The sequence below is a fragment of the Aythya ferina genome (genome assembly GCF_964211825.1).
Source record: "Aythya ferina genome assembly, chromosome: 3".
In the NCBI taxonomy this organism is placed as follows: domain Eukaryota; kingdom Metazoa; phylum Chordata; class Aves; order Anseriformes; family Anatidae; genus Aythya; species Aythya ferina.
The window spans coordinates 78,640,856-78,756,893 of record NC_140298.1 but is presented as its reverse complement, the minus strand read 5'-3'; the positions used below and the strand labels follow the sequence as shown (position 1 = coordinate 78,756,893).

The 116,038-nt window shown below is 40.2% G+C and overlaps 1 protein-coding gene and 1 long non-coding RNA gene across 3 annotated transcripts; both read right to left on the bottom strand.

The window, feature by feature from the left end:
- Positions 1-10,888: 10,888 nt before the first annotated feature.
- Positions 10,889-71,398, bottom strand: RNF217 (ring finger protein 217). The gene is made up of 6 exons (XM_084513330.1): positions 70,440-71,398; positions 39,428-39,661; positions 33,676-33,840; positions 27,932-28,133; positions 22,367-22,438; positions 10,889-21,174 (listed from the first exon to the last, which is right to left on the bottom strand). The coding sequence occupies exons 1-6, from the start codon at positions 71,118-71,120 to the stop codon at positions 21,101-21,103; spliced, it is 1,428 nt and encodes a 475-aa protein (XP_084369456.1). The 5' UTR covers positions 71,121-71,398; the 3' UTR covers positions 10,889-21,100.
- Positions 71,399-74,690: 3,292 nt separating this feature from the next.
- LOC311435271 lies at positions 74,691-82,140 on the bottom strand. Of its 2 annotated transcripts, none has more exons than XR_014692014.1 (4): positions 81,903-82,140; positions 79,593-79,717; positions 76,158-76,228; positions 74,691-76,004 (listed from the first exon to the last, which is right to left on the bottom strand). It is a non-coding gene; the product is annotated as an uncharacterized lncRNA (long non-coding RNA). The 2 variants fall into 2 exon arrangements; XR_014692015.1 differs by having other exon boundaries at positions 79,593-79,649.
- Between the last annotated feature and the right edge of the window lie 33,898 nt (positions 82,141-116,038).

The following is a 116,038-nucleotide window of genomic DNA, read 5'->3' as shown; positions in this document are numbered from 1 at the left end:
TAGCAAAATCGGTTGGATAGATTTGATATGGGACAGTGAGCGGTAGTAGAGTTTAGGGGCAATTACCAACAGTCATGGTAATTAGAAAAGGTATGGGTGGGGATCCATGCTTGGCTTGTAAGATTTGGGTGTGTTAAAAAAGACAGCAAGGATGGAAGCAAGAGAAGGATCTTGTAGGTACTCATGTTAGGGAGGCTGGAGGCAGGATTTATGGACAAACTGACATTTTGCTGTAGGGTGGGTGCTCTTTGGAGATGTTACTGGAAAGAGACTGCCCAGATGCTGCTACTCATAGCCTTTTTATATTAGATCTAAGAGAAAAGGTGTCCACAGGCTTGCTCTGCTTCAGTAGAACATGAACAACATGTTTACAGTAATTGTAAAGGGAAACTGTGAAAGCTATGTGAGTGCAGATGAAGGAATACAAGGAAATGTAATGCAGGAAGGTGCAGAAGGCTACTGTCTTGAGGATGCCTTGAAGATGTTAGGATGCTGTCTAGCTGAAAAAGAGTTACACAGGTGCAGGCCTAGATGTGTGTGCACCATTCTATGCACAAGGTGAAATTGTCTATTAGACCTATGAAAGATAAGACCTATGACTTATTGCAATTTGGGAAAAGGATGCATGACTGCACTTTCTGACCTCTCCACTAAGGTAGAGGTGTCTCAGCCATGTGTCTGCAATCATCTTTACTCTGATTTACTTAAGATTTTGTTATCAGAAACCATATTCAAAAACGACAATACAACTTTTGGAGTATCTGCAAAACATACATTAGCACAATATTCTCACTACCATTACGCACACTGTATCTGTCTGCTACTTTTGTATGACTAAACTGCTTCACGGAAGTCTAATTGAATCATATTAAAACGTGTCTGTTCTCAAGCACTGCCCCAGCCCAAGAGCTTGAAGACACACAAGCCTGCCAGAGCACAATTAGAATGAAATTGCAAAATCACACTACTGCCTCCCAAACCCTGACACGCACACAAAGCACTTTTCAAGGCAGGTTTTCCTGGAAAACAGTTCTCGCTTCCAGCTTCTAACTGTTCAGGTAGGTCTGCTTTTCAATCTGCTGCGCTGAAAACAGCGTGTAGTAATGACAAGCTCAGTCTCTGAGGCTTTACTTCTCTGCATTTTATTAAAAGAACACTGCTGTCTGTTCAGTGCAAGACCTCCACTGTTGCTACTTTCCTACCCAATTCTGCCTTTCAGCATCCACTCTGCTTAGCTCAGACAGGATCCTCAGTTCAGGCTTGCACTTGCAATAGGCACTGACATGAAAAGCTTCTGTTCCCAACTAATAAATAGAGCTGGCCTAACCTTAGGTCATCTGCGGTGGGGAGGATCAGTTAGCATAAATGTTTCAGCGTAATTGCACATACAGTTCGATGCAGCCTTGTTGCCAGAGCTGCTGCTTAAACACGAGGGACAACAAACATAACCCCTACAAATGTAGTGCAATCAGATAGATAGGACTAAAAAAAAAAGGGTTCAACAATTAACAGGATTCAAATTATATACATACACATATAATAGTTATGTAGTAACATATTTTAATATTTTAATGAATACTAAAACATGTAATAAGAATATAGATATAAGCTAGAGGGGAAAATAATCTGCACATAAGAAATATGTTATTTCATTATTTTACTAATTTGCATAACATTCAAAGCAAAACAAATTGCTCAGTCTGAGTTTTACTGTATGTATATGTCCACAATGTCAATAAGCAGGCTGGAAGTTTTTCCGATGAGTTAACTTCCTAATGTGGGTGGAGAAAAAGACAAGCAGAGAATTTTCCTTTTGGAAAAAAAATCTGTAAGGCTGTATAAAAAGTCTGTGGATAGGTAAAAAGAGAACTTTTTGAATCGCTCATTTAAACAATCTTTATTCCTATAGATGAGAGATAAGTGGGGTTTGAAAACTGTTTGAATAAACAAGAATATCAGAACTCTGAAAAAGAACTGGGAAGGAACCAAGCTCTCTTCCATCTGAGCACATTCTAGTCTTTTAGTTACTGCTCTTTGGAAGGATTTTTCCTTTTATCAGATGATGTATCAGCTCCCCACTGCAGAGTTTCTTCCTGCTCTTCTGGAAGTAATAATCAAGAGGGTTTATCTCTGCTGGGAAAGGAATAGTAAAATGGAAGGAATAATTGCTTTAATCTATTACAGCTATTCCTTAGATCATAATACTGCGAAGACAGGATATATATATATATGTGCATATATATTAGAATAATCTACATTTCAGGAAACTTAGTAACAAATAACTTCATTAAAAAATGGTCAAAACCGATTTTGTTCCTTTTGCACAGGGGAAATAAAAGATTCAGTGAAGGAAATTGAAACAACCTCCTTTCTCTATTGTCTCTTCACTGTGTTAAGCATCCTGTCCAGTTCTCAGTCTAGTAAAGACTAACTAGGATTCAGAAATAAGATCTTGGTGTTACAGCAGATGTTTTCAAACTTTCACTTTCTTGCTCATTAGCAGTCAAAAAAGCCAACCATACATGAAGATTAAGCCATTATAAAATTCCAGTTTCCCAGAACTTCAATACTATGTGTACTTCTCATCGACCTTTTGTATTATACCACCTATCTCAAAAACAATCTGATGGAACTAGAAAAGGTATGGAGAAGAGCAATAAGGACAGTAAGAGCATTGTAAGACCATCTGTTCTGTGAGCATCTCACAGGCTGGGGTTCTTCAGCTTGGAAAAGCCATATTGGGTGAGGGAGAACAGGGATACAAAATGTTATATACAGCAGGGAAGTCTCATGAGTGACATGGGGCTGATAGTTCACTGTCCATTCCCATATAACGAGTATTGGCAACTAAGATTAGTGTAAGGTCACAAATTGCAAATAAACATGAGTAAATACTGATTCAAGTAACGTACTGAGCTGTGCAACTCTTTGCCACAAGATATTGTTTTTAATGAAAATTTGTTCAAAAATGATTGGGAAACTTCACTTAAGAAATACCTGTGTTAATACCTGTTTAATATACTTTATCCAAAGGCAAAGCAGGAAAAAATTAGTCTTGTGATGGACTAAGTCAATTATTCTTGTGATGGACTCTGTGTTGAGGCAGCAACATACTAAGGACATTGAGTGACAGGGGTACATTGCCCCCAACGAAAGTCAACAGAAACACGTAGTAGGTGAAAATATCTTTCTTGTTCAGTTATGCATAAAAAAGGGAGGTAGTTCTAACTTCAGCTACCTTTGAACTCACGCACAATAAAATGCAAAGTATGCATCTGGCTAAAATCTATTTTGAAAACATAATTATAGTCTCTTTACAAAATCTGTTGAAGATGTATGCTTTTACCCAACATTTTTCAAACAGCTCCTTCTCCTTTAAATTGTGAGTCTGGGCAGCATTCCTGAAAAAGACAAGCTGATGCTAGGCTTCCAAGTACATGGCATCTTTTCAAAGATACCTCACATCTATCAGACCCACTGAGGTTGCATGGAGACACTATCCCATTTCAATGCATTTCTGAACAGTACTCCAGTGATTATGTCTACTCCAATTTAGTTTTCTGTTCTTGGGCAAAGAGCACAATATCCTTATTCAGTGAAATGGCTGCATTCTTTCCTTTTCATTACATGCAGAATGTCTCATAAAAATTCCTTAATTTGATTTATAATAACAAATATGCTTGATGTGCTGTTCTACTAGTTCATTTTTAACTTTCGTTAACTCCTGCACAAATTCATTAAGTGCCTGGTAACAGAAGACCGTGTCATACAATATCACTTAAACATGATGTAAACCACTAACACACAATAAATCTCATGTCACGTCTCTTAACCCACTTGATCATTTCCTTTTTCTGGCATGGTGGGCTGTCAATAAAATAAGCAGGCACGAACATGACAGATTTAGCAAAATGAAGTGTTTTGTCTCTTAAGGCTTCATATCTTTGCCAACATAACCAGACTGAATCAGAAAGCTTTTTCCATATATAGTTATATTTAACTATATTGGGGCTTTTGAAAGACATCTGCTTTCCTTACTGATGTTAAGCCCCTTCTAGGTAAGGGAACAGACTTAGGTGGACCACATGGCTCATGGGTGGATACTTGGATATTTTGCGGATACTATACTGCTAGGTGAAAATGAAGGGTGAGGCTACCATCACCTAATAATTCCACTGTCACCAGGCTGGAATAGAACATGCAAGTGAGCACTTGCTTCAGGATCAACATTACAAATAAAATAAAATAAAATAAAAAATAAAAAATAAAGATTTTTCCAAGATATTTCCAAGATAAAGTAACTACTCCAGAACAGAATGCCCACAAGGAGCACTTACACTGGCATAGATAAAGAAAATAACTGCTCATTTTTAGCTATGCTGGTCTATTGCTTTTCCCTCAGTGTCTTTAAGTCCCTAGTAATTAACTGTGGCTTTTTCTTTTAATGAGAGAAATGCCTTAAGAGAACATCAGGGGAGATAGCTGAAATCTGTCTCTTTCTCCAGCATCAGAAAATTTCAGAGGAAACTGTTATGATGACAGAAAAAAAATTAAGAAAGTTGAAAAACACATATTGGCAATATTGTTTGTAACATTTAAGCTTATGACAACAAATATACTCCAGGGGAAGACTGGAGTCTTTAGTCTTTTATTATTTTTTCAGCTTCAGAAACAATCCATGGCTGAAAATATATGGGTCTTTTAGTCTGTGCAATGATGCCTAAAAGTGAAGTTTGTTAAGCAACTTCTAATTTGTTACCTAGATTCCAATTTTGTTGTTGCTTAAATCTAAAGAAAAATATTAATAATAAATTAAATATATATTTTATCACCAGCTTTTCTTTGATATCTTTCTCTAGCAACTTTTTGGCTGGTGACATCCAAAGCACCACAAAGGAATTAGAAAATTCTAGTTCCAGAAATTGTTACTGGAGATTCTTGATATATTCAGACCCTATGCTTGAAGAAATAGTCTCCATAACTGTGAAAGATCAGATCAAAGCTATCTGTACTTTTCAGTTCCTGGATCAAGGATTTATTCTCATTGTGTTTTTCTATTTACCTTTTCTCATCTTTATATGTGTTCATACCCACCAGTCATAGTGGTATCCAGTACACAGTTGGCATACTTTCAATGATCTAATTACCATTTCTATGCTTTAGGGCTAATGTTCAAAGAACGAAATTTCACACTGAGGTTAAAAGGAATGCTTATACACGCAGAAAAAGACCATGTATGGAAATCTACATGTTTCCTTGGGATTCTAAAGAAATGGGGCTTGTAACACCACATTGCACAGTGGTCTAGAATAACGAACCTTGAAGGTGTTAAGTTCCTACATGAGTTGTGAAAAATCAGTACCTAGGCACAAGAGACTATAGTAGGAGTGCTTTCAATAGAAAGAAAGACTGCAGCACAAGGTCACCATCACCTGGCCAGCCAGCCTGCCCACTCCTGAAAACTGATCTGGCAACCAGCACAGCTGTACTAGATGATCAGCTGGCACATATATACTTCTGAAAAAGGTAGAGCATTTGCTACTTCTTGCTCAGCTGGAGATGGTGTCAGGTGAGAACTGTCAGGTTCTAGAGATTTAATGAGGAGGAATAAGGTCATATAGGATGTATTATAGCGGAGGGATGGCAAAAATAAATACACAAGAAACCAGACTGTATTAATCTTTCTGTTCATGGAACAGCTCATTTTAAATATTGTATGCCCAACAAGCACAGGAACCAGCAGAAACAATGGCTGGTCTCTGCTTCTCATCAGTGAGTTAAGTTTTTCATGTCTAATATGGTTGGTCTCTAACCTAAACAGCAATGTACAATTTTCATGGGATCTGCCTTCACAACAATCATTTTCCTTTCTTGGAAATCATCTGTTGCCACCAACTTCATAACTTTGAATCCTTTTTGTAGTTCTTGTTTCACTTTAAAGTATCTGTATATTCACATCCACAACAATCCTCCAGTTCTTGTTCTTATATTAAAGGTAGTGGATAATAGTTATATAAAAATGCAACTGCTTAAGCAAAGAAATACATTTCCACACTAGAATGCAGATAATTCAGTGCCAAAGACTGCCATTGAGATGAGCTAACTAGCAAAATAATAATGACTTCAAACAGCTAAAAAAGTATATGGGTAAGAAAACAATGGTGAAATTATTTCATAATGATTATTTTGTTATGTACCATGCTAAACCATCAAGGAATGAAAAATGATACCAGTCTGTAGTTTTTATCTAGCTATATATGAAAACATAATCTAATATAGTGGTCTGAAAACATGACATGTCTGGCTTCCTGTGTGCCCATGCTGACCCCTCAGGTAGTGAGGGAAAACGGAAGCTAAGGACAGGCAGCCATCACCAAAGCAGTTACTGCAGCTCACATTTAAGCTGCCTTTTTTGGGGCACTCCTCATCTGTCAGGATATCAGCTGAATTAATAGCTTTGGTAAAGGAAGCTGGTCCTTGCTTATCCCCTGCTCAGGCAGAGGCATGCCACAGGCTCACAAGGGAACCCTGTGGAAGATCAGTGTTTATGAATTATAGTTATGACAATCATGTCTAGTCCTCGAATGCTCATTGTTGGTGAAGAAAAGTCATTTTTTCTCTGTCTGGTCTCCTTTTACTGCTATAAGAAAGATAACAGATAAACATGACTTAATAAATGATAGTTAAATGGAGGCCACATGTTGCCTGTCATCTAAGTAACCTGTTCTGTAAAAATATCATTGTAAGAAGAGTGGTGACATAAAGTGCTTGTTATAAAGGAATTTGAGAAAAAAGGCAATGGCAGACACTGCAGGTCAGAAACACTGAAGGCTTTATTCGAAAGCTATACCAAATTAATGTTTGTTTTGGCAAAGGTGCGCCACTAGGCAGTATATTATGAGCTTTGACTTGTCCACCACCTCATAAAAACCACATGAAATTATGACAAAGACATGTTTTTAGAAGTACTTTTAATAAATAATAAACGTATAGTAAAACTAAAAGTTACAGTACGCATTGTTTGAAAATAAAAAAGTTGAAATCAAGAAGCCTTGAGGGAAGCTCTGAGAAGCAAGGGGCCTGCCCCAGCAGTGTGCTGCTGCAGCATATGTGCAGCCTTTCCAGCAGTTCACAGGCTTAAATGTTTTCTGCTTCGTAAAGTTATTTTGGTGCAACTCACCGAACACTTGAGACTCCCATTACTGCTATTTGACAAGATAAGAGTTAAAAGAATAAAATCTGCATTCAGGTTTCCAAGCAGATGGGGTAAGGAGGAGGGTGGATGGGGAAGATCCCCTGGGTTAGGCAGGGAGCTCAGGGAGGAACTATCAGCTAGGTAAAACCCAGGGCCAGGCCTGTGCTGTATTCACCAACCCCAAACCCGCTGGGCCAAGGTCCCCTCAGGGGTGGTGGGGCCTTCATGTCACAGGGGGAACACTGAACGGCTGCAGCCAGCCTTGGGCCTGCACCAGACCCTGCCCTCCCTTCTCTAGCTGGGGTTTCTCATCCTGGGCAGGCCCCAGGAAGCAGCAGGCACCCCGCGGCTGGGAGCCAGGCTGGGCATTGGGTGCCTAGGCTGGGTGGTGTGGCCCCTGCTGGCAACTCCTGGCTCTGCCCCGCTCTCTACAGGTGCTGCATTCCTGTGGCCACCTCTGTCAGCCTTGCCAAGGGCAATGGGTAACATGAGTTGGGTCATGCAGTGTTGTTGGGACCGGGGTTCAGAAGACAGTGTGTCACCAGTATCATCATTAAAATCCATCCACAATGAAACTTCAGACTTGATGCCACCCTTCACTAGCGTAGTATTTCTTTACCCACCCCCACGAGCCACCCCAAACCACCGCACAGGCAACTAGATGCACTATAAATGTACTAAAAAAAAATAATCATAAAATGAAGAGTGTACGGGTGATCAGCAGAGCATTCTCTATTCACTCACACAAGGATTCTTTCTAGTCTTAATTGGCTTTATGATTTCATTTTGATATACTATGCTTTTCCTACTATCCATTAAGGAGGTTGGGTAGTGTCCAGTATTTTTCAACATGAAAGAATAGAAATCTTCATTTTGTAAGTAAAATGTGATTGATGAGACAGAATGCAGACAAAAGCGAGCAGTGGGTATCTAAATTTCAACTAAGAGACAGCGGCTTCTAGAGACCAGCGGTATTACTTACATGCAGGTAGGTCAAGGAGGTGAAGTGTAAATCACTACAGAACATGGACTTTGATGTGTCTATCACTCTTAAGGAATAATGAAAACAAAGCTTGGCTTCAGATCATTTAATATTACAATAGAGTAATTGTTAAGGAGGAGGGAGAAAAAGAGCCTGGGAAAGGCTGAGGTGATGAGTGGATCTAAAAGAGGATAAGGGGGCAACCTAGGTAAAAATTAGGTTGAGGCAAAAGCATTGCTCATATCAGGACACAAAATGAGATGACGGTGAGAACAGCACACTACAAAGTGGACAGGCTCAAACCACTTCTCAACTTTGCAAATCAGTGTCTTATGTGTCAGCATGTCTGCCTGAGAAGTGGGATAGTGTTTCCCATAGGCAAGTAGGATAGGGGAGGCCATCCCCAATGGATAACTGCTGTAGGTTACTGTCATGTCCACCCAACCTAGTGACCTTCAATATAATGATAAAAACAGAATGATCTAGAAATACTAGGCCGGATCAAGGCTCCAGGGAGCTCAACATCCTACCTCTGACAGCAAAACTAGATGTCTGAGAAAGCATGCGAGTTAACACAACTGAACGCCAGGCCCCCAAACACTCAAGTCAAAAATTGATATCTGTACAGTCAGTGACTTGCGACAGATTTCTGTTATAACTTGTTATGCTGTCCATGTCAACATGTACAAAATTCCGTCAGTCTTTTGCTGTTTGCATAAAGACTGATCTTTTCTTTTTAACAACTCCTGCTAGACTCATTTGATGTTTCCTAGTTCACCTGATAAAGGAATACTGTCAGGACTTTATCTTTGCTGCTACACTCAAATACAGAGCCATTTCATACAATCATAATTATGTATCAGTTGTGTCATTTCAGTGGTGACAAGCCGTCCTCTACTTCACTGTTGTCAAAAAGCATTGTCAATCATTTCTCTCATCTTTACTCTCTTAGTCATCAGCATTTTGTTACCCCACCACTTGCCCCTTTCTTCAGATTGCTTTACAAATGTATTTGAGAGCCAAATCCAAGCAGAGATCTCTGCAGAATTTAATTGACATCCTCCTTCACTGCAAGAGCTACTTACTCCTGCCCTGTTTATCTTCTGACAATATGATGTCCACATGAGATCCTCTTCTCTAGCCCACATCTACTTAGTTTCATTTGAGGAACTCCAACAAAGAATTTTAGAAATCCAAATAGGGTATATAAACAAGATGACTTAAATGCATACTTACTGACCCTGCCAAATAAACTTGATAGGTTGATGAGGATGTTGATTTTTCCAAAGCATGACAATTTTACCCATGGGGCTGCTAATTCTTCTTTTTAATTCTGTTCTCATTAACCAGTATTTCACGTGTCCTACATTCCAACACATCAGTGCCTGTTTGTGCTGCTAAAACCAAAGTACTAAGCAAACACGTGACAAATTCAAATGGATTTATTCAAAGTTTTTTGAATGTTAATTTAATTATTAATAAATGTAATTTCTTACAAGTAGGTATAAATCTATTCATTATCATTACACATCTATTTCCTTTACTCACTATTTGAAGCACCCACAAAAGTACTTGTCAATCATTGGATGGGAAGTATCTAAAGTTATGGCTGCGTTTCTATAATTTCTGGAGAGCAAATTTGACCTATTAGAGAAGTATCAGATTTATAATCAAAACCTGCTTTTCTGTCTCTTGCCAAACAGTTTGAGACTGCAAATGAGAATTAAGTCTAACTTCAGTTTCAGCTGTAGGAATATTACTTCGCTTGGACTCCTGACCATCCTTTCATTGCTGTAGATTGCACGCTAAAATTCCTGCAGATAAAGAATCTCAAGTATGATGCCCTTGACATTTGGTTGCAAGTCTGGGCTGTTTTGGAGGGGCTTAGAGAGAAAGCAGACAGATTAATCATTGCCAAGAGGCACCTAGCATGTACCTCAAGCTGGAGTGTATTTCACTCCAGTGATCCCCCCGCCCCCATTATCTTCTCTCCAGCTTTGCATCCTACAGAAATGAAGTGTAGAGGAGTGTGCTACCTTGTCTGCTGCCTGTCTGCCTGTGCATGAACATGTAAATTCTATTTTAAAAAGTGTTTAAAAATGCCCAACACATTAGGCAAAACTTCACATTAGTATTGTCAGTTCACTAGCACGGAAACTAAGACCAGTTCCTTTTCTGAGAACAACACCTGGTTCAATTAATAGCCCACATTTCAAGTTTATGGCTAGCTACAGTAAAGACCACTTTACCTAAAAGACTGTCACTGAACAATGGAGCTTAGAAAGCGGTCCTACAAGGGAATCGGAAAATTGGATTATGGTATTTTTTTCCTCATTTTTATTAGGTTGTTTTATGCTAAAATATGCTTCACAGGAAGGTAAAATTTTATGTGTATATTAATTTGCTTTAAAAAATGAAACCAGGAGCACATGGATGACAACAACTAGCTTTTTTTTTTTTTTTTTTACATAAAATATTAATGACAGTAATTTTTACCTCTGATTTAACTTCAAATTTTAAAACAGACAAATATTAACGTGATTGTAATACAGTGTGAAGACATATTCTGAAGTATGTCTTTCAATATATTTAAAAAAAATGATTACATAATAATCATAAGATCATAGATTTAATCAGGACTCCTTGGAGTTGGCTGACTAACATTCATGCATACAATTGTTTGGAGAAAAACAGTGAAACATTCAGACAGCTTTTTTTTTTTTCCCTTTTTCAAAACTTTATTAGGTAGACATTACTAGATGACATTGTGAAACCCCTTGTGTGCAAGTGAATGAACTCTACAATACACGTCTTCCCACATTTCATTAAATGCACCCCTGCCTCCCCCCTCCCCCCAATTTCTGAATGTTAGCTCTAAGACAGGTGGAGTGCATTCAAATGCTACTTGACATTCTTCCATTTCATCATGGGGAAGCACTTCTTAAGTTTGTTAATAACAGGGGATCAGGATATCAGTCTAAGTGAAAGGAATGCCTTGAAAATAAATGAAGTACCGCAAGTTTTGACTTACGAACTTCACTCTCAAAACAGACACCAGATTCATCGCATAGCCTTTTAAATTAAACTGCCTACCATGAATGTGATTGTATTTAGCAAAGTGAAGCAGTACAGAGACATACCTACTACTGAATACTAGTGAGGTAACATTTTGAAAATAAACTGTTAAAAAATTCACTTACTTTCAAAAGGTCCTGTCCAGCAGGACAAACATTGGCAGAACATCTTCCCTTGTATCCATGCATGTACATGTGCATATACAACCTGTGTCATTACAGCTTTTTAAAGAACAGGATTTTAATTATACATTCATCAGGACAAGTTTAAAATCAGACATTACTATGGCAGATTCAACAGAAGACTTCAGTGAGTTGTCTCTAGACCTCCTAAATTAAAAGGCACTCTGAAGAGGGTAGCAAAAAATGATCCTTACAAAACATTGACACAAAATGAAGCAGCCACAAAGGTAGCATACTCAATAGTGGTTATTGGTATAAATTTAAAATACCAACTTGAACATTAATTATTTGTAAAATATTGCCCAGGAATACTGAACATCTTTGTCAAATTTTAGCATGAAGACCATTGTTGCTATACTATGCAACAAATATAGTTATCAGCTAAAAGCAAAAGATGGGTAACAGAAAAAAATTAACAGCATTTTGGTTCTGTGCCTGCTGGTTTTAAGAAAGCAGAATGACATTCAAGGAAATAACTTCTGAAAATAAACAGTAACTCTTGACAGTAATGACATACTTTGATACATGGTGCCTCCTATTCAGTGGGTTATAGAATGAGTTAATGCCTAGTAGCTGGAGATACTACTGAAATAAAAGCTACTAAGATATCGTGATAATTCACTTAAAATTTTATTCAGTATGACACTAAATCAAATTACCTATCACCAAAAACTTCAGATTTGTAAGCTGAATCCTGATTAAGCACTCATGTATGATGCTTCATGAAGAAATAACGCTCTAAGTGACAGCCATATTACTAATTAAGTACTCCATGGGGGAAAAAGGCCTCTTCTACTGTTCTAAAAAAACCAAAAACCAAAAAACAAAACTCATGAATTTCAGGAGAAAAGGTCCTAGAAGATGAGATGATTATCTTCATTTCTTTTTCTCCTTCACAAACTCTTAGTGGAGTAAACTGAACCCAGTGAAACCATTTTATGATTATGAATCCATGATAAATACTTTTTAAACATCATTTTTCATCCAACCCTCACCAGTTACCAGCTGTCAATTTCCTTCCAATAACTAGCATTTTGTAGCTCCAACTTCTTTTCTTCCTAAGCTAATTCATAACAGAATTTCATATAACTCAGGATAATTTTAGAGTAGCTTATTATTGGCACCTGATTTCAAATAGATGGACAAAAAAGTGGGAGCAATGTTGGTTAAAAAAAAAAAAAAGCAGATCCTTTTAGAAAATCTAGATCACAAAGGCAAAATCCCACTGACCTCTGGGAAAGTAATCCTAGAAAAAAAAACAACACCACCCTACAATAGACATTTTGAAGGTATCTGAACATGGTAATGTATCTGAACATGCTGTTTTTCCAGATCATCTGGTAATGAAGGGCAAGGCATAGATCCAAGAGCTGCTCCACTGACCTCCCTTGATGGTTTGGCCCATCAAGGTATCCGCTCCAGAGGAATTACAAACTTGTATGAACAGGATACATTAGTTCAAGTTGGATACCACTGAAATGCTGTTAAACTGCTCCAAACCCCAACCTAGCCACAGTGCACAGAGTGGTGTGAACAGGGCCCATTAAAGCCTTGGAGTTTGAGGTTACACATACTCAAGGCTCTGGTGTAACTTAACTTCAGTTGAAGTCTCTTTTCCAAACAGACACATGTTCTTTTTAGTGGTTGAAAACTCCTAGCTGAGTACGCTGGAAGACCAAACTCATTCTGACAACACATATAAGATGCATTTCTGCAGAAGTCTGAAGATGAATAGGAAGTTAGAAAAAAATATTTCTGAAATGAGATGAAGATCAGCAGATCAAAATCAGCAGATTAAAATAATGCTAGATTAAGTTTGCCATTCTTAAAAAAAATAACTTGTTCACTAACAATGTTCTTCAACCTTCTAAGCAAAGCAGTACTTAGTTTGGCTTAACATGTCTGCACGTAGGACTACTTAACAGAAATCCCCATATTGCTCTATCAGGGGGAGGGTAGAGAACACCTTTCCTTTGTTTCAAGCAATAAGGCACTTACACGTATAACATTTTTCTCACACAAAACACAATACTGGAATTCAAGTGTTGATTACATGGATATTGCCTGCCTCCAGTTTTCATAGCTTTACTCTTAGTCATGCAGAAAGTTCTGATCGCTAATGCATACAGATTTTATATAGCCCAAATGTGGAATTAAAAATTCCTTTCTTAATGAATCTGGATTATTTGTCCAGCATTCTACTTGTGCCAGAAGCACCTCGACTAAAAATGATCTATTGTTTAACTACCCCTGACTCCCGGCATTCAAATTAACCTTATTTTAAGGGGAATTCTTCACATTAAGATATATAAAAAGAGATGGGACAGGAAAGATTTCTCATTGACTTCTCAATTAAGATGAAGCTCAGATTTGACAACCTTCTCAGAAACATAGATCATTTTTCTTCTTCTCTATTATTTATTCTCATCTCTACCACAGGCAAAATATATTTCAGTAAATACCTTAAAAAAATTTATTTGGGCTCAGATGGTTAGTTATGTAACAGAAAAGGCAGTCTAATTAAATTTAAAAAATGCAAAACTTTCTAGCCCTAAGGAGAAACAAATTTCAGCAGTTTGCATTTAAGTAAGTTAAATACAACAGAGAATCTTTTCCTGGTATAGCTCAGCAAAATCCTACTTAAACTACTTATTACATGATCATTTACCAAAATCCAATTTTGTCTGTGGCTATTTTCACAAATCAGTTTCAAATTATGAAATTTAGAAGTAAAAGGAGAACATTAAAAATAAAGCGTATAATAAATGGAAATATAGTAAACATTTCGTTATGAGATGGTAAACAGTGAAACGGAACATCTACTCTGTCCTTGCAGTTTCTGGACATGAAGTAGCATAATGTAAATCGATATGAACGCTTTACTGTGCATTTTTTAATGCAAAAAGACAGTGACTAAGGACTGAATTCATCTGTTTACCCACAGCTTGCATAAGAATAGAACAGTTCAGTAGGAAGGGGCTTACAGATATCATCAAGAGCAACTGCCTGATGACTTCAAGGCTAACCAAAAGTTAAATCATGTCACTGGGCATGTTCAAATGTCTCTTGAACACTGACATGCTTGGGACATCAACCACCTCTCCAGAAATACCTATTCCAGTGTTTGACTGCCTCCATGGTAACAAATACAAAATAAGTTTATTGACTGCATCAGCACTTTTACAAGGCAGGTTTAAAATATGTGGACAGATTGAAAATCTACTTACACCACCTAAACATTCTAAACATAAGGTAAATGTGTCATTGTGTTATTAATATCATGATCAGTTAGTAACAGAAGGATAAAATCACAACACTGTTTTCAGTTTGCCAAGTTTTCAGCAAGATAAAGGTTGAATGGGGCTAGCATGCAACAATGTTCAAATAGGTATGTGCAAAATCAATTTTTATGCAAAAAATCCATTTTTAATGCAATAACTTTCTCCTCTTCTGTGATCCATACAACACACTTCAGATCTACATTTCATTTTGATAAGCCAAGTAAGCTCCAAAAAAGTTTCTTCTGCATATTTAAACTAATTACTATTACACCTGTTCCTTATTTTTATTAAAGGAAGATATATTTAGACGTAAACAGTTGGAATTATGTTTAGAAATTTATGTATTTATTTTTAAATAGGGACTAAATAACTAAAGCTTACTACAAATGTTCACCTTTGAAATCAGAGCATGCACCGATTTCATTTTCCTACGTTATGGTGTTTTACTGTCTGGCTAAGAGCATCAGTGATTAATTGCCTAGTATGAGCACTCCACTCCTTACTGGAGAGAGAGTGTATAGATCCTGAGCCCATATGTACAGAATAAGGAAGAAACAGCTAAGAAGTTATAATCTTATGCATTTGTTAGTTTGTGGATTTTTATTTTAAAAAAGTTTGTGGGTGTTGTGTCAGCTTCAGCAGTGAAAACACCACTAGTCTTGACTTTGAATCAAGGTGTGGCTGTTTTTTCATCTAACAGTAGCAGAAGCCAGACATACCAGCAATTTAATTTTTTAAATACGTGCCGTCTTTCTCAAATTTGTGTTAAGTCTGAGAAATATTAAACATCTGTAACTCCAATTCCTACTATGTGTTAACATCTGTTACACTGAAGGCAGCAGAATTTTAAAATGTTTAATGCTGCCTGTGGGGGGTGTTTCTTATATTATTGGTGACTCAAAGCATTAAGGTCTCTTATACTAAAAGCTTGTATTCATTGGCAATAGAATTTACTTGAATAAGAATACTGTTTGTGAAATCTTTCCTATGTCCTGCTATCTCCTGCACTTATTAGACAACACTAGTAGTATTACTCTGCAAGTGAGAGAATGGTCATTACCATAGTTTGCACTTCTTCAGAAATAAAACAGATTTCAAGTTGCTGAACAATGCTTATCAACAATGGCTGCCAACACACTTTCTAGTATTTTGGAACACTGAAATATTTTTGGAATATCAAAGTATTTTGGGCCAGTTCTGTGCTGGCATAGAAATGGATATAACCTGCCTGGTTTAATGGGGCTATGGCTGATATTAAGAGCTGACCCACTGTAAGTATAAGGCTGCAAAATTAGAAGAAACAAAAATCTCTAGTAATTTCCTCACGTGGGATTCTTTCCATCAGCAAAATTAACAGAAGACTAATACAGATTATAAATCTGTATATATATCCATGGTTCTCATCCACTACTTGGCACCACACAATTATTATCATACCAAGAATTATGAATGATGCAAGGTCTGCTCAGGAAACAAACCGCCACAACTAAATAAAACAAACAAACAAAAAAAACCACAGCTCAGCCTATTTGGCCATTGAACATGAAACAGTTACTCAGATCTAACTGAGAAACCATTCAATCACTGGAAAATTTTTATCCTCTGGCAGAATCATTGTCTCTCCTACCCACCACTGAACATCACACAGACTAAGGCAATCTTCAGAAGAACAGAAAGCTCTCTGGCTAAAAGGAACACCTTACAGCAATCCTAAATACTCTCTAGTGGAATTGGCAGTAGTCCCTACAAATTAATATTTTTTATTAAGTAAAACTTCACATTGATCAAACTTTCAGAACCAATAACTAGATGTAAATTAACAAACAAACAAACAAAAAAGCTATCATACCAAGAAGAGTTATGATGCAAGCATTAGTAACATCAAAAACAAATGCAAAATCCTCTCTTCCATACACATTTGCACTGCCCCTGAGGAAGATAATAGATCAAAGTGCACTGTATTTTAATGACATTTGAAAAATGAGTGTACTGCTATATAATAAAGGCAATGAGAATTGAAAAGTAACAGTTTTTTTTCTGCAGAACTAAGACTGATAGGTCAGCCAAAGCACTGAATTCAACTCCTGCCTCTTGCTTGTAGTCTTTGTTTCCTACTCTTACCTGCAAATAGATTTACAAGAAGGAAATAAACAATTATTTTCCAGTGACTAACTGGATGACCTCTGCAAATACACGTAACTATATTCTGAGAAGCTGCAGCAGGAAAAATCATCCAGCCATAGATATGGTTGAGCAGCCCTGAAACTTGACCCAACTGATGAAACTTCCTCAAGAGCCTAAGTGTAGAAATGAAGTAAAAGATACCTTGAAAAAACAGAACTCAAGAAGCATGCACACAAACATTTATTTGGCCATGCACATATACTGGACATACAGAGCATATACCTAGAGTGTCCAGTTTGAATGCATGACTGAAAACTGTACTACTAAACTGTAAGGGGCTCTAGCAACAAAAATGATTCTGCATTGAACTGAAAATAGCTGACCTAGAATCAGGTGCTTAGCTTGAAGACATAAGGTACATGAAAGGGTAGTGTGACACATGGCTAACGCAACTCTTGGTACATAAGCCTCCTCTGCAGACCAAGAGCAAGACAGTCATTTGGGGCACTAATTGCTGTGAATTACTGATGGCTCCCACAAAGATGGTAGAGAAAGGTCATGCATGCCCTACACCACACGGAAGGCCAGTGCTGTTGAAGCTCAGGGCCTCCATCCAGGCTGGACTTGTCAGGAAACATTACTAGCAGCACCAGTGACCTTCAAAGGGGTTTTCCAAATGTAGGGAGAGGCAATGAAAAGACAGGTTGAACCCAAAGCATTCCCCTTGCAACTGGCATGTGCTACAGTCCTGGCCCAGCAGATGCCAGAGGAGCTCCCCTGAGCCCAGAGCACCCAGCTTCTGCAGCACAAGTGCAAAAAAGCCTCAGTATGTGAGCATAATGATTTGCAGGCAGTCTAGAAATAAGGCTAATGCTGAATGGATTTAAGCACTTAATTGGAATATGGATATTGGTGAGCAAGAACTTCTCAGCAGAATAAATAGTCTTGAATATAGTGAAAACAGTTCAGCATAAAGTAATGTGTAATCTGCCTTAACATGTTAATTTGACTGTCTGATGAAGTTTCCTGCTAACAAAGACAGTAGACCAGTCTGATGGCTTCTTAAGTGTACAGCTACAGAAACCCAAACAGCTTTAGGTAGTAGAAAACATCCCTGAAATTCCTTACAGCTAAGCTTATCCCATTTCCTTAAAACTTACCGATTAATGATTGTAAAATAAATGGCATGACTTTGATGTCTGTAAGATTTCCTACAAGATGAGAATAGCTGTTTAAAAGCTAACATTTTATTGAATGAAAAATTCTGGTTTGTGTACTGTTCAAATGGGTAAACTTTCATATGGATAGAAAGACTTCTATATTCCCACTCTGCCTAGATCCTGATTTTTTTTCCCCCTCATCTACAGAGAAAAGCAAAACCAAATACAGTCATTCCTATTTATTTTTCCCCCCAGAGAAAGCAAGATTATACTCTCATCCTCTCAAAAGATGCCTAGTTCTGCAATGTATTAAAAATGAATAAATATTTCACTTTGATTTAGTTTGTTCTGATAAAATCAAAATGGCCTAGGTGAAATGATAATGTAGGAGCTGAGAAGTATATGCCTTTCCCTTCACTCACAATGACATGCTGTTGAATGTAAAATAAATGCAGATCTATTATCTTCCCTTTATGCTCTTTATTCTAGCATCTTAATTTCTGATTTTACTGAACTCACGGAAACTGTGAAAATAGCAAACAGCAGAGAAAACAGCTAAGATGATGGTATTTCTCATATTTATAAAGAAACAGGAAAACAAAGGAAATTAATCTACTGAATAGTTACAGATAATCTCAAGTACTAAAATATTCTCAAGTGGAATAGTTTGACACCATATTACAGACTGCATTGCAAAACCAAATCTATTTTTTATTTTTATATATATGTATATATATATGCATCTCTCACTCTCTGAGGTCTGAAGGTTTGCTAAATAATACAAAAATATCTTCATTATTTGACATTTAAAGAAAGGAATAAGAATCCCTGAGTAAGCCAAAGACAACTGATATGTACAGCCTCAGAAAACACACTCAAAAACAAGACTTGATTTTAAGGCAGCTTCCAACCTGCAGGTAGAACACAAATAGAAAACTGATGTGTCACAGAAGAAATCTAATTAGCAGGTGCATTTGCATTGAGAATAGTATTTGAACTTTACCTCTAAATGTCATTGCTTCCTAGCTTAATATGCAAGTCTTAGAAAGATACTGTTTCTATTGATAGGACAACAGGGTCAACATGCCCTTCAATTCAAATGGAAAAATTAAGTACTGTTGACTTCCACAGTGTGCTTGTATGCACTGTTTTAACAACGGAAAAAAAAAAAAAAAAAAAAACACACACAAAAAAACAAACAGGAAAACAAACCAGAAGTTGTCTGAAAACACACATACTAGCCATCTACAGTAAGCTGATATTTGTGTTTCCAGGTAACTAAAATTATCAGTTTCTTCCACTGAGGCTTTGAAGTCAAAGTGAATATCTTACGATAACAGAGTATTATGCTGGTGGGGAAGCAGACTATTTACTTGGGAAAGTTACACATAGATTCAGATTTAATAATAAATTTTTCAGAGAAAGTGGTGCAAAGTACATCCTCTCAAAAGATATGCTGTTTGTGAGCCTAAATTTTGAGGTCTGTACACTTAGGACATTACTCATCTTCCTGCTTCCCCATCTCCCACACATACACACACACACACACATATATATATGTATCTTCAAACACTCAAAAAAAGTACCTTCACAGTACAAATCTAATCTTCAAGATCAACTTTTTTTTTTTTTTTTAAAGTACAAAGTAGATATTTCTCTTATTCATTTCCTCTCTTTAGTGTATCAGTGTTCTGCTCACACAAATTTACTTTATTCTATTTTCTTTCAGGTTTATTTGTATGATAAATTTGGATTGTGACTAGAAACGAAAAAACTCTTAGCTGATTCTTGACTCTGAATTACATTGCTCTGATGGTGACATGCCAAGAAAAAGGTCCAGTGACAAACAGTGGTTACCTGAATTTAGGAAAAGAGAGCACAGATCACTATTCTCTTCAGATCTATAATGCACCAAGAGCAGCAACACTGGAAGCAGAGAAAAAAAGTGAAACAGTCTCCTAACAATTCGCGATCCCTTCCCTTACTCAAAATTCACAAATTTTCCTGAAGAGACATCAGTAGATCCTCTAAGACTTATGCAGACTGCTTATAAAACAAACATACATGCTATTTAGGTTACAAAATTCCACCAAGTCAATCTTCACAAAACTAGTGTGTAGCATTTGTACTATATGTCAAGTCAGAACAGAAGAGCAGGTTTCCAGCTTCCCTGCAAACACGTTTCCTTGCACATTGTGTCACATTTCAGTGGATATCAGTGGCCTGTTCTATCTCTAGTTACTTCTTGTTATCTAATCCCTTCAAATCTTTTTTTGTACTGAGAAAACTTCAAAATGGTGTACTCCTCTAACAAATTCGTCACCCCTCCCAATCAATATTATTGGACTGTCAAAAAAATAAATATGAAAGCAAATCCAATCAGCATATTTATAAGTATTACTGAATTTCAATAATAGTAATAATAATAATAGTAATGTTTCTTTTTGAGGCATTATTATTTGGCTGTGGCAATCCATGCCGCACAAATGTGATCTACACTCTTGCTTGCTAGTAGGACGACTCAGAAGATAACCAGCTGTCATGTTCTGGCATGTGACGGGGTTTTGGTATGCTGAACAGAATGCTGTGTGATGGAAGTTATTTACAGAAGTAGTTTTTAATACCAAAAGTAGTATGCTCAGTGTACAGTAAGAGTCCAAACACTTCTAAGCATTTCCCCCTTAAAGGCCAACACTGAAGTTAAACGGAGCACATTAGCAGTCAAACGCTTTCTTCACAGGCCAAATCGGTAGTAGAGTTGTGGCTACAATACAGACTTTGATTGTCTAGTTCAGAAACTTAGACTTAAATCTTCAAAACAAAAACCAACCCTCCAAAGTAATAATAATAATAATAACAATAATAATAAAAAAACATTTAAAAAGCAGCAGTCAGGGGGCCCATCTTGTTCAGAGTGCACCAGAGCAAAGAGGCTTTCTAGTCTGCAGTAGTGTTTCAGCTGAGGGAAGACGACAGGAGATCCCCCACTTTTCTTCCAGGGCGGTGGCTGTGATGCTGTTACCAGAACTGTATTGCTCTGTAGCACAAACCGTGTATAGCCCTTGCAGGACCAGCTTAGTTCAGGTGAGTATGGCCTGTCCTTACCAGGGCATACCTGTCCGTGACCTCTTCCTCTGCTTTTTACAAAGGCAATAGATAGGAAACACAAATAAACCTGCCAAAATAAGGAAATAAGAAGAAAGCCATAGTTAAATGAAATCTTTTGTGCATGCACTGTATTCTTTCAATATATGTAGAGTATTAAGATGCAGCTTTCCATGTCTTAAGAGAATTTAGACAAGGTATCTGGGACAAGCAGAAGAAAATACTAGCCTGCAACAGTCTTTTTGGCAACCAGTTAAAATAAACTAAAACAGAGAAAGTGTAGAACAAATTCCTGCTAACCCCACTTCCCATCTCTGACAAAAATTTGTTTCTGCACTACAGTTTGTTGTGTATAAGATACAAAGTTAAAAGCTTTAACAGTACTTTAGAAATTCTTAGATCTGAATTCAAGGCTGATTTAACTTAACTCATTTTCATAAACATGTAACATGCAAATCTAAAGGCTAAGACACGCCTATTTATAAAACTTTTTAATTCAAGGTTCATTTCTTCCTTCCTCTGCATATTATCAATACTTTAAAAATTCTCTTAGCCTTTGATTCAATCAGTTTCACCTTCATTGAAAGAATTATATATAATAAAATTATTATATAAAAATATATATAAATATATAAAAAATATACAATTATATAATAAAATTATTCATTTTACAAACGCCCTTGTTATCTATTGTGAAGTAATACAAAATATTTATCCCTGCCCAGGCAGGGGTCTATATTTTTAAAAGTCTTTTGAGAAAAAGCTGTAAATGACAAAAAGCAAACAAAATAATAATAATAATAATAAACAACACCAATTACAGATTTATTCTATTATTATAGTGACAAAATAGTTTGTTAGAAGAGGCACTCTTTCAAGTCCAAAGGAAAAGCATCACCTCCTTTCTCTTACCACCAGCTGGGCAAAGAGTAGATTTGCTAGAATAACTGCATCCACAATTAATACAAACACATTAACAGAGTTTTGATACTATCATGAAATTAATTCATGGTACATCTTTTTGTGCTTGAATCCAATTTGGCAGCCTATGCATTGAATCAGGCTGAGACTGGCTGGTAAGATTCTAAAGACAAGTTAATTTAGAAAAAAACGTCACGTGCTTCATACTAAAAGTTTATCTATGAAAATTGTATTTTTTTTTTTTGTGTCCATCTCTTACAGATGAAAATGCTAAGATGTCAAGTAATACAGATACAGATAGTAACTGCAAAATCAGACCCATTCATATGTGTAATTCTTACCTATTACAACAGCTATGGCTCCCAGTGCCAGTCCCAGAACCAGTATTAGGGGTGTAATGAGTAGTTTTCCAGCTGAAACACAAAATTCATTAACGATTCAATGTATGCATTTTATTTTTCCCTTTTGAACCATTCACAAATGTTTGTGCATCTGATCTCTTAAAAGCTAGTTTATTTTTTTTAAAGACTATGTTAGGATCCCTATTGCTAAAGTCATTATTAAAAACTGAACTTGGAATCCAAATTGTCTTTCTTGTATTGAACAGCAGAATCTCTCTAGCTCGCTCTTTCTCTGTTGGCCAGATGGCTAGTTCAAAGATGTAACTTGCCTTAGTAGCTTGAAAACATAGCAGAATAAGCATTTTACTGATATATCAGCAGATTGAACACAGATTTGAGATTAAACAATACTCTACCTTAAGCACGTGTGTGAAAGATTACTTATAGAAAGGGGGGAAAAGCGAGTTTGTTACCTCTCCCCTACCCTTCCCTCTCTCAAGTCACTTGTATCAGATTTCAGTAACTGGATTACTTCATTCAACAATGACGTAAACCTCTCCATAACCTGAGCCACTAATTTGGGCAGTCTGAAGGAAAAAAGATACTTTTTTACCACTGGAAATATTTACAGTGGTAAAATGAATTGGTCCTTTTCACACTTGTTTTGATAGCTTTTAAATTTCACAGGAGTGTCGTGGGCGGGAAACATTAATTCCTAGAAGGAAAAATTGGCAAATATTATTGGTATTACTCTAGTTGCTAGGCATCTAAACTGTCAACCTTTTGGGGACTCCGCTGTACAGCATTCTATAATCACAGAAGTTGTCATTGCTTCAAATAAATTACTCAATTGTAGACAGAAGAAGGAATGTGATGAAAAACCTCAAGAAAATACCAAAAAAAAGTGATTAAAAACATTAATAAACATTACTGAAGCCCTTACTTTCAAAAAAGCCTACAGAATTCTGTTTTGAGGTATAAACTGTCTATATACTTTACTAATAACCATGTAATTTGAATGTTAGAAAACTATGACATGTTTGGTACCAAAATCATTAAAAACCTAAACTACTGAACTGGTGACTAAGTTCACAGCAACAGATTCTGCAGAAGGGCTAAGCAAACTTTTGACTGCAGTCACCTCTTTGCCTACATAAAGAATGCTTCCCAAGTTAATTCAGTTTAAGAGCTCGTTTACTTACAGTTGACACACTAACTTAGAACTGCAATAAAGCATTAATGGCTGACTTTTTCCTTCTCTCTGTGAATATAAAGTTTAGTTTAGTCTATTTGTCCCAAGATCTCAGGGGACAACCTGAGTTCACTAGCTAGAGCTTCCTTTGGTTATCAACACATTGTTTATGTTATTCTTTAAAAATAAAATACTTTTTCTACTTACATGTGTACTATATGTAAGTCCTTAATTTTACATTTTACAAAGGTAAAGAAAGATAAAGGAAAAAGTTCACACAAGGTGAGCAAGATTTATACAAATCACCATCAGCTAAGAGCATAAATAGCAGCAATCACTGCAAAGCAGCCAATATCTATATTTTACTCTAGAAATTTATTAACTTGGTATGAAACCAGTTATAAAATGCTGTGTTTTGAATGTCTGACTGAATATTGCTTTCTATCCAAATGTGGTTTGACACACATCATTTATCATAGTGCAAAGGACTATGAAGCTCTTAATCACAGAGGGAATTGTGACACACTAAGAAACCCTGTTGAGACTATGGATGTTTATTACAGCCACTAAATTTCCCAAGGATCCATTGTCCTATTTCTGTCAGCTCTGCGACTGCTAGCAAATAGAGCAAATATAAAAGCCTTGCCACACAGATGAATAAAATCTTGGGTCACTAGTCCATGCAGTGAACTCAGCATTACGTTATGGTAACCAGTTTGGTAACATTCAAAGTTAGTTTTTACTGATAGTTACAGAAACTGTTGCAAATAAAAGAAGCCTAAAAAGGAAACACTGAAAAAGTTCTACTCAGCTGGAGACAATTCTCTACAGATTTACCTAGCATGACTTAGATATCTGTAGTAAAGTAATAACTGCAAGGTTTTTTAGAGGAGTTTCATTAGATATCCAGAATGATATTTTTCTGCCAAATTAGGAAACATTTAGAAAACATGAGGGAATGTTTTTCTCCTTACATAACTGATTCTGGTTGTGGGGTTTTGGGTAATATTTATGAAAACCCAGAAATCCTTAGAGAATTCTTTGCCATCAAAAACTTTATATGCTAGCTTTGGAAAACAAATTTAATCACTAGCATATAGATAAATAATAATCAAATTTAGTCTAACTCAATAGCTGTATATGCTTAAACAGTCATTACAAGTATCTACTTACAAATCAAAACAGTCACAGTGCTAATACAAGCTTGCATCTGTTTTTAAAAAGTCCTATCAAATGTATGAAGGAAATCTTGTACTAATAAGACCAACTTAAATGATAAAGTTGACAATGAAGGTTGGATTCTAGAAATAGGATTCTTCCTGCTGCAGTGCTCAAAACCATGCCTAAAGTGAGTCTTGTTCTGTCTTGGGACAACGGTATATATCAGATTTGAAGATAAGCTGCTTTCAGAATCCTATCTGAGATACTATTTACTATGGAAAATAATTCACTTGTTTTATAGCACCATTATGTGTTGTGTGCCCTATTATACATCCACGTAGTATGCAGCAATTGATTTTGAACATAATTCACCCAATTGATTTCAGGTGGTACTTATGCTGCATCTTATATTTAAAGACAGCTGAACATGTATTATTTTCCTGTGTTCAATACCCAACACAATTCATCACTACCTCAGGGTATGACCAAACATTCTGCCTCCAAATTAGCCAGAAGGAGCCTAATTACTATGAGGATGAAATCTCAAAGTCAGCTTTTTACCCTTCAGTCCTAGCAATTTCATCTTACAGTATTGGCCACAGGACAAAGTTCTTCTAAATTCCTCTAAAGAATATACTGGCTAAATGGTGAAAAGAGGAGGGAAGAGAAGGAACATCAAAAAAACAGACTACTTTTGCTCCCAGAGTATGTTCTTCTCCCTTGGGTTTCTATCACCTTTACAAAACCATTTGTTTTTGAAGAAAAGTGTGTTGAAATACATGTTGCCATAAATGCTTTTCCCCTATTTTTATGACAGAACAGTCTATTACGGTAGGCACACACATTTGCTGCTTAACAGAAAATATGATGCCAGTCTGCCGTGAAATGTTCTTTCCTTTCTACACACCCTACCCACCCAGATTTAGTAGAAACAAGCCAAGGAACCTTTGCTGTTCAGACTACAAAATCACCACACTTATTTTTTCTCCATAGTGAGAAAATAAAAAAGTGACAGAAGAAAAGGCATTTCGCAACACGTCACCAGTCTCCCACTGGCAGCCCTCTTAATTTGTCCTCTTAATTTCCACTACTTAGCCAAGGAGCAGTGCCATTTTACCACAGTAAATCTAGTTTATTTATTTATTTATTTTAAATTGCTACATGCTACTAGAATTTAGAGACTACACTTTTAATGGCCTGTTCCTCTGCTATGGTCTCCTCTTTCTGACAACTCTTCAGAATGGAGCCAGAGCCCAGTCTTGCCCTGCAACACCAACTGACAAAACCTTAAGACCTCAAGTCCTACCAGAGATGACTGAGGAATTTGGGGTCTTGGCCATGAAGGCAGAATTCTCTGAATCCTTGTGAGCTTGATTGTTAACAAGCTATGCTGAAAAATCTCAGCAATTAGTATATTTTCTGGCAGCTAGTGCTGTCTCTACTGAACTGATGAACATCCCCATGGGAAATAACACAATGACAGAGGTTAACGCTGGAGAGAAATTTTAAGAGAAAACCCTAGAAGGAATTTCGGTTGAGGCTTTGAGGCTTTCTTGGCTTACTAAATTAAGGCAAATCACAAGCACACTTACAAACAGGAAGCAAAAGTAAAATACACTACATGTTCTCTATGTATGTTTTTATAGATATGAACATACACATCTTCACCACTGAATTTTAACTGATGTATGCACTTCCACAATTCTTTGTGGGGAAAGAAAATGGGGAAAAAAATAAACACTACTGTAAATGAATGTAAAGTGTTTACTCATTTACATTATGTGTAAAGCATTGGACAATTAAGACAGGAAGAATTTTTGGCAGATTTATAATATGATAAAAAATACTTATTTTTATTTCTATCTGCACTGAACATAGATTTAATCCTGGAATAACTTAACCCGTGAATATGCATGTAAGCAGTATAGAATTTGTAATGTCTCCTGCTATTACAGGTAGCGATTCCACCAAATACACCAAGGTCCATTTACAACAGCTTACACTGTAGGCCAATGTTTCTTTTACCGAAAATTCTTTTGAAACCTTACCAAGTGCTTTGAAACAGCCCTTGAATTTTACGCCTAAATTTATTCATGGACAGTTTATACCCATGTGCTCTAGTGCCAGCGCTGTCTTTAATTTTTAATAGATCTTCTCAAATGTTGCAATTTCTCTCTAGAAAATGCAAGAGAGTGAAAACATGCATATTGACTGCTTTGTACCTTCCTGTTAAATGAAATCACACAGATTCAGTCCCTTTTAAAACAGCTACTGAGGAACAATTTAATAGGCATTCATCAACTGATAGCCAGCATCAAAACCTCAGAAGAGACCTGAAAAGCTTGCTCCACAGGAAATATAGGATTTCAGGCATTTCCTTCCCTCGTCTGATCCTACTGGACAGCTTAGGTATCCCCCAGTTCAGCACATAAATCCATTGTTGGGAACAAACATCACCCTAAGTGACACACGGATCTAGACATGTAGCTGAGGTGCTGGACTCCACACCAAACCTTGTTCAGCTTGGCAACAGTCAGCTCCTCCTGCAGATCTAGGTTTTGGCTGCTATACACTGTGGTGTAGCTTTCAGAGCGTGTTTGAGCAAGTGCTTCTCAATTTGCATGCCAGCAGAGAGAAACACAGACCAATAGACCAATAGGGCAGTTGTACAACAAAATGAAAAAAATGCAGACAAAAACATAAAACGTAAAGACATTTATCATGTCAACAGTCTGAGCACTGCACGGAGTTTCACCAAAAGATCTTCTATGAAATCAATGCACTGTAGTTTCACGTGTGGCAACGTAACAGGTCTATTTAGGTACCTGAAATCAATGCACAGGTGTTACAAGTAAAGTGAATTTTCTCTGGAATGAACTAAAATTCTTCTTTAAGGCTAGCTTATACCAAGACTCATTTTTGCTGGTTTGCTTGTATATTTTTCCAGTTTTCTTATGTATTATCAAAAAAGGTTAGGAAACACAAGCTATCCGAAGAGATTATTTATTCATACACAAACCATTGACAAAGGGACCCCAAATGCTATATTTTAATATATTTATTAAACCACCTTTTACATAACTAAAAACAGGTACCCATCCTATACATTTATATCTATATCTATATCTATATATATATCAAAGATATTGATCCCCCACTCTCCCCAATGACCTCTTCGTGCAGCTCTCTACAAAGCACACTTATCCACTCACCACAGACAGAGCCTCGCACCAGTCTCCTCAAATGTGGTCTCTCGGGGAGGTAGCGGTATTTGCATCCAAATATACTGAGGTTTGATGTGTGATCTCCAAAGAAACGGAGCTGGCGGTATCTCTCCCCGCAGCGGTAACAGAAATTAGTGTTACACTGGGAACAGGTCATGTGGTCACACCCTTCTGTCCTCTGGATGTGGATCTTCACGAGCAGAAGGAAAAAGAAAAGACTGTTTTTAGCCCCCGGAGCACGGAAAAGCAGGCACCGCTCCAGCGCGATCCATATACATCAGATGAAGAGATAGTGCAAGCAGCCCCTTGCTGAACTCGGCATCTGCATTAATAAAGATTGCAGCTGTCCTAAGACAATAACATTTTCTAAGGCGTTTCAGACCATCAAACACGAGTTACAGCTGTTTCCAGGCTTCTACATAAGTGCCTTTCCACATAATTCTCCCTCTTTGCTTTACGTCTTTGACTCACATGAGCATCTGAGTGATCCTTACCCTTACTGAAGATGAAAAATTATTTTTACTACCCAAGCAGACACATTAGCACCTAACTTCATTAAAAACCAGAGCATCACAGTAAATATAGTTGTCAACTCTGTCTCACCCCTCCATAGATGGGTTTCCCTCTTATGCCACCTGTGGCCCCACTCCCTGTCCCATTACCATCACAGATTGACTTAGCATTTTGTAATAGAACAAGAAAGGCTCTGCTTCAGGATGAGGGACTTAAAAAGCACAGGATTCCTTATTTACATGTATTTTTAACACAGCATTAAGCCAAGCTCCCTAGCCTTCCACCTTTCTGCTAATTGTCTGCATAAAATAGCTTGATAATAATTTAACATTTCTATACCTCTATATACTTCTGCACACTTGGTACATTTACTCACTTTGCACAGATTTTGTCAGGCTTCAGTTTTAGTTAATAGTTTTGAGAAACTTAGAAGAGAGGTAGTCCTGAGAGTATTTCATGAAACCACATTATGCACTGCAACGTTGATTACACAGCTACTGCTCAACCTTGCCAGTTAAAAACATAGCTAATGGGGTGGTAAACACTTTTCCTAACTCATAAAATGGATTAATACTGCCACCCCCCATGCTCCACAATGTAACAGCAGACAAAATTACACAATAATTGAGGTTGGAAGTAACCCTCAGATGTCCCCTCTTTTAACCCCTAGCTCAGTGGTGGGCTAAATTCAGAATCAGATTAGACTGCTCCAAGCCTTGTCCCACCAGATTTTAAGAGTCTTCAAGTATGGGTATGTCACAGTCTCTTTGAGTGACCTGTTCCAGACTTAACCACCCTCCCTGGGAACAGCCTTTCCTCCCTTTACATCCAACAGGAGTTTTGCTTACTGAAACATGTGATGAATGGATCAACTTCTTACTCATATCTACACATGTATTTTGACAAGACATCACCACTTAATGGCCCTGCCAGCACCAGAGGTGATGAAAGCTCAGGCACAAGTGAAACCTCTAACCTCAAGAGAGGCTCGTGATTCCTAGGGTATCGGACATTATTCAGAGGATCAAGTGTGGAACTGGTCATGGTTCATCTGGGATCTGAGAAATCTCTTCCACCTCAACTGCTACTGAAATTGGAACTTCCGTGTATGTAACAAGCTGGCATTTTCCACCGGCAGCGCTTAAAAGACTGCAGGGCAGATGTCATGAAAAGTGGCTCCAGGTAGGTCTGCCGACATCCTTGTGCCAATGTCAGCCATCTCAGAATTTACTTCTGCACTTTCAAACACTTCTTTCAGGTAAAAAGATGGGAAAGACATTCACATGCACAAAGACTGCACTATAAAATGCCACTCTGGTAGACACATAGAGGACTTGCATTCATCCAACAGAAGGGATCCAAATAGGCTGACTAAACAATTGCTCCCTCTACTTCGAAGAAGCCCACCGTTCAGTTTGTTTGTATCATTCCTTTACCTGTAGCAGAGGTACCCTGTTTTCCAGAAGCACCTAAAAAGAATGCCATTGCTGATGAGCTTTATAAGCTACTTGATTTCAAATCTTTCACATTTAAGTGTTCAATGCAAGAAAACTAGGAAAAAAAAAAAAGTTTGCCCAACGTTATACCAATACTATGCCGATATTATAATATGTAATATATACAGTATATAATAATATACCAATATTATACAATTGGTATATATGAAATATACCAATTTCATTTTTGATTTTTTTAAAGGGATATTGTCAAATCGAGTTTTGCTTTTCTCGTACAGGTCTTATATAAAAGAAGTGTTGACCATATTAATCGAGCCAAAGTTTAATTTACTTCATAAGGCATTAACTTTAAAATCTCTTGAATCTACTTGCTCCTGGTCTAAGTCCTCCAGAGGCACTGTTCTCTTAATTTTACGTTGATAGTTTTTTTGTTGTTTTTATTTTCTTCTTCTTCTGGACACATACTGCAATTATATGAACTTTTAATTTGTATGAACTTTGCTTCTTCAAACCAAGATATTATAAATGTTTTAGACAATATTTATCTGCACATACGTCTTCAAAAACTGCAAGTCTGGAATAACTAGTTGTACTTATCCATATTTTTTGTTGCCAGAAGAAATCCAAACTCCACCACCTTTCCCTATTTGGTGAGGATGGAATCCACTCAGAAAATGACATGTGGAGCTTGGACTTGCTGCCACCCGCTGTCAGACGGATGAGGCCAGACAAACTCCGTCTGATTCAGCCAAGCTGCTCTCAAGCCGAGTGTGTGACATTTCACCAGATAGACTCCAGCCTTGGTTCACAGGCATATTTCTCCCTGCCCTTGGCATAATCTGCCGAGAGAGATGGGTTACAAGTATCTGTAGGTTGGGAAGATGATCATGGCCAGGTCAAATACCACACGAGTGCTCCCTGCTCCCCTAGCCAGGAGTGCTCAGGTGCTCAAAGACCCGGAGGGACACAGCTGCCTGCTGTGGCATGGAGTTTGCTCACTGCAGGTTCTCCCACAGCAGGAGCACAGAGACCAACCATTTTCATCACTGACTTGACCCCCTCATGCTGTGCAGGGATGCCTGTTCACAGAAACAGGCTCTGGGAAACCTGCCACTGCTGGGGGAAGAGGAGACATGCTGCTCTGCTGTTGCTCCTCCCAGGGGAGCCTGGTGCATGGCTTAACCTCCCCATACGGCAGCAATGACTCCGCTCCCTCCAGAGAGGAAAAATAATTCAATCACCTTCAAAAACCATGGCCTGTATTATGCGATAACATTCACATTAATCAGAACAGTGAATGCATACCATGAGAAATATATGATCCATGATTCTCATTAACATTCTTGTTTACTTAAATTTCTGCTGCTGTTTAAAGCTTTCTAAGTAAGAAACACTCTGTTTCCTCAGTGTTTTCTTCTGAAGTCAAAAACAGTAGTGGGGAAAGGCAGTTAAGGTTACAAAATTTATGGAAAGATATCTAATAATACATAGCAAATCTGCATGCCTTGGCCAACTCCCACTAAAACAAGACCATATCAAAATAAAACATGCTGAAACATCGCCTACTTGGATCTAGAAGTACAATAGATCAAGCAGCATGTTACCAACTCTTTTCCTCCTTCCATTTTTTTTAATTGCAAATATGGTAGTCATCTGATCATGTTTTATACAGTGGTTTTAGGGGGTAGACAGAGTGAGAGTCAGAACAGTATTAGCTCCAATCTCCCCATCCCCAAATATTTTGCTATTGGTGTGTTCATCCCCATATGTTCAGACTTTTTTTATTGCCTTTGACAAAGAATGCTGCAAAATATACATTTTTTAACTACTCAATAACTGATTATGGGAAAAGGAAGAAAACAGTGCAACTGTTCTAACCACTAAGTGGCTCTTTTGATTATTCGCTAGTTATAGAGTTGATTTAAAAACCAACAATGTGTTGACATGAACCATTCAGAGGTTGTGAACAAAAAACTTTTTCCATCTCTGAAGAAAAATACTAGGAGCAGGGGTACCCTTTATGAAAAGATGGAACTCCCTCTTCGACATTCATTTATAATATCACATTACCAGAAAGGATTTTTTAACAAAGGTTTTTTTTCTGTGCTAAATTCATAACTTTCTATTTTGCCTCCCACCATACAGAAGGTTTTATTTTCATTTGATTGAAAAAAAAAAATATAAAAAAAATCAAGAAAGAAATCTGAATCCTCTTTAGAATCGATAGCTAAACTCACGCAACTTCAGGCTTCAAAATTAGACATTTAGACCACCTAGGTCTCAGGTGTCCAGTCTTCTTATTCTGAATCCATTAAAAACAGCTATACACTTCGGATTTGGAAAAGTCAGATTATTTAAAATGTATTAATGATACACACATTAATGCTGGCGTCTTCTATTCTTCTCTCTTTCCAGCTAGCAGCCCTCCTTTCCCTGCTTTTCCATGTTCATACTTTTTGGCTTGGTACATTGTTTTCTCCTTTTTTTGGACAGCTTATTTCAATAGTTACATCATTCAGATTGTCCAAAAATCTGAATCTGGACTCAACTCAAGAAATTAAAACCAAAACAGATACTTCTGCCCACTCCAAAAGGAAGAAAGTTTGTAAAAGGATTTTACTGTAAGACTTTCCAGAAATCAAACATTTTTAGAACTGGCTCAAACCTATCAACTTTTACCAAATGAGAAGTTGTTAAAAACTATTCAAAAGTCATGTGTATGCAGGAGGAAGGGTAAACAAATGACCACTGATCTCACAGCTTTACAAATTTTTCTTCATGCTTTGAAGTCTTTCAGTTTCAAGCTATGGCATGACAGGCATTTCTTCCCCCATGACCAAAACAAGAAACTTAGTAAACTGATAAACATTCTCTTTATTTGCACAGGGTAAGGCTCAAAGTATGACTAAACATACTTCATACATTGGGAAGTAAAACTTCCCATTCACTATTTATTTCCTACCAAGCATTCTAGTTACCTTACTTTGTCCCCTCCATGAAGTAAATTTAGAGCAACAGATATGTTCAAATTAAGTACTCCTTTTCTAAAAACCTAGTCTCCCACCACCATGGTGATCTCCAGATTTTGACTTATTACCATCAGCAACTGGAGACAACTGCTGTGAAAACCAAAAGAGCAAAAAGCCGTAAGAGCCACCTCTGTTAAGGGTTAGGGGCATGTTGGGCTGTTCCACCACATTCAAGTAGTTGGACATCTCTTTCCTGTCCTGGAAGGATGGGAAATGGCATTTCTAGGGCATGAGACTGCACCTCATTCTGTTGAAAATTAAGCTAATTTATGAGAAAGGATTAAATATCAGTTCTTTCACAACCCTAAAAAAAACTTCTGGTTTTGCCAAAAATTGAAATCTCTTAGTTAACTTGTTGATAGCAGTACTTTCTGACTGACTCCAACACTGAATTCAGCCAGTCTCTGAAAAATTTGACAAAGAGCATCATATTTCTCTAAAGCTTTAAAATTTCTTTAAAGCTTTATTATAGGAATAATTTGGCCTGTAACACACTCATTACAAGTATAAAACAAAGCCTTGTCTTAGAATTTCTTTAATGTTTCTTTTACATGCAAAGAGTCTGCAGAGTAAGTAAAACACGTGACCCATTTTTCTCAAAGGGTCAAAGGTAAGAATTTGTACAAGTGTGAATTCAGTTTCAAATCCAGAATAGAAGCTACAAATATTTACTCTACATAAATATTTAAGCAGTTTGAAGCTACCACCTGTGCACCCCCAGAAGGCAGCTTACCTTGCATTTTGGACACTTCTGGGCATTCCTTTGCCCGTGCTCAATCTCATTGGCCCAGTGACGCAACAGCTTGTCTCCCTTTTTGTACTCTTTGCAGTTAACGCCTTCATGCCAAGGCGAGTGGCACTTGAAACACCAGACAAATTGGCAAGATGGACACTGGATCTGTACAAATGATAAAACACCACACATTTGCAAGATGTTTAAATTGATAAAGGTTCTACACCTCCCACTATCTTGATTTTAAATCATTACGACAAAAACATCATCATCATGCCTTGTAGAGCCTGGCTAATTTTTGAAAAAAGTTGCTGTGTTTGTAGTAGTAAGAAACAGAGGCACATTGCAGGTGCTCATTTTCAAATGACTGGCTTCACACCTGGCCCATGACCATAGCAAGTAAGAAGCAGAAGCCACATTAGACATAGGCTTTGGGAACAACTCTACTTCAGCTGTGTTTGGCAGCACAGCTTCTGCCCAGGGAAGGCATGGCTCTCGAGCAACTGCTCAGCCCTCCTCACCACCTCATCCACAGCCTGTGCTTCACACTGCCCCTAATTTGTACCAGCTGATGGACTGGACTGAGGAATTCAACCAAACCCAGCTTTTTGGCCACAGCTGTTCCCATACCTGGATCACCACAGACACATTTGTGCTGGCAGTGCGTGGGGCGGGGATGCTGCTCAGGAAGCTCTGCCCAGGGGTGAGGACCCAGGCAAAGCCCCCAGGATGCATTTTGGAAATCCTCACATCCCACAAGCTGCCGTGCCCTCTGCTCAGACACGCTGACTGCCTGCCCACTGCCTCAGCTCTGTTTTGAGGCCAAGGCTGACACTCTGATCTCCCTGAAGTATTTTGCTGGGGGGCAGCCAGAATTCATACGTGCAGTTCTTACATCTGTTGCTAGCAGCATGCTAACACTTAATACTTTTCCTTAAGTTCTACATACATAGATAGCATTTAGGTTTTTGACTTTAAGATTATTTTTTTATTTTGAACATGAGTACAATTAATGCAATGGCTCAAGCTGAGTACTTTTTATGACTCTATCTGACCCATTTTTCAGTGGTTGCCTTTAACTTCGTATAAAACAAACATTTTTGCATTGCAGTAGTGTCTGACAGCATAGCCTAATTCACATAATGTGAGGTATCTCTCTGCACAGCAGTGTTCAACCAAGTACTCTACCTTTACATGATGTGTTGCTCAGCGCACCACTTCAGCTTACCTCTTTATGCCATTCCAAACCTAAGTATCAACGCATGCAAGAATATGAGCTCATGCTCAAGAGAACTAGCAATTTTCCTACTACATATAATACGACAGAGTTTACCCCTCCAGAATTCTTTGCCTGGTCTGAATTGCAAAGAAGGAAAGCAGCCTCAAGATTTTCTTCTCTCTTTCCAACACAGTTTAATTACCATTTATTATCCTTCTCCAAAAAAAAAAAAAAAAAAAAAGCATTTAAGTGCTAGAATACATACATTTTTTTTTCTTCATATCAAGAAGACTAAGACACTATAAAATTGAAATAGATTAAATTCTGATATCCTGTATCCTGTGCTTGTATGACTTCCTGCTTGCTGTTGCTACAGGGTGGCAAACAGTAAAGTTTTTCATGTAGAGAAAAAAAATCACTTATTAGATGCTTTCTGTCAAAGAATAAGTTACTGAAACACAGGGAGGCAGCACAGAAACAGGAAAGAACAATAATAAAATTCATTTGAATTGAAACAACACGACAGCTGCAACACGTGGTTTACAAAGACATGTGGTTTACAAAGACTTTTTGCATGAGAACACTAATCCCTTACCCAAGGCCAAGGCAAAGTATGAAACAACAGAAATACAAAGTATAATCAGCGCCGTTTCTTGGATTTGTTGGTCCACAGGCCCAGATGCTAAGTAAATGTTATCCTGCTTGTATGCATAATTCTTAAGAACAAATGAACAGTAAATTAGTTTCCCACTCTGAAGAATCTGAAGAATAGCATTTTTTCTGTTACTAACTAAATTCACACACAACACTGATTAAGGTTTACAGAACCCTTTAGAAACCAACGTGTGCAACGGATAGCTCTGACTACTGGCTTACTGTCTGGACCACTATCCCCATATTTTTCTACAAGCTTCAAACTTGTGATTTTCAACATCACATGTCCCAGTGACCTACTGCTAGAAAGACAAATTTTAGCCAGCATCACATTGCATTACTCCGTATTTATTATGCCTCAAGCAAGGATGGAGCTGGTAGCCACCATTAAGTGTTCTACAACCTGAAAGAATCACAGAATAATTAAGGCTGGAAAAGACTTCCAAAATCATCTGGTCCAACCATCCCCCTACCACCAGTGTCACCTACTGAACCATGTTCCTAAGCATCACTTAGAAAACACTACAACACAGGATGAGGTTGCAACTGTAGGATTTCAGAATAACATCTGTTACCATGAGTGGCCCTGATGAACTGAAGTGAACTAGTGGGATCTACCTCATTAAAAGGTTTGGAGTTACTTGTTTACTTTTCCACCTTCCACAGAACTGAGTTAGTAAATAGATTTAAGATTCTGAATGAGCCACTTGACTGTTGTTGCATAGTGTCTGAGCATACATTATACAGGCAAAGAGAAGTATGTTCTTTTAAGAATTATTATTCTTGCTTTTCTTGGAACTGGTGGCCGCAAAACAAAACCCTAAACCTATTCAAACTTGGATTCAGTGTAACAGCATGGCAGGTACTCAAAAAATAGGAACACAACAGGGCAATTGTGGCTGTCTTTCAGATTCTTAAATCATTCTTCCTCCACTTTTCTGAGAAAACCAAACAATGTGCTTTATGCTTCAGAGTATTAGTGCATGAAATCATAACAAGGACACAGACATACTCTTTTCATATGGTCTGAGGTAGTAAAATATACTATACCCCAACAAAGCAGATAAACTATACCTGAAAACAACAACAATACAACCAACCTTTGGTGTTTTTTCAAGTATGTTTTTCCTTATACCAACATTTACCTTTTCTTTTATGATTTCCATTTCAGTTGATCAGAATTGAGAGGACACATACCCAAGACGTCAATCTCCCTTGAAATAGAAAAAAATACAGAAGTTCTCATACTAACCCTCTTCGTTCTCAGCTTTCTGAAATACTGACCTTTGAGGCTAACATTTTCCATTTTCTTAGCAAGCCTCTTCAGTGTAAACTATTCTATCATTTTCCTCACCTCCCAGGAAGAGACCTTTCAAAATTGGTAGGTAACAGCAACACAAAGCACTGACCATTGTGGTATGACGTTAGCAACACTGACTTCACATTAAAAATATTCTGAGAGCTTGAAGCTGCAGGAAGATTAATGGGATTTTCTGCTGCTTAGTGGAATGCTGGTTACAAGCTAGGATAGCTGAATAAATTGTGCAGTTGATGACATGAATCTCATGCTATCTCTAGATATGGCTACAGTCACTTTTTTCCAAAAAAAATATGGGCTCCTGCCAAAACAGCTGCCTCCTCCTCATCACCAACCCATCCCTTGTCTCGTACCAGCTGAAAATAAGCAACAACAAAACAAACAAATCTTGCGTCCCATTGGAGCTGATCTTTGATCCAGCTCCCAATGTGACAACAAAACATCAACATGAGCAAAAGCAAGCCGGCAGGAACAAACAGCTATGAGCAAAGAGGGACAGAACAGCAAAATCACTACTTTCAGAGAAGTTCAGGCTTCAGGCTGACTGAAGTGATGTGTAGACATGAAGATATCTGCATTTCAAGGTTAAAATTTTATCAAAAAATAGGGACAACTCATTGGAATCAGCTACACAGATTCATTCCATCACGGCACCTTTACAGCCACAGATTCCTACCAGTTCTAGAGCATAGAGTTTCAGAAGCTCTTCAGTCGTTCAAACAAAAGACAGCTTATGTAAGAACCACACTGAAAAAAAAAAAACATTTACATTTCCAAAGTCAAGCACTCAAGCCTTTATTTTATACAATGGTATTTCTTCACAGAAGCAAGCAAGAAAACTTTGTTATGAACCTCATGGGCTAAGGCAGAAAAAGCCCACCAATCAAGAAGTGCTTTTTTCATAGCAGGACAAAGAGACAACACTAAAACAGGTGAAATCAGGGAACAGTCCAAAGCCCTGGACCATGGCTATCCATACTGTTTGATAGCATTTTCCGAGTTGCATTTCTGATCTGTGTCAACTAGACATTCCTCCAGGGAACACACCTGGACACAGCTCAAAGCACACATTTTGACAGGGTTTGTTTCCCAGAGGAGACTTCAGCCCTACAGATCAGGACTACACAGAGCACTTTACCACAGAAGCAAGGAAAAGCTTCTAGCAACGCATAAGGCAGCCTCCTATTCTTTCTTTGTATAGTATTTCCAGGGGAGTGGTGAGAACATTTCAACCACAGCATTTTAACTCAGAGAGCACTGGTGGGCAGGAGTACTCATTTTATGCTTTGAGGACAACAAAAAAAAAAATAAATCTGAGTTGCCACATCCATGATGTAACAGCTATACAAACTATGACAGGGCTCGAGGGAACAACACAGCCTCTGGCACCTTATGAGAGGCTGCTGAAGAAGCATCACAACAGTAGGTCTACCTTGGACCATGCATCCTGTCTGTATCTGAAGGGACAGTGAGTGGATGGCTGAAGAAGAATGGCTGCATACAGAAGGAACTTGACCTGCAGATGGAATTTTTCACCTCTGTGTAAGGTGTCAAAAAACTGAAAAGAAGTCCAATGCCAGATCTGGAGTCCAACACCAGACTTTGTGGCAGCTTTCATGCAGTTCAAACACTGCACAGATACATGTGAGCAGCTTGTATCTCAGAGTTAGCTTTACTGAGGTTTCAATTCCACTGGATACACAACCTTGTACCTTTTAATCTTCACACTGGGCTGAATCTTATGCTGTAATTAGGCCTATCTAAACAACCATCTAAACTCCTACTGAAGAAAACTGGTTTGTCCAGGCAAGGCTAACTCAATCATGAGATTAGCCACCACAAGTCTAATAACTGGATGGAAAACTGAAACAGAGCATGATGCTGCAGACAGAATGTTCATCTTTTGGAACCAAGATGGACCTTCAGGAGCTCAAAGCTGCTTCTGCCTGCCATCATGCTTTTACTTTGATTGAAATCACAGTATAAGCAAGCCTTCTACTAGAAGTGCTGTCAAAAGGTGTTTTTGATCTTTTTAAAACTTTGTGTATTGAGAGTCCACAGGATATTGAGAAACCACATTAATGTTTGACCTCTATAGTAAGGGACTGAAGAAATCAAAACCAAGAAGCAGAACAGACAATGGCTCCAGTTCTTAAGAAGAAGTAAGCCAACAGGATGCTATCGCCTAACACAGCAAGTGTCCCAAATTCATTTTTGAGAGTTTCAGGGAAAACCTAATCTTTGCTGGAGTTGCACAGCTAAAATTATCAGTAATAGTGCGATTCCTCTTCCCCAGTCTCTTCTAATCATGACTATATTATCTGCATGTCAGAGACGAAAGAAAATACTCTTAAAGTACTCTTTGAATTATGCCAGGCTAAAATTATGCCACCTTACCAAATAAGTAAGGACTAAAGTTAAACTCTTCAAATTGTTAGAAATGAATTAATCAATGATTCATATTCCTAATCACAGCTTGCATGAAGCCTCAGTGACAGAAGAAAGCTCACTTAATGCCCACCAAGTGCTGTCCTACCCACAGCTCTGGCGACCATGCTCACTTTGTATTTGTTCTCCAATTTGGCAGGGGTAGGAATGTGGCCTCTCCTCCGGAAGGTTGTAAAGTGCTTGCACTGAGGGCATGGCTTGGTGCTGGAGTCAATGCGGCTGAGTTCCAGGAAATATTTATACTTGATGATGTCCTCGTGGGGCAGGTTATAGAGGATGGTTGTTTCATCCAGGTGTTCGCTGCACTCTGTGATTGGGCATTTTATATCCGCTTGTCCCAGCTGCACCTGAATGAGGGAAAAAAACATACAGAAGAGTTGCAAGACCTCTTGTTTGGAAAAGGTGCTACTCTGCAAGCATTGAGGAAGCAAACATTTGTGAGTTTTGTAAGAAAATTCAATTTAAAGTACTCTAACAGTCCACGGACTATCAAGCATATCATCTTAAAGTTATTTTGACTTACTCCAAGTGAACTGCCATTTTTTCAAAGGGTATTTTCCAAATCCAACAGAAAAGCTAATTACTCCTATAACAACTGTAGTTACATACCATGGCAATGTACTCCATGAAACCAAAACGTGAACTAGCAGCACCCATGCAGCACTACATGTTTTGGCTGAAATAGCCAACTCTGCACTATCACGGCTCACACAGGCAGTGAGAAAGCAGGTAATGTAAACGCCTGTATACTTTCATTCCAAAATGTGTTGGGAATCACAGCACAGAGAAATTAAAGTCAATTTAGGATCATCAACTCTGACTCAGTGCTAGCCCTGAGCCGACTCCTGCTAAGCATGCACAGAAAACATCAACTGAGCCCGGGGCTGACTGAGCTAATAAATTTTCCCAGAACCTTGAGTGCTGTAATATTTAAAAAAGAAAAAAAATCCCTATAAGATGACCAAAACAAGAACACACAGAAAGGCGTGCTCAACTTATCAGGGCTGAAACTGCTATTGATGTAATGAGCCCTGATGGTCCCAAGCTGATCTGTATGGACAGTTATCTGCAACACAGGTTCGGAGCTCCAGGATCTGAGACCAGGGCTAGACACAGGTCTGCACCCTTCACGCTTGGCAGGCTTTATTAACTTGGACTCCATGCCAAAACAGCAGATCCTAGCTGGTCTGTGAGCAGTGAGGCTGTATTTACTTGGCACTGAGCCTGAGTTAATAAACCCTGCTGGGTCTGAGGAGTCTGCAAGGACCCAGCATGAGCTTGTTCACTCACGTCTGCCACACATAGTCCTGAATGAATGAGAGTTGACTGCACACGTGGAGCTGACCACCAGCCCAATTCTTCCTTACTAACCATCTCCGTGCAAAGAAGAAGGACGGGGGGCTGACAGTGGAATGGGTGTCTCTTTCTAGGAGCTATTGTTTTGAGGTTGGTCAATTCAATCTCCTTGGACTGCTTACTTTTTTTAACATGCTCCGTTATGGGGATCTGCAAACAATATACTAAATACAATAGCAACGTCTCAGATTTTGATGCAGGTCTTGCTACTGCATGGCGGTATCAGAAAACATCATAAACCAGAGACTGTTAGTGCAGCATTTCAGCTAAGAAAGGAAAAAAGATAAAGCAACACAACCCTGCCCTTGCTGTCTCAGCTACAGAGTCATATGGGCTCCAACTGAATGATAATTTAGTCAGGAGTTAGAGAAGACATTACAAAAAGGTATGAAAAGACATTACAAAAAGGTATGAAAAGACATTACAAAAAGGTATGAACCCCAAGGTCAACCCATATTGACTTCTAAAAAATCCCCATGGCACTGCTTTTGTTTCCCCCAGCAATGCAGTGGAACCAAAGAGGTGAGGAAGTTATAAGATGGCAGCAGTCCATCCCAGACCAGAGCACAGAGATGAGATCTCAGCCCTGCGCAGCCTCAGCTCAGGCTGTGGGCAGGTCAGGATAGAGGAGACCTTCCCGTGGTACAAAGGAGAGGCTGGCTCCCCTGAACTATACCCGTTGTCAGGAGGCAAATGCTCCAAAACTTCACCTCCAGCCCCAAAAGATAAGGAGAACACCGCCACACACAAACAAGTCTAGATTCAGGTATTTTGGCCTTTACCTGGACAAGGGTGGAACAGAAGGAGCATGTGGTTGAATGCACCATTAAAAAAAAAAAAAATTGAAAAAAACCACAAAACATTCCACTTCCCCCCTCAACATGCTGTGGGGAATGCCCACATTTTACAGGTGGAAGACACTAACATACCTGAAGCAGCATGTGAAAAGTTGAACCCAAGCATATGACAGAGTGATTCTTCTCAGAAATTCAAAAAACCTCAGTTTGATACATGTTAAAATGTGTTACAACCACACTGCAAGAAGATCACGTCACCATGACACAGCACATCCCTGTTTTAGAGAGAACATTGCCATCTGAAATATTTAATCTATGGCTTTACCATGTGATCCAAAATAAATGTACTAGGAATTGTTTTATGCTCACAGTTTGTTATCCAAGTATTTTTACCAGAGATAGTGGTCTCTGGACGATCTAGTTACTCTGCTAGGAGTCTTCATATAAGTAAGAAGTTTTGCAGATGCTCAGACCTTTAAACATTTGCTTCCCACATTCTAATAGCTCTGGCCTTTTTCTTTGCAGGTATTCCCATTATGTATATATACAGACTTTCATAAAAGTATATCCTTCCTCTGCTGGTGCCTACCCCTTCCAAGAGTCAGTACAACTCCAGCAGCGCTCTGCATTGCAGAACATGGACTGCTGGGCCAAAGCACTTATCAGTAATTCATTTCAGAACACGTGGAGTTTGTTTTAATTTATCCCCCTGTATCATCTGTGCTCAGGAAGCAGAAAGAAAAATCAGTCCAGCTCCCAAGAACCCAAATACATTAACCTAGGAAAAAAATTGCTACAGAAATACAAAACACTATTGCACTGCTACAAGGATTAATAGTTCAACATATGTTGTACAACAGAAGTAATGCTTCTATTTGAAGAAGTATAGACAAAACAATTTAAATCTAAATAGTCAAATGAACCCCATCTATGGCTACTTTGTTATTGTTGTTGTTTAAGAATTAGGGAAATACTAAAAGGGGTAAGCCCTTTTCCTAGAAGTAAACTAATCTGCATCAGAGCAACACTTCATGCTGAGAAGGCACACTGCATTTGGCATTTAAACTGGTGCTTAAGAACCACCACTTACATGACATGGTAGTTAGAACAAACCTGCATTTATAAAATGAAGGAACACAAAGCTGAACGCTTTCTATTTTTCATGCCCACACAAAATATGATTAAATATGTGGTAAAAGTCAAGCGTGGTTTCAGTGTTTATTTTGAAAATATGTTTTACACCCACTTGAAGTAAATCATTTTTATCCTCTGTAATAGTTTCAGCCTTTCAAGTTTGGCAAAGATTGATTCTTTTCCTATGTTTTGAATAGGACTGAAGCGAACAGAGCTGTTTTGCTTATTAGCAGTAACTTCAATGGAGCCTTGTCTTACCAAAACAGTCCATCTTTGTTTGTGCACTAGCATTAGCAATTGATGCAAGTACAGCTTTAGAAGTAGCTTGTTAGGCTACCTGCTGCTGCAGACCCTGGAGGTGCTACGGAACAGCAGAGAAAAAAAATCTTTTAACCTGGGTAAAAAACAACTATCTAGTTTTATTCTTTTTCATTATTTTTTTTTCAAAGAATTTTTGAAGAGCCTCATCCTTCAATATCAGCTTATCACAATGTCAAAACCCCTCAAAAGTTTTAAGAAGTCTTTGAATTTCAAAGTACCACCACGTATTAAAAGCTTAAGAATCCTCAGTATACACAACAGCATGGTATATTTTCACACCGTGAGAAATGACTGATATGTCTAAAGGCAGTTGAGCTGCTGCACAACAGTAAATGTCAGACTCTATTCAGTTCTTACGCCCAGCTGTGCTCAACTTTCGTAAATCATCTCGGGAGGTGCTAGCACCATTTACAATTCATCCTGTGAAAGCAGGTTCTCATGAGTTTCATCCTGCAGAAAAGCAACATTTAAACTATCAGAACAGCATTACACCGCCCCACTCCCCCTGTAGAACACTTAAATTTCTAACAGTGAGCCAAGCTCTCCCCTGTAAACTAACATGGATGTTATGCATGAAAAATACTTTGGAAGTGCACAGATGCAAGTAAAGGGCCAGTTTGATACACAGGACTTTCACATTCTACAGAGGAACAAACTAATGGAAGAAAGTTGCTTTTATTTGCAAGCAAAATCCTATTGCCTCCTAGTTTACTGGAAATGTTCTTCCATTTTTTTTTTTTTTTAATTTTTTTTTCTGTAAGATTCAACTAAGTGAAGAACTACTTTCTTCACTTCTGGGAAGTATCATCTTGATTTTTTTTTTTTTTTAAACCAATCAAACAGGTTTTCATGGAAAATATTTTAATAGCTCTCCATAGGACTTCACAGTGGTAGGTGCTAATTGAATGAAATCCAAACAGACACAACACAAGTGCAACAAGAAGGAAAAAAAATAGACACTGGAAACTTTTACTAAGCATTTTGCACCCGTCTTTAAGGTTGTGGTTCCATGACCATTCCTGTGGTTTAAGTACTAACTTTAGTAATCCATATCCCCTGCCTCTGCGTTATGCCAGTGATGTCCTACTCTTACAAAAGAAAAAAAAAAAAAAACAAAAAACAAAAACAACAACAAAAAACAAGCAATCCTATGAAACAGATTTTCTTTTTCAGTTTGTCCTCCCTGCTTACTGCCAAACTGTAACATATCCTCAGTGATGTAAAATAAGTGAGAATGAAGAGTTAGAAATAATAGTGATGAGACTAGATGAGATACAACTACTTCATTTGTATCTCTACCAAGTAGGAATACAAACTGGGTTTCATGTGCTACCTCCAGCTGCACTGTATATCTTCACGTATGTTCTTGCCTGTAGTTCATTGTTTCACAGACCAAAACCCCTATGGGTGTGTTTCTTTTGCATCTCCCCTTTTATTCATGTCTCTAGATAGCAGACTTGCATTAAACTTACTTTTAGAACCCATTTTTCAGTAAGCCACCATATTGTCCTCTCTGCCAACCACCACCTGTAACATTGCATCCCTCACCTACCTAGGAGGGAGGGTCTTCACCAGCTCAAGCAATGGGTACATTGCTGATCTCAGAAAGGTTACAGAAAAAATTCAAACTGGTGAGGAACTCCTGTATGCCAACACTGAATTCATAATTGTTAGTTCTTAATTCTTACACCAGGAAATACCTGCACGACCACCAAATCAACTAAAATGACCAGCCTTTCTTCATAGTCGGTCAGTGGAGAACAAGGGAGGCAATCAACTAAATCAGACTTCTATTATGTCACAAGCTCATGTAGACCACCCCTGAAAAGGTCCATCATGGTGTCTTTCCTTCACATCTCTTCTCTGAGGACAAAGTCTTTACTCTCCTTTGGCACAGGTACTATGCACCTGGCTGAAGCCATAGCAAGGATGTGGTTCCTGCACCATGCCACATTTACAGTCACCAGGGCCCAAAAGTTCCAGGCACCAGCAGACACCACACCTCTTCCACTTACATAGTTCTACGATTTACGTTAACTATCACATTGTCAACACTAAAACAAAAACCAAACCAACCAACCAAAAAACACCCAACTGAAGAAGTAGTAAAAGAGCCTTTGAAGAACATTTTAACATATCATCCTTGACAAGAAAGACAAGCAAAAGCAAGAAGCTGGGCAGGAATCGCAGCATATCCAACCACCACCACAATGTTGACTGGCTAAACTGGCCAGAATTAATTAGTGAGGATAAATGAGAGAGATACTCTCCTGAGTCTAAGCTCAACCAAAACCTTTTCCTTAAAGGCCTCTTAATTTGCTTCATCACTAGACAACATGCTGACATGAAGCTGTACTCCTTTTTGTCCCTTCTACAGGGCCAGGTTTCATCTGTTCACGTTGATTAGATACCAGCTTAAACATTCAGGTTCCGATTGTTCCACTTGCATAGGAATAGGATTTATAGAAAATTATTTATAGAAAAACAAATGAACACTAAAATTCTCCTTAACCAGACATAAATAATTACCAACGGGCATGAGCTCCACCCTCTGCTCTTTCATCTCCTGTTACTGTCCGTATCAGCAAATCAATTAAAAACAAACAAAAAAAAGATTTAACCTGAGTAATGTTTTCAGACAACTACACTGCATTTGGTCATGTTTCTGCCACTCCACAAACACAGTGTACGCAATCAGAAGGCACAGAGGTTACACGCTATCTGCTGCTCTTGGTGTCTGCATGGAGTTGAAACACCCATGATGGAGGTCACAGCAAGTCCCGTGTCCAGACACAATCAGAGGTGTTAACCCAAGCCACTGGGACATTTTGTGACCAAGGGGCAAGCCAGAGTTGCCCCAAGAGATATGGAGGGCAGAAAGCTTCCATCAGCTTGCTGAGAAGACAAAGCCATCTTTTACCTCCTGCGTTGGCCTGCCTGTGAGGGCAGAGTGAGGGGGAAAATCCCCGCTGAGGGCAGCCCAGCAGGATGTGGGGCAGGAACTGCAAACCTTGAAGGAACCTGACCCAAACCCACACGGAGCAGGAACTGCAAACCTTGTAGGAACCTGACTCAAACCCACAGGTCTCGCAGCACTCGTTACAGGGAACAAGGAAACACACAACAGTTCTCTGGTTTTGTTTAGGTTTGCATATTAACAAGGCCAAGTAGTGAGCACAATAGTTTTCCTATTCCTTAGAAGACGCATTCACTTTTGGTAAAAGACACAAGATGTTCATGAAAGAAGAGTTTTGAAGGTGGCAGACTGAGCCAAGTATCTGCCCTTTTGGGGGTGGAAAAGAGGCAAAAATATCCAAGCCCTGACAGCCATTGCTGCTGCCTGGAAGTGGGACCAAAAGAACACAGGACCAGGTGTGGGAAGGAGCTGCAGGAAGGAAGCAAGGGCCAGGAGACCATCCGCATACCATGATACACTCGAGTAACTTGGCCACCACTGCTCACAGGGGCTTAACAGAAATGGGAAGTAGGAGCAGAGAAGCAGCGAGACCTTTGCATCACAAGCATTTGTCAGGCTTCCAACAGCACGATAAGAAGACTGCATCCAAGTAATACAGAGCACGGAACTGAAACAAAGCAACGCTGACAGCTGATATTTGTGAAGTAAATGAGAAAAAATGATGGGTTAACTCTTCAGTCAGCAGGTTTAAATTCAGATGAGAACAGCCTGTTCTCCTATACCCAGGATAAAGCTGTAAAAACTGTCATCTGTATTTGAACGCCCAAGCCCAGCCTGGATGTACCCCATATGTGTATGAAGGGTGAGGCATGGACAGGCTGCAAAAGCTGAGCAAACAGCTCAAACATGAGGGGATCCAGGCACAGCCGCAGTGACAGGCTGCTCAGCAGGGGAGCTTTACCTCTGCCATGCAACGACACATCGGACTTCCAGCGTGTGGAGACCTGAGCTCCCGAAATAGCAGTCATGCAATGAGTGTTTACCACAATTCATCTAAATACTTATACTAGAAAACAATCAACTGCAAAACAAACAAACAAAACCAAAATTCAATTCCCCCTTGAGGAACATTGCTGTTTCCTCATCTCACATGCAGAAGAAAACTCTGAGTAGCCAAGCTCTGGCCTCCACCAGGTTCAGACTGGATTAACCAGGTTCAGATCAGTTCCAACAGAATAATACTGTTAGCTATTAACAACAACCAACATTACAACCAAAACAAGCAAACAAAGGAAAAGTTCCTTTACAAACTGGTAGTCAAGAAATCAAAACCACAGTTACTATGAGTAATCACAGTATCTAGATCAAAACTTCCTCCCTCCGAATGCCTTCCCGTGCTTTTCTTGAAGATGGACAAAAAGTTAAAACCTGCAAGAGTAAAAACACGTGGCCTCAAACTTCACTGTGAAGCATCACTTCAGTTTTCACATGGACCTACGCAAAATCCATCAACCACAGCAAGAGCGTATTGTGTGACTACTTGTATAAGAAGAGTAGATCAACAGCCCATTCTTCAACTATTTAGTACACAGGATCCAAAACAGACACAGAAGCTGGAAAAGGCTCCTGAGTTCATATTTGCCAACTACAATTCTCTTTTCAAATAAGAAAGAGGGCCCAAACTACCAGATATTTGTGAAATCTATTCAGTGATCTGTATTACCAAACCTCTAATACCAATTAGCCCACACAGTGATTCAGCTGGTAGCATCAGCAGTAGTTAATTGAACCTTTGGCTTCACCAACAACGGCTGCTATTATATGTTATTTTAATAACTACAGAAGTGTTTCATGGTGCTTATTATCTTCCCAACTGAAAGTGGCATTTAGCATAAAATAGAGAAAAGCACTCACAATCAGAGGGAAAGAGTAGAAGAGAGGATGCTCCCCCCTTCTCAATATTGCATTCCAGAAGATGGCTACAGAAGAAAGCAACATTGCCATGGATGCTGGTGGTGACTTAAAAATAGCAAGCACTTTTAACATGAATCTCACAATTGTTCTTTGACCATCCAAATCCTCTACATTCCATGGTCTATAGAAAAGGACAAACATTTTATAGTCATCCTTAAACTATCCTGCTTTGCTTAAGAAAACTACCTCAACTATTTAGTTTCAAAATCTTTGCTAGGTCTGAGGTTGAAGATGAGTTTTCTTGTGCATGTATCAATGACCAATGTTTTGACTTTTGATCATCAGACAAGAAAACAAGTTCTGTCCTTGATCACTTGATAAATTTAATACACAAACAACCAGGTTGCATAGGTGCAAGATAAAGCAAATGAAATTCTGAGAAGTACTTTTACCTGGCAGACAATTATCAGAAATAGTAACATACCTCCTTTCTTAGATTCAGGGTGGAATTTACAAGGTTAAGTTACTATCACTTGGCTTCCCTTAGAAACCATGCAACTTAAAGGAATTTGTTTATGCAATGAAGTTGTTGCGAAATAACTAAGAATTGAATTATAAATGGTTATTTTGCTCTGCATTCCTGCAAAGGAGTGCTATCTCATTGTACCCGTACATATCCAGAATAACCAAAGCTGCTTTTGGTGAAAAGCTACTACTGTATGAGGACTCCTACAAAGTGAAATTAACTGGTAACTTTTACATAGCTGGATAAACCTGAGAAGTAGACTAATGTGCATGCTGACATATTTTCAGGGGTAAATACTTCCTGGGAAAGGCTAACACAGAACTGTCTTCCAAGCTTGTCTCCACATACCAACATTTGGATGAGCCCCAGATACCATGCCAAAGCTCCAATTTCACATGACTTAATTACTTTCTCATAATACGTTCTAAATGTAAGGAACATATTAATACGTTTAATAGAATGACAGATACAGCCACAACAGGGAGCAAACATAAGATCAAGACCTGCAAACAAAACAGCCTTCTCCAGGAACTATCAAAGCAAAACCTTAAACGATGGCTACGATCTGTACTTTGAGAAGCAAAAGTGAAAGCAAATTCCCAGGCAGAAGCAACAAACTACCCATCTCAAACAGCTAAACTGTTACCTCAGCTACCTCAGCAGAAAACTATGACACAGAAGAAAAATCCTCCAGTGCAAGCTGAAAGAATGATTCTGCACCAGAACTGACCTAATCCAGTAGAGAGCTGCACGCAGTGATTTGTAAACACTGCATTTAACAACTGAAACATCAGAGTTAATTCTCTTGCCGAAATTCTGGCTATAATACTGGGGTTGTTACTACAGGAGGTCAGCTTCACGCAGTAGCCAAGTTAGATTCCTGGCTAAAACTTGAGTTGGCCATGAGGGAGAGATTTGGTTCTGGCAAAAACACCATCACGATCAGATAAGGCTGTGGAAATACATGTAGCAAGAAGAACAAGGTCTCACTATGCTTTTCATCGCTTTTGGTCCTTTGAGGATCACTGTGTAATCAGGCACTGGCTGGGACTGAAGAGAAAGCTGAAAATAGCTGCTACAGTCACTGAATTCAGTTCTCTGCAGCTAACCTTTTGGGATGTTTAGGGAGACTAGACTATAATAAAAGACAAAATCTTCAACCCACACTGCAGTCTCCTCTTTCTGGATGCTAAGGCAGGCTTATCCTGCACCATCTGGAGTCTAGCCCAAGACCTCACATCACCTGATCAAACACACATGAGGATCTGAAAGATGTGGGGTACAGGCACAGCCAGAACTCACACATATGAGTTGTCCCAGTACCCCTCCTCAGGCCTCAGACCTTTACAGCCCTCCCAGCAAGTCAGCCAAGACTGCACCTTGCCTATTGCCAAAAAAACTACTGAAGGATTCAATACAGCTTTCCCTCCTCCCTCTGCGTTAGAGAACAACTGTGAGGCTGCAAGGAGAGAAGCTTCAGCTGGCTAACAGTAGAAGACTGAAGTGCTTTTAAATTAGTTTTCCAATTGATGAGGCAGTTGAATTAATTCCCCCTGTGACACATGATCACTAGTTCACAACCCAATAGACAAGTAGGAAATGCCTGGCCAAGGAGAGAAGCTCTTGCAGAAGTAGCTAGCCGTTAGTCATCCTACTTGTCGCGTCAATCTGCTCCTTCAGATCATGTACCAGGTATTTGTGCTAACTCTGTTTACCTATAATAAGCCTGAAATATGCTCAGCAGCTCTCCTTAGTAAAAGCAGTTAATGGCAACTACAGCAGAAAGTGTGGAGGGCTGCAATGCATTCCTTTTCTGTGAGCTTTATGCATCAGTGTTTTCCACATGTACATCCTAAAATTACTGTTCTTCAGAAAAAAGCTTGTATCTTGGCATACCTAGGTCATTACTAGGCTATCTTCCCGTTGTGTGCAAGTACTCAAACTGCTCAGCTGCATGTGTAGATACCCACTGCGTGAAGCTCAGTCCTGAGCTCCGTGCCCGTGCTGACATTGGCACCCGCGGCACTTCAAAGCCGGTCCTCACACCTCCTTGCGGTCTGCTGGCCCCACGTCTGCTCTCCATGCAGCTGTCACCCTGAAGGATACGGAATGCTCAGCTGTGCACTGAAAGCAAAGGGAATGGCTATGAGGTAACCAGGCTTTTTAAAGAGAAGAAATGTATTACTCATCAGTTGTTTCCGTAAGTTAAGAAGTATTTCCAGCAGCTCCTTAACAAGAAGGAGGGAGGAATTCTATCAATAACTGTCAAATATAAACAACCACTTCAGTGGTTTCTAGTGTAAGAATAAAATAATGACTATAAAATATACAATATGAATGGGTCACCTCATTACTTAATAAGAAGTTCCAAAATTTTCACCAAATTCTAATTTCCAAGAATAAAGACACCGCCATGCCTACAATTGTAGGAAAGACTATTTGCCATTTCTGCAGATACTGCCCACCAATTTACAAATGGAAGTACTTCAAACTAGTCCAAAAAACACTAACAAAACAAACAGCCAAACAACAAGAACACCCTAAAACCAACCCTGAAAACAAGGATTACTGACTACAAGGGTTTCTAAAGTGATGAGCAGGTTGAAAGATGCCTTAAAACATCACTTTTGACAGCATTAAACCTTCGCAAGGCTCCAGAAACTGGGTTGCCATTTCACATCATCCTAAAGGATTGTTAGCTTTCAGGACAAAAAAAAAAATAATAAAAAATGTTTGTTATCAAAGAGACCAACACTTCCCAAAAGTATTTGATTTAGCATTTCATTGATATTCTCATTGAAATGAAAGTACACCACATGACATTAAACACCATTGACCTGTCTACCAAATATGACCTCTAAAAATGTTTAGCTCTCATCTTATTAAAAAATTAAAAACAAGAACTTTTTATTTGAAAAGCATTAATTCCAGAGCAAATACTTCTACATAGTAGTCACAAACGCAAATGCCTTCTGTGGTTAAGCAATCATTGATGATTGTTTGGAACAAGCCCAAGTTTCCATAAAGGCCTGATTAGCTGCAGCGGTTTACTTCAGAAAGGGGAAAGCAGTCACTGCTGTTCGAGCTTGGCTGGGAAAAGAAAGAAGAAGGGATGGGAAAAGAGTGAAAAGAAAGAAGAGCCACCAAGTTCAGCCACAAGTCACATTGCTTCTTCCCTGAAACTTTTCCCTAGATCACAATGTCCTCTTGCCTGGCATGCAGGGGAAGAGAAGGGTGTACATCTACTCTTCACAATTTGCTCAGTCCACTTGACTTCCCTCATTTTAGTAACTCACACGCAGAGGCTTGTTACCTTCACAACTGCTCCTGCTCCCCCTTACCTTCATCCAGGGAAGACTATGCACCTGTGATTTTTCCTTTTAAGCTGCACCTGTACAGAACAGCAGGAGATGCCTCCAAGAACTGCCATCGCTTCCACCCACCAAGCAACATTGATTTTCTGAGCAAAAGAAAGGCAGAAACATTTGCACTTGTGACTTTAGTGGTTTTGGCAGCATGCCCAAACACCATGATAAATGATGTGTTTCTTGTGTGCTCTTCACCCAAATGCTGCCTGCAGTTTCGGAAATCTGTCATCCTGCTGTTAGTTAAGTTCTGAATTGTACTGACATTTCTCAAGAAGAATTTCTCCATTGTTGCAGAAGAACAAACATGGCTGTGTCAATTTTGCAATAATTTCAGTCATTTTGGAACTTCTATCCACGTGTTCCTACGTTAGATACTCCTCCCCCCCCCTTGCTATAGATGTTTTTTGAACAAATAATGCCAAGTTATAAAGACGTATCAAGAAAGAACGTTAAGAACTTCTGGCAGCACTGCTAGGGCTGAAAATCAGCTTGAACCTTTACAGGGACTATCCCCTAGTAGTTAACATTGCTGGTACTTGTTAAGATATGCCTCAGCACTTTGCTGGTGGAAAGAGGTCCAGCTGCATGATTTTTCCACTCTAATACTCCCAGCTGGACAGGGAGAGATGGCAGAAGAGATGCTCCAGAGCTTGTCCCTGGCACTCTCCCCTGCCCACCTTGATCACCTGATGTCCCACTGCATGCAAACACACAGGCTTACAAGAACACTAAACTGTTAGTATTAAACAACAGTGATAATATACTAACATTACAATGGCACCTCTGAAATCTATTGGTTAACTGAACAAAAGCAAATCTTCAAATTTCCTCCCTCCCATACTCTATGTATTCCCTACAAAAATGAAAGTTGATATCGTTGAAACAGCCATAAGAGTATACAAAATACAAGATTTTGCAGTCAAACTCAATTTAGCACCAGTTAAATAATTTACCTGTACAGCAAGAAAATAATGAAAAAGGAGCTAAAAATCCGTTTGCATTTATATTAAAATATAAACCTTTAGAACTGGGTCACTCTGGTAAAAAGTGACAGATGTGATAAAGCCAAAGGATACTTACACTTAAACCCACAACCCACTTGCTGCCAAGCAATGGGAATAGTGTATCAAGGGAAAGTTTAAGAGCATTTTATGGAATCATTTAGATTTAATGAAACATCTTTTGTTAAGGGTAAAATGAATCCTACCAGCATAGGACACCCTAATTATAAAGCCATTTTTTAGTAATGAGGTCTCCGGAGCATACTTTCAATCTTTAGAGAAGTAAATGTGTAGTATAAATATTTTAATGTAAATATGTTAAAAATTACAGAAGACTGAAAAGAGACTCATATATAGCGTAAGTGGAATGAAAAAGAGCTCGTGTCTTTCAAGGATCAGTGACTTCCCCCACAGTTCTATCAGTTATATCTTATGCCTTCACACACTGAACAATTCTGCAAGTTTCCTACAACAAACAATATACTATATATAAAGAAGTCCGAACAATTTACATGTATCAGGAAAACAAACATTAGTAAAAATAGGAGAATATACCACACCAGTGGTAATTTCTGTATTTGTTGTAAGCTTTGTGTGCTAAATCCCCAAAGTACAAATGAGTACATTGAAAATTAAGTGCAAACTACGGTTCCCCTTGATTTCATTTGAAAAACCATAATGAGTAACAATGAACAGGTTAGAAGTCTTCCAGCCCACAGGAAGAATGACGCTGCTTAAAGAAAATAAGAGGTCATAAAAGCATATACATCCAAACCTCTGAAGAAAGTTATTAATCTCTCATTACAGCGTATGAGAGCATCTTGCAAATACAAATGTACTTTTCCTATTACTATGATTTATCTCAAAGAACACCTCAATAGCTCTTTGTGACTGAGTGCCAAAGCTGAGCTCAAACACCAAGTCACTGCAATAAGTGGTCATCTGCGAGACGTCTGTATTAGGTGACTTGGCTAAGATCTTGGAAGGCTCAGAAAAAAAAAAAAAGCAACGAACACTTGGACAGCTCAGTGTTATCAGAATAATAGTGAATTAAATCACCTAGAGAAAAAATCTGCATGTCTTACAGCAGTTTGTCATCATACTGCATTTGATATCCTGTAACTAGCATTTGAACCATGAAGACAGACATCCTGCAATGTCGAGTCCCTCACCCGACCATGGAAACCATATAGGTTTTTAGTGAAGTGGCCTTCACGTGGTATTTACAAAATAAATGGGTTTCTTCAAAGTTCTTTCTCCCAGGTACCCAAACCACCTCCTTATTGTATTTTTTCCAAATCAAATTCAAGTGGAAGAGAACATTTCCATTTGGAAGAAGCATAGGGAAAAAAATAATCATCTACAAATCTGGATCAGGATTGCTAGATGTTAACAGCAGACTACTACAACTGTGATACACGGAAGATTCCTTTACTCAAAAAAAAAAATAAAAATAAAACCACCTGCTGAACTCACATAGGACTTGTCCTCCTGCTTTGACAGCAGATAGACCACATACATACACAGTATAGACTGCTGCACAACACTTAAAATGCATTGAGCAGCAAACACAAGTGCAGTAAAGGACAGACAACCTGGTCGAGTAGCAGAAACCGTTCAGGAAATCTAAGCAGAAAAGTGGAAGAAAAAAGGTGGAAAAAACCCCAACACTATAAGATAGTAGGACTGCTTCATTTAATTGCCACTAAGAAGGGAGTATGACGGTTCTGTCACTATCCCAGTCAGAATCACAATCACAATCACCTGCAGCGCACAAATTCAGAAGGAAACTTACAGCGAGAGACCAAAGAATCCAAACGGAAACATGAAAGGAAAGGATGTGTCCAAAACATGTATATTTCCTCTTTCAGGAAGTGATCTGTAATTCAACTTCATTATGAAGGTTTAATCACCATCTTAGATATTTACACTATTACAGCACTCAACATGATTCCATAAAATATTTAGAGGTTCAATGAAATTTCAGAATAGCTATTCCTCCCCTAAATTTACATTTTTGGAGAAAAACTTAATTTTACAAATTTGTTATTAGTTACAGCTAAAGCCATACCACAAATAGGGTCCTCTCCCCCAAAAAGTTGAAACAAATCTGACCTCCAAGGTAGTTTAAACTGTTGTAGGCATAACTTCAAGATTTTTCCACTGTTGTCAGTATAAGACAATTAAGACTGATCAGCTATCCTAATTCCATATTTTTCCATTTGAATAAAAAAAAAAAAAGCTATGAGCAATTTCCTGTTTGCAACGTACGGCATTAGTACAATTAATTTATCTGTTGTATAACCCAAGGCATGATATATGAAGATAACTCCCCTCAAACCCAAACCCACAGGAATATCTAAATCTCTAAAATGCAAATAAGTGGTCAAAGCAATAGCATGTTAATCAGTTCTGAATTTCCCACTGCCATGTGGTGTATTCTTAAAAAAGAAACACCTGTTGGCATCCAGTTTAAATTATTATATATTTTTAAATATAGCCCATTTTGTTTCTGGTGTCATTAGTGCAGCCCTACCTGCCCAACAGCATTAGTCACTTCCTGCGTGAGCACTTGATCACCTACGCGGAGTGAAAACACCTTTTATCACATCCAACGCCATACACAGATTTCACTGAAACTTCAATGCTGTAATCGAGCACAGCTGTCCCCCGTGTCACCACACACAAGGGTGTGACACACTAAGCACTCTGGATAGGAACTTTAGAGAAAGAATAGCTCATTTTCTGAAATCCTGCCCCCTCCAACCAAATTAGGTTGAAAAATACCTTCCTAATGATCGATGTGAGAGTTGGATATCTTTCCACTGTAGGCTTTTAGGATTTTGAACTTCCAAGTTTCACAACTGCTCCACTTGAACACCAAAAATATCTATGAGTAATTGAAATGCAAGGCTATAAAGCCCGATCATTAAATCAGCATGCTGAAATCATGGGCCGTTGAGTAACTGAGTAACATACACAAATCCAGAAGAGACATATCGCAACTTCTCCATGCCACAAGGAACACCACTGCCCATGACCCTGAAAAAATCCCAAACCCACAACATTTTAAAGATAAAGTAAGTCTGTAATTCCACTGATGTGAACTTTGTTTAGGTCCCCCGTGCTCCAAGCTGTACAGGCACACAGCAACAAAGGGCAAAGAGCTGCTTCACCTGGCCACAGCTGATGGGGAAGGGAGGTTTGGTCTCCTTTTGGTGCCACAGCAGGACACCGGCAGCGCAAAGCACAGCCAACTCCTGGGTAAGTCTGCTGCCCAGGTTGTACGTACCTGCTGAAAAGCAGATGGGCAGGGGAGAGGACGTCACATCTGATCTGCCTGCAGGGATTCTCCTGCAAGGACTTTTTGAAAACAAGACAAACATGCCAATGATATGGCTGAGGAAGCAAGAGTTTGTGGCTCAACAACAGCTCCCTCCACACAACAGATGCTTGATGGCTTCCAATACAGAACTTCACTTAAATGGCATGGGTGAATAATCCATCACGCAGCCCTGTCAGTCCTAAATTGCACAATTTACCTTTTCAGAACACGACTGCAAGTACCATAGCAAAAGAATCACTATGGAAAGGAAATGCTACTGACAGCTGAAAGGAAGCTCATCCAGGAAGGGGAAGAAGAAAGAGCAAAAGGTGGAAGCCAGTGAGAACAGAGGTCACTCTCCAGGGTCTTGACAGCACTTACTAGGTAAGCGCAAACCTTTGAAGAAACTCAGCTTCCTGCCATAAATAAAGGTTTTATAACCCACTCAAAATATCTATTAGCCAAGCAATTACTTAATTTCACCTGTCTTTTCTTATTCTTTGGGTGGCACCTCTGTGTTTTTCAAGTTTCTCAATAGGTCATTGCACAAGATAGACTATTGCTTGATATAATCCAGACACAGCTCTCCATGTTTTTTTTATAGGTAAGCATGGCTTACCTATATGAAATATTTTCCATTAAAACTCACAAGCCTACATCTTTCAGAATTTTTTTTTTAATGTTCCAGTGCCTATTATGTCAGCGTATATCAAGCTTCACATGTGCATGTTGTTTGTTCATATCCTGAAGCAGGTTTGTTGTGATCTTCTTAGTCTCAATACTGATTATCAGCATGTTGAGCCCAAAATTAAATCGATCAGCACTTCCATGAAATTTATCTTCCCATGCAGACCTCGCTGGTGATATCATTGACACTACATACATGTAAAACTAAGGCCCTGTAGGAGACCAATTTATTTTGGCATAAACCTAGTATAACAAGAATGGAATAAAAATATTTTTTTTTTGCTATACAGCCTTCAGAGATGCAAACACATACAGGACATTAAAGATGTAAGACATGCACTTGGCTACCCTGCCTCTACCTCTGCACAAGGTTTGTTCACATTTCCTGTGGGACTAACTTCTGCACAAAGCAGCAGTAAAGACCACAGCACTTTCAACAACCGCATTCGGGTGGCACGCAGGTGTATTTGGGGATGAATACGGAAACTTGATGTTTATGGCAACTCAGCCTTCTGAGCAGCACAGCCCCCTCCACGCACACTGGGCCAGGCACAGAGCCAGGATGGATTTCTCCAGAATCCCCCAAAAGTCACCTTGCAGCAATCTTGAGCTACCAAAAGCCCAGCTGGCAGCTCATACAACATTTTAAAGATGCTAACATCTTTCTCCAAACCTTAGAAATAGGTGCCAATAACTGGAAAGAAAAAAAAAAAAACGAACACATTAGGAGTTAAATTCAGGATGCAGCCTGCCAAGGGAAGCATGCATCTGAAGACTCGCAGAAAAAGGAGGAAGCTCAGTAACACTCAGCTACTGCCTTCCAGTAATTAACACCACACTTGCCGAGGTCGTAGCTGTGACTTCACAGCAAAATAAAGTTCAAACCTCATACCCAAACATCCCCAAAAGAGATTGCTTTTCAATGTTACATAACTTTTTTTTTGGTACCTTAGACATCTGTTCTGGTCTTTGTTTTCATGTAAAAGTAATCTGTGGAAACTAAAACAAACAATTGCTGGTCTTTGCTAATTGTTTATTCTATCACGAGTTTCTCTACACAGCAGCTTGCATGAATTCCCAGAGAGAGTTATTTCACAAAGGCATCCTCTGTAGTCAGTATCAAGCCAGGTAACAGCAGTCAGTCTCTCCTCAGTGAGGGGGAGCCGGGGGAACTGACTCCATAGTTGCTCTGATTTAGCCAGTTTTGAGATTTATTTAAAAGTCAGTTTCCCTAAAACTGGTGTGGAACACGTGACTTTAAATTCCTAATGGACCAAAGACGTACAGTACACAAAGCACAGTTCTGAGTGCACTACTTGCAAATAAGCCCCAGGTATTAGAAAACTCTTCACTGCATTCAGTGAGTAAAGCCAGTAACATCAGACAGTCAAACCTCTTCAGCCATCTCTTCATTTAACAGAATGCACTCACAGAAGCACAGGCTTTCCCATCCAACTGGGACAAATTTGGTGCCTGTTGGTGCCACACAGAGAGTCCTTTCTGATGGGACTGCAGGTGCTGGCTTTGAGAGCTGCTCAGGTACTGCACTTTTCTTCCTGAGCCCACAGGGACTGCAAAGGAGCTCCCAGATCTCTAATCCACAGATACATGCTGATTTCCAGCTTAACTTAATTCATTGCCTTTTTCATAGGACACGTTGTGCCAAAATTTCTGTAGGTGTCTTCCCCCACTCACCCATACCCTTGCATTTAGAGAAAATGAATATTTCTATTCTTGGTTCTCATTATGGTAAAATAAACAGACCCACATCTGCACAACAGCACTTTTCCCTTTTCAGTCCTCCTTCATTCCTGCCACTCGTTAGCACTGGTGCCTGGGATTCCAACAAAGCCTCACCACACACAATGCCTCATTACTCTCCTTTTGATACTACATCCTCAAATTGCATTCAGTTTTTCAGTGACTCCACCATATCAGTCTCTTGCATCTTGGGTCATCATTAAACCATCATAATCAAAATGCTGTTATTGACCTGTAATCATACATCCTAACATGCCACAGTATCTGATTTCATTATACCCCTACAAAGCCTGAGAACAGCCTAGTTAAGGAAAGGGAAGAGAAAGCAAAAGAAACACGTGCAATTAGAGGAAATACACAGAGAGACCAGATAACCATTTAGAATTGAATTTGCTGCAGGACCTCCAAGAAGCATTGCTTCTCTGAAGAACAGAAAGCTTTTTCCCAGTCACAAAAAGGAGCCCAGCTGAGGGCTCGCTCGAACAACCTCATCCTCACTCTTTGCTTTCATCATCATGACCAATAAAGCTTAAAATTCTCCTAAGATCCAAACTCAGTACAGAAGCTGAATGATAAGCTAGTATCAGAAAGCTTAGTACCTGGTGCCAGGTCTTTATTGAGACAAAGAAAAGGGACATTCTCCATGTCTCCTCTCTACCCAAATAACCCTAAACAGGTATCTCAATGCTGCTCACTAAGAAACATGCTTCCAGTTTATGAAGGCGTGTAGATACAGACCATTCATGCCAGTGCAATTGCTAGAATTGTGGATTACATAAAGTTTAAAAAACTTCTACATTAGTTGTAAAGATAGGCTTAAAACTTTTATGGGTCAAAAGCATAAGCAATATGCTTATAGAAACATAAAAAGTTAATTAGAGTGGAGAAGAATATATAGAAATAGGAATGAATTGGTCTCAGTTATCTTCTTACTTTGTGTAATTGCACCAGCAGATTCTGTGACCAAGCTCAAGAACAACCTGCACTGAGAGTTTCTTAAGCAAAGATCTCATGCGTACCAGTTCTTTTATGACCGTGCTGCACCTTGTTATATTGTGCATTTTTAAACAACATTGAACTTAATAAATCCTTGGGCATTTCATATCTTAAAGAAAAACCTTCTTTCCATCGTTTTGAGGTCTGTATCTTTATTCATGTGGTATTTGAACAGGTAGAGAGGAACTTGATACTTCTTTTAAGAGTGCTCTCGTGGAGGAAAAAAAACAAACACTCTTTAACCCACAACAAAAGTATTTGGCACTACTTGACAGCAATAAACTAACATTTTTGAAACACTGGAGAGACTAAAAAAAAAGGTGTCCTCCTTGAGAGAGTATTCACATGAAAAACTTCACTGGTAAAACTGCCTTAGGGGTAATCTGTTCCATATCAAAGGTTACTAGGGGATGCTTTACAATTCCAGCTAATCGAGAGTTTCTTGTTTAACGACACTACAGGAACAAACCACCGGTGGACAGCAGCAGAGACAGAGGGGTACCAGCTGGGCTGGATGGAAACCTCAGTGCCGCAGGTGGCTCCGAGAAGGGCTCTGGACCGTACCACATCTGTCCAAGAGCTGTGGGTGCTGATGCACCTTCGGGCACTGGACAAGCCGTGACTTCTTTCTGGATGGTGAAAGAGGAAGCGATGCCGCAACGTGACCAAACTGCAGTTTTGATTTCTTCAAGCTGCAGTGAAAGCCTCCAGGTGCAGACTTCTCAAGCCAGTTCTTTCTCTTCTCACGCTGCCCTTCAATCCTTGTGCTCTGACAAACTGCTACCGCTGCCAGAGTAAGCGGTCCTGCTTAGCCACTGTCACTTCGTTCGGTACCACCTTCTGGTGCGTGGCGGTGCAGGAGACAACCAGGAACTTAAGGCGACAAAAGAAGTTAAGAATAGTTGCTAAAGGTTAACTTTAACCCAGATCACTTTCTCTGTTGGTGGAACAGATGATGCAGAGACAGTAAGGGCCAAGTAGCACTGCTAGCTAAAGTGACTGTGAACTGCTGGCCTTGGCAAGAGGTTTGCTCTTTTTGATATAGGAAGAAAAAAGAGTAAGATCCAGAAAACATTTTAGATACTTAATCTACTACAAGTGACAGCTTGGCCTTATCTAGCTAGGTCTCCTCCTGCCTTAGCTTAGATGAGGTTCTCATGAGGAACTACTTGCTAGACACTTCAGGCAGGATTTGCTAAGTTTCTCTCACAAAAAAACAAACAAACAAACAAACAAAACAACTGTGAATCAAAACCTAATACAAAATACCTCCTTCACAGAGCCAACAGCACCTGGTACTGTCCATCAGTAATAGTCACAATTCACTGCAAGGAAGGTTTAAATATTGGACTGGGAAGCTGCCAGTAACTTAAAATGAAGTTATAACTCCAGCAAACAGCTTGAAAGAATGAACATCTCTAGATGTTTAAAAATTACTGCTAAGTGTCACTAAGAAATACAACAGCAGCAAGTCTGAATCTACTTTCTGTTATACAAGGGGGTGAGAATTTCTGAGGTTGCCTGATTTCCATAAATCACACATAAGGTAAATGGGGACTGTAGATGTGTGCACACTTTGAGACACACAGGTTTTAATATTCCATTTTGCTTCATCCCCTTTGAGGCCCAGATGGGCATGCAGACGTCAATATGCATAAATCTCTACCAGAGTCAACATTTGGACAGAAGTGCAGTGTTCTACAACCGATTTTCTAGCCTTACTGAGTAGGATTAGTTCACTGCAACAAAATACATTATCACCACCGTAACTCTCCCTGGAGACCTAACATCTACATTTCGTAGTTGGCATTCAACCCTTAAGACATGCTCTTTTGCAGGCCCATCCACTCCAAAAAACTTTTAAGTTGCACATTCTTTCCCCTTTTTAAGCCACATGCTAATACCAAGCAGTTAACTAAGCGGAGTTTCCAAGCTATTGCACAACTGAACTGCATATGCACTCGAAAAAAGCACGGAGCAGTTTACATGCGTGCTTCCATAAGTCCTTTAAAGGAGTACTTCTGAGTAGGCAAATTATAACTGGCACTGCACAGGTGCACTGGCATGGAAAAAGCACAAGGTGTCCTCTCCCCAAAGTGCATTCATACAGCAAGCAAATTTTAAACAGCCGAATGTGTTAATCCCTCTTCCACCATTTCTTTGCCCCCATACAGCATCGATAGTAATGACAATTGCCAAGTACTTCTTTCTAGCTGTTCAGGAAAAAAAAAAAAAAAAAAAAGCACTTCTCTCTGCACCTCTGTAATTGTACCACAAACAGCAGGATGCATCTACCTACTCCACCCTTCTCTGTTACCTACTGGGTGTAAGACTTCCAGCAGGCCAGTAAAACACCAACCCGTCATTTTCCTAGAATGTCTGTACTGAAGTTGCATCCTTTAAACTCTCTCTAAAATCCACTGCTATTTATTGCTACATTTTATTTTCTTAAGGTTAAATTTATTCCCCCACCCACTCGATAGGAAACTAGAGCCAGTCCCATCTCACCTTCTGGCTACTATTTACCAGAACAACTGAAAAGCAACTCAGCTGCAGGTTTAAAGAGAGACCAAAGATCCACCTTACGTATGGAGGTCACCAGTCTTCATGACATCCTTTTATTTTATGAAAGCTTACCCCAGGCGAGCCTACCTTCTGGGGCAAACTGATCGTTACATCATTAAGCCCTTCCCATCCTGGCAACCTTCTTCTCACTCTTCTTCCTTCCTCATATTGTGTGAGCAACCTCAGAGCCACATCGCAGCTGAAACAATTTGGATAGGACTTCCCTTTCCTACCAGCTGAAGGCACAGAGTCATTCAGATCCCCATCCTACCCTGAGCTGGTACACCACTCCCAGGAGTTCAGGGAGCCAAACCGATTAAACTAGAGACGTACCTGCCTTTGCTGTCATTTACTCACATCAATGGTAGATTGATGGCATCAGCATTTCTAGGTTTGAGAGAATTAAATCTCGTGCCCTCTGCTTTCCACCACAATATCCAGCATGATTTGTACAGTACTTAATAAAAACACCAGTCAAAAAAGTGCATGCAAGCAGAAAGATACTTTCTTTCTTTCAGCCTCGTATTCCTGACAGAAGGCATACTTGCAGTTCTGTAAATGCGTTACACAGCAAACACGTAAGGAAAAGGAAGTGTGATGGCGTTAGAAGCTTCTTGATCTTTTCATTAAATTGTAATCTAGGAAGTGCACAGCCTTTCTCACAATTAAGTAAATACACAGGAGCAACTGTACATCCCAACAAGCTTGTCAATGAAAATATATACCAGTCTTCAACTGAAGCAGTCAGGCAGATTTTAAGATAAATGCAGCTTTGTAATTTCAGTTCTGAAACTGTCTTAAACTATTCGACTTCTGCCCTCCTGCATTGTTAATCTAGAAAATTTTCTTCTCCAGAAGGAACTTCTTTAATAGGATCTTTTTTCCTTATTATCTACGTCAGTTACCTTAAGCAAAGGCTCTCCTAAGGGTTATTTACTTACACAATAAATATATGTATGCCACACTAGAGAAACATACATTTTAAGAGCCAGCTGTTCAGCAGCAATGCTGTTATTTCTATTTTCACACTAGTTCCTTTGCCTTACCAATTTTTTTTTTTTCAGGTACTTAAGAATGGACTTGAAAGTTAAGTGGCTTCTTTGTCTCTAGACAAATTGTCACTTTTTTTGTATCAGGAAAAGTCACTGTTTCTTGGCAGAAAGAAAACTAAGAACAGTTTTGTTGTTGTTGTTGTTTTTTTCTTTTTGAATTAACTCCTAAAGAGAATATTAAAAAAAAAAAAAAGAGCAACAGAAAGATAAATTCAAGCAGCTAAAGTACGCTAAGAGACAGATAAACCAGCATAACAGGGTGGGTAAGTAATGCCCTTCTTTGCCAGTCTAAATTCTTTTGAAGAAATCACATCCCTTACAACTCTTAATCATTTTGACAATGTACTTACATCCTGGCCATTTAAGATATGGACTTTTCTTGATCCTGGCTGGTTTAGACAGCAGGAAGCAAGATATTTGTACAAGAAGAAGAGAGGAATGAAGGGCCAAGAGGCCCCAGAGCAGTTGGGAGAATAGTTGCTCTGGGTGGAGAAACAGAAGAATGGGGCAGAGGTGAGCTCAAGGCCTTCCTAAGCCCCGTTTAACTGCTTGATTCCTCATTATTTGGGCAATTAAACCCCAAAAGTTCAGTTTTCAATTCATTTTACTTTAAAATCCCTGGCCTGAGTCTATGCCTGACGTGGCTCCTGGGACCCCCTGGTAGGAGCAGTGGGAGCAAGACACAGCCACTATCTCCCCATGGCTCATCCTGCCTACCAGTCCCAGTGCCAGCCTGGTTTCACCACCAATGCACCAATGAGCCTCAACACACTGGGTATGGGAGGCAACTGAAACATGGGGCTTCTGCTTCAAAGAAACTCTACTTCAAAATTAACCCAGTTGTCCTCCACCTCCCACTGCAATTCCATGTTAATAGGATGCCTTTAGCCTTCAAAATCAACTCTGCTATCAACATCAGCTGTTTCATGACACCATTTATCCTCACCCCAGGAATTCAGGCACTGCTGCATTAGCAGAACCCTTCCTGGAATTGTTCAAAGACGACAACAATACCTTTTCTGTTCCCAGCATCTCGGATCCTGTAGATCAGAGTTTTACTGGAAATATTCGTAGCTATATGAAGAACATGCATTCGCTTTCCCCTTTCTTCCACCACAGCATGGCTAAGGATGGCCACATACTCCAGCTCTGCATCTTGCAGAGACTTACCCAAACAACAGGAATTTAAAGCTTTCCACATAGAGTAAGTTTGAAGCTACTTTTTCACAGGAAAGGGACATACCGCACGAAGTGGCATTATTTTGAGAGTACCTTGGTCTGCTTGTGCTAGGACAACTAGGCAGTGTTATCATTCAATAGTACTGCTCAAAAACAGTTTTCTTAAATTATTTAAGTGAATTTGTAGCAATGCTTAATTTTGTAAGACTTTGGTTCAGACCTAAGCATTGGCCCAAACTGCATCCATGAACAAACGCTCTGAGGGACTGAAATTCAGCTATGCGCCTAGACAACTTTAAAAACTAATGCTTACAACCTTGAAGGTACGTCCTGAACTGCAGTACTACTCCTACGACAGCTGGGTGCACAGCAGCATTTCAGCACTGCTACTGCATACAACATGTCAGGAACCCAGAGGACAGATTTTCAAATCTGTTTTTTGCTGAAAATCAGAGCACTCTTGTAGCTCACACATCACCCACAGCTGAGGGACCACGTATATCTGCCACTCTGCCTCCTCAGGAATGCAGTATCTACCTCACAGTGGCTGAAGTGGCTGGTTTGGTTTAGAAAGCCTATAATCTAGCAGGTAATATATTCTCTTCTCCTACTTTACCTCTGTTCCTCTTTTGCAAACCTCTCTGCTATTGAAACTTTAGCTGAAAGGTGATCGATCAACCTGCTGTCACCTCTCCAGTCTGCAGCCATCCCAGCAACTTACTAGCTAGCATCAGAGCACATTTTGGGATGAAGACCCCTTGCAAACACAGATCTCCCTCACTGGGTAACAGTGGCCTTCCCGAGCTCTGGTTTGCGTCAGAGCACCAAGCAGCTCATTAACAATCAGATGATTCAGCACTTGGTGTCTACATTTCTGCTGCCTGGTTTCCTTCAGCAGCCAGACTACAGCTTTGAAGACATATCATTTACATGATACAATCAGACACCTGAAGAGGGGCACAGGTGTCTGAAGGTCCCTCCAGATCCAAGCTGGTACTAGTTTTGAACAACACAGCCAGCTCCTAAGTTCTCCTGCTTGCTAGCACAGCTTCATCATCACATGCTTCATATAAAAATCCCATTCTGCTGCTGTTTCCTCCCCTCCTGTCTTTCAGAAAGATCACACACCAAAAAGAGGGGTTGAAAACAAGATCTCAAGTCACAGACAAAGGAAAACCAGTAACAGATTCCAGGTAGAGGGAGGATAATCCCTGCATTTCATACTCAGGAGAACGGAGTAGAATTCTTGTCCCACCAAAGCCAGCCAGACACTGAGTATTGCCAGCCACAACCCCTCCCCGCCCCTACATCCCCTTCCGATTTATCCACATCCACTAATCTGATTAGCATTCCTGTAATTAAAGCACCACAGTATCTGATTTGTAGGCTGCTTAAATTAACTCATCCAAAGTCCTTTAATATAAGAAATTACTTCTCCAAGAGAATTACAAGATCTACAAAATAGAGCATTGCTAATGAGCATAAGATCAAAACTGGATTATCAAGTTTCCCAGTTCAGAGGTAGAACAGCAGGCAGTCAAGTCACCAAGGTTTCTATAAAACATTTACAGCAACTTTATAAGAAAAGTGAAACAAGTACAGATACTATTATATATATCTTCATGCTTTTAATAACTTACTGTACCTCGTAGATGTTAGAATGAGCAAATGCTATTTTGGTCTATTCAATATTTACTGAAAAGCAAGGAGTGAGATTGTTGTTCTGCATAGCACTCATCAGGTTTACAGATTAGAGAGATGAAAACACATAAACCTTAGCCTGTTTAGCAATGCAGGATAAGTTAAATATAACACCCCAGTTAAACTGTAGGTTTCACCCTCTCTTCTTACGAGAAATTTCTTCCTATGGCGATTAGTTTATTTGCCCAGAAAATTTCTGAACAACCCCCTACCCAGACACAAAAAGCAAAACCAGGCACAAATACTCCCTCTGACTCAGATTTACAAGCAGCCAAGAGAGGTTAGGAAGTGAATCACTCATTTAGCAAATCTGTGTGCACACAGCTTCTGGAATAAACCTCGTTTGGTGCAATGTTAAACATAGAGGAAGATGTGAAGTGAAGGAATTGTGAATGCAACACTACACCTGTGGGATCAAACACCCCAGTTCTTCCCCTGCTCCCCAGGTTACAGGCTGTATGCACACGGACCAGTAGAAGCACACAGCCAGCAGCTGAAGAAGCAGTTCATTCACCCTTCTGACTCCTGCCTAACTGGGCACATTCCTCAGCACCCAGTAAGACCATCTCCGTGAGCACCACAGTCCTCAAAGAGTACAGCCATCTTCAACACTTGTGCTCGCTCATATGAGCTAGTAGTGTACCATCACAGAGCAGCCTGGGCTGCATCCATTCCTGGAGGTGGGTCTTCTTGTGACCTCAGCTGGGCTCCGCAGGACCTACGCTTCTACCCCAAACTACAACCCCATTCACGATAACCTACTACACATAGCTATGCCTTCCTTGATTTCCCTGGGTCCAAAATGATACCGTTTATTTATTTATTTATGTAAAAGAATAGTAGGTGGTATTCTTAGTCAGAACTTAAAAAGCCCTGAGGAGTCTGTGAGTATAAGGCCCAGAGAAAGAATAACTGAACTGAGGCATAGGTAAAATTATGCCACTTACTACAAGTCAGGTTCCAGATCAGCGTGGGAGCTAACTCACCTGATAAGCTTCTACACCAGGCATTAAATCCTTGAAAGGGATTACACAGCAAGGTGCCAGTGATAAGAGAGACTGGATTTGACCTCCAAGGACCTTCCCAAGGCAACACTCCTAAATCAATTGCCCCCATTTTCCCCCACATCTGTAAAACAAGGAGAGAACTCTGCAGTCAAAGCATTTTCATCTAGATAAACTTATTTTCAATAGCACCTAAAGCTTCAGTTGATTTTCTGATCTATAAAGTGCTCTAAGGCTGAAGTTTTGATGCAGTTATACATCTGCACAGAAGACATTACAAGGCATTAACAGGGTTTTTACTTTGCTACTCCATTAAGCGTCATTTCAGAAATCACACTGAAGCCATCATTGAGACTCCAGCTTTCTTCAGGGGTAAAACAAACAGACATTAAAGACAATTTCTTTCAAGTGTTACACTTCTGCCAATATACACCACATTTTCAGCATAAAAGACCACTCCCTCTCCAGAGACTTGGAGTCAGTGTCCTCTCAAACAAAGGGCACAGCTTGCTACTTCGCTGACACAGAAAGCAGAACTAAACACACATTCCAGTTTGTTATCTCTCCTTCCACTCTCCTACCATCAGTTTCAGGTACACTCCTACACAAAGTTGACTGTATCCAAATTGAAAATGTTACAGTTTTTGAAAAGTACCAGCTTTCCAGCATGTACTCTTTTCAAACTTTTGTTAAGTTTTCTTCTTAGGAAGGAAATTACTAAATGAAGTGCTAAGTCTCAAAGATGATTTTATTTTTATCCTATACTGTCTTTCCACTCATCTTCCCAGAAATTCCTCTGATATGACAGGCCTTTTCCTTCTCTCCTCAGGATGAGTCACAGAATGGTTTGGGTTGGAAGGGACCTTAAAGCCTATCCAGTTCCAACCCCCTGCCATGGGCAGGGACACCTCCCACCAGACCAGGTTGCCCAAAGCCCCATCCAGCCTGGCCTTGAACACATCTAGGGATGGGACATCCACAGCTCCTCTGGGCAGCCTGTGCCAGGGCCTCACCATGCTCTGAGTGAAGAATTTCTTCCCAATATCTAATCTAAACCTACCCTCCTTTAGTTTAAAGCCATTCCCCTTTGTCTTATCACTACAGTCCCTGACAAAGAGTCCCTCCCCAGCTTTCCTGTAGGCCCCCTTTAGGCACTGGAAGGCCACAATGAGGTCTCCCCAGAGCCTCCTCTTCTCCAGGCTGAACAAACTCCAGCCCCTTGATCATCTTCACAGACCTCCTCTAGACTCATTCTAATACTTCCATGTCCTTCTTGTGCTGGTGGCCCCAGGGCTGAATACAGCACTCCGGGTAGGGTCTCACATAAGCAGAGCAGAGGGGGAAAATCACCTCCCTTGGCCTGCTGGAAGGTCACAGGGTCCTTCCACAGCACGAAGGAAAGATACATCACTTCTTGTTCTTCTCAAAGAAATAACGCTTGTTCTTCTAAAAAAAAAAAAAATAAATAAAAAAGGGAGATATGGTAAAAATACATGGATATTTGAAGGTGTTTGTTTTCCCTTTTCCCCAAACAAATACATCAAGCAACTAAAACTCTATCTGGCCAGAACATAGTGTCTGCAACTGAAGTCTGTGTGTCCACAAAACCATTTCGTGAAACCCCATCTCAAGATCACCTGACTTGCTGCAGACTTCTCTTTCTCTGCATTTGTATCCCTGCTCCATCTTTTACGTGTATCAATATGGCTATCTGCCACGTGGACCTTTTAATAGCTTCTGGGATAAATTTTGCAGAGTGCTCAGCAATAGCAGTGGCTTCCTTGAAGAGAGCATCCCTGTATGTACATAAAGCAGCTGGCCAATGCTAAATCCACTTCATGGGGTATTGACCTGGCTCCCAAGCCCAGCAGCTGTTCCAGCCACCAAGCCGCTGGATCACCCTCAAAGAGCCCAGACAAAACCAAGCTATACCTTAGTTCTTAGGTACAGCTTCAGCTACCAGATCACATAGATCAGTCGGGTCAATGTAAGCAATCCTCTGTATTGCTTTAGCTCAGAACCAACACTATTTTGGATTTGAGGCTGAATCTTGCTCTGGTACACCTTCTTCCCAGACCTGGTGAGATCCTACCTCCCTTCTTGCTCAAAGGAAACAAGTGGGACAAAAAACGCGTGTTTATGGGTATTTCAATTATTTTAGACAAGTTACACTCTAAAAACATCTCTTCTTCACTGAGCAAAAGAGGGGCCTAGCCAAATGTATTCAGTGTTTACGCCTACACTGTAGACATTCAATTTGATCACAGAATGCTTTGGGTTGGAAGGAGCCCTTAAAGACCATCTACTCCAGCCCCTCTGCCATGGGCAGGGACATCTTGCACTGGACCAGATTGCTCAAAGCCCCATCTAACCCAACTGTGAATACTTCCAGTGACAGGGAAGTCTCTTGAGGGCAATGCCTGAAGACACTGCCAGGCCATTCCCCCAGATATTTTACTATTTGTTTTAATGAGGAAAAAACTAACACAGCTCATCATATCAACATGTAGAGCAGGCTGTGTGCAGCTACAGGAGCTGAAGATTAATACCTTCATGTCACACCACTTTGCAATCTCCAAAGTGAGACAATACCCTAACACATGACCTTGGTGGCAAATATGAAGGAGGCACAAACATGTATTGGCAACGTACTCTAAAAACTTTCCAAGTTTCCAGCTCATCACTTGACTACAAACCAAACCAAAGACTTCTGCGTGCAGAAGACTTCTGCGTGCAGAAGTCTTGTTAAGCTGCTCCTGAATTTCTGTGTTACAGGAAATGTACAAAAGCACATCCTCAGCTCCTCTCACCCCATCAGTTCCCACGTAAGGCCCCTATGAGTTATCTAACCACGATGAAGGTGTTCCACGAGCACCTCGGTGAGTTTCGTGTTAGCTAGGACAAACGCCACCAGCATTACCCAGTGCTGTGCAGGCTTGTCAGCACCCAGCCAGGCACGTGCACGTCCCAAGCCGTGCGATGTTGCAGCTCAGAGGAGCCTCCATCTATTTATAGTGCTCGACGGAGCTGGAGCTGCCCATCCAGCCCCGAGGCACGCCGTCCAGCTGGAGCTCGGACCACCCCGGCACGGCTCCCGGGGCCAGCAGGTGTAGAAATACATCCTACCAGCCACCCAGCACGTCCACTCTGCACGTCGCAAGTGTTCCTCCCGAGCTCGTACGATAAGGCGTACGGCACAGGGCTCGCTGTGGTTTGGTTTTTCCCACCCGCCCAACTTCTCCCGTTGCTCTTCGGGTTCAGGGCACGCCTACGCCGGTGGCGGAAACAATGCCCGAGCGCTTTGTGATGCTAAACCAGCTCCTAGGAACACTAGCGAGGCCAGAGGTTAGCTTTCAAGCTGCTGATTTCGCTTTGAAACAGCACTCCGGCTGGCAAACCGGCGGCGAGGCAGCAGGCTGCAAGCAAGCAGCCGCCTGCCCGGCCCGGCCCGGCACAGCCCTCCGTCCCCCGGGGTCCCTGCCCGCCGCCGTACCCCCGGTCCCCCGGGGCTGGGGCCGTACCTGGGAGCTGAGGTACCGCTTGAGGCACTCCTCGCACACCGCCTTCTTGCAGCAGGACAGCGGCTTGACGGGCTTCTCCTCCAGGCACACGCGGCAGCTCAGCACCAGCAGCGGCCCGAAGTCCCCCGCGATCAGCCCGGAGAAGGGCTCGGGCAGCAGGTACAAGTCCATCACCTCCACGCTGCCGCCCGCCGCCAGCGGGTCGCCGCCCGCCGCCACCCCGCGCCGCGACGGGGCCGGCACCGGGACCGAGACCGGAGCCGGGAGCAGAGCCGGGGCCCGCCCGACGCCGCCGCCGCCCCCGGGGGAGGGCGGCGATGTGCGGCGCGCTGCGGGCCGGTCGTTCTCCACGCAGTACACGGTGCAGTACACGTGCCGACGGGGGGGGCGGCGGCGGCCGCTGCCCCCCTCCGGCCCCGGCCCCTCCTCCGCCGGGGCCGCCGGCTGCTCCGGCCCGGCCGCCGCCTCCTCCTCCTCCTCCTCCTCTTCGTCCCCGCCGGTCCCTCGCCGCTCGGGTGGCGGCGGCGGCGGCTCCCCGCTCTGCCCCGGCCCCGCCGCCTCCCGCAGCGGCGGCTCGTCCGCGCCGGGCTCCCGCGGGCTCCCGGCCGGGCTCGGCGGCTCGGCGGCGGCGGCGGCGGCCGGTGCCGGCGGGGCGCTCAGCGAGCTCTGCTGCTCCCCCATCGCCGCCCGCCGCCGCCGCCGCTCCTTCCCATCCAGCCGCCTCCCGGCGCCGCTTCTGCTTCCGGGTCCCGAGCCCCGCCGCTACGAGCCCCGGCCGCCCGCGGGCACCGGCTGCTGCCGCCGCCGCTGCCCGGCCTCCTCCCCCCGGGGCTGCGGAGGGAGCGGCGGGGGCCGCCCGCCTCGCTCAGCGCCGCCCCCGCGGGCTCGGCCGCAGCCCGGGCCCCATGCCGCGGGGCGCAGGCGGGCAGCCGCCCCCGGAGCCCCGCAGCCGCGGGGCAGCGCGCACCCACCGCACCCGCACCCCCACCCGGCCCGGCCCCACCGACCCCGGCCCGCCCCCGCCCCGCGTCCCCGCCCCGCTGTGACGCGCCCTCGGCGGCCCGGCCCTCCATTGAGCCGTAAACACCGCGGGAGGTACCCCGGCAGCGGGACCAGGACGAGGAGGAGGAGGAGGAGGAGAGGTGTTGGCCGCGCTGCCCAGCGCCCTGCCAGCTGGGCGAAGCAGCAGCCGCCCGTCGGGGCAGACGGCTCCGTGCCCACAGCGGCTGCTTGGGGCCGGCTGTCACCCAGGTGTTGTCAAAGCAGGGGGGCAGCTTTATGGCCTTTATAAGCAATTTTCTCGCCAAGCTGTTGGGTTTATGAGTGCTTTATCATGCTTGGACACAGTTGTGTGGAGCTGAGCCCAGTTCCTTGAGAGATGGCTTTTCTCCCCGTGGCACGCAGCCAAGCCCAGCTCAGCAGGGAGCCCCACCTCTGAGCTCCGCAACCAGGTACCAGCGGCAGCTGGCAGGGCGCGAGGGGGCCTCTGTTTTGAGGAACTCTGCCCACCACCCTCCAGCAGAGCCTGGATCATTTAGTCCTTGCAAATGCAGCAAAGTTGGTTTTTCCTCTGTTAAGCCCATTGGCAGGTCTGGTGTGAACAGATACACTTGCTGGCTGTCCTCTTACTCATGCCTGATTTTTAAACCCTGCAGGTGAGATCCAGGGCAGGCACTTGCAGTTACAGAGAAGCAAAGAAGTTGTGGCTATCACATCAGTGAAGTCAACTTTTCCCAATCTGTAAAATTCAGCATAGTATTGCCTGGCTTCCTTCCTTATTTTTCTCCTTCCTTATTTTTCCTCAGTTCTTTCTCTCCCTCCCTCCCCTCCATTCTTTCCTTAAATTGAAGAACAAAACCTTGGATAAAACTTCTGTGAAAGAAAGTACTGGTCTATAAGAAGCTGCAGAGCTGATTACTGCACACTGTCACGAGGCAGTTCTATAGAGAACGCAGAAACTTGGAGAGTTTCAGCAGTACGGCAGGGCTAGAACAGGCTGCGCTGTCTGCACCAGCTCTGTGTGCGTATACACATATATATATGAAAAAGGAGGGCTCAATTTCCCAAGACTTCAGTTCTCAAGTCTTTGTGGAGATTACTTCTGCTAAAAATAATTAACGTTTTTAGGATGAGTAATTAACATTCATCCTTCTGGGCTTATGCTGATGACCTCCGATGAAATCTGAAGGGTAGCACTCCCATGTAAGTAACAGGCAGTGTGGTACTGAGTCATTGGGTGTAGAACTTAGACTTCTTTTTTTTTTAGAATTTCTTTTATCTTGATATATTAATATATATATATAACATTTAACATTTTTCCTACTACTGCAAATGTATTCTGGGTATTGTGGGAAATATTTTTAAATGCTGATATTCATTTTGAAAAATAAATAAAAATTCAGGCTCTCATGTTTGCCCCTCAACACTCACAGTTCTCATTATTCTGTACACTCCACGTTTACTGTATTGTCTTGGGTTCTCCTTAATACATCCAGTGCAAGCCACTTACACTCTGGACATGGTCCTGTTTTCAAAAGTTATAAAACAGTTTGCCAGCTTGACAGGTTTCATAAAAAAAAATATATATATATATATAACCTTCTGAGACAAAAGCTTTTGTCAACAGCACAGCTGTAATGGCAAAAGTTTTCTGGGACCTCCTGGAGAGAACAGGACTCCTTAAGACTGTCCTTCACCTACTGTTCCGAGTTTGGATGGGTTACATAGGCCCAATTTGTTAGGTGATGAAGAAGATGTAGTCATATAACTCACCTAGAAAAATCCTCCTAGCATCTGAATTGTAGTACATGGAAGAAAGTGTCCTTGACAGTACTTGACTTTAATAGTTATGAAATATTTTTCTGCAGTTGGAAGAAAAATACAGAATTATTTTCTTGGGCTTCTGTTCATCTTCTGAGGTGAAAGAGTCAGGGATGTTCTACAGAAGGTATATAGGTTAGAAAAGTGCATGCACTAGAATCATTTCTTATGCATATCCTAATTAAATGGTGAAGAATAAATTTACCTGGTTTCATTGTTGCAGAATGTATTTAGAAAACAGCCTGTGCCATTATTTTTGTCAAGCACTATGGAAACAACCTTCAAAATATAACTATGTGTCTTGAAACTAACTCCAGAAATTCCAATAAATGCCCCTTGCATATACATTCATTAGAAACCTTTAGGAGGAGAATATAGTCATTGTCACATCACTGGAGTTATCAGACAAGCATACTGATATGCTGAAGCTTCATCGAGCAGGGAAAGCATTGCCCAAATGAATCACACCTTTTGGACCTCATATCTGCTTACCTCAAATCTGGTTACTATCGTCATCTGGGCAAGAGAGGTGAAATGCTTTTCTGAAATTTATAGATCTTTCCAAAGAAATCTTTGTCAGTGTCTCAGGCCATCTTTTACAGGGTACCTACAACCTCTATTCATCCTCCTTAGCCCTTCTCTTGTGTTGGAATTATGTTTTCTGCACACATCTTCAAAATCCTCCTTTTAACCAGTGACATTGTTTTCCTCCTAGTTCTCTGTCTGCAGCACTGTTTTTTAATATCTTTCCTATCACGTTTCTCTTCCTAAAAATACCACAAAGCTCTGTGTTTAGCCTAAAGCTCTGTAGAAGACTCATTACCGGGTTTCTCTTCTTGATCTTGCTGAATCCAATTTCACACTGAGACTCATCAGCAGCTGTTGAAAACTACTTCCTCCTTCTCACCCAGATCTTTTATTCCTCCTCTACTTTCTTGCCATATTATCATCCCCGATGTCATCCGGGTTCATCCCTTGGGGATCACTTTTATCTTCTCCAAATGCAAAGAACCATTCAAGTGAAGCAAGGCACTTAGCAAAATTTTTGTGGAGCAGAAGGATGTATTTCCAGGTTCTTGAGGTTAAAGCTGAGAGGTTGCACTAGGAACCTCATGGGAACAGACTGCTTCCCCGGGTGGTCTTGCTCACTCTTAGTCCCGGAGTCATGTCTAAGTCAAGCTGTGTTCTGTGTATCCAACAGTCACTGATTTTCTTCTTAACAATCCAAAGAGCAGACAACGCCTGTATCATTTATCAACATTTATCCTGAAAGAAATACCTTGGTGCACAACCTGGATGTGATGCAGCCTTTCTGAGGAAGCTGAAGTTATTTACTACCGTCAGCAGCAATACAGGCATGAGAGCATTCCAAACTGCATCAGCATTTTTAGGCTCTCCCAAGGAAAGAAACCTTCATTACTGCATTATTTTTATTAATATGCCTTTGAAGTTATTTTTGAAGCAATAGCTCTCCACAGAATTGCCTGACAACAGCACAGTAAACTGTGTTGAAGGGCAAATACATTTCATAGGTATTATTGTTTTAATTAACAATGCAGAACAACACACAAATAGGATGTTTTGTTAAATACTTAGCAGGTACATTTTCAAAAATACCACGAGTAATTCTCTGATGTGCAAATTGCTATCTTTTCATTCTTAGCTTCAGGCCTGAAAAGAAGTTGAACATTTGTTAAAACAATTGTCCATCCCTATTACATGATTATCAAATTATGCTTTTATCATTTTTACTTGATTTTTTTTTTTCAATGTTAATAATTTAAAAGGATTTCAGAAAATAATTGAATTAAGTAATTAACCTGATCAGGCAGCGGGCACACACGGAGCTATTCAAAGCAGCTCTTTTAAATTATGCTGCTCCGCTTCTGAAAGCCAAATTCCACAGCGACTTTGAAGACTTTCTTGTGCTTGTCTGTAATTCAACAAAGCCTGCCGTTATCAGCAGAGGCTCCCATTACATGCTGTGTGACCGGGCTGGGACTTATCACCTCTGCAGAGCACGGCCGGCACAGCTGGAGCTGCTGGGTGCACGCTGCAGTGTGAGCTGGGGCCTCCTCTCTAATCGCAGCTGGGTGGCCGGCTGGCCCCGTGGCCTTGGACAAGATACTCTTCTATCTCTGTTTCCCCTTTTACCCTTTGCCTGTCTCAGTTATTTAGACTGTCAGCTGTGTGTGACAGAGAGTGCGTGCAGCTGAGGCACCACTTGGGCCAGTGCATCCCTGGTCTGCAGTGCAGGCTGTAGGTATTACCACGGCACATCCAGCAGCATGCTCTCTTTGCATAAGAACACAGGAATATAAGTATTTTCCCCAGTCAGATAACATTTATGTGTGCAGATTTCCAGTAGGATTTTTCCTAGTGTGCCAGAGCAAATATTTGGTAGGACGTGTGACAATTCTGCCACGTAAAGAAAAGGCAAAGTAAAATCCAGTTCACTAGCAGGAGAAAATGCTGCACTTCCTTTCCACAGACTTATTTTTATTACTGCCACGAGAAGTAACGTCTGCTTACTCTCCATTAGTCTTTCTGCAGAGTAAGATGATACCTTTTTTATACCATTACTTGTCAAAATAAAGTCTCATTTTTAAGTCTTTGATGCTAATTTTCAAGGTGAGTAGGACCATCTCCTGTGTTTTCAGCCTGTAAAGTCTAGCCTCACTGCAGAGGTGCCACACTCAGAAAGTCTTCACAGATGGATGGAAAAAAGGTGGCTGAATTGCGATCCTGCAAAATTAAAGCAGTGGTATATTGATTACTCTATATGTGGTATTGATTATTCTATAGATAGTTTGCCTATGGTGAACTGCAGTGGGAAATAAGAAGCATCAAAAGTCAGAACCGGTAGCTCATTGCCTTGACCAAAACTTAACAGCTTACTTGCTGCAGTACACATCCAGTATGAGAGCGAACACGTACACGGTGTCAGGTGGCCTGTCCTTTCCAAAGGGCTGCAAAGACACAGCAATCAACAGAGAATCCATTTAGTGAATTCCTTGAAAGATAATTTCCCTTCCCTTCCCTTCCCTTCCCTTCCCTTCCCTTCCCTTCCCTTCCCTTCCCTTCCCTTCCCTTCCCTTCCCTTCCCTTCCCTTCCCTTCCCTTCCCTTCCCTTCCCTTCCCTTCCCTTCCCTTCCCTTCCCTTCCCTTCCCTTCCCTTCCCTTCCCTTCCCTTCCCTTCCCTTCCCTTCCCTTCCCTTCCCTTCCCTTCCCTTCCCTTCCCTTCCCTGTTTCTTTGAATCAGACATTATTTGTCCCCCACTGTAATTAAGCTGAAAGCTGATTTTTAAAGACTTCACTACCTACACTGAAAAAAAAAAAAAAAAAAAAAGTGTTGATAAATGTCATGCATTTTGCCTTAGGAATTACTGTATACCACTGAAAACAGCCATATGCTTGTATACATGCCAATAATGTCTGCGCACAACATCAAGTGTCTTTGTGTGTGTAGTACTCAGCGACCTTGAAAGAACTGTTCATAAAAGCATTCTCCAATCTTCTTATCGAATGTCTTGTTTTAGAACAGACAAAAATATAATAATATTAAAAAGTGCAGGGCAGCTAGGGCAATCTATAGGCTGCAATAGAAAGATGTTTTTACAAAATAACAAAGTTTGGCCAGGAACTTGATAAATGTAGGTGAGAAATGATTTACATTCTCCCTACAGAAATTGTTTTCTTAGTAGCTGTTTTAGGAGCAACATTAATATGTCCTACCCTAACAACAAGGTTAGTTGCTTGGTTTGCACAATAAGTCCTGGATGGAGTTATAAAAAGAAAAGAGCAGGAGATGTTGAAACAGTCCCTGGGGTAATGAAAGGGCATCAATAAACCTGTTATCCTAGCAAAGCATAAATGGGGAAAAAACTGTAACACTTGAAGATACTGTCCAGGCAGAAAGCAGAGCTCTGAGACTCTCAGTGGAATTTGAATCTGCTGGCAAGCCCAGGTTGCGGTGAAAGCCCTGCAGTTTGTTTAGTGGATCTGGTACTGCTTATCAGCAACATCAAAACATCTCAAAAATGCCAACCTGTCACAGCAGCTTTCCCAAGAAATCACTCATGTGCCTGTCTGCTGGGAAGCCAACAAGCATTGCCAGTTGAGAGAGGTTCTTGCTACACAAATCTCTGTTCATGAGGACAAGCACTGAGGCTCACTTGACATAGTTTCAGAGCACAGGATAAGAAGCATTGGTATAACTTTAAACCTCAGACAAACTTGGATCAGACTCACGGAGAAAATTCTCACCAGCCTATGCTTCAGTCCCCTGTTTCCAAAGTTTGCCTTTTTCATTAACAGAGAGATTTTATTTAAATAAATAAATAAATAAATAAAATAAATATAATTACAGTGACTATCAGATCAGGAGATGTCTGATGTCTGACTACTTATGATTGCTTGATTTAGTGTGACCTCACCTCCCTCTTGCAGTGACTCAATCTGCTCATAAGACTGACCATAAACATAAAGAGAAGTGAGCAACTGTGGGAGATCAACCAATAACTGCATTGCAATCAGATTTGTCTTTAAAGTTTTTATCACCTACAAAATTTTCACATCTGGAAAGGTCTAATGAGAGAAGGCTACTGGTTCAGCCATACATATGTGAAACAGCTGTAGGCTTTCTTGAGGCTGCCAATACTAATGAAGTGCATTTATTGAGTACTTCTAATTTTGCTGTGAAAATATTTATCTGTGGTTCCTTCAGAACACAAATATAAAGTATTTTCAAGAAGAATCACAGCACTTTCTTCAGATAGACCACTAAGGAAGCCTATATGCCTCTTCCAGGATATATATATATATATATATATATATACACATACATACATACATATATACACACAATTTTATTCTTTCCTGGGAGTTATACTGATGCAGTTCCTAGAGTGAATGTTGAATTCTTTCATACTGAAGCAGTATTTTCCTATCTGGGAATAAACCACACCAAATTAAGCCTGTAAACTGGCAAAACTGCATTCATATGGAGCTACAGGACTTACAGGTTTGCAGTACAGCTGTTGCCTCACTTCCACATTTCTTAGGCTGCTGAAAATGAATGCTCTGAACTTTCAGTACACAGACTGAAAAGATGACCTAGGCACATAGTCATACCACCTGAACTCTCCTTGGTTGTATGATATGGTGTGCAGTAATGCGAAAGCTAGACTATTAATCTAAGCTATTATTCAGTGTGGAATTGAAATACTTGAAGCAGAGAGAACACAGCTAAGATTATGACACTAAACTTGCTGTTATATGAAGTGCCTCTTTTCCCATTTTTTTATTTTATTTTATTTTTTTTTTGGTGGGGGGTGTATACACAGAGAGAAATATTTGAAAACTTGGGCAGAAATATTTTTCCTTTCATATCTGAAGATGCTAAAAAGATTTCAGCTCATCAAGTTGTTCTAGGTACATTTTAAAATCTTTATTCCCTTCATTAAGAACCACTTAGAAATTGAATGTGAAGAATAGATTATTATTTTTTTCCACATATTTCTTATGATTAATATAAAAAGTATGTGTGACAGAAAAGGATAACAGAGCAATAGCACCATTTCCCCTGTAATCTTTATCCCTTTCCTGACTAAGTGCTATCTGCTAATACAAATCCCCAAGATCCTGACCTCTCTCTTTCTCTTTTCTTTTTTTTTCTTTGCCTTCCTTCCCTACAAGCACTGTGGAGGAAATGATTCCTGTCACGTAGCCAAAGGGGGCATATTTACATGGCTCCACACGATGTGACAAGGAAATCCTGTTGCAGAGGATTTGGGAGGAAAACAAGTAGGTTGCCTGCTCTGCCACTCTTTTTTGGAGCTCCTGCCTCCGCTCCTTAACAGGTTTACTTCCTGAATCACCACTTCTGGGACTTTATCAGAACAGATCTCTTTGTTTCTGAGTTTTCCTCCTTCATTTCTGAAAGTGGAGGTTTCCAGGACATGATTCTGCCTCCTGCTATCTTGCCTTATATTAAGTGATTGTGTTGTTGTCTGCTATGGATTTTTTGCTTTCCAGATTTTGCTTGTAGCACTCAAATTCCTCCACTGGCCATCATTAAGCTCGTAAGGACACACTGTAAGTTCTTTAACTCTGTTCTCTTCCAGGGTGGGGGAAAAAGCCTTCACTGCAGACAGGAGGGTATTATAATTTCAAATCCTAAAGCATTCAAATAGCTTTGTCTATAGTCGAGAGAAAACATAGAAAAATTCAGCAGTCATTTTTAAGTGAGTTTATTGCGTATATAGTATTATGGTTAATAGTTTTCAGATTATATTATAAACAATATACAAAAACACAGTATGAGAGCTTTACCTCATCTACCAAGACAATACCGACATGGTGGAGTTCCCTTCTCACCAGCTCCAAGATCTGTAAACAAAACCATCCATGGAAAGCCTCAGTTGACTAGGAAGGAAACCTTTAGCAAAGGCAGAACCCTGTGTAAAACCAACAAGAAACTTGTGGGGAAAAGAAAAACAAAAAGCAGTTATGTTGAATGCTCATGATAGCAAAAGCTACACAAGCACTTTTAAGAAAGCACAGTGCTTGTTACTGTCATTCTGCTTTTTCAGTCTGGGAGTATGTTTCTTCAATGGGGAATTACTCCTTCAGCTGACAGCCAGCTCTATGTTTAGAGCTGGATCTGATCAGAGACCACACAATTAAAAACAAAAGCACTTCTCCATTGTACATTAGTTTTGATGCACAGCACTGTACCGTAATATTTTCAAGCTTTCAGCGCATTTAAGTCTAGAACTCGCTTCATGCCTCAGAATCAGTTCTGCTTTGGTACAATGAACAATAGCCTATTTTAAAAACTCTTCACTCCCAGAGGGGAGTTCAGAGTTTAGCTAAACTGCAAGTTTTTATGATTTATTACAAACTTTTAATTCTATATATATGTTACGGTCTGTGTCTCCCATTTGCACAGTCTTTTAGAAGGACATAGAAAGGACAAAACAGACCTCCAGTGATTAAATAAATTTACCATGGTCAAATGCTGCTGCTGCATCCTTCCTTTTACCAGCCTCAGGATATGGAGAGGCAGATCCAATTCCCATACTGGCATTTCCAGCATGGTTGTAATTTATAAATTTTAAGAACTAATGGTCAAACTCTTGTTATACTAAATAGATTGTACAAGAACTATTTATTTATTTATTTATTTATTTTTCTTCTGTGTTTTTCTTCTTTCCAGTTAGACCACAGTTCATTGAATGCCAAAAATGCTTACGACCTGTTTAAAGACGTTTGGGCGGAAAACCTGACATCTGGTGTTTAACGTAAGAACTGCTAGAAGGATACTGTTAGGGAATGACTGGCGAATTTCTGAGGTGTAAAGGTGAACAACCCTATGGAATAGAAACTTGTAGAATATGATAAACTTTTCAAGAGAAAAAGCAATTTTTCTCCTTAAAACTATCAAAACCTTTTCTGTTTCCAAGTTAGGAAGAGCCAAAAAGCTAATGATCTCCGTAATGCATCTCTTTTCCCTTCTCCTCATTGGAGTGTGGAATGTAAAAAGAGGTAGAAGTGGAGTATAAGGGCATAGAAGGCAAGAAATAGTAAATGTTATTTTATTGAAAAACACTGAAACACTCAATAAATTTAAACTTTCTGTTTCAAGTTGTTGTTTTTTCAATAGATCTTCTGTATTTCAGAAAGTGAATAAAGCTTAGTGGACAAGGAGGAAAAAAAAAAAAAAAAAAAAAGGAAACTGCAGTTCTAGTCCTGTCTTACTGTCTTACAATTTTAAAGGAAAAAAAAATGCCCACCATAATTATGGAATGTCAAGTTGTCTAAAATTATATATATATATATATTTTTTCTCACAGTTAATTTTCCACAAGTATGTCTGAAAAGACTAGACTTGAAAAAGAAGTCAGCAATATGAAAAGGACCTATAAATACAGGACCTTGCCTATCAGATCTGTGATTCTGGGTGATCTTGGAATGCCTCTGGGACGTGGGACCAGGACTCTACAACTGCCCACCACCGGGCACTGGTCAAGCGGCCACCTGCCCCATGGGGGGCCCTCACCTTGTACTGCCATGCCATGGGACAGCAGCATCTGTGCTGACCCTGCCCTGGTGGATGTGACCACAGGAGGATACCGCACCTACATGTAGTGGGATGAGAGGTGGTAGCACACGCTGCTGAAGTTTTAAAGCTACATGGGTTTTCTTTTATAGGTTTGCACAGTTAAGCTATGAAAAATACAATTTCAACATACTTGACTGCTACTTTATGAGACCATCAATTTTTAAGAGAGTTTTATGAAGTCTTGATCCAGGCAAACATAGTTATTAGATAACTTCTATCTAGTTTTAACAAGAAAATAAAAACTATAAATAAGGTAATAAAATTGGTGGTAATAAAAACCCTTGAAGATTTTGTGTCTGTGAGGAGATTTAGGTTCAGTTTTGACTGACAGAAAGAGAGTGAAGTGTGGGTTTCTAATATGAATCACTGTCCCTTGCTCGTCATAAAATTTAATTTTCAAGTAGTTTAGCCTCGGATTACTAGAAATAATTTCTGGCCGTACTTTAGATAATGTTGATGAGACAGCTGTAGATTTACGGGTTGTTAAAGAATTCTTATTCACAAAATTATGTACTTACCTTTAATCACATATTTAATTCTCCTCGAAGCTAATGGGGTTTAAAAATGTTCTTCAGTCTTTTTGCTTTTGGTGGAACTTTGACAGAAAGACTCTTCAGCTGTAAATTTGCTTGAAAGCTTGAATTTGCTTGAATTTGCTTAACTGCGGGCTGTCACAGCTCTTCCACATTACCCCAATTTGTAGGATCAGCCGCTATATCAATCCCCCCTGGTAGGCTCCAGCTGTCCAGGTGCTGGTTGAAGCTCTACTCTTTGCTTTACTTTGTAATGGGACAGATACTATATGCACCATAGTGGATGGTGCATGAGCCTTGCTGGTAAATCAGTCACTGTATCACCTTGCTCATGTTGCACTGGCAACAAGTACTACATCTTGTTTTTCCTGCTGCAGATAAAACCAATGATTTTTTCCCCATTTTTTTTTCCTACAGATTTGGCCAGAAAGGGTGGTTTCCATTGTTATTTTTCTGCTAGAAATGCATTTTACAAAGTATTAGTTGGGATCTGATAGATGATTTCCAGGCATTTGTCTTTATCATTCCCTTGGCCCTGTTGTGTTTTCTGCTTTGTAGGGCATTTTCAATTTCTTCTGTTCAGCCCTCAAACACCCTCAGAAACATGCAAGTGTATAAAACCTTAATATTTCTTTTTAGCAGATTTTTTTCAAGAATCACAATGATGACTATTGTTTACTATTTTATTTAAAGGGGTATCTGCATACAGGGACAAAAAATCCAACCCATTCTGTACAACTAGCCAAATGACATTCCAGGAGCATTAACTTCACTGGGGGTCCCTAGTGGCTGAAACTTCAAAATGTTTGGCATTTCTCTGTTTTATTTAGTGACAGAAAATGTGGAACCTGAAGGAGACTAGGCCTCTTTCTCAAAATAATTTGGAAAAGACATAACAGTGAGCAGTTTGATTTTTTTTTTCTCTTTTGTGAAGAGAAAATTTGTGAAATTCAGTAGTTGTACCTACATTTATGTGTGGTGATAGGTAGGTGTCCTTGAGCTAGCAAACAAGAATAATCGAGTCTGTACTGAAGATACCTGAGTATGTGTTAACCATATGGTCAAGAAGGAGAGTCATACATAGCCAAGGATAATGATAAATAGATTTTATCTACTTCAATGTGGAGTGATAAAGAAATAATTTCTTTATAGCTACTCATCAAACAGTCACATTTACATAATCTTTTATTTACCAAATAACCTGTTATCCTGGTTTCAGCTATCTTTTAATTCATCACTACAGCACTAGAAGGAAAGAACATAGCTCAATTTTTTCTTTGCTATTAGGTAGAAAGGTCCTAATTTGCTTTCTTTCAGTCTGGAAGCTAAAAACATAACATTATCAATTCTTAATTGTTAAATTGCCTAAACATTGAAAAACAAACAAACAAACAAACAAACAAAAACAAAACAAAACAAAACACAAAAAAAACCCACAAAATATAGCTATAACTTATCTTAAGTCACTAAAAGAGTCCAAGAGCAAGTTATTCCATGTTTAACTTTGTAACAGACTCATACAGAGATCAATCTGACACTAAGTCCATTTCCCAAGATAGTTTTTCTTAGTTTTGTTTTGTTTTGTTTTTAAGAAGAAAATAAAATGCTTTTGCAACTCAAAATTTTGTCAAGACTTTGCATGTAATTGTTCTGAATGAATCCCAAATTGTTTATGAGAGTAGGTAAATATCATTGTGCATGTTCCATGTCTATTCAGGCACAATCTTTATGCTGCATTAAATGTCCTGCTGGACTCACAGTGCTGTTTTTCCTAAGAGACATCCCTCTCACCCTGGTTCACGAAGGTCCTATTAGTACAGAGAAATACGAGTCTGCACCACGGTCAGTCTGTAACTGCATGTGCCACCTACAGAAATGTCTCTGCACCTCTGCTGATACTGTCCTTTCCTTGTCACTGCCAGGAGGCATCTGGCATCCCTGGGAGCTCATTCTTCATGAGTTTTCCTCAGGACCTGTCTGTACTTTCATGTGGTGAGTGGTGCTTTGTAAATGTGGCTGCCCCCTTGAAAGCCCAGGAGTCAGAGACCTGCAGGGTCCTTTTGTTATTGCCAGGGGAGTCCACCCAGAGCTGATCAGTGCCAGAAAGACAACCCTGAAGACTTCCCTTGGGTTTAAACATGCTTTGACTGTGGGATGGCTGGGTTGTGAGCTCAAGCCCTCTCCTTAGGCTTGCAGGTCAGGAGACAAATGCTGCACGCTATTTCTGGCAAAAAACCTCTGCTGTTGCTATTCAGTTCCCAAAATAACTTTGTTCTTTTCTCCCACAGAGGCTGAGGTGAAGAAAATGTCCCCACAATGCACAGAAGAGCCTCCTTGCAGGCTGTGTGCCCTAGGGCAGTGCAGGAGCACAGTACTTTTTAGAAAAGCCTGTTTGTGTAGCCCAAATGAGGTCATTTAACAAGAAAATAGAGCAGACCTTAGGTTTAGCAAAAAAATGGGCAATGCCTGCAGAAACCTTTCCAGGTCTGGCCCTCTGAAGAAGCCTCCCTTTCTGGCCTTGCTCACATCCAGGGAGTCCTAGGCCTTCACTCCTGCTGGTCAGAGCTGCCAGAGGGCTGCCAAGGAAGCCAGGTTGTGTCCCCCCTCCTGAAGGACCCACGTGATCTTCTCCCCTCGCCTAGCAGATACCCTAAATCCTCAGTTACACAGACCATTTAGGCGGAGGCAGTCCCTGAGACATCCCAGGGCTTGAGCTCTTCTCCTTGTTTCAGAAGTGCATAAAGCCAAAAAAAGAAAGGCTGGTCCAAAACCTGCCTCCAGAAATTTCCTATATTACCTAATTCTTCTCTGTCCTTGCTCTCCAGAGCAAGACTGGTTGCTTGAGAGAGCTCCCACACTGCTGGGAATGCCAGCAGAAAGGTTACACTCAGAAGACTTCACAGTGACTAGGACACTTGCCAAAGGACAGCTGAGGAAGATAAGGGTAGTGAGAATGAGAAAGATGAAGTATGGGATAGTGGCACTTGCCACTGATGGCAGTGGAGTGTATCAGTGTAGTAGGTAAAATAAGTAATATTCTGTACCCAGATACAAAGCATGGATGTTAGCCTTGTCTGTATTTTTATGTCTGGTATGGGAGCAGAGCTGGTATCTCTCTAAGGCTCGAATAAGCTCCAATGATTTCCATTTTCTTTTGGACTGGGGGTGGGAAGGAAAACAGGGGGCTGTTCTGGAACAAAACTGGAGTCAGACTTGTGGGATTGTCTAGATGCACGCCATGCAGTATTGTCTAGAGCTTTTCCAGCTTCACTGAAGCAGGCAGCCAGGAAGGTTTTGCTCAGCTAATAATCACCAGTAATGGATAAGAGCTCAGGACAGAGAAGGGAGGGGAGATGCTGTACATTTGGGGCAAGGAATGGGGAAGCACTGCCATTTTAAGTGCACTACCCAGGCAAGTTTCTGCTGCAGTGGTGTGGAGAAAGCACGTTTTGGCTCTGGCCATAGCCTGCTAAGAAGAGCATGTTGGGCTCTACCCTGATGAGAGGGACACCTCCTCACAGATTTTCTCGTGCTGCTGCACATGGGGAAAAAAGTGGGAATCTCTTCTGTTGTGCAGAGCATATGAAGAGGCTCAGCACATCAGTGAGTGGCAGCAGTGCTGAGGTGCAGACCCATGCCAGGCTGTGGTGCTTTGTGTGTCCTTTGGTGGACTTGAGCTTCTGCCAATCCATAGGCCTCTTATTGGCTCCAGGTGGCTAGATGCAGTAGGAACTTGCAGAAGTTGTCCTTGAAAACAGTAGGAGAGACAAACCAAGCAATAACAAACCTCGGCATCTCACCTTGCTCTTGTACTTGCATATCTGCTTGCGTACTCTTTGTCATCTTCTACCTTAACTGCCATATAAATTCTGGTTTAGCAGCAGACCAAACATCTAAAATACAGTAACTACATAGCTACCATAGAAGAGGGGTGGGGAGATGGGGGGTGTTTGTTTAAGAGTAGGAAATTAAATTGGAAGAAATGGTCAGTCCTTGGGCAAGAGGACTTTATCAAAGAAGTTCATGAACATTCAGGGACCCATATTGTTCAACATATTCTTAGACAATGATATTTCATTCACTGGCAAAGACAGATTGTGGATGGCCCTAAGTTTAGGCCATACGTTTAGGGAAGTGAGGCTAATTGTAGGATGCAGAAAGTCTTCACAAGACTGATTCAGCTGGAGGCAAAATGGCAGAGGAAATTCAGTGTTTGTACACATAAAGTAAGGAAGCAGTTCTTTCCATCGTGAGGTGTGGGTCTAATTCCTCACCCAAAGAAAGAATAGACATTAAAAGGGAAGCTGCAACACATTTATTGAGGAGATAATAAATGAATATAAGCTATATCTGGTGCTGAAAGGTCCCGAGCTAGAAGGAATTGAAGGCTGGAAGACTATTAGGGGCATGCATTGCACATACTTTTCCTGTTCTTACTCTTCCTTGAGCAATCGTTTATGGCTGCTTCTGGCAGGAGCATAATGGGCTAGATGGACACAGCAAACATTATACAGAATAAACCATGAATAAGGATAGCATGGTGCTTACTGTTCGTTCCTTTCTTTCTGCCTTCCTTTCCTGCTGTCCTTAGTGCAAAGATTGTGTGAAAATGCTGAAGGTTAAACAGACATTTAAATTTTTCAGCAGCTGCTCTTTGGAGGAGGGAGGAAAGCAAATCCTGCACAATCACTGAATATAGGTATTTCCAAAAGGAAACTTTTACTGTCCTGTGAAGCTCCACTGGCATCCATTTGATGCAGACACAGACAATAGGGAACGACAGGGTTACATTCAGTGAAAGACAAAATGTGACCCTGGCAGAGAACAAATTGGCCCCTGTTAGTGGAATGATTTAGGGTGTTATTCAGTACAAATGGCAACATCATAATTATGATAGTCTAAGGATATAGATGCAATTTTGGAAGAAGAAATAATACCTTTTGTTAGGCTGACTGATACAGTAGCAAAGCCTAGTAGGCGAGACTGGAGCAGAGGCATGGTGTCCTGGGACACACAAGCCCTTCCTCAGGGCTCAGACAGAAGCCTCTGTTCAGGGCACACAGACCCCTCTTCACTCAAATCAGGGACTTCTTTCTGAGGCAGGAAGAAGGGCTTCTGTGCCTGAAAGCTTGCTTGTTTTCTGCAACTCTGTCAGCTGGTGTAATACAGGACATCATGTCTCACTTATCTTGCTTGTATCTGCTAGGGATCACACAGATGAGGTGCCAGGAGACTGTCTGCAAGAGATTTCAGCACAGTTTTTGTATACCATGAGGCTGCTTAAATTTGTCTGCAAATATTTTTTTGTACACAGTTTACATTGGGACTTTATGACTGGGACTTTATAAAAATAAAGAATAGGGAACATCATTTTGCAAGCCGAGGAATGTAGACAAAGAGGAATGAAGACATTCATTCACCATGACATAGAAAAGCAGGTCACAGCTCCAACATCCTCTGTTATGTCCAGGACAAAATACTAATAAAAGATGTGTATCTTTGACTGTCTTGTGTTGTGTTTGATTGTTTTAATCACTTACCCTCTTTGATCACTTACCCTCTCCCAAACCACAGATTTACAGAGCTATCCTCACAGTTGTCACTCTGGCAGGGTGACAGCTTTGATTGCCTGCTTTTCTGTTTTCTACCGAATCTCTTTGATGTGGATCCCCCACATCATTTGTGAGCTATCTAATAAATCACCAGCTGTGTAAAAGCTGGGTGTAGTTCCTCCTCCCACTGTATTTTTTAAATGAAAATAGCCATAACATCTGATTTAGTCAAGCCTTTGTGGACATAGCTCATCTTATCTCATAGTACTGCTTTGAAAGGAAAATAAGAGCCAAAATTTATCTAGGTTACCAAAAGAATATGTAGGGAATTTTTCAGTTTAAAAAGTATGATTTAGCCATGACCAGGGGATGAATTTCATTAACATTATTCACCTAAAAAGGAGGCATCTGGTCTGGTCCTGACTTTTTCTCAGGCGATGGAGAAAATACCATGCATCAGGAAGGCAAGTCATCCTTTCCCATCTAAATCCCTGTTCAGGGATGGGGTCAGAGGAACTCACTTTTCTTCACTGTTTCACATCTTTTTCTCTCAGAGCAGGTCCAGGGCTACGTTTCTATGCATAGAATTTTGGTAATGTTAAATATTGATTATTCAGATGGTCTCACAGTTATGCATGGAGGTTTATAAGTCTGCGCACACTGAAAGATATAACAGTCATGTCACAGCTTCTCGACACCATAAAAGAAAAAGTGATAAAATCTGCAATAATACAATTCCATAGGGTATGTTTACTATAAAAAAAAGGCATTAAAATTTCAGTCTTTTCTGATTTTAAAGTCAAAATGTCTGTGATTCCAAACATATCATAAATACTAGAAAAAGAGGTCTGTAATGTGTGGTTTATTATACCAGCATCAGAGGCACCTGAAGCATGATGTCAAGTTTGCATTAGAGTCTCTAAGTTGGGCACAGCCTCCAAGTGCTCAGTTTTGGAAAAGAGACTGTGTCTGAATAAAACAAATTACACACATGAAGCAAAAATCAGAACATATATTGAAGTTTTGGAGGACAGTCCATATTACTCATAAAGCCATGATAAGTACTACTGGTAAATGTTGCTGGGAGCTTTCTTTTACTAGCTCCTTTTAACTTGAGGGTGCATCTGTAATGGATCCCTGTGTTTAAAACTGCTGAAGCCATCTTCTTGGTTCAGCTTTCAGAATATCTTTTAGAAAGATATCTCACGGTGCAATGTAAGGGGTTTAAGACACTGTAATCACTTTGGAGTTGGTCTTGCTAAAATTACAAGGGGGATGCAACCATTATTGCTACAGTATTTGCAAATTAAGTTTCAAAAAAAGGTTGCTGAGGAGAGGCAATCTGTAGCAGACCCTGTGCACACAGCAAAGCGACAAGAACAGACATATCAAGGTAGAAAAGTTATTTTTCTTCTTCATCTCTAAACTCCATTTCTGTACTAGATGGATGTAAAATTATCCTGATTGCTTTCAAATTCCCATCTTTCAAGCTGACCTATCTCAGCGACTCCAGAAGCCTGTTTTCCACTTGGCTGCCCATTTTGCACTCAGCAACACTTATGTCACACTGATCTGTAATCCTAGAAGGTGTTAATGTCACACGAAGCAGTCAAGAATCTTTGTAAGATATATTTCTGTAGCTGGGACATACGGGTAAGCCTAAGAGCATTCATTGATCTTAAAGTCCATATGTCTTGGCTACATATAGCACAAAACTATTTAGAAACCTTTTTAAAACATGGCTAACATTAAGGCTCAAGCTATTTTCTCATCATTTGTATCATCCTTCAGGCCATCATCGTGTGTTCAGCTTCGCTAAGATGCCTTTAGTGAAAAATCAATCTGGTCCTACAGCTCCCTCTCCTGTGCATTTATCATAAGTGCAAGAAATTCAGCAATTTGGTCAGCTCTATAACATGTTTATTGCGTAGTTATGTAGGGACTTTAAATCTTTGATCATTATTTCACGTTTGAACATATAGCTAGCAGTGAATTTGTAGTAATTACACCTCAGTGTGTTAGGGGAGTGCTATTAAAGTGAGCAGCTAAAAAGGAAACAGAAGCAGCTTTTAAAAGGTTGTGAAGATGCAGATCAGCACCTGCTGGGTTATTCAAAAAATGCCGGTGCAGGCTAAGTATCTAATTTTCAGAGGGAGTTTATTAGAACCTGCTCATGTTTATTTGTCTTTCCTACTAAATGCCAGCCTTCATCCTGCGGCTTCTAAGCATCTCTGAAAGTCTGGTGGGGAACAGCTGCATACCTAGACTCCAGTGGAAGCATTAAACAAGTTGAGAGCAGCATTTCATTTTTCAATGTCACTCCAAGGTCAAGCAGAACTTGTCTGGTAGAACCAGAGATTGAACTGGGGATTTAATCAGGAAGCTATCATTCCTTGGGTAGAAGCTGAAAATAATTTTATAGTTACATTTAGTGCGATGATGGCTACCTCTTCCAGGGACTCTGACCTCTCTATGTATTGACAATTCAGTCAATACTGTCACTGCAGCTCCCTTTATTTAGACAGTGCAACAGGCATCAGGACAGTGACATATGTCTGGTCAGCCAGTAACCGGCAGAGCCTTCTGTTCTCTGGCTGAAGTTTCTCTTCTGTACCAAATACATCCCACACTGCATTACAAATTCTCCCATTACATGCATAGGTTGCTTATGTGTTTGACAGACAGAGATATGCAATACAACCATTGCTGTGCACTGTCGGGTCTGAAGCTGTCCTGCCTTGCAAACAACTACTAGAAACAGGTAATATCTATAACACAATATGCAGCGACTGCTGGGGTCAACTGAGCTATCTTAACTATTATCTTAGCATCACCAGCGTTGCTTAGCACTGTTCTGTATTTTTCAACCTAAAAGAGACTCCAGCCAGACTGATAGATTCCTAACCAGTGGTCACTTATGCTCCTTGTGATACAGTTAAGTTCAGGTGTCCCACAGAAACACCCGCCTTTTTGATAGAAAGATTAGGAAAGAGAGAAAGTGAATAAGAATGAATGAAGAGATGTATTATGGCTTGAAGAAGACAATGTCAGAGGTTAGTATTTGGTGGTTCTGCAAGTCTGGTTGTGTTTGTCTCATGACAGCTAACCAGAAGAGAAAGATAGAGACACTGATTGCCCAGCAGGAAGCAACAGAGCTTCAGTCCTGGTCAGAACCACACAAGCTCTGTGGTGGAGGACTGTATGGTATCCTTTTCCATAGTGGCTGGTAGACTTAGGATAACATTCAGTTCACTTTCCCATGAGACCACCCTGCCCCTTCCTGCAGCTGCCAACTTCATTCACTATGTGCCATTGACGCTATGCAACAGCAGATTTATAAGGACATGGCTACACTTCACTGTGCAGCCCGACTCTCCCTCAGAGGTCTGTCCCTTATACTGAGCTCCTCAGAAAGCAAAAAGAGTGGAGGAACAAATACTGAAAATAGAGGTGAAACAATATCTGTTCTCTATTCTTATATCCCACAAAAGCCTGGCAGAAGGAACAACTGCAGAGAGAAATTCAATACAGTTACTATAGCCCAAAATGTAAAGAAGATCCTTCATTCTGAGAACATGGCGTATCCAATCTGGTAAGTAAGGAAAACCCACAAGGAGATGCAATGCAATGACTGCAGATGAAATATTCAAATTATTTGGCTAAAAAGAAACAGTCCCTGCAGAACTTGTGTGATTGTGTTGTCTTAAAATTTGACCAAGTTTGCAGGAATTTGTCACATGACTTATCAGAGATAGTGTGCTGAGACCAGTCCTCACCTGAGATCTTAACATTATTATAGTGTCTCAAAAAACAGTTTTAAAGACAATTTTAATACCAATAAACTTTTTTTTTTTTTTTTTTTTAATGAAAGTTCTTTCTCTGGAAACATAAATGAAACTTTACCCAGGTGGAAAGCTTAAACAGGAAGTTTCTTAATGCTTTAAGCAGATGAAATAAGATCTCTGTCATAGGGATATTTGGGTACATCTAGTTACACCAATATCACCAGCTCTGCTTATTTGGCTTCACAAACCAGTGAACTGTATCAACAGAGGTGCACCCATGTACTCATCTACTGACAAAGACAGAGCATTTTGTACCTATTGATCAAGCAGACAGATAAGTTTTACAGAGCATTTTCTTCAGAATAGAGTATTTCATAGATATATCTATTGCAGTCTAAAACAAGATTGTCTCTTGGACATCAAGTTATACTTTTTGCATTTCAGATAATCTTGCCTTTCTGAACTACCCCTGAGCATAACATTGTAGAGAAAGCAGTCACTCTGGTGAGAAAAAAAGGAAACAGAAGCATTAAACTTCACTATTGGTGGTAGAACCACTGTTGCAGATTCAGAGTTTAAATTAGAGGATCCATCTGCACTCCCATATGTTTTTTTTTTTTTTTCCTATATGCTTTTTTTTTTTTTTTTTTTTTTTTTCTTGCAATATACAGTTTACAGGGGTTTGCTGTCATGATTTTTCTTCATGTTTCCTGTTGCTGCCATAGGACAGTACCATTCTGCAAGGGCCTGCAGCAGTGGACATGATAACCAAGAACAGACATTCCTGTTTTTAGCATGGGAAGTCCTGACCTACACGCTACTGGGGCACAGGACATGCCGACAGCGAGCCCACCACTAGTTCTCATGGATTTATATCAAAACCTGCACAGTGACATTTCAGTTTAAGAAAGCGTCAAGGTAGAGAGAAGCCTTGCTGTGGCCATGAAGAAGTAGTGTTTTACTGCCTGTTGTCGGTTACTGGTTTATCACCACTGCTGTTGCCCCGCGGCCTTACGTGTCAGTGAGGACAAATGGTGGTCAGCGCTCAGACAGCTAATTCGATGCTAACTGCCAGTGCTGGCAGCGAGGAGGAAACTGCTGCGACCTGGAAGCTCCCAAGGCCCTTGTCAGCTCTGCTGCTAACAGCAACAGCCAAAATGTTCCCAAACTCAGCTTTGCTGGGAAGCTACAGGAGTGTTCTAAGGTCTGCTGTGGCAGGACAGCCAGCTGTGGGACTGCCAGGTAGGGTGTCCTCCTGCTGCTCCCTCCCAGGCCCCAGCCTTCTCCCACACCACACAGTTTTTTTTCAGTATTTGCTTAGAGTCAGAAATATTTGTCAGAACTTGGATTAGGTCAATAAGTTTTAAACAAAAAACTAGACATGAGCTCATGGTCCTGGGCAACCTGCTCTAGGTGGCCCTGCTTGAGCAGGGGACTGGACCAGATGACCTTAAGAGGTCCCTTCCAACCTAAGTGATTCTGTGACTCTGTGAACTCTTAAGTTTTCTGCAATGGAGTTTTTCATTTTCTACCTCATCCATCATTCTCAAGAATCCCCCAAACTCAGTGCTCCTCTATATGCCTGCCCAAGTGAAATAACCTGATACACTTTTGCCTTAGAAATCAAAAAAAAAAAAAAAAAAAAAAAAAAAAGAGGTAGCAAAATGGTGCAGCTTTTGGTCTTCTACCTGAAACAACATAAGACCCTTTTCCCAGAAACATCTGGCCCAGGTTGTGGAGTGGTAGTGTGCTAGTGAGAACAGCCTGAATCTCTGAAGTTATTCTGCTTTCCATGAAATAATAAGCACTTCACTGGAATCAGGAGACAAAGAGAGCATTGTTCTGACTAAATAGTTAGGTTAACCCCATGGTTTCCATTCTTGGTTCCAAGGGCTTCTCACTGGTTTTACACTGTGTGAGATGCAGGCACAAATTACATGAACAGAGAGTGCTCAGAGGAGAGATGGGAACCCAGGGATTTCTGTCAGCACCAGTCCCTGTGAGATTTCTTCTGATTTTCCTTCCCCTTCTCCCCCAGTGTTTTCTTTTTTCTATGTTATGACTGAAGGAAGAAAAATAGTGAAAGCACTAGATTTTTTTGGGGGATGGAGAAGTTCAATTACCATTTTTAAAAATCACTGCTTGGGAGAAAAGCCAAAACAAAAATCATTCTAGCATTTAAAACTTTCTGACCAATTGGACTAGTAATTCATGTATATAAAGAAAATATCTCTATACTTTATAACTTATTGATATCATGGTATTCATTAGCAGAGAAAAAAGCACATAGCAATGTAATGCATCATTAAGAACATCTTAAAAATGTTCTCATTTACCAAATAAGGACCACAGGGTTTTTGTGGAGTCTTAAATTTTAGGTCATCCTCCTGAATTTTATTGAGATTTGGGGGAGAAAAAAGAGCAAATGCATATTTCTGTCCTTAGATTTTATTTTCTAATGAGTCATTACTCTCTTTTCCTTAGTGCTTCTTACGAGACTCTACATGAGCTGTATATAATATTATCCTAGCTTATTTATGGATGCATTAAGTATCTTTTAAAGTTCACTGCTTTCTCTTCCCTCCAAGCTACTCAAGCCCTTTTATTACTTTGTTCTTCTGAATCACTAACAATATTTTACTTCACTCTGATCATTATACAAAAGTAGCTATTATATAAAGACAGAGATATGAGGAAATGCTTTCTCTTATTTTCCTGGAATGAAAGCCTCATTAACCAGACTAATTCTGCCTTGGCAACGGTTCATTTTGACCCTGGTCTGGAAATATATAATATTGTATGGAGCAGATCACTGAAACTTGGAGACAAAGTTTTGCTATGTAAGATCCCAGTGGGGTGTCCATCTCAACAGGATTCTCATACCTGCTGAGAGACTCTAACGGGATTCAAAGATAGAAGCAGAGCTGAAAGCTCAGAAAAAAAGTTTCTGTTGTATTTTACCATTGCACACAATGAAATTAGGTGGGAACGAGCTGGCCATGAATAGATTAAGGTTTCCAACTAGTAGAAGGGGTCTGACTGTGAGTGGAAGGGTTCAGAAACAGCATGTTTTGGCAGCAAAACAATCTGACTAGTTTTAAGGAATTTGATAACCACTCAGCAACTGGTAGTAGTGGGGGACTGGGAGGGTTCATCTGCTGCTTTGTTTCTGCTCTCTGGATGCTCTGTGTGGCTATTGAAGAGCAAGTTTCAGCTGACCATGCACACTTGCCTGGTTTGCTGTGATCCCATGTTAATTTTCTGCATGGGGTCAGGTATTGTAGTGACAAAGCTAATGATTATTCTTTTTTTTTTTTTTTTTTTTTTTTTCTTGGTTGCTTGGAGTGCATTTTCAGTTCAATGTCTATTAATATCTTTCAGGAGGCTTGCACTGCTTACAGATCATGTCCTGGACTGAAGTCCAGTGGTCCCCTACTAGGTCTAATTTGTCATGCCTACAACACTCCAGGAACAATGATTTGGCTTCGGAAAGAAAAGTTATTGCTTTTTTTTTTTTTTTTTTTTTTTTATTGTAAAATACCACAGACCCTAAAGCAATATAGTCACTTACCTTCATGCCTAGTTTACAACTTTCACTTGTGTATTAGGTTTACATGGCAAGGTTTTGTTAGCGGGGGTACTGCAGGGGTGGCCTCTGTGAGCAGAGCCCAGCAGCTGCCCCATGTCAGACCAGAGCCAGCTCCAGCCGGCTCCAAAAGAGACCCAGCGCTGGCCACAGATGTGCCAGTGAGTGATGCTGGTTGGGCCTCTGGGAGAGCAGATTTAAGGAAGGGGAAAAACAAAACAAAACAAAACAAAAAAACAAACTGTGCAGCAACAGCTGAGAGAGAGGGGTGAGAAGCAGCCCTGCAGACCCCCAGGTCAGTGCAGCAGGAGGGCAGGAGGTGCTCCAGACACCAAGAAGCAGTTCCTCTGTGGCTGGTGGAGAGGCCCCTGGTGGAGCAGGCTGTCCCCCTGCAGCCCATGGCGTGAACAGTGAAACGAAGCTAGCTGGCAGTAGTTCTTTCATGCACGGATTGGGAAAAGCCTCCTGCTTTGTGGATCTGCGTGGAATACTGACTGCTCAGCTTTCTATGATGCTGAGCACGAGGGTAAATGCTTCCAGGATTCAGGTGGATACGAAGCCTATACAAAGGCAGGCAGTGAGCACAAAGACAGATCTTGCCTCTTGCATCTTCCAGGGAACCTTGAGGTCTGGGAAGAGGGACAAGGATAAAGCCAAACCTCAGCAGGAGTGCTCTGGAGGCTCTGTAGCCTCCTCCCCTCCCGTGCTGTATAGCTGAAGGTTATTGAATGCATGCATTTTGCAACAAATGCTTTCAACTTCTACTCTTTCATCAATAGATGGCACTAGGCAGTTAGCAAGAGCCCTGTTTATGACATTTTTGATCAGTAAGTAGGCTATCTGTTTCAGTGCTCAGTACCATGTACTTATATAGCTTAAGATCATATTTTCACTGATTCTAGTACCCTTTTAAATTTTTCTTACTTATAAAGGACAAAAGATATAACAAGAAGCTGGCACTTCTGATAAAGAGCCTCAGTAGTGCTAGGCATGAAGGCTTTTTTTTTTTTTTTTTTTTTTTTTTTTTTTTTTTTTTATTCAGATTGTAGGCATGGTCTGTATTGGTGGTTTTCTCTGAAAAGACTCTGACCCAATATTCATTTGCTTGTATTTTGTTTACAACCACCATTTCAGTTCAGGCTCCTTATCACTATTCTGAGCTGCAGGGAACATTCAGAGCCTATTGACAGGCTACATTTTCAAGTTTAATGGTGTATCTTGGAAAATACCTTGTGGAAAAGGAGACGGGGAAAGGAAAATGTGATAGCAGGGAGCCCCTCAATTACTGATCCCATGAATAATGTGAATCTATCCCATGTGTCCAGGAGGGTGTGCAGATATAATATCACTAGGTTTCTGAAAAGAGACAGCTACTAAAATCTGACCTGTAACTCTACAGTCTTTTACATCAGGTTGAAGTAGGTAATCCTTCTGCAGCATGTGTCATTCACTCTGTAACTGTGTGTTTGTTAAAGAAAAGCAAGGGGAGAGATGATAAGGTACTTTTAGCTCTTGTAAAAAACATTTATGGACCAGGATTAAGATTTCTTGATGTGATCAAGATAAAGTATATCAAAACCCGAAAAAAGGGCACAATAAGACCAATGGGAGCAAATCCTTCTTTTGTGTGTCTGATACACAAGCCAGAAATGGCTGTTTAGCCTGAGTTAACTTGTCAAGTGTTAATAACCCAGCTGTTTCAGTAGGCTACACATACAGAACCCTGTTAATGATTCACTGCTATTTTATCCATGCAAGCTTGTTTTATACACAAAAATATTAATGCGAACTTAATTTTACTCTTTCCTCAATACCAGTTTAAAACACAGTACTGGGAGTGGCTGCTGCTGTTACATTTTCTGGTGAGGCTGTCTGATATATTTTACTCTCTCTTAGGCAGTCTGATCCAAGCGCTTCAGCCTGACTGCATGTCAGAACATGGGCACAGTGCTGAGCACAAAGGATCCTGGAGTCAAATAATGAGGAACACAATGGAAGGTGTACATTTCACATTTCTGTATTTTGTCATCTGTTGTAGTAAGGCAAGGCATTTTGGTCTGTCTAAATGCATACAGTGCTGGGCAGAGAGAAAAGTCTGCCTGGTCCCAGTAGCTGCTATCTACAGTAGGTGCTAAGGACTGTCCCCATGTTATGATTTAACACTGGTGATGCTCTGGTGCTATTGTGAGTGATGAAGATCAAAAAGGCATAGGGAGGTGCCTTCTTTTGCTTATACTTGCGGGAAGTGGCTCCCTTCTTCCTGTACAAGACAAAAACAAAAATACAAACAAACAAACAAAAAACCCTAAGGTCAACAACCTACAACCAACAAACAGCCTTAAGTTTGGAAGGAATATACTTTGCCATAGAAATTAATTGCTTTTAAAAATAGACTTGCAGCACTCATGAATGAAGGAAGAGCTGTAGATGCTATATGTTTAGATGACACTTCTGCCTTTAATTGCGGTGTCTCACAGAATTCTAATCTCAAAATTAATTTAAATTGACTTGGAAAAGGAAACTTGTCATGTAGATTGAAAACTGGCTGGAATACTGTAAACAAAGGATGATAGTAGAGATAAATGTACCCCATCCAAAGGCTAGTAGTGATTCTGAGGACTGATATCATTAAAAAACTTAGTGAATGACCTAAAGTCAGGAGCAAAGGTTATCATTGGCTCTTGGCTGAATCTTATGACTGGAATGGAGAGCCTCCAGGGTTAAAACACAAGGTTGCTCTGCAGCCTGAACTGTAGCAGAGGGCTCATAACAACTCATCTACTCTGCAAATTGAGTACCAGGAGGGTTTTTTATCTTGCATGTAGCAGTAGGTTACACTGATAGTGTATATATTGCTGAGATGTATAGATGCACAGAATGAATGCAAATGCCCAGACAGACAAAGAAAAAACACAAACAGGAATAAAGATCTAACCCCAAATCTCATAAAAATAAAAGAGGAGATAAGTTTCTTTCCTTTCCTTTCCTTTCCTTTCCTTTCCTTTCCTTTCCTTTCCTTTCCTTTCCTTTCCTTTCCTTTCCTTTCCTTTCCTTTCCTTTCCTTTCCTTTCCTTTCCTTTCCTTTCCTTTCCTTTCCTTTCCTTTCCTTTCCTTTCCTTTCCTTTCCTTTCCTTTCCTTTCCTTTCCTTTCCTTTCCTTTCCTTTCCTTTCCTTTCCTTTCCTTTCCTTTCCTTTCCTTTCCTTTCCTTTCCTTTCCTTTCCTTTCCTTTCCTTTCTTGCCTTGCCTTTCTTTGCCTTGCCTTGCCTTGCCTTGCCTTGCCTCTCCTTGCCTTGCCTCTCCTTGCCTTGCCTCTCCTTGCCTTGCCTCTCCTTGCCTTGCCTTGCCTTGCCTCTCCTTGCCTTGCCTCTCCTTGCCTTGCCTCTCCTTGCCTTGCCTTGCCAATAACAAACTCTTCTCCCAGTTCTTTGTCTGAGCAAATGTGGCATTGTGCTGCAAATCCAGAAGCTGAAGCTTGAACTTGACTCTGAAATCATGCCCCAAATATCTTCCCCTAAACCAAGAGATAAGAGGTGATGGGGAAATTCAAGAGGCTGATGGTGGGGCAGCGCTAAGCCAGCATGTTCTGTGTTTGCCTGATTCAGAAAAGCCCCCCCAAAACCTTCCTCTCCCTCCCATGCTATCCAAAAAGGTTGAACAAATCCACTATCCAAATGATGAACAAGTCCTGAAATGGTGGCCTGTCTTCTCTTGCTAAATAGATTTACAGATAAGTGCCAATTGTTTCTTTCCTGAATCAAACTCCTTGACACTAAGAGAAGCAGTTGTAGTGGATCTTCTGGGAATTAAATGTATTTACTGCTGATGTTGTTTTTAAAGTAGTTGTTTACAGTGTGTCAGATAGTAAGACTGTGTATGATTCATAGCAAATAGCAGTATGCCAGAACCTTAAACTCTCCTTGCATTGTAATTTGTCTGCTTGCTTGGTTGGAAGGAAGGTGAATATTTAGCTTTCTGTTGTAAATATACTTTATGATTAGCACTCTTTAAACAGAAAATGCAAAATACAGCACAGCAATTTCTGTTAATTTTATATAAACAGAATTAATCAATGCCTTCTGTACTATATTCCCCCTGCATTTATGAACCAAATTGACCATCTATTTCACCATAGAAAGCAGTCACATTTTTTTCTGCTGTGACTTCTTCCTTTTTTTCCTTTTTTTTTTTTTTTTTTTTTTTTTCTCTTTTTTTCCTTTTTTAAAATGTATGATATCAATTCCATTTCAGGAATCTTGACAGACATCTAGGTCATTTTGAAATATGTCCAACCAATTACTTCATTATTTATTGCATAATAACTGCCCAGAAAAACAATACAGGATTCTGCTGTATTTGCCGTGGTGCTGTTGATGTTGTAGAACCTGATTAAACCTGCTAGCATGATGTACACATGACTGGACAGCTACATTGAATTTTATTTCCATCCTTAGAGAAACTGCTTATGCACAGGACCAGCACCTACTTTGGGCAGCTCAGACAAGAGAGACATATACTGTTTTTTCTGTATGTCATTATTCTTACCTAGCATGATGGAGACACATGTACTGAATTGGGCAAACTTACCAGATATTTTTTGTAGAGCTATTTAGTTGCTTCTGAAAACACTATATCCTGAACTTGGGTTGAGGATGGTAGAGGTGATCTGGGAAGGTCTGGGAGAGGATATCTGTACTTGCTTCCTGGCATCAAGGGATCAGGAAAGCAGGGAAGGAGTAACCACTCTAGAAATCATAAACCATCCCGCAGAGGAAATCTACTGCATTTACTATACCAGGAGATATGATAGAAACTGTGGATCTTTATCCTGTTCCATGCTGAAAGCCTTTTAAAAGATCTGTATACCTGGCTTGTTATTGGACACAGCTGAGAAGAGAAATGAATAGTGCTCTTGATCATCTTGGTCATCTATCCTCCTACCCCTGAAACACTAACAAACACACACACACGCACATGCACACGCACATGCACACGCACACAAACATTCAATTGCTACAGATTATTTTCAAAATCTCTTTGTGTAAATGCCATTCTTACTTTGCAGTCCTGCATGGAAATTCTCGATTTGGCCTTCTGAGGTGAAAATGCCTCCTTGAAATCAGAAAAGGATTTAACTTTTTTTTTTTTTTTTTTAAATATATATATATATATATATATATATATTTACTGCAAGTCAAAGCTGAGGATTTTGCTTGAACACAAGAATCCTTGACCTCAAGCCACAAGACACACATCACCACAATAAAAATATCAGGGGTTATGCTGGATCTCAGAATAATGGCCACATTTATCCTAAATGCATACAGTGAAACATCCGTTGTGTCATTTTATTGAATAGCTAGAGTTTTCAGAAGATTCTTTGACCACTTTTTTTTTTTTTTTTTTTTTTTTCCTGTTGAAAGAAAAATAAAATCAGAAATATATCTTTGAAATTGTTATGTAATACAATAAGGGCTGTACACTTGTTCTTCTGCTATTGCAGTTCTAAATTTTAGAGTAAAGTATTTCTTTTTCATTAAATTAATTTATTTACATGTTTTCTTCTCTTTTCCTCTTCCATCCCAATTATTCTTTTCTTTTCATAATGCTCTTGTTAAGTACTTACAATCCAGCTGTAATCTGTTGCCACAGCATTTGTACAGCTGAAAAGAAAACATTACTGAATTGTCAGCATGTTTTCAACTTCATTAAAGATGACAACCTGGTAATCAGCTGTACAGGCTGTATTACCCCAGCTACAGGGAAATCTGAGCTATTTTCCTGCCATTAAATCATCCTAAGAGAAACAAGCATGCTCTGGAGTTGAGTTGCTCAGCTCATGCTTTCATGTTTCCTAATAAATCGTTTTGAGAGAATTTGGAATTTGCTTTCACATCTCTCTGTGGAACAAAGACTGCTCCTGAACCACTATTTGAACTACTGGCAGAGTGTCAATGGAGTTGTGATAAGTTTACTGGGGAATACTGGTTTTGGGGTAAGATCTGAACTGCACTTCCACTGAATTTAAGAACTGACCTTTATCAGGGACCACAAGTCCTATTCAAATAGAATCGTCTTTGCATAATTTTGGTTACATTTCATCTACATTTGACTAAATTGTGGTTGTTTGGGAATGTCATGTGCCCACAAGTAGGTAATTCTTTTTTTCTATGATTCCACCACTATGGAGCATAATATTTTCTAGAGAAATATTTTGAAAAAGTGCAGAGACTTAAACTGAAACAACAAGTGAAAAGCAGTGCAGTCAAGAGGGAAGTAAAACTGGAGAATGACAATAACATAAGGTGACATCTAACATGAGACAGAAGATAGGCTATAATTTTTTTCCTTAAAAAAAGAAGAATCTAACCTAGATGTTAATGACTAAACCTCTAGAACTAGAACAGAAGTATTTTAGGAAGAGTTTAGTTAAATAAGTGATCTGATGTCAAGTTTGGGAATGTCCATACAAAACTTAAGGGTTATGGTGGAAGAACATACAGAGCTAAGTAGAGAAAAGAAATCAAGACAAGTGTTGTTGAAGAGCACAGCTGAACCATGGGAAAAGAGACCAATTGCTTGTCAGATACAGGAAAGGTGATATTTTCTATATCTATGTCTGTATCTTATTTCTATAGAAAATAGAAAGGAAATAATCTGAAAGTGATGGAAAGAGACGCCTTGGAACAATTTAAGAGATAGAGTCAAAGAGATATGCAAAAGAAGTGGTTCTCAAGTATCAGGTGAATTTAAATGGGAAAATATGTATAGAAGGAACAAAGTGACAACAGCTGCTGTAGTCAGATGAAACATCTCTAAGAGAAAAAAGAGAGCAGTTTCAGACAGGGGAAGTCACAGTGGGCATGAATATATGAACACAGGAAGACAGAAAGGAACTAAACTTGCTAAGTCATAGACATCATTCATGACATATATATGATGGCGAGGTGTATATGCTGTACACAATGCATATGAGAGAAAAAAAGAACACTGTGAAGATAACATCAAGATATGAAAAGCAATTGAAGGAAAGCATGTGACAGAGCATAATCACATGAAGCATGTAGTGTCTGCCAGACCACATCACTCAAAGAAAAATGCCCCCAAGTATGGCTTCATGCCAAACAGCTGATGTTCCAAGACCAGATAAATTTGCTGTTGGCGAGGGGCCTAAAATTTCCTTCCGATCAAAACTCCCCAGGCAAGAGGCATGCAAATTCACTGTGTCAACAGCAAGCATCTGACACACTGTTCATGTGCTGTACAGTGGCGGTACATCCACTGACTGTCCAGATTTGCAGTGCATGTGCAGATCAATCAGAAAGAACATGCCCAGTTGTTTTAATGGACTTCAGTTATGTTGGACTTGTTCTAAGGAGGAGACAAAGCTACCCTGTGTGTGGACAGTGGCCATTTGTCTAGGATTTTGGGACACCTGCCAGCCCAAACTCATCCCTTTCTGAAAGGTGGAAAAGTCAACAGAGGAAGAAAGCTGTGCCCATGTTGTCAGATAAGAATTACCAAGAAGTGTGTATGAGGAAAGCACTCTGCACAACATGGTATATAGGCACAGAGAAAAATACAGTCCAGGTCCTTGCACAGCAGTGATTAACGAAAGGACAGATATGTTCACTTTTGCTCCAATGCAGTACAAGAAAATGTGCTTATGCCACGTTTATGTTACCCATGGTTTGCCAGAATAGACAGAACAACTCAGTGTTGGGTCCAAGCCACAATATTCATATGGTTTATCAGCAAGATTGTTAGAGTCATAGAGGCATACTGAAGAAATGCAGGTTTAGATGTAAGTACATGGAAAAATACTGTAATCTTGAAGCCTGTGTGACAGCCCTGACAGCAGAGTTACTTGTGAGAATGTTTGCCTTAACATCAGGAAGCCTGATATCAGTTTGATTGTCTATGGAGTCATCTTTCAGCAGAGAAGATTGAGAAATCTTTTATTGGTGTGTTTAAAGGATACCTGATGTCTCCCAGACTCCAAGGACTTGGCTTCCTCCAAACACAGTGCAAATAGCACCCGTACCATGATGACTGCCACCACTCACAGAGAGCAGTGTGGGAAAGGAGCAACAACATATCACTGAGTATAGCTGAAAAAAGGGGAAATCCCAGTGGCAGAGATTACCAACATAGCATGGGCTCTCTACCAAAATCAATTACCAAAACTAAAGAGAGTCTCTGCTGAGCCTGAGCTACCTTGCATCTCCCACTCGTCTCCCTCTCTCTGCTGATTATGTGATCACACAGGACATGACCCTTGGGAAGGGTCTCATGTCTTCTTCCTCTCTATAGCACAGCTATAGCCGATATATAAAGCTATAGTCTATCTGTCCTAGAGGGCATCACTTGCAGGCCCTCTTCAGCAACTACAATCTGCATCTGGACACTGTGTCAGATTGGACCATGACAAAGTCAAAGTCTGAACTGTGTGTCTAGAACACAGGTTTTCCAGAATACGCTTTCTGGTATATTCATACAGCATTTGCTCAAGTCCAGAAAGGGTATAGTGAAATATTACAGGGAGTACAAGTCCTTGCTGTTGGCAATCTAATGTACAGAGACACTCAGCAAAAACCTAATAGCACTACTCCTAAGATGGAGTGTCATCTTAAACTGAATCATAGCAAAATAAAAATTGTTGTGTGAGTTACTTTGAGCATACCTTGGGAAAAAATACCTCTGATCCTGTTCAAACAAAGTGAAAGCCATAAAGCATTTTGAAACCAAGTTCTTGGTGGAAAAATCAAAATCTATAGTAATTGTGATGGTTTACCTAGCATAGATAAATACAGATCTCTGCTACGAAATGCTAAGTAAGAAATGGAAAGGATTTTATTGGGAAAATTTGATGAGAACTTTGAGAACACTGCACCTGTATCATTTTTAAACAACAATAAATGGCAAGAATAAATAGCAGCAACAAATTCCTAGGATATGTTCCAGGGTATGTTCTTAGAAATTCTGGTCACAACACTGAAAACATAGATATCCCATAAAGAGTGGATGATGCAGAATTTTTTGGGAGACACCTGGGGGCATAAAGAATAAGAACGTAGAACTACCAAAGAAAAATTATACTGAAACAGAAAAGAATTTACCACTGTCACTGGCTGTCAGTACATACAGTTCAGTATACTTGAACAGATCACAAACCTTAGGGGATATACTTGACAAATCCTAAGTTTCTGCACCATCTAGACATCACACATGGTCATAAACCTACAAAGGTATGACTTCAAAGTGAAAGACAAGCCCAGAAGAGAAATTTCTTTAGCAAGATGTACTGGTGTCTGCAAGAAAAGGAGCAGAAATTCTGAGAAAAATAGAGAGCATCAATGTGATGAATCTTTTAAAAGAGTAGGTCAGGATGGCTTGCCCAAAGCAAGTTCTCCTGGCCTATCAGGACTTCTGGAGTGAAAAAAAAAACACCACACAAAGCTAACCTGGAAAATGAAAGGAAAGAAAGCAGTGACACTGGAGAAAACTCCTTCCACGCATCTAAAAAGATTTATGAATCTGACAATGATGTTATGGGAAGTCTGAGGATCAAACATATTTCATTGGTCCCAAATGTGTGTAAAAGACTAGATATGTTCAGGACATGATGATGTTTTGTGTATTTTTCTTTCATAAGGCAATAAAAACTCTATGGCAACGTCTGAAATATTTGAATAAACTAATATGCATTAATGAATTAATAGATACTTCCATTAGAGAACTGCTAAAGGCAGAAACAGAAGCTCTTATACTAACAGATGATGTATTTTAGAGAACCTAGAAGCAATGGGTAGGTGATAAAGGATGCCCTTAACCTGATACTAGATTATCATCATAAAAATATTTTTTAAGTAGGTCCAATAGGCAATGCATCACTTAGCTTTCAACTTACTGACACAAAGACAATTTTCACCAACCAAAGCAACAGTAATGTGTTCACTTCACACAATGAAGCACAAGACACATTTGAAAAATTTCAAAACACTGGCATTTCATTTATGTGCACACATGCAGTCAGTGCCTGTACTGCCAATTGTCCCATGAGCTACTGGAGGTGCACACAAATCAGCAAACAGGTTCTGGTACTGTTCCAGGTGGTCAAGAGGGCTACATCTTTGTTTATTAAGCTGCTAAAATGCACCTCTGGAGTCAAACATTTCTTCTTCACATACTCTATCAAAGAGACAACTAAAAGCTGTGACCCCTGTGAAAAGAGTGTCTTTTCCTTCCCAAAGCTTCACACCAGGGTGCATTAAAATAGATGAATGAACAGAGGAGAAAAGTAGAAATACTATTCATTATACAAATACCAGTATACAAAATCCCTTCCAAAACAAGATTATAAGGGTCAGTGCAACTCTAGTGACATAACTGAATACCCCAGGCTGGATGTTAGAAAGCCAAAGGAGGGGCTTTTCTCTGGGTGAGATCACAGATGCTTAGGAGCTGCTCTTATCAGTTTGAGCACAGCAGTTGATGTCCACACAAACCCTATGAGATTCAGAAGGTGATTTCCAGCAAGACACTGACCTCTGGGATGCAATAAGCAACCCAACTAATGGTCTACATCCTCCATGGCTGACCTAGTGGCAATACATACAAATGCACGGAACAGACCTTGTTATGTATGTAGGTGAAATGACAGACCTTAAAACCCAAGGCATCTACTGAGATGCCTCCCCTTTGTGGCTTAACCATATTCCTTCCTACCATTCTACCCCTGGCTCCAACCTTGAGATTTCCTTGAGCTTCATCTGGCCTTTAAAAGCACAAAATGGTTGTTCATAAGCTCCAAAGATGCATAAGTTTACAGCATGAGATGTTTACTGTACAAAACAAACTTAAATGTCACATCCCATGTCTAGACTTACCTTACCTGTAGAAGGGGTGAAATTCACTTTCACATCTACTGAGAGGAAAATTGTGTCCACCTGCATCTGGGTAAGCAGTGCTTGTAAAAACTTGCACTCTTTCTTGACATGAAATATACTCACTTGGCTCTCCACCTGCCCTAAAGCTCCTTTGTTCTGCAAGGATTTTCTTCTTTTCACACACACATCTCCTTTCTAGCACTTGCCTTTCTTGCCTGTAGATGTTGATGACCTTCCAATTCCCTTCTCAAGAAGTGAAACAGCATCAGCCACCTCCTCCATGTGCCCAAAGGAATTCAACCTACACAGGAGCTACAGCTCTAACAGCTCACTGTGTTACCGTCCTCCAAATCTCACAGACAGGATTTAGGGTACTGCCTATTCCAAATGCCTGACTGTCTTAAAGCTTGCATCATTTCCCACCACAAGTTGTACATTCAAAGCAAATACTTAGTTGTATTCTGACTGGAATTTTCTATAAGGAGTGATTCTGCTCAAGTGCATTTAGAATTTAAATGCTTTACATGAGTTTAACTCATGTAAAAGATAAGTATATAGACCCTGAGGTTGTAAGAAGGGTCACACTAGTCTTATATAAAAAGCTCTATTTACTGGCTGCCAAGGATGTTTACTGCTGGCCACCAAGAAAACATTTCATTGAATTATGGAAGGGCCAAAAGGCATCTCTGGAGATGAGCAGGATATGAGCACATAGAGCATGCTGCCCTGGATGAGTCTGTGTGGGTTTCTGAAGCACCCTTGCATATTCAAAATTTACATTATGACAGACAGCATTTCATTAGCGAGGAACTTTAGAGCTGGTATCACAATTTTCAATTAATTACCAAAATTACAAATCACAGGATGAAGGAAGGGGTGCATCTCAGTTCAAGGGATTCTTTGCGGATTTTTTACATCAGCTCAGGATTTTATTTAGAAAGGTAATACCCAAGAGATGTGATCTGTCTAAGGAATTAGGCCCTAATTCTGATAAGTGTGAAATTGTCATGTCAGCTTTGCCAGCTGAGCAAAACAGACAACATGGCCCGAGACTCAGCTGACACGTGAGGCAGTTTTAAGGTGTTTTGTCATTTCCTTTCTTTGTACTCACTTCCAAAACCAATAAATAATTCCTTCACTTTTCTTCACCTTTTCTAGAGTAAATACATTTTCTTCAACGTTATGTTTTCTTCCCCTTTGTGAGTTACTTCAGGCTAGTCTGATAAATGTCAAATATTTTACTTTTCAGTGTAGGAAAGATCCCTGGGAGATTCCAGTCACATCCAGGACACTTTGCTAACAGAGAAGAACTGTCATTGTGGGCTGCCAAGCTGGTGGTTAGAAATATTCCTTCCTATCAGCCAAAGGCAGGGAGCAAGTAGCAGGGAGGCACAGAGGAGGCCTGAGACCTGAGCATCATACCAACTTTGGCACCTAACGTTATTCTTGTTTGACAGCGTGACTCACTAGTGTGACTCAGACCTGCAAACCCACCATGGATGTGTGAAGGAACACTTTGTCAGAGAGTCATTTCCTCAGTGACAGTTACACTAATGCCCCAGAGTCCCAAGTTCTGCAGTGAGACTCTCCACATGCCTGTGCAATATGTGGTAAAGCAGTTAATCCATAGGAATGTGAGGACTGGCATCTGCAGATTTCACATTTATGGCACAGTGTGACAGAAAACAATTGTTTTACAGAAATTCATGATGTTAGTTTTTTGTAACACTATTTTTTTTTTTTTTTTTAGGAATGCAAACCCAGTTTACACCTCAATAGTGTTGCTTGGTTGCATGTGACAAACCTGAATTACTAATAGCAGAATGTTTTAAAAATCTTTATTAATTTGAAAGCCTGTGCATTTATTTCAGGCTAGTTTGATCCTAGGTCACAGTTGGCAGAAACCAATGCAATAGGAAGGATAGTCAAGATGTCAGCTGTCACAGCAAATGGGATCTGGAAGAAGACTTTTGTTCTGACCCTGTCATTGAATGGTTTGATAATTTGTTTCCATTCTTTCCAGTGCAGTTAAGACCCAAGTCTGATACTAACCCAGGTGGAAGTTAGGGTGATGTGAAAATAAGAGAAAATATTTCAGACTCCTAGTCCACGCAGCTATTAAAACAGTACCTCATATTAAATTGTACCTGCTACTTGGAAAAATAAAATTCTATATATGCAGCAAAAATGTTGGATGCTTCTGAAGCTATTGTTTCAAATTTTGATTATATGAAGGTTGGCAAGTATTATATGAAAAAGGAAATAAACTCCTTCTGTTTTGAAAGCCATTTAAGCTCACCAGCTTCTGTTTGAACTGCATGTACTACACCATGACTTGTGTAAACACTGCCTGATACTTTGCAATGATCTTCTCCAGGACACCAGAGTACAAATACCATGAACACATACATACACATGGCATGCCCCTAGCCTTATGTCCCATTGCCAAGGCTTTGGGTAATCCAGCTCTTCTCTCAAATTTTCTCTCTTGAACAGAAAGTGTCACCAGCAAGCCACACAATGTGCCAGTAGCATTTCTACAGATAGCTGCACACAAAAGCTAAAGCCTGATGGTTACCATGGGATTCTCTCATTAAGCTTCTACTGAATATACTGCATTCTTCACCGTCTGTTAATCTCTGCTACTCTGTTTTGCCTTTGTAATTCTGTACCCTCTGTGCAAGGGTGTTAATTGTACTGAATTGCAGCAAGGGCAAAAGAGCTGTTGTGCTTTGGCATTCAACAGTGAGATTCCATGGTCTCATTGGGTGTGAAAAATCCCTGCTTTCAAAACGTTGACAAATAGGCATTGATGTGTTTTTTGGAGTAAAAAAAAAAAAAAAAAAAAAAATTAAATCAGCTACTGCACCTGTTGTTATTTATGAATAACAAAAAATACCATCAAAATAAGTGTAGCCATCAGGTTGAGGGACACAATTCTCCTTCTCTACTTCACTCTCATGACACCCTCCCAAAACAATATATTCAGCTCTGGAGCCCTCCTGCACAAGAAAGGCATGGACCTATTAGAACGAGTCCAGAGGAGGGCCACAAGGATGATCAGAGGGCCAGAGCACCTCTCCTATAAAGACAGGCTGAAGGAGTCGGGGTTGTTCAGCCTAGAGAAGAGAAGACACTGGGGAGACCTCATTGTGGCCTTCCAGTGCCTAAAGGGAGCCTACAGAAAAGCTGGGGAGGGACTCTTTGTCAGGGAGTATAGTGATAAGACACAGGGGAATGGCTTTAAACTAAAAGAGGGGAGATTTCAACTTAGATATAAGGAAGAAATTCTTCACTATGAGGGCAGTGATAACACTGGCACAGGCTGCCCAGAGAAGCTGTAGATGCCCCATCCCTGGAGGTGTTCAAGGCCAGGCTGGATGTGGCTTTGGGCACCCTGCTCTGGTGGGAGGTGTCCCTGCCCATGGCAGGAGGGGTGGAACTGGATGAGCTTTAAGGTCTTTTCCGACCCAAACCATTATGTCATCATACAAGCATTTAAGGCTGGAAAAGACCTCCAAGGTCATATGATCCAAGCATCTCCCTACCACCACTGTCACCCACTAAACCATATCCCTAAGCACCAGGTCCAACCTTTCCTTAAACACCCACAGGGACAGTGATTCCACCACTTCCCTGGGCAACCTGTTCCAATGCCTGGCTGCTCTTTCTGATAAGAAAGTCCTCCTAACTTTCAACCTGAAAACCTATGATTCTCTGATTCTGTGAATAGCAATAAAAAACTTTGAAGAAAAAGGGTACGTTTTCTGACTTGCTGAATGCTGGACCATGTTCTTGTTTTCAGCAGGATCCCTTTGTACTCTTGTAGCCAAGCAAGGCAGCCTTCAGACAGATATATTTTACAGTCCCACTCCCTTTGAGACCCACTTAGGCTTCCAGAGAGGTCACAGTAATGAAGGTATGTTAGGTTACTATTTCACATGAAGCAGTCCTTTCTATTTTATATATATGTGTGCTGCACACCCAGACTGTGGGACAAGGCAGGCTCCCTGGGGAAGGCTTGGCTCTGCAGGAATGTTAACTGTGCACTGACATCTTAGCAGAAGGATTTCTGTCCTCTTGGGTCGTCCACAGAGTAGGATATAACTGGCTGTACCAAAACCCCAGGGAGACAAGCGTGTCATCTTAACACACACCCTGCTTTACTGAAGCCAGTAGTACTAAGAAGGATTTATTTTACACCTGCTTCCTCAGGTAAAGGAGCCTGAGTGACAGATACTTTCCATGCTCCAGATATGTCAGGAAAAAGGCCAGTGGTCAGGCTGCTCCCTGCCGGCGGCTGTGGCCCTTTCCAGCTGCTTGCCTGTCTGGGTTGCCTGTGTAAGGCCGGCGCTGCTGTGCTATGGCTCCACATCTCTGAGCCTGAGGCAGGTTTTGGAAAGCTGGGGAGGGAATTACAGCAACTCACTGTTGGCACATTTCTGTTAATGCATTTGCTTGCTTTCTTCAGGATCTTACAAAAATTAACAGTGAAATAGGATAACTGACAAGATCTTAGTTATAATTAGCAGCAGCTTCCCTTCTGACATGCAGGAAGGGCTCACAACATTTTTCTTAAGGCAGAGTTGTTATGTTGTGTTCCACAGAGGTACTTTAAAGAATACCTTTTGTGGCATAAAGCCTCTCCCACTTGTTTGGGACAGATGGGAGAGGAAGGGATTCTGAAGTGTTGGAGTTAGAGGGTAACGAAGTATTGTGCAAACTGTCGCAGTGTGTAGGCTGTTGCAGATCAGAGTTATTTTTGTTATTACTGGCATGCGTCATTACATCAGGAGCTGAAATAAAAGTCACTGGTTGCAAAAGAAAAATATCACTGCAGATGTGGATGAAATTTCTAATTCTTTCTCCCTGCAAGCTGTGATAAATCTCAGGGACATTAACAGCACGTAAGACATGGAGAACCCTGAAAACTTGAGGGCTGAATCAAATTAATGCTTTTCTGTAGCCTGATGTGTGAATTGTACCAGTCCACAGGGTCTAATCATAAAGAGCAATAGTTTTCAAAGGTCTTTGTGCTTCATTTCAAAGGAATTAAAAAATGAAAATAAGCATTTACTGGGGCTTTCAATAAAGGCCCAAGAAGCCAACTGCCCAAGAAGAGTTGAAGACCCACTGACTTTCAGTGAGACCAGAGGTCTGTTTTGAGGTTAACTCTCCTCATTGACATTACAGGAATAAAGTACCCGAAGGGATGGCGTGGACTGTGGAATCCAATTCTTTAAATCTGTGAGCAACCTTGTAGTGCTTTAGAAGGTTATTTGAGAGTGGTTGAGAAGGTCCCTGAGGGACCCTTCCCCACCCAGATTTCCCTGGAAACTCCTTTGGTTTTATGTGCCAGAACATAGATCTGGCATCAGTGCCAGATCCTTCAAGGATCTACCTGATCTCTCTTTCCAGGCTCAGCTATGGACAATAAAGATGAAAAATGAAGTGCAGAAAAGGAATAAAAAAAAAAGGAGTGATGAACTTCCATTTCACAAATCTGGAGAAGTCTCTTGTGAAAGCAAAGATGATAGGAATGGAATATAATCTGGGGGAGATGATCTGAGGGAATTAATGGTCAACTGAGTTAAACAGAATTTGACGACATAAGTTAAACAGAGATTCTAAAATAATAGATAACTAAAGAAAATAAGTATATCAATAAGCAGTAATAAAAATAATAAAACACTGGATAGCTATGCATGTTAATCAAGATGTCTTCACACCCATAAAAGAGGCTTAAATAAATTCAAATTCAAACTGTGACATTGGTCATCTAAGGCTTAATTTTCAGATGTACACCTTGCTATAGCTTTCCTATTGCAAATGTTTTGTAGTGTTAAAACTCTCTCCTTTAATTGAACTAACTTCTTAGCAAGTGCAATGTCTCCCAGGAGCAAGGCAAGATGGAGTTTTGACTCCTCAGATACAAGAGCTGGAGCCAGGCAAAAGTCTGAGTGCTTCTCCTCCAAGAAAGGAATGATTTGGTTAAAAAATATACCTGAGAAGAGATTCCTGCAGTTCCAGACTTGCTGCTTCTGCCTGTCCAGGATTCCTGTGTGGGACAGCTGGTGACTTCTGTGAACCACAGGTACTTCAGTGCAGAGGATGCTGGAGCCCAAGCAGGAGCAGAGCAGGGAGCAGGGAGGTGGATCTTGCTGTCCTTCCTGTCTATCCCTGCTTGAAGGGTGTCTCCACTCCATGAGTGACTAGAAATGTCCCTGCTCATTTGACTGAGTTCTACTGATACCCTGGATGCTTTGCCACTAATGATACAAAGATCATCCTTAATTTTAATTAGTGTATCTCCAAGGTTCAGTTTAACTACCCAAAATGCAAATTGGAGCCAAGACTGTCATGGTACAAGTCTCAAGTGTCCAGGTTTGAGAAAGACAAGCCTGACGGAAGAGGTGTGAGGAAGAAATGCTACCTTCTTCTATATTTCCTTTCACTGAGCCAGATACAGTTATAGACATCAGTTTGGAAAGGAAGCAGCTGTCAGGGTGGAGGTCTCACTTGGAGACAGTTTTATTAGGAATTACATTTCAGACCATGAATTAATGAAAGAGAGGCACAGGAGAAATTCTAAGTGATGTTTTTGGCAAAAGTATTAGATATCCACAAGGACTGGATATTATTAAACTGCCTTTTGAGGTTGTGCTTTATCTTTCTATGTGCAAAATTTTCCCTGCTGCTGAATTAGTTTGCTCAATGGAAAACTTATAAAGTCTGAAGAGCTTTGCACAATTGAGCAAGTAGCTAGAAGGACATAAAATACTTTGACTGAAAATTGTAGGTTACAACTGATATTTAACATTTATTTATAAAGTGAAGAGAGGCCATGTAGCAGATTTCCATTATCACATTGGCCAAATAGCTATGCAAATATCTTTTGATTCCTCCTTAATACTCATGTTTTGAAGAAAGTCTCCCAGGGTGCTAATCCCCTGGAGTGATACTCATTCACATGAAATGAAATACACAGAAGAGTGGGGATGATTTTTACTTGTGTAGATAATGATAGGACAAGGGGGAATGGTTTTAAACTGAAAGAGAGGAGATTTAAATTGGATGTTAGGAAGAAGTTCTTTAAACAGAGGGTGGTGATGCACTGGCACAGGTTGCCCAGAGAAGCTGTGGATGCCCCATCCCTGGAGGTGCTCAAGACCAGGCTGAATGGGGCTTTGGGCAACCTGGTCTGGTGGGAGGTGTCCCTGTCAATGGCAGGGAGTTGGAACTGGATGGTCTTTAAAGTCCCTTCCAACCCAAACCATTCTATGATTCTGTGATATGATAGATAGATTTTACTGGCATGAAAATGGCAATAAGCAAATCACATAGGTCAGCACAAATGACTATAGATAATATTTTTATTTTATTTTATTTTATTTTATTTTATTTTATTTTATTTTATTTTATTTTATTTTATTTTATTTATTTTATTTTTATCTTATCTTATTTTTATTTTATTATATATATATACTTATGACTTGACCATGCATTTTGCAAATGCCGAGTATGAAATATGAAAAAATGAAAATAGAGCCATATAAGAACTATTGGGGTAATTTCTGTTAAAACAAATTTTTGTTTTTCAAGCAAAGCAAATACTTGGGCACCATTAAGGGGCAAAAGTGAGATCTTCTGTTGTCACTGAAACAAGCAGTAAAATTCCTACTGATCTTAATGGAGCTGGGTTCACTACAGAAGTTAATTCTGTTTCCCCCAGGACAGCGAGCAACAGTTTTGCATTTTTTGGTGATGATGGAAATATTTTCAGAGAGAAACAAATATAGCTTAAATGAGAGGTGAGTCACAGAACAAGAGAATATCTGAGGCTGGAAGGGACCTCTGGAGGTCATATGGCCCACTCCCCTGCTGAAGGCGGGACCCCTAGAACAGGTTCTCCAGTCCAGACAGGATCTGATTATCTTCAAGGAGGGAGACTCCACAACATCTTTGGGCAACCTGTGCCAGGGCTTAGTCGGATGATTCAGTAAAACATTTTCTTCTCACATTTATGCAAAATTTCCTATATTTCAGTTTGTGTCTATTGCCCCTTGCCCTCGCACTGGGCACCACTGTGAAGAGTCTGGCTCCATCTGTCTGTAATAAAAGAGACCTGGGGATAGAGCTAAATATTTTGTATCTAAGACTACAGCTCAGTTTATTTTAATGGGTGCAATTTCAAACTTGATAGGAAGAAGGAAATAATTTTAAACTGTTGATGGGAAAAAAAATAAATCAAAGCTAATAACAAGTATTCTAGCAATTATTTGCAACATTGGAAACAATCCCAACAGAACAAAATGGTGGGCAGAGGAAAATGGCCATAGATGCAAATGGTACTGACCATATATTATATGGCTCTCTGAGATCATTGTCTGTGTGTTACTGTGACCTAGAATGTGACCATGTTTCGCCTTTCTCAATCCCAGGTCCTCTCTGCAGACAGAAGGAGTTGCATAGCATCATCATTCATGCCGTACAGGTACCATTACTCCTTTAAGTCAGCTTGGAGTATGTGGCATAGGGTTCATCCCCTTGGTCATATTGGCATGGTTTTCCCCGTCTTCTTAAACTTGTTTATGGCAGTCCCAACCATTACCTTTAGACCACAAACTTTTGGCTGTAATCAGACCTATACTGTGATTTCACTCTGCTAACATCTTCAATAAATTTCAGATTAGGCAATTTCATTTTTATTGCCACCATCCCTCTGGTGTCCTCCAGTCTAATAGATAGTGGGAGTTTTCTAAATTGGTGAGGGAAGATCCTCAGATGGTGTGGACTGCCATGACTCTTGACACTGGGGCTTTTCTTGAGAAGTTGTTCCTAGTCTCTTAAAAGTGGTGTTGGAATTTGGCAGGTGTTAAGGATACCTGAATATCACACCCATGCTGTATGTATGTATTGAATGAGTACATGAAAAATATTGTTTTTGATTTAAGGGTTAAGTATTCCTGATAGTTGAAAAGAAATCACAAAAGAAAAATTAAAATAGATATGGCAGGTTCAAAATTCCTCCAAATATTCTTCCAAATGAAACTTTACACTTTCAGGTGGGGTGTCCTTTCTGTTTCAGTTCTTCATCCTTCACAGACCTCTTACCTGCCCAGCATCCACCATTTAGTAATATGCAAAATGATCTAGTTTGACCATTTCCATGTATTTCCTTTGAAGCACACATGATGACAATATTTAAATAACAATAAAAAAAAAAGTCTATGAAAAAACATAATGTAAATTCTGACATTCTTTGTACAATCCTTACATTGCCTTTCTGGGTTTGAACTATAAAAAAGATCAAATCCAAAATGAAACAATTATTTTATATAGTGTCAACAGTGTTCAATATATTTTTCATAGTAAGATACTGTCTGAAGTTCAAGCAGGTACCCACATGTCATGCTAGACAAGACCTTACATTCCTGTCATGTGGAGCAGACACTGAAAGCAGCAATTAAATGGAGTACATATCTTTAAATTAATTATAGATGGTTAGTGTTTCTCAGGACCTGAGGGAAATAAACAAAAGTTTTTGGCTGCTGGAAGCTCCGAGTATATTGCTTTAAATCAGTAAATGTGGACAATTTCCATGCATAACATGCCACATATTGGCATGAAAATATTTGTCAGAAATTGATGAATGAAACAAGAAGAATAATGAAGAAAAATGACAGTACACATACCCTCCAGAGAGGAAAATAAACAATGTAAGTGTTTGGTAAATAAATCCCTGCAGAACTCTTAGAAATGACTTACTGATTAATTGAATCAATCCATCAACCTTTTGTGATGGCATCAATTTGCAGTCCCTTCGATGTTGTTCTTCCATAGCTGCTGCTGTAGATGCCTTTAAAACGTAGGATTTGATACAATGCATCTATATGGAGCTATCATAAATTAATTGGCTACTCTAGTGATACATAATTGGCTGACTCATTTACTCTACTTTTATATGCACATGCATAAACTAGACATATAGCCTTATAATTGTACAGAGTGAGACTGTCAGATCATTGAGATCATACTTCCTCCTTCCTTCCTTCCTTCCTTCCTTCCTTCCTTCCTTCCTTCCTTCCTTCCTTCCTTCCTTCCTTCCTTCCTTCCTTCCTTCCTTCCTTCCTTCCTTCCTTCCTTCCTTCCTTCTAAACTGAAAGTCTCATTTACTTTATGTAATATGCAAGCTCTTTGCAGAAAGTACTATCTTATTTTTTGTGTTTATACATTGCACCATGCTTGTACATCCAGTGAGTATCAGTAATTGTAATTTTTATATAAATAATGCCTATCTGAAAAATAAAT

What these genes read in the sequence shown, in the direction of transcription:
- RNF217 (XM_084513330.1), bottom strand. Translation starts at nt 71,120, where the DNA reads ATGGGGGAGCAGCAGAGCTCGCTGAGCGCCCCGCCGGCACCGGCCGCC. An exon ending in AGAAGTGTCCAAAATGCAAG is followed by an intron (nt 28,134 to 33,675) that starts GTAAGCTGCCTT and finishes CTGCTCGTGAAG; the next exon opens with ATCCACATCCAGAGGACAGA. An exon ending in GGTGCGAGGCTCTGTCTGTG is followed by an intron (nt 22,439 to 27,931) that starts GTGAGTGGATAA and finishes TTTGTGTTTCAG; the next exon opens with CTGGAAAACTACTCATTACA.